Source organism: Balaenoptera borealis, assembly GCF_965194805.1.
Source record: "Balaenoptera borealis genome assembly, chromosome: 17".
NCBI lineage: Eukaryota > Metazoa > Chordata > Mammalia > Artiodactyla > Balaenopteridae > Balaenoptera > Balaenoptera borealis.
In genome coordinates, this window is record NC_138876.1 from 12,675,741 (window position 1) to 12,819,919 (window position 144,179).

At 41.7% G+C, this 144,179-nt stretch overlaps 1 long non-coding RNA gene across 1 annotated transcript; it reads left to right on the forward strand.

Annotated features, from left to right (window-relative positions):
• The first annotated feature begins 38,101 nt into the window (after positions 1 to 38,101).
• Positions 38,102 to 99,514, forward strand: LOC309614587. Its single transcript, XR_014236303.1, has 2 exons — positions 38,102 to 38,197; positions 97,563 to 99,514. It is a non-coding gene; the product is annotated as an uncharacterized lncRNA (long non-coding RNA).
• Positions 99,515 to 144,179: the final 44,665 nt, after the last annotated feature.

A 144,179-nucleotide genomic window follows, 5' to 3' on the forward strand; every position in this document is an offset into this window, starting at 1 on the left:
AGTGTGGAGTAGTGAGGGGAAAGAACCCTGCATGAAGATATAAGAGCGCTGGTTCCACCTCCTCCCTGACTGCTTTTTTGACTGCTGGATGGTATATTAGTTATCCATCATGCGTAATAGATCATTCCAAACTTAGTGGCTTAAAAACAACAAACATTTATTATCTCACCGTTTCTTTGAATCAGGAATCATGGAGTCGCTTAACTGGGTGGTCCTGGCTCAAGGCTTCTCATGAGGTTGTGGTCAAGATGACCACTGGAGGTGTGGTCATCTGAAAGCTTGACAGGGGCTGGAGGATCCACTTTCCAAAATGGTTCACTCACAGGGCTGTTGGAAATGGCCTCAGCTCCTTGCTGGCAGTTGACAAGAGACCTCAACTGTCACCACACAGACCTCTCCACAGAGGTGGTGAATTCACTAATTCACTTCCTCTTCACATATCGTGAAGACACTCAAGACTCAGGCTGCTTGAGTGTCTTCACGATATGTCAGCTGTTTTACCCCACAGTGATCTAAGAAAGGGCAGGAAAGAAGCCACAGTGTTTTTCATTACATAGTCTCAGAAGTCAGACACTTTTACTTTTGACATATTCTATTCATTAGAAGTGATTCACTAATCCAGCCTACACTCAAGAGGAGGAGAATTAGACTTCACCATTTGAAGGGAAGGATCTCACAGAATCGGTGGACGTATCCTAAAGCCACCACAATGGGTTAGGTAGACCATGTGTTGTAGCTGACACTCAAATACTCTATTTCCATTCCTCATGGGTGTTGCCAAAAGATATGGGGCTTTGAAAAGGGGGCAGTGTTGGAACCCTGGATAAATGTTCAATGTCTCCAAGCCTTGTTTCTCAACCATACAATAAATTTCATATCAAATCAACTTCCCAGGCTTTCTGGGTGGATCAGAGGTCATAGAGATAAAGCTGTTAGTCCGATGTCTGGCACAAAGTAAGTGTTCAAGCAATGGGCTCATTTGTGTTCTTTTATAAGGCAACACTCCCTCTCCGCAGTCCTCAGATATGTCTGAGTCAGGATACTGAAATCACACACACACACACACACACACACACACTCACTCACACAGATTTCTGAGTCCCTTCTGTTTCCACCGTGCCATCCTGCCAGCTTCTGCATGGCAGTCATTTTTGCTTCTGCACTGTGAAATGCAGTTACTTGTCACAAAAATGAGATTCCAGAATCACGATACGAGTTGGGAAGGGAACTTAGATGTTCTCCAATCTTGCTCACATTCTCATGCTTATATGCTGTTCTTGACTATTTCCAATAAGATAGACATGGGATTAAATCCAGACTCTTCCACTTGTTATCCTGAAAACCTTTTCTATCTTTTCTCAGGGTCATGAGCTCTCTCTCAAGTGTGTTGTGAGGTTTAAGTCAGATAATGTGTGTAACTTTCTCAATGAATGGTAGCTAGTACTCTCACCATATTTATGGCTAGCTTCAGTTCCTTTAAGGTCTAAAATATTTAAAATACCACCTGGAAAAAGTGTGTAAGTATTAGGGAGTGGGGGCAGGTGTACTAACTCTTCGTAAGAACCACAAAATGTGCTTGGGCTAGATACTGGAATACAGAGAGGTAAAGAGGACTCTATAGGAATACTGAGGCAGAGGAGGGGTGTAAAGCCCACTGTAATGTTCCATCTTTGTCTCCAGATAACGACAGACAGACCACCCTGGTGAACTGGCTGATGAATGGAAAGCCAGCTCATGTTATTCAGGTACATACTGGTAGTAAACACAGAAGACTGGCAGCCTTGACACTGATGAAATTACTGATGAAGCTGTGTTGGATGATTATAAAGTCAATCTGCTTGAAATCAAGATATCACAGTGGAACAACTTCCTTTGTCCTGTTGTGTCATTCATCACCATTGTTTGTCTTCCTTGTTGGTATTAACATCAATAATTTATCATAATGCACATTTTCCTTCCTAGCCCTCTTTCCTGTCTGACATGTAGAATCTCTTGCTATTAACTTGAGGGGCAGGTGGAAATATTAGTCCTTCTTACATCATTGTTCCTTCTGAACTAAGAGCTTTTTCAGGGGGACAGGCAAATTGGAAAAATCCATTCCACGTTGGATAAATACTGTTTCCCTCGCTCTGTACACATTTTTCCAACTGACATTTAAGGTGCTAATCTTCTGGGGTTGGTGATGTAGGGAAGCAGGCAGGTCTGTTAAATCTAAAGCAGGTAGAAGCGCCAATACTTGGGATGGCAGAAACAGCTAGTTGCCTCCCCAAATCTGTTCTCCCTTTTCTGCCTTAGTAACATAACCTCATTTTTTATGCGTTAACAGGGCACACAGCTGAAAAATTATATTTACTAGTGTGCCATGGCACTAAGTTATGGCCGATGAGAATTAGCAGGAGCGTAATGTGAAATTTGGGGGGAAGGCTGATTAAAGGAAACAGAATTAGCTGGAAGCCCCCTTGCATTCTACCCCATTACCCTTTTCCTTCTAGCCTACAGCATGGATGTGACGGCAAGCACTCCAGTAGCCATCCGGGACTGTGAGATGACATTAGGATGGAAGCTGCAGGTTACAATGGTAAACAAAGTGAAGGAATTTGGACCCCTGATGATCTTTATACCACCATAGCAAGCCCAGACTTCCTACCTTGGGAAGATATTAAATAGCTGAGTTATTTAAATCATTGGGTTTGTTTGCTTAGGTTTCCTGTTCTATGCAGCCGATTTTAATTCTAAGAGAAAAATTTGGGAGTGACTAGATGGGAGGGAGAATTGGAGATTGGGAGGGAGAGGGAAGAATCAAAGAGGACTCCCATGCTCTTGGCTTGGGTGACCGTGTGGGTGGCGATCCCATTCACTGAGAAAGGATACACAAGAGGAAATACAAGATTGTAAGAAGAGGAGTGTGCTTGGTCTTGGACATGTTAAGTCAGAAGGGGCTGTGGGACATTAAGGTATAGGGTTCTCACAGGCAGCTGGATATGGGTGTTAGGGGTTACGAAGAGATAGTAAGGAAGGAGATACAGACTTGGCCATAACTAGGATGTGTGAGATGTGTAAGGCTACTGGAGTGGATTAGATTTTTCAGGGAGACCTAGATGTGTTGAGAATTAAGAGCTTGAGCGAGCTTCCTGTGGGACAGCTGAGGGTGGGATACAGATACACAAACATGTAATTATGATTCCAGGCAGGATGTGGTACATGCACCACCGATTCATTTTATTACTCTTCCCCACAGGTAGTCATATTTTGATAAGGTGCCAAACAAACAGAAATCTTAAAGCAATTAGTTTCTGCTTCTAATGAACCAAATACTGCTGCCAAGCACAGGTTCTCATCAGCATGAGAGAACTGGTGTTGCCATAGTAAGTTGATATTATTTCAGCCACATCAAAGCCTTGTGATGTCTGAACCTATGTGTCCTAATCACAGGCAAATAAGTGATTTCCAGTAGGGTTGTACAATATTGATATAGACTAATGGATTCCCCTGAACACCTTGAAGGAATCATCAAGTAGTGGACAGAGCATGGATGTAAGACTTGGTCAAGACTGTGTGAGTGTGTTAGCTCTAACAGTTTCTACCAGACTACCTTAATGTCTCAGCTCCACTTCCTCATAGGGAGAATGCAGGAATACTTCCCACCTCATGGTACTGCTGTGAGAAATATGAGATGACATATTTAAAGCATTGGGAAAGTAGCTGGCATATAGGAGACCCAAAATTCTTCATCTCACTTGGTTAACAGGAAACTGAAGCCCTGGGAAACTGGGGATCATCTTACAGAGGCCTCCTATGTGAAGGCTCCATTCTCATGGGGTTTTCTTGACCAGAAGCAAAAGAACTTCAATGAAAAATTTTTAAAGAATGAAATGGGGAAGAGCTGGTACATTGTAAAATCACATGGGTTGCCACTTATCTATATTGCAAACAGCTGCTCCTGGAGTTGAACAGTGCACAACCTCTACAACTGTAGACTGGCCCTGTTTGGGAGACACCTCTTACAATGTCTTCTCAATAATAATGGCTGTTTTCTTTGGAAATAAGAAGAGGTATGATCACCACTGTGGTTTGTCGTTTGTTGTCCTTTGTTGAGGTCCTACTTCCCAAGGCCTCTTTGAGTCTCACTTTCCCTACTCTCTGCCACACACTTAGTGTGCTTCCCTCTCTCATTTTTGCCTTCTCTCTTTGGCACATTCTGTTCCCTTTTTATGGAATTCTCTTTCCCTGGTTTGGCTTCCTGGTGAACCTCTACTCATCTTTAAAGAACCCGCTTAAATGTTACCTCCTTTGGTTGCCTTCCCCACGAGCTCCAGGTGGTATTAAGGATTCTCACTTCGGTGCTGCCATGATAGCTTGGACTTTGTCACTGACTTTGGGATAAAGCCCAAACTCCTCAGCCTGTCCTAGGAGGCCCAATACAATGATCACCTCTTCATCTGCATTTCTAGCTACTTCCCTCCCACGATATACCCAGAGTCAATAGGTTCTATTCATGTTGATTAGGAGCTTGGGCTTTTGCCAGGAGGAGAATGCCTTACTGTGAATTGGGGCTATTCCCAGAGGGAATTTCTTCTGATCCTGCCCATGGGTATATGGTACAAACACGCTTTCTTAGTCCTGCCATATGCTCCATGCTTTAAAGCCTCTTGTCACAGGTGGCTACTTAAGTTAAAATTAATGAAAATTAAATAAAATTAAAAATTAAGTTGCTCAGTTGCACTAGCCACATTTCAAGGGCTCGGTAGTCACATGTGGCTAGTGGCTCCTATACCGTATTGGACAGCATAGATAAAGGACACTCCCTTCATAGCAGATAGTTCTTTGGGACAGTGCTGCTATAGACTTTGCAAATGTTTGGGAGAAAAAGTACCTTAGAATCTTGTTCCTCAAAATATTTTCCCAAGACTAGCAACAACTGTATTATTAATACCTGGTTGATTGTTAAAAATGCAGCATCTCAGATGTATTAAGTCGGAGCTACTGAGTCAGAATCTGCACTGTAACACGATTCCAGGTGACCTGCATGTACATGGAAGGTTGAGAATCACTGTCTTAAAGATCACCGATTGCAGTCACCTCACTTTGGATGTTCTCAAGGTTTTCAACTGCACCTTGAAGCCTGGGAAGCCTAAAAAACTGGATATCTGGGTCTCAGCCCTGGAGTTTTGATGTAATTGTTCTGGAAAGTGATCTTGGTACTGGGAGCTTTAAAAACTCCCCAGGTGACTCTAAGGTGCAGCCAGGATTGATAACCACTGCTTTAGAAACAAGGCAGGAAGTCTCAGAGAAGGAAAGTGATGGATATAGATCTCTAGTTATGGGCTCACTTATTTTCTGACTCCGAGACCCGTGCTCACTGTGCTATACTATCTAGTCTCATTCTCATCAGACGGAATTCTAGAGGAGCACTCTGGATAGATCAAGTCTTTTTGTTATTGTTGTTTTGATTTTTTTCTCTTTCTCCTTTTAAAACAATCATCCTGATATCCCCGAGTGAAGGTAACACAGACACTGCATTATAATTGCTTGTTAATATCAAACTGATGGCTGATGGATTCACCATCTGCAGAGGCTTTGCTTTTAAGGTCCAATGCCTGGCGTACAGGTCACGCAACACTCCTGATGGAGATCAATACTCTATCATGGAAGCAGCCGGCTAGCAAACACCACGGGGGCCTCACCTCCTGCCTTTAGGCACATCGGCTCTGCAAAGAACTCAGATCAGATCTGTGAGGGCTATAGGTGAGGGAGCCACTAATGAGCCCATCAGAGCCCTATACCAGCACTCCGACAGGTCCGCGTACAGGGACACAGCTGTGCAGCCATTGCCCCGCACAGTAAGAGGGCCTGCAGACCTTCCCGTCACGTCTAGTCGGCCACATCTACCACTGCGGTCGGCCTTGAACTAACCTACAAGAGGCAGCTGAGAGGCAAAAGGAAAAAAGAAAAAAAGAGGGAGAAGTCACAGACACTGCCCATTCCCTCTGCCTACTTTCCTCTCTCTCTCTCTGATTTTATCTCATTCCAGGTGAAGTAGAATGGAGGGCAGATTAGCAGAATATTGATAATGATATCAATTTAGAGAACTTTAAAAGTGCCAGAGCACTTTAGAGCATTTTAAAAGTGCCAGAGAGTCTGCTGAGTGCTTTTATTCATTTTCTCATTTAATTATCACAACAGTGCCCTAAGTTGGGGCTTGATTTTACAGATGAGAAAGTTCAGGATCAGAGAGGTTATGTGATTTGTTCAAAGTCATATCAGGAAGTGGCAGAGCTGGGATTTGAACCAAGATCTGTCACTCAGCAATGCCCATGCTCTTTAGAGCCATGCAGTTTGGTCTCCCAAAACATGTGTGTGAAGGTCCCCAGGGTTTCCATGTGGCAGAGAAAACTGCTGGGGGGCCAGCCTTGTAATGACTATGCGTATTTCACTGTAACAATTCCTATTTGATTTTTTTTAAATTGGGTATAATTTATAAACATACATTGCATCAATCTTAAGGATACCACTTGATGATTTTTTTTTATATAAATGTATACACCTGTATAACTAGAACTCAGTTCAGGGTATAGAACATTTCTATCATCCCAGAAGATTTTTCACCAACAGTAACTAACATTATAATTTCTATAAACATAGTTTGCCTGGTCTTGAGCTTCATATAAATCGAATCATACAATATGTACTCTTTGTGTCTGGTTCCTTTTGCTTGATTTATTTTTGAGAGTCACCCATGTTGCAGCATGCATCAGAAGTTTGTCCATTTTTACTGCCGTATAGCATTCTATTGTGTGGATACATCACAACTCGTTTTCCACTATTCTGTTGAGCATTTGGGTTGGTTCTGTATTAAATTGTAAATTCCCATAGAGCAGGATAGATTTTATCTGATATTATGTTCAGTTCAACCCAAACCCTTCACTACTTCACTCCATGTTGTTGCTACTGTGGTGTCTCTCACAGGGTCTAAAAAATGTCTGTTGATGGATGGACTTGCTGAGTGAGAGTCTAGAGTCTATTTTTCAATAGTTTTATTTTTAACTTTTTTTTATTGAAGTATAATTAATTTACAATGTTGTGTTAGTTTCAGGTGTACAGCTCAGTGATTCACCCCCACTTTCTGTTTTGGTAACCACAAGTTTGTTTTCTATGTCTGTGAGTCTCTTTCTGTTTTGTAAATAAGTTCATTTGCATCTTAATAACGTATCTGAAACTAAAGCTTAAGAGCTTCCTATAAGTAGTTCCTCAGAGAGATTGTCTTAGTCTGTCCGGGCTGCTATAACAGAATACCAGGGACTAAGTGGCTTATACCCAACAGAAGTTTATTCCTCACAGTTCTGGAGGCAGGGAAGTCCAAGATCATGGCGTGGGCAGATTGGGTGTCTGATGAGGACCCTCTTCCTGTTTCACGGACCGCTGTCTTCTCAGTGAGCCCTCACATGGCAAAAGGGGTAAGGGAGCTCTCTGGGGTCTCCTTTAAAGGGCACTAATCTCATCATGGGGACTCCATCCTCATAACTTAATCACATCTGAAAGGCTCCCACCTTCTAATACCATCACACTGGGGATTAGGTTTCAACATATGAATTTTGAAGGGGGCACAAGCATTCAGTCTATACTAGAGATCTTCCTATTTTCAAATTGATTCCTCCCAAGGCAAGCTAAGAGGTGGAACTAGACCACTGGCATTCAAGGCAATGATGTCTAAGGACCTTAAAGGAGTCCAGGGACAAGTTTTTCATGGAGCTTTGTGAACTAGGTTGAGCAAAAGGATTTTTTTGTTTCCTCATCTGGAAGGAGAAGATACTATAACCATCTCTGCTCCAAACCACAAATGTTTGTAGGATGGTGAATGTAAAGCAAAATTATTTGTAAATCACAGTGGACCTTTGCCAGTCATTTGTATGATAGACCCAAGTCCTCAAACCTGCCATCACAGCAGCACTTCTCAAAGCACCTTCTTTGACTTGCTCAGTCAATGTGCCTGCTGTCACATCAGCTGGGAACTGCTGCCTAGTAGATGCAGCTCTCAAAGGATCCCAACACCCACTAACCAGCAGTTAAAGAATGTGAGGCAATTGAGCTGTGTATCTTCCATTCACCTCTCTGGATGCCAACTCCACCCCCTTTCACCATGAGTTATTCCCCAGGAGACCGACCTGAGCAGAATAAATCAATAGGTTTCTGTGTCTCCAGTGTCTAGAGGCTCAGACAGGGGTGCACACTAGCAGGAGATGGGAGGGAGGTAGAAAAGTGGAGCTGGTGTGGTTAATCCTCAGGATCCAGCCCTGCAGGCTCATCTTGACCAAAGCCCTCCACTCCTGTCTCCACCTAGCCCTCTTTGACTCCAGGTTTTAGTAAATATTCTACACCTGTGCCTCTTCCGACATTAGGGAGTTGTCTATAACTAACCCTAAGGTACTGCAATATTCCTCAGGGTTTCTTGATACCCTGCTCACATCTTTGTAAGCAGTATCTTTTTAAAACTAACTTCAAGTTATTCTATTTTGAGTGTGCCCTCTGTTGTCTGCTGGGACCCTGATTGATATATCAACATGTACAAATTTACAAAGCCCTGTGCTTCCCAAACATACTTGATGATAGCTCCCCTCCCTTTATTTTTCTTTGTTTATTACATAAGAGAACCCTGTTGAATTAGCAGGGAATTCTGGGGAATACGTTCTCTTTTTTTCTACTCAGATGTTTATCTTTCAACTTTGTGCACAAGCACAGACGTTTGTGGAATGCAGAAGGGAAATTCTTGATGGAGATAGCCATGCTGGCTTGACCTATCCAGTTCAGAACTAACATTTGAACTCATCTTAAGTTCAGAACTTTCAGATAAGGGTGGTTTCAAGAGGTGGGGAAATCAAAGATAGTGTACTTTTCCCCTAGGGAAAGGAAGGAAAACATTTTTCTTACAATTTCCTGTCCTTGTATGGTTTCTTCATTCACTGTACATTGAATGTATACCAGCCTGAGTGCTGGGGTACAGAGATAAAAGTGCTCATTCATGTCTCTGAGGAATTTATTAGTTATCTTGTGAGAAAGATGCAAACAAATTACTGCAGTACAGTGAGACTGGCACTATAATGGGTGGGCATGTATGATTCTCCAGAGTCCAGAGGAAGTGGGGAGGAGGGGAATGAGTAGTATTTCTGGAGTGTCTATTGAGAAGCAAATACTGTGCTCCTTGCATTATGGATGTTCTTGTTTCATCTTCACACCCGTCCTGGAGAGACAATATAATTTCCCCCTGATTCTCAGAGAGGTACATCAGTCTTCCCTGAATCACACAGCTAGGATTAAGAACTCTTATTAAAGTTGCACTTGTCTGGTTCAAAAGCTTTGGCTCTTATGGTCCAGCCTTGCCAGAGGGTCTGGGACTAGAGCCACTCACATGGAGACTGTGTGCTGAAGGCTAAGGTGGGATTTGCCAGCTTGGGAGGGGTGACGGGCATTCCAGGCAGAGCGGGTTCCGACTGTGAGACGTCAAAGAAGCCAGGAAGTATGGAATCTTTGGAAAATGACTTTCAAGTCTTTCTCTCTGGCTGGAGACTAGAGTCCCTTGGCGAGGGATATGGGGGGAGGGGAAAGAAGTTGGAAAGAAGAGGTGAGAGGAAGGACAAACCATGTAGGTGGTGTCTGTTTGCAAAGGGCTTTGCATCTGCCATGGCATCCTTCTTGTGCTAAGAAGACTCCAGTCTTGGGACTTTGGTTTGTTTTGTGTTAGCAATTATCTTACTATACATCCCTCCTAACATTTAACAAACTGAAGGATATCATGAATGCCTGGAGGCCAATGAGGCAAGAATTCAGTGCAATAGAAGGGAAAGCACCCAGATTTGGATTCACAGGATGTGGCCTTTTTCTTGACCCACCGTTTAGACCTGGGTGAACTTTGGACTGCTCTTTAACCCCGTGGAGCTTCCGTTTCATCGTTTGCAAAGCAGAAACAAGCTTCAGTCCTACTAATAGAACCAGCGTTTCAAATTGCATCATAGAGAGGAATCTGCCTTGTAAACTATAAAGTATTGGGGCAACGATCGTTTCCCAGCTTTCGGCATAGCAGTAGCTGATGGTGTCAAAGGCAATGATTTTCTCCATGGCTGGATATCTACCAGAAGAAGAATACAAATGGCATTTGTGTTTCATTGTTTTTTTTTTTTTTTGCAACTGTCTTGTAAAAGCTTTCTTGGGCCAGTATTAGACTGCCTTGTTCATCCTTTGAAAGAAGGCCAGCCCAGGAGGCGCCTTGGTCCTTGTGTGGCTGAGTCATTTGCGATGTAAGATGTAAACTTGCATGTGCCTCACCCTGTCATGTGAGGGACGTGTGAGAACGCTCACCCTGACACCCTGGCTCATGGATCGGGAGACTGAGGCTCGGAGATGAAGTATTGCACCCGAGTTCACATGGTGAGGACGTCCCAGAGCCAGATGTCAGCCCAGGTTTGCCAGGTTCGTATGCCTATTCTTTTCACTACTTCATGTTGCCTGCAGTAAAAGCTCCTCTGAGCAAATAGGTAGGGCTGTCAGTTAAGTGCGAGCCAGGGTTGAGGCAGAAGTATGCACGAGGGTGATGCGCGCTTTGTCGGAGACTTTGCTGTGGCTTTTACCAGCCCGCCACCAGAATAAAACCCACCCAGAGCCAGTTGATATCAGCCTGGGCCATAATGAGCCAACACCTTCCAGAGTGAGAAAGCCTCTCTTGTTGGCTTCAGTTGACATCAAGAGAACAAGTCAGGAATGAGGAACCAGGAAGCCACTGGGAGAAGACTTTGCCACCTGGACCATTTCCTGCAATATTATAGTCAAATAAGACAAGCCCTGATAACGCTTACAGATTGTGTGTGTGTGTGTGTGTGTGTGTGTGTGTGTGCGCGCGTGTGTGCGTGTGTGTACAGTTTTAAAGGAAGCCTATTCAAGCACATCAGACTCAAGACTTAAGCAAAAGATGCCTTCGGTTTTGATGAGATCATCTTTGTGGACAGTGGCCACCTCTTCTGTTGGAGGCATCTGCAGGTAGCACACCTGTCCAGCAGGAATGCTCTGTCAAGATGCATTAGTGTCATCTGGGAGGATGTTGCCCATGGCTCCCTTCCCAGATTAGAAAAAGGGAAGCTGAACACCTCCAGGATATCTTGGGAATGACATTTAAAAATCCACAGCTGTCCCAGCTGAGCCTGGAGCCTGAGAGCATTTGGAGCACACATTATTTATGTCAGCAATCTCTTTCAGCGCCACATCTGGGGATAAAGAATCAAACCCCGACAAATTTAATTAAGGCTCATCACGTAGATGAAATTGAGATGCTAGACTAGGCAATTTGTAATGGTTAGAAAATGCCCTTCTAAGTCCCATCAATGCATTGGCTTCTTGGCATCTCCCAGAAAATGCTCTCACCAGATATGCCCCAGAGAGATGACACCTTTTAGAGGTTCAGGGACCATATAAAGGTTAGTGATGGATGTTTTCCTCAGGGGCGATTATGGCTCTTTAGTCTAATAGCTCCCCTATTCATACCATATTAAGGGCTTAATAAGAACTGAAAAGGTGCTGGTAGCTTTAAAAGCTGACACAGACTCAAGGGCTCTGTAGAAAACATAATATCCCTGGGAAAATAGATGGCATAAAACCATAAACAAAACACAGCTCACCAATGCATTGATAAAAGCCAAACTGGCATTACAGCCTGCTGAGAAAGAAGGCTCACTCCTGGTAGGGACACTTGTATATTTTGGGGATAGGTTGGAAACCAGGAGAGAGAGAGAATGCCTTCTTGTTGGGACTTGTGGTAGAACCTATGTAGGGCATGCCAAACCCTTCCCTCATTAACTATTTGACTCTCCCTGCAGGCTCAAACATATTACCTGGGCAGTTGCAAAATGAGAACAGTTGTGGGACAAAGAACACATTGTTAAACTGCAGAGTTGCACAGTTATTGCCTGGAGCACCAGGTTAAAGGAAACTGAACTGGAGAATTGGCTGGCTCTGTCAGTATACACAGCTCAGTCTAAGGCCCTGATCCTGAGAAACTTGCTGGGTTCCTGCCCTTTGATTCAGAGAAAGCAGCTTTCCAGCTGGGGCAGACTCCCTCCCCCACAGAAAATAAAATAAAGTCAATAGCACATAAAAATTCTTTGTACTTTTTTCCATGCCTTTCATCTGCTGAGCTCAAAGGACCATGAGGGTATTAACTCTGACTACACCCCTTAGTGGTAGGTGGAGAGTTTGCTCGTCCCTCTGTTTTCTGGGTGGGGACCTGAGATATGGAGAGGTTAAACAGTTTGACCAGGGTCACACAATTGGTCATGGGTGGAGTTGGGAAGAGAAATCAGGTTTTCTAATTCCTAGTCTAGTGCCCCCTGCAGGCTATATTGAGAGATGCAGTTGGTAAAAAAAGGCAAAACCTGGAAATAGGATCACACATTAAGATCAGGGGGGAAAAAAAAAAAAAAAAAAGAAACCATTTTTGCCAATGTCCTCATTTCCCACATGAGGAGATGAGGCTTGGGAAGTTTATGTGATGTTCCAAGGTCAAACATTTGGTTAATTACAGAGCAGAGTTTAGAAGTTGGACTCTTAACCTCCAGTCTGAGGTGGCTTCCACTTCATTGTGCTGTAGTCTCTCTGTCTAGATCATCTTTGCAAACTTTAGAGTACCTAGCAATTTAATTGGCGTTCAAGAAATGTTTGATGGTGATTTGATAGTCTCATACTAGCTATCCCCTTCTCTATGCCGTTGTATTCATTTTTTAGCATTCAGTTCAAGACCTAGCCATCCAAGAAGCTCTACCTGATCACCTGAAAACAGCTCTACCCTCTACCATTTGAATCCCACATGTGCCCTGTGCCCTGGGATCAGACTTAATTTCCTACCCTAGTTGTCCCTGTGGCTCCCCTTGATCTCCAACCTCCACAGACTATGTTCCTGCAATTCTTTGTATCTAACTCTGCCATGTGAATCATTGGTCATGATTCATGTTGCACTTGTCTCTCTTCCCCACCAGACCTTTTCTGTGCACTGAATCATACAATCTTACAGCCATTTTGAGTTGCAGATTCATACTCCTTTTTAAGAAATGAAGAAAGAGAGACGTAGAATAATTTTACTGCTGGTGAGTCACTTAGAAGCCAAGTCTTTCACACTACAATTCTGTGTTCTTTCTACCTCACTGTGCTGCCTCTTTTGAGGGCACCAACCATGTTTTTTACATCTCTCCCTCTCCATAGGGACTAGTATAATATCACTAACGACATTCTGATTGCTCTGAAAGGAAATGGATCAAAACACATCACCTGATACTACTGATAATGAACCACAATTTTTGTTACGTCTAGACCTCTTATGCCCACACACATGGGTGACTGTGTGTGTTCCATACATCTCCAAAGCTTCTCAGCTAGTCAAATATATCTTTCAATCCCTGCTTTCATGGCAAACCATGGGAAATGTGTAGGACAGTGATTATAATGGGGGACATGGGGGTGAAAGTGTCTTAGTTGGGAAGATTTTTCCAACCATTCCTTCTCCCACAAATTATAATATGGCCTCCAAAGTCTTCTTTAGTTGAGAATCACTGGGAAGAGGTGTATTAGTTCAAGTAACACTAACTGCTGTAACAAATAGGCTCCATGCACATAAAGGCTCACACTTATTAGAGGTTTATTTAGTCTTCAACATAGCAATTCTGGAAATGGGTAAACATGTTATCAGCATGGCTCTACCCCATGTCGTTACTGAGGGACATTCTTAACACTTGCTTCCACAGTCGCCATGATAATCCCCATCCCAGCCAGCCACAAGGAGAAAAGAGCTTGGAAAAGCATGTGTTGGAGATTGTTATAGGCTAGACCTGGAAGTCATGTTTCATTGGATTGAAAGTCACATGGCCACACCTTAACTGCAAGTGAGTCTGCGAAATGCAATTCAGCTGTGTGCCCAGGAACAGAGGAATAAATTTACTCTGAGCTCAGATCACTGATACCATCTTGTTATAATGCCTGTGTTATGGGCACCTTTTTAATTCACTTGTTCATTCATTTACTCATAAACTAAACAGCTATTAACTGAGAGTCAATTGTATATTTGGTATGAGAGTCACTAGACAGAGGCAAAAGCAGATACAAGACCTGCTTTTGGGGAGTTTACAGACTAATACAGAAAATAGGCATAATTCAAACCGTAATGAAATCAATGTACACGTACACTTCTAATAAGGGCTAATTTTGAAAGAAAGGCATATGGTGCTTAGGAGAGCTTATGACAGAGGCTCAGGGTTTAGCCTGTGTGGTCAGGGCTGACTTCCCGGAGACATGCTTTCTGAACTGAGAATAGGAGTTAACCAATCAGTTGAAGGGTAAAAGTCAGGAAAGTAGCTTTCATTGCCAGTCCATAAAACTGTGTGTAATATATAAGGCAACTTCTATCCTGGGTAGGTGGAGAGAGATGCTGCAAACATGTGGTTTAATTCAGTCATGCAACTAGCAAGTCTTGAATGAAACCAGTTGTGTATCTTTAGTCAGCTGGCGGCTTTGGCGGTGACCAGTGGTGAAGCCCTCCAGGTATGGACAATCGTCTTGAGTCCAGAGTGGGTGAACAATCTCCCTGACACTCTGCCTGAGCATATGCTGCCAAAGACCCCTTTGGGCTTAGTTTCTGCTCAATCTCCACGGATAACGCTTGGCTGGGGGTGGTCAGGAGTCTTGGGTGTGCTAAGAGTTAATTAAATATACATCACTGCCTGGCTTCCGGCTGTTCTGCCCCCTGAATTAATATCAAGAGTCTTTAGTTTGCTCTTCTTATGCACATAAGAAGAAAATCATTATTTCCATGATTATGGCACTTTGGTTGTGTCAATATTCACTGAACTGTACTATGCTGTGTTGTAGCATGTCAGGACCATATCCTACAATAACAGGGTCAGGAAGTCTGGCGCAATACGAGGGAAACATAAGCCTGAGAAAAAGAGAGAGAAGAACAAAGTCATTTATTTGTAAGATAATGAGCAGGTTGGACATTTTTCTCTTTGGAAGCTCCTGGTTTCCCAGGGCTAACACCCCACAGATAGCAGAGACCCAGGTACTGTTTGAAATGAGATGCCATCCCATCATGACTGTAACTTGATATATGTACTGTAAAGGTGTGTCCTGCCAAGATATTAATGAGGTATAGCACCATTTCTCTCCCTATTCCTTAAATGGAAATGTGGTGTCCAATGAGATTCCTGGGGGGTTGAAATTTAGGCTAGAGAAGCTATTTTCTGATACAAGTTCTGTGGTGGGAATGACAAAGCTTACTTAAAAAGTGTACTTGTCAGGCTACCTTTTCTACAGTCAGATTAAGTTTAAACCAGTGAAATATTAATAACTAATTTCACTCCTCTGGATCTCAATCTCTCCATCCAGGAACTAGGATGCTTGTAGGTGAGACTTTAGAAGTCTGTAGACCCAAAGCTGATGAAGAGGGACTTTCTAGCTGTTAAGTGTGGGGTAGATGTATTAGAAGGTGCTGGTCAGGCGGGCTGAAGGACAGATGTACTTTTGACTTCTGCAGCCCCAGATTTTAGCTGTCCCCCCTCCTTGGTGGGGTCACTAGGCATTTCCTTCTCAGAAGCTTCTTCCTAAATGAGAACTGAAATCAGAGTGCCCCGATCCCATTTCACTCATATGAAATTTGTTTAAACTTACTCTAAACAAAGCAATAATATCTGTGAAAAGACAGGTTTGACAGGCTAGAAATTTAGCAGGAACACATGTTTAAATGTAATTATTTGCATTGAAAGTATTCATCCGTACACTGTGGACAACTGCCTGCCATGGCCTGTGGCCACTCTTGGGGAAACACACGGTGTTAACGGCATTGGCAATAAAGTTTCTTCAACAAAGTGGAAGTGATTTCTTTTCATAGCGGTAAATATACTCCAGTGAAACGTTTGACAATGAAAGTATTTCCATGCTCTCAATTCACTTCTTTCTTCTCTCCTCCTTCCCTTTTTTATTTCCTCCCTCCCTCCCTCCATTCCCTTCCCTCTCTCCCTCCCTCCTTTCCCTTCCCTCTCTCCCTGCCTCCCTTCCCTCCCTCCCTCCCTCCCTTCCTTCCCTCCTTTCTTCCTTCCTTCCTCTCTCTCTCTCTTTTTTTTTTTTCCTGGCCTTTCTTCCTTTCTTCACTGATTTCCTAATAGCTGCCAAGGACTCTGATAGGGGCAGGAACTCCTTCCAAGTGCCAGCATACTACTGCATTTATTACAACCATAGATTTTAAGATTATTTTCCTGTCTGCATCTTGAGGGCAGGGACAGTGAGAGGCATGGTATCCTCAGCGGCTGCCGCAGTGCCTGCCATAGGGCAGGACTTCAGTAAGGCTGGGCTGCACGCGTGGACACTGTCCTGGGCATCGCGGCACCCTGGATTTAATTGGGGAAATGGACACTAAACCAGACCTGGTAAATTCCGGTATCAGGGCACGCACATGTGAGACAAATGGGACAGGGGTCAACTTTGCCTGGGTGAGGAGTGGTCAATGGTGGCTTCATGAGGGAGACTTGAGCTCTATCTTGAAGAAGGAATAGACAAAAGAGAAGGGCATTCAGGGCAGTGGAATAGCAGGGAGACCTCAACAGGAAGGATGAATTCAAGGGCTATGAAAACCTTGGTATCATAGGTGACCTTGGGGCTGAATAGAAAATAACAACAGCAGCAAATACCTTAGCTATAGCTAGCACGACTGTGTAGCAGTTACTATTCCAAACACTGTATGTATTACCTTCCTTAATTCTCTCGACCACCTTGGATCCCTGTTTTGTGAAGGAAGAATGGAGTCAACACCTGGTTGCTCAAGTACAGCATCAAAGTCCGTGACTGAAGACAGGTACCCTAGTTTCAGAGTCTATGTAAGGATGACATTATATTGGCTGAGACAGTAAAAGGCTGGAGAGGTTAAAAAGGTGGTGTGTGCTAGGAATTAAACATGGCACGGTGCAACCTCAGGTACTGGGGTAGAGGGTAGTGGTCGTAGTAGAATTTTGTCACGAGAAAGACCTCTTACGTGTGTTTGTGTAGGAAGTCACTGACCTTGCCCAATGCCCAGAACAGCTTGGCGTGGGAAAGTGGCTTTTTTGGGAGATGTGGAGGTAGGTGTCAATCAACAAACAACAGTCAAATGTACCTCCTATGTGTGTCAGGCAATGAGTTAAGGATGCAGAAAATAATTTATTGCTCTCCTGTCCTTGAGGCTGGTAGGACCTCCCCTTATAAGGGAAACAGATAAGCCAACAATGATTCCCTAACATGATATAAGTTATTGTCAATCTGTGTACAAATGGTGGGTAGGTGGGCGAGGAGAGAGCTCTCTGGGACGTGTTTGTGTGTGTGCACGTGTCTAGGTTTCTCTTACGCAAGGCTTCACAGAGGAGACACCATGGAAACCTGATCTTGAAGGATGGATGAGAATTTGATGGAGGAGGGATGGAGGATTTCCAGGCAAAGAGAACATTGTGAGAGAAAGCAGAGCTATGCAGGGGCAGAGAGTATTTGGGAACAAGAAGCTTAGCATGGCTGTGTATACAGCATGATGGCTGGTGGAGAGTAGGTGCTTCCTGTTTGTAAATGAATCAGTGAAAAGATAAATGAATGGCATCAGTGGTAGGGGAGGTAAAAGTTCGTGAAGGGTCCTAGTATGCATGTCCAGGGAGGATGGTTTTTATCTTGTGGGCAATGGGGAGCCCATTGTTCTATTTGAACAAGGATAAAATATAATCAGATTTATGGATCAGAAAACACTAGAAACATGTTCTTGCAACTGTATGGAGGGTGCATTAGAAGTGATTACTTTTGCAATGGTCCAGGCAAGAGAGGCAGTGAGGATTAAGAGTGGGGTGGGGAAGATGTGAGAGATACCTGTAGGGAAGAAGTCAAAGGAGAGGCATAAATACAGAGGATAAAGGAAATCACAAGTAGTGTTTGACCTCATTAGGCAGTGGTTTGTAAGGTATGACCCAGAGCATTTAACATTTGACCCTGTGTCTTACATACGTACCCACGGGAAGCAAAAATTTAGAACCTTTCCATGTGTCACCACTTATCTGTTAAACAGGAAACCTTAACTGTATACTGAATTTTAGAAAAGGAGCAAAGTCAGGATTTAGAAAATACCAAGAGGTCGTGTGTGTTTAAAGTTAAAATACTTAGGAAATACATTTTGGCAGAAGTAGACGGACGAAGAGTCTAGGGAAATAAAACTCTTTTTACCAGAACTTACTCAGGGCTGGAGTTTATTCATAGGAAGTGAAATTCATATGAAGAGAAACAGGGACCTCTCACTCATAGGTCTTACTCTATCCAACTTGCCTGGCTTTTGGCAGTGGGTGGGAAAGGGCTAATACTGGGGGCGGGGGTGTGTATGGGATCAGAGGTATCACCATCTATCAACCATGGTCCATTGATCTTATATTTTTACTATATCCAGGATTTCTTCTTTTCAAATTGGCAGCTACAAGCAGCAGAAGGAAACTGAAGTCTCTGTGATTTTTGCCTCACTGGTTTAAGCTTTGACTTTATTTATGCCTTTAATTTTCTATTTAGCGAATAATTGTTGCCTTACACGAAACGTCCTGGAATTGAAATTAGATTCTACCTTTGGCTGTGCATCTCTGATTCTTGACAGTGCCCATGATATCATGCTTCGAGCTGAGCCCTTTCCAGAGCAGGTCAAACTTCCAGGCATGGAGTTTTTTACATTTTCCCCCCTTTGCTGCTGCAATGCTTTTTTGGAAGAGTCTCAAATTGCTCACCGCCTCTTCCGTCATTGTTCTTTTAACACCTGGGCTAAGTCAACCGCAAGGGAGGCCATATTGCAGGGGAAATAATCTGAGCTCTGGGTTAGCAACCTTGTTCTGTCAGTTGGGAGCAAGATGATGTTGAGAAATTATTTAACCATCATGGCCCCAGTAAAATGGGACTAAAAATCAACTTCCTTGAAAGATAGTTATGATGATTCGAAACATAGAAAGGGTTTAACGTGGTGCCTAGTACATAGTGAACACTCAGTAAATGTTGGCTATTTTCAATTTTATAATTACAAGGGCTTCAGACAAGAGAGAGAGCCCTGGGGGGTAGGGGTGGGTGGGGTGGGTGTTTTCACTACAGAGGAAGAGAAATTTAACTTACGTCTCGAAGGATGAGAAGACTTGACCTGGCAGAGCTGACTCCTCGGCTGGGACTGACACCTTCAAGCCTCGTCCTGGACTGAGGGCTCAAGGCACCGTGTGCTCAGAGGCACCAGGTGTAGGTCTGTCCTCTCCTGGGAAGTGGTTTCCACTGTCACTGCTGTGATGCTTATCATGCCGGGTGCTCCGGGTGAGGCTTGGGAGGGCTAGGCTGCAGTTCTGTCCCATCTCCACCACTTCTTTCTTCTCCCAGCACATATCTTCTCCCAGTAGGTCTCCCCTATCTTCTCTCAGTGGGTTCAAACACTAAACCTTTGGACCTTAAAATATGGGTATGAGTTATTTAGTTTGTTTTTGCTATAACTTCAAGTTGCTGAATTAGAGTTGCCTAAATGATTCTCTTTCCTTGCTTCCTCTTTTTCTCCCTCCCTCACTTCCTCTTTTCCTTCTTCCGTCTCATCCTTCTTGGGATAGTGAACTTTAGAATACAATGAGCCGGGGCTTCCCTGGTGGCGTAGTGGTTGAGAATCTGCCTGCTAATGCAGGGGACACGGGTTCGAGCCCTGGTCTGGGAAGATCCCACATGCCGCGGAGCAACTGGGCCCGTGAGCCACAGCTGCTGAGCCTGCGGGTCTGGAGCCTGTGCCCCACAACGGGAGGGGCCGCGATAGTGAAAGGCCCGCGCACCGTGATGAAGAGTGGCCCCCGCTTGCCACAACTAGAGAAAGCCCTCGCACAGAAACGAAGACCCAACACAGCCAAAAATAAATAAATAAATAAAGTAGCTATTAATTTAAAAAAAGAATACAATGAGCCACACTGGCTTTGAATTCCAACTCTGTCCCTTAAGCAAGTTTAAATTCCAACTCTGCCACAGAAGCATGTGTCATGTTTTCAATCATCAGTTTCCTCCTCTGGAAAATAAGACAAATAATTATACTTACATCATAGAAATCTCAGGAAAATTAAATGCACTGATGTATGTCAGGGCATCCATCAGCATTTCTGGCCTTAAAGAAAAGCTCAGTAAATGTCTCCTTTAGTTATTACTCAAAAGGCATTTGTTTGTTGAAAAACATATGCATGTCTTTATGTGTATGTGTGTGTGTATACACACATATAAATGATATAAATATATATAAATGTAATTAGGAAGGTATAGGAGAAGAGTTGTAGGTGCTGAGACTATTGAAATCCTCAAGCAACAAGCTCTGGTGAAGAGAACCTCATGTGTTTATGAACTCTGTACCTTCCCTGTGGAATGCCATACTGATACTGCTTCTTTTAAAAATACTACTGATGGGGGCTTCCCTGGTGGCGCAGTGGTTGAGAGTCTGCCTGCCAATGCAGGGGACACGGGTTCGAGCCCTGGTCTGGGAGGATCCCACGTGCCGCGGAGCAACTGGGCCCGTGAGCCACAATTACTGAGCCTGCGCGTCTGGAGCCTGTGCTCCGCAACAAGAGAGGCCGCGATAGTGAGAGGCCCGCGCACCGCGATGAAGAGTGGCCCCCGCTCGCCGCAACTAGAGAAAGCCCTCGCGCAGAAACAAAGACCCAACACAGCCATAAATAAATAAATAAATAAATAAATAAATAAATAAATAAATAAATAAAATTAGAAAAAAATAAATACTACTGATGCTCTGTGGCCACAAGCACCCTGAAGCATTGCCTGAATCTCCCCGTCTGCTCCTCTTTCCCACCGCAGAGCTCCTCACAGCGTCTGCAACAAGAGAGCCCTAACACAGATTTCCCCAACTGCATGTACTTAGACAGAAATAAGTAGGTGTCAAATTCTACAAGGCTTTGTTCGGTCACCTCGGTTAGAAGGCCGAGATCAGAGCATTGTCTTCAAATTCTCCAGCATTCGCTAGTAGAACTCAATCAAAGCTACCCCAGCCTGCACAATGCCTATGGTGGTCCAGTCGGAAGTACAACCAGTGAAACCTTTTAGCCACATGAACGGTGAGGTCAAACCAAAATCACACTAATATGCATAAAATGGATAACTAATAAGAACCTGGTATATAAAAAAATAAATTAAATAAAATTCAAAAATTCAAAAACAAAAACAAAAAATCACCATTGGAGAATGACCCACATTTTGTATGAATTAATTTAGTAATAAGAAATAAGATACGTTCCATACATAGGAATGGCCTTGTCTGTCTTATTCACTGCTGTATCCTTTCTGGACAGCACAGCCTTTGACACTCAAGGCTGTCAATAAGTACTAGTGAATCAATGAATTAATCAATGGGTGGCTGTAGGAAAAGGAACTGACTTAACAAGATCTGCTAAACTTTATTGCATGTTTATTTGTGTGCCAGAAAGTTTAATGTACATTAATTTATTTAATCCAAACAACAAGACATTATGGTAGGCTCTATTTTTATTTCCATTTTTGAAATGAGGAAACTAAAGCTTAGAAAAGTTAAATCCCACGGCCAAGACCATACAACCAGGTCTAATGCTTTTCATGATCATAACACATGGTCTTAAATGCCTTTTTTTGGCTTTCACCAAATAGTAATAGAAAAAACATTCAACTTTGACATTTTAATTTAGCATAAAACTCATTAAATAATCCAGTGTTTCCAAAATCAGGTAGAACATGGTTTCATATTCCATAGGGCTCTACCTCAGTTTATCCATTTGTAAGGCAGAAATGATGACGCCTGCCTCTTCTCTGGGAGATTATGAGATTTAATGAGGGCAATGGTTATTAAAATGCTTTGAAGTCAGAAAGTGCTTATTAATATCAGGGCTCATGATTATGTTTCCCAATAAGATATCCTTGTCTTTAAAGCCAGTTGCCTGGGATGAGCCCCAAGGTTCCCCAGAGGGAATGGTAAAGGGAACATTCACGTTGGATGCCTAATTCAGCCCATATGGTTTTGCAGTGATTCCATAAGTGAGGAGGAGAGGAAATAATCCCATCTCTTTAACTTTCAAGTGTGGGAACATTAGCGTTTGCTCCTTAATGATCATAACATTCAGGAATGTTGGCACCTTTTCTTCCTGACTTCACGTTATGAAACCCAGGGAGTGTTGAGTAACAGGATGTACGTTCATGCCATTTTCAGTTTCTTTGGGGGTTCGTTTTGGGAAACCTTCCTTCAAGCAAGAGCTTCAGTGGTTAGACACAGAACAGCCCTTTAACCTCAGGGCTGTTGCCTCCAACGTGGTGTAAAGGTCCTGATGTGTGGAGTAAGAGTTGGATCCTGTTCCTCATCAGTTAGGAGCCATTGTTTGCAAATATGTTCCCCGATGGAAAAGGATCAGATCCCGGACGGTAGGGAATATTATGTTCATATTGCAAAATCTTGGTACGATCTGGTCTTGGGGCTGATGGGAATTTGATAAAGAATTCTTCTTGGCTGGAAGTGTCATCACTGGGCTCAGCGTATTACCATATCCCATCCTACCCCACCCCACCCCCATTCAGGCTGCAAGGCAAGATTTAGAGAAATCCCTTTGGCTCTGTTGGAGTTGCCGCAAGGATGTGAGAAGACCACAGGACTCTGGTCAGAAAACTGATTTTGCCTCCCTAATATGTTACTTCGGGCAGGTTGTTTTAATTCTGCAGCTTAAGTTTTCTCATCAGAAAGTGGGGACCATAATACTTGATTCTCTTTATCACCCAGGGTTTTGTGATTACTAAATCAATCTATCTCTACCTCTAGCTCTTACTCTATCTATTGATCTACAGTAGATAGACAGATAGATTGATAAAAATACAGGAACATATGGAAATGGGAGGCGGTCTAGCATGGTAACCATGACAGAGATTCTAATTCTGCGTGGCCCTGGGAAAGTTACTTAACTTTTGTCTCAGTTGCTTCCTCTGGAAAAGAGAGATAAAAAATGACAATACCCAAAAAATGACAATACCCACCTCAGAGTGTTATGAAAATTAAATGAGATGACTTATGTTGAAGCACTTAGCCCCAAACCTGGCACATGGCAAGCTCTTAACAAATATTAGCTATGGTCAACAGCCTCAGTGTTAAGAGGATGATTAGAAAATTATAAAAGGTTATACACATGCAGAAAATATGACTATCTTTTAAATTTGCTCTTTATCTTGGCAAAAAGCAATCCTGAGGCTTACAGATTGTCCTTCGGAAAAATGAATTATTCACCAGGTTATTGGCCTCAGCACGTTTCTTCCTCAGCAGGAACAAGAGAAGTGCAAAATCTGCTGGCTGCAGCTGTGGCCCACTTACAGGGGTGCACTTGAGGAAATTCAGCACAGTGAGAAACTGGCTGTGACTGTTTCTTGTGAGGTCAATGTCTTTTGCAGAATAGGATCAATGTTGAAAAGATGCCTGGAAAGTGAACCTCTGCAAATTGAAAGCTATCTTCTTATTAAGTTTCCATATAAATGTACAAATACCGTCATCCAGAAATTGGGACATACGATCACACTGGGAAAGTTAGCAGATATTTCCAGTCACTTCTTCAATAGAAGAGTTATAAGTATGTGCTCATAAGATGACCCATAATTGCAAAAGAGCTAGGTTTTCCTTTCAAGGTGGTATCTTGAAACCTGAGAGAGATAATTCACACTGAAAGAACAGCAGAGTCACCTGTGGATCTTTAAAAAAAAATGTAAGTGTCCAGCCTTACCCCTCATGCTTCTGATTCATAGGTCTGGGTGAAGCTCAAGATTTTTATTTTCTGGTTTGTTTTAGCTCCACGTAGAATTTTTATGTGCAACGAGTGAGAACCACTGGAAGGAAGATTGTAGCATCCTGACTAGAGCCCAATCTCTATTTTAATAATTCAACTCTTATTCCTCTGCCTTGATTTATACCCACAGTTGGTTGTTCAGATCCTGTTTTCTAGCTCTTATTTTAGGACAGACTTTTTCTTCCTGTATAAACCTATCTGAGCTAATGAGAAGGAGATGTGGTGGGCGGAAAGGAACAGGTGACAGGTACATAGAGATGGAAAACACAGAGAACCTTAGTTAGAATGCACAGAAGAGTTTAAAGACAGTGAAACAAGATTGTATTTTTGGAACAAAGAAGAGGTGAGGATTTCTGAAGACAGAGATTTTAGACAATGACTGTGTAGCCACTGAGTTATAAATGCTTGACTTTTGAAAGATCTCCTTTTACTCATTCAAGATCGGTAAAATCTAATCCACTTAAAACACATAGATGCATATACTCGAAGTAGTTTCCATAAAGAGTAGAGAAGGATCTGTATCCAGTAAATTTGACTTCCCTGGAGAACCAAGTGAGCTGCCTGTTTACAGGTGTGGTAGACAGTATCAAAGATGGCTGCCATCAGCGCTGCTCCTCACTTCAAGAGGTGGAGCCTTAAATCTAGGCTGACGTTAGTGATTGCTTAACAAATGGAATGTGGCGGAAATGATATTCTGGGACTTTCAAGCCCAGGTCAGAAAAGGCCTTAAAGCTTCTGCCTGAATCTCTTAGAACAGTCACTCCTGGGATGCCTCAGAACCCAGCTGCCGTGTTGGGAGAAACCCAAGTGACATGGAGATGACAAGTGTAAGTAAGTGCCCTGGTTGACAGTCCCAGCTGACCTCTCAGCCGACAGTCAGCGTTAACCACCAGCTAGACGAGTGAGCCATCTTGGATGCTCCTTTCTAACCTGGCCCTTGGATGACTGCAGCCACCCTAACATCCTAGCCAATACAAGGTAAACCAGAAGAGACACCCAATCAACTACCTGAAGATGAGAGATAATCAACTAAGTTTTGGGCTGTTTTGTCATATTGCAATAGATAACTTAAAAAAAAGAGAAAAAGAACATGATTGCCACTCTATATTTGCCAGTAATGGGGAGATATTAAATTGGTTGATTTTATATATTTATCTATCTGTTCATCCATGCATCCATTCATTCACCCATTCTTCTACCCACAATTCCATCCATCCAATTAACCATCTGACACTTACTGAACATCTACTGTGAAAAGAACAGTGGGAGACAAGAGTTTATTTTTTCATTCAACAAGTATTTAATTAGGATTTACTATAGGGACTTCCCTGGTGGCACAGTGGTTAAAAATCTGCCTGCCAATGCAGGGGACACAGGTTCGAGCCCTGGTCTGGGAAGATCCCACATGCCGCAGAGCAACTAAGCCCCTGCACCACAACTACTGAGCCCATGTGCTGCAACTACTGAAGCCCGTGTGCCTAGAGCCCATGCTCTGCAACAAGAGAAGCCACTGCAATGAGAAGCCCATGCACTGCAACGAAGAGTAGCCCCTGCTCGCCGCAACTAGAGAAAGCCCACTCGCACAGCAATGAAGACCCAACGCAGCCAAAAATAAAAATAAATAAATAAATAAATAAATTTATTAAAAAAAGAATTTACTATTGCTAGATATTGATCAAGGAGCTGTAGACAGATGAGAAAATGAGTTGAAATAAAAGAAATCAGAGTGATATGGTACCTGCTCATACTCCAGTGGGGGAAGATGGAAAATAAAGAGGTACCTAGATAACCACATGGTGTAATTTAGAAGAGTACTATAAAGGAAATAAAACAGCATTATAGAATAAAGATTTTCTGAGGTACGAAATTACTGTGACTGTTGTATGTGTAGATAGGATTATTAGAGAGGAGTTCCTTAAGAAAGTGGCATTTGAATAGAGACTTGAATGGCAAGGAGACAGCAGTGTGAAGAACTGGGGTGAGGGGAGAAGTTTCTCATGAGAGAAAACTGAGCAAAGCCTCTAAAAGGGGAACAAGATTGGTATGGAGGAGGGATGGCGAAAAGACCAGTGTGGTTGGAACATCTGAACAAGAGAGAGAATAGGAGAAGAGAGGATGGAGAAGTAGGAGGAAGCAGGATTATGTGGGCTATAACGGGGATTTTGAATTTAATTTAAAATATACTGGGAAGCTCTTGCAGGATTTTAAGCAGGGGAAGAGTATGATCTGAAGGTAGATGACTCTTGCTGCGGTGTAGAGAATGAACTGCAGGGGAAGTGAGGAAGCCATTAGGATGCTCTTCCAGTGGTCCAGGTGAGGACTGGCGGTAACTGAGTTAGGTTGGTAGCAGTGGGGGTGGTGAGAGAAGGTCCTATTCAGAATGTGTTTCGGAAGCAGAATCAACAGAAGTTGCTGATGGTCTGGATGTGAAGTGTTAGGAAAAGCAAAGAAGAAAGGGTAATTCCTATAACTACAGTCTTAGCAACTGAGAGAATAGTGGTATCATTAAATGAGATGGGGTAGACTGGAGAGAAATGAGAGTGTAGTGGGGGTGGGTAAGTTCTCTTTCGACCCTGGTAATTTCAAAACTCTCAGGCATGCTAAGGAAGGCACTGAATAGGCAGACGGAGACACATGCCTGAGAAAAGAGGGAGAGCTCTGAACTAGAGTAGTCAGCACCTAGATTTTACATAAAGTCATAGCTGTGTTTCCCCAGCGAGAGTGTAGAGTGAGAAGCTAGCCAGGCACTTGCTATATTTGAACGTTGTGAATGAACGGAGGACCCAGCAAAGGAGATCCAAAAGGAGTAGCCAAGTAGGTAAGAGCAAAACCAGCAGAATATGTTGGGACAGAGCCAGGTGAAGAAGATGTTTAGGAAGGGAGTTGTGTGCAATAAAGTGTCAAATGATGCTTAGAAGTTAGTCACATGAAGACAGGGAATACCCATTGGATTGGGCAAGATGGAAGATGCTGGTGAGCTTGACAAGAGTAGTTCCAGTGGGGTGGTGGAGACAAAATCCTGATCAAACAAGGTTAAAGAGAGAAGGGGAGATGAAGAATTGGAGACAGGAGAGTTTACCCTTTTAATAAGTTTGTCTAGAAAGAGAAAAAAAAATGGGGTAGTTGTTGGAGGGGGACATGGGGTTAAGCGAGGTACATATTTTGTTAAGATGGAAGAAATTATAGTATATTTATATGTTAATTGGAATAATCCACGAAGGGGGAGAAATCCTTGATATAAGAGGCAGGTGAGATCATTTCAAATGCAAAATCCTTGAATAGATAGGAGGGGATGGGGTCTACAGCATAAGTCATGAGGCTGGCTTAGATAGGAGCAGGAACGATTTACATATGTTAATAGGTAGGAAGGCAATGTACACAGGAACAGAAACAAGCAAGCTTACGTTTTGTTGATGAGAAGAATTAGTTATTCTTATCTGATCTAATCTGCAGGTACTCAAGGCTTTGTAGGGGAGTTCAAATAAGTTGCCAGGGAGATAAATGGTATGAAGGGGCTACAGATGAAATGATATGGAAATCAGAAGAAAGGGACAGATGTTGCTTCCAAGAGGGGATTAAGAAAATAGATTTTTAATTTCTCAAGTTTAAAAAATTTCACTTAGATTCGAAGGTCTTTATATTGAGCATATCTGTGGTAGTAGTTACTGATTTTTTTCCTCTGCCTTCCCCACATAGATACATACACATGTGCAAACATTACTACAGTCACACACAAATTGCCTTTCTGCTCCAAAGGTGGGCACCTGACCCTGCCTGGGCCAATTATAATACCCCATACTCTGGGCCTTTGAGATTGAACCAGGAAAGAGCATATGACCTAAGGCAGGCCAATCAGCATCTTTCACTGTGGTCATTTGAAATAGAAACGAGGCAGGGATCTGTTTCTCTCTCCTTACCCAAGAATGCAATTCTTAGTCAGCCTCTGGCTGTGCTCTCTACATCATGGAGGAAGCCCATCTTAGTGGAAGTGAATGAGGTCAGCACATTGACAGAAGCAGAAATGAGACATGAAACCAAAGTCCTGATATAATTTTGGTGCTGCCAGAAACCCATCACATGGTTGAAGCCCATCTTCTTACCTTCTATGTTTTATAGGAGCCAATGACTTCCTGTCTTTTTACTGAAACTAATTCACGTTGAGTCTCTGTTGTTTGAAACTTAAAAAAATCTCAACTAACAACTTATCCCCTAGCACATGTAGGGACAGTCACCCGTCCTGTTCCTGTGACAGTCATGACCCCTCTCTGGCTTTCTTTCCCGTGAGCCTTTACCCATTCCCAGTGTTGTTATCAACACAATGAAATGCCCTGTTCAACTTCGACTGGTTAAAGAGAGTTGGAACATGGAGAAAAGTAATTCCCGTTCCTGACCTCATATTTGGGTGTGAATTTCAACATGCCTCTTAGAGTTTAAGGACTTTTTGCTTTTACAAACTCTCCCTGGCTCTAGTACATGAGCCAGTAGCTATACGTACAGAAGAAATAAACTCTCTGGGTAGCACTTACTCCCAGTCTTCTTTCTAGGGAGGTTTCCTTTCATGAGACATACTGAGATAGGAGTCTCTGCAGAGAATGCTTTGAATCTGTGACGGTCACTGTTCTTCCTGAGGTACCTATTGGGATAACCCAATCTGACCTTCTTTTAGGCTCTCTTTTGGCTGCTCTTAGCATCTGACATTTGGGTTTGGATTAGGAAATTCTGTCTGAAAGCCACCACTCACAGGGAGGCTGTGCTTTAGAGAAAACAATGACCCCCAACATTCAACCTCGGGCAAGTGTCAGAGGGACAAGTGACAGCTCGCGTGCTTGATTCTCTCCTCATGTTCAGTCCTGGAAGGGGACCTTGGGAGCCAGCAGTGCAAACTGGTCTGGGAAAGCAGACATTCCTTAACTTGGTCTAAGTGTGTGTGGGTTTGTTTCTCTAGGACAGGGGTCGGCGTGGGTTCTACAGTCACACCCAGGGTCCTTTCAGAGGAGCTCCAAGAAACTAAGCTCCCTGTGACACAGGGAGGTACTGGACAGCTCGTCCCCTTGGTCCTGATATTAAGCTCTCATTTCTCTGTAGCCTAACATATACAAGAAAGAAGTTCCTCTTCTTCCCAATCCAATCCTTGTGGTTGGGAAAACCAGAGTAACTTTTTGATAAAACAGGAAAGTCTGTGCCCCTTTTTGAAGGGGAGTGTGGCTGGAATGTCTGAAGAGTTGCTAGCTGTTGAAGGGTCACCATAGAGCAGCCCAGACATAAGCCTCAGAATCATCTTCTAAAATCCAGTCAACGGATCCTGGTCTCCTTTCGTCTGAATCTAACCTGGTCCAATTCTGATCTCTTGCCACTGTCTGTTCTATTTTGTACATCCCTGAAAATCTGTATTTTTGTATCTTTCTTAATACGTTGGGCTGTTTTCTACCACAGTGTGCATTTGTTTTGGAAATCAGTTCCTGATTCTCCTGCTGTCCAGTCTCCCATAAACTTTATAGGGCCAACTTCTGGTCACCTTTCATTATGCTACTAATGCTTCACCTCCACCCAGAATGCCTCCTTTACTACCTCAGCCTGGGTCACATGCTCTTTCTAGGTTCCCATGTAACCTCACCCTGATTTATTATGATCATCTACTTATGGAGTTGTCTCCTGGTGTTTCAGTTTAGGCTTGATGAGGAGAAAGTGAGGGAAAATGGATTTGCTCTGGACTGTGTATGTCCCATGTGCCTGGACACAGGAAATGTTCTGATGTCAGTCATTGAGTGAATATTTTCCTGAGGACTCAGCATCGGTTTACATTCCTGTGATAGAAACAGAGATTCCCGTGTGTTCCCATTGCCAGTCGTCCTGGGATTAGGTGGCTCCTGAAGTGAGTGTTGGTCTGGACTTAGAGGAAAACATCTCCCTTTTGTGAGCCTTGGGTGCAAGTAGGGGACACAGTTTGGACAAATTTCAATGAAATGGACTTAACTAGAGAAATTCTGGGGGCAGAGCACTCCACCTCAGGTCCCATTGATAGAGGCTAAGAGTGAGACTGAGAGCCAGCCCAGACCTGGCCAGGGGGCGTCAAAGCAGGAATTGTCGGTTACCCTATTATTATAATTCCCTGCTAGTGCCCTTGAGCTTTCAGTAAAATCTAATCAACAGTTATGTTTGCTTCTCTGACCTACCGTGTGGAGTTAGACAGGAGGGCATGGTGTATGCTTGAGATGAAGCAGGTGAGGAAAGAGCAGTGGCATCCCCCAAGGCCAGGGTGGGGACAACAGCAGTGCCAGCCCTGGTAGCCTGGAACCTGTGCCTGGGGATGCAGCTGTTTCTCACAGGTCATCAGTAGCAGCCAAAAGGTAAGAGCACATAAATGAGAGCATTCTGTTCTTTCTCATATATATAGGAGGCAGCTTGGAAATTCTAGTTTCTGGCAATAAAGTTGTTAGGAGTCCATGCCACCATAATTTGAGTTATAATATTCTGACTTAAATTTATTGATTTAAACCCGTGGTTCTCAATGGGGGGTGATTTTGTCCACCAGGGGACGTTTGGCCACGACTAGACACATGTTGGGATGGGTGAGTGCTATTGGCATCTAGTGGGTAGAGACCAGAGATGCTGCTAGACGTCCTACAATGCACAGGCCAGCCCCTCGATGAAGAATGATCCAGTCCCAATGTCAGTAGTGCTGACTTAAATAGTGCCTGACTTAAGAGAAATAGAACAAAGAAAGCATTTGGGTTAAAGTCATTTTATTATTTAATTTTTACTTTTTAAAAATTGAAATATAGTTGATATAATATTATATTAGTTTCAGGTATACAACATAGTGATTCAATATTTTTATAGATTATACTCCATTTAAAGGTGTTACAAATTAATGGCTATATTTCCCTGTGCTGTACAATATATCCTTGTTGCTTATTTATTTTACACATAGTAGTTTGTGTCTCTCAATCCCCTACCCCTCTCTTGTCCCGCCCCCTTCCCCTCTCCCCACTGGGAACCACTAGTCTGTTCTCTATATCTGTGAATCTGTTTCTGTTTTGTTATATTCATTTGTTTGGCTTTTTACTTTCCACGTATAAGTGATGACATAGAGTATTTGTCTTTGTCTGACTTATTTCACTCCTGTTGATCTGTTCAGTGTTATGACTGGTTAAGGTTCCCCCCTACAGCCCCTCATCCCCTGCGGGAGAGTCCGCTTTCTCAGGGAATTCGGCTTCATGATGGCTGAGCTGAATATAGAACCTGCCAAGTGGAGATTCAACCTTGTTTACATTCTTGCTGGCAGCTCATGAAGAAGCGGCTGTGTACTCCAGCCATTATCTGAACCAAAAGTAACACAAGAAAATGATTAATTGCATCTAAAAATAGTCAGGCGCTAGCTCCGTCAGCCATGATAATCAGGCTCTGAACGGACTGTACTGAAGCGCTGGGGTGGAACCTGAGGACCAAAGTGAGGCACTAACCCGAGCCCATAGCCATCATCTGCTTTTTCTTTTCTTTTTTCTCTTTCTTCTCCTGTCTCTTCCGACCTTGCTCCTATTTTTCTCCTTCTCCTCTTTTTTCCGCCCTCCATTTCTTCCTTGTTCTGCATGATTCTTTCCCCCTCTTTCCTCCTCATCCTCCTTCTTTAAACACCCTCCACCCCCTTTCCATGGCCACTAGTGTCACCACAACCTCAGTCTACAACGGATCCATTCAATTGTTTAGAGCACAGTTTCTGACAGCAGGATCTGTGTCTGTCCACTTGTGGCACATGATACAATGTTAAGTGGTATATAGATGACTGTAAGTTGTGAAGAACCCATTATTTTAATGTTTTAATTATTTTTTTAAGAAAAAAAATTAGTACACTTAGCCCATTATTTCATGGATGTTAGTGTTTAAGATGGGACCAAAGTTAGGTATTTAAGCTAAAAAAGAGTATCTCAATTTAAAGAGAAAGTTAAACATATATATGTATAACCAAATCACTTTGCTGTATACCTGAAACTAACACAATATTGTAAATCAACTATACTTTAATTTAAAAAAAAAAAAGGAAAAAACAAGAGAAAGTTAAGTAAGTTAAGTAAATACTGCCTTATATTAGGATGAACTCTATGAAACTGTTAATTGGCCATTTTTGACTTACAAAAATGTCAATTTCATATTATTTCACCTAATAGAATAAAACCCACGTTCTTCAGTGTATAAAGTCCCTTACTGTCTGGCCCCAGTTTATCTTTCAATTTTGAGTTTCCAATTTTACCCTAGATGAGCCTTCTGCTTTAATTAGGGCAGCAAATATTTACCAAGGACCAACTGCAGACTCGGCACTGGGCTAGGTCTTAGCAGTGCAAGGATGATGTGAAATCAACAGTTCCCATCCTGAAGGAGCTTACCATCAACACGAGGAGACAGATACATGGTTTTAGGAAAAACATAAGTATTGATATGTGGGTTTCAACTGGTATTGCCCACTTAGAGATATTTGGAAAAATGTGTGGAGATTTTTGGTTGTCACAATGACTGGGGAGTATATTTAGGGAGTGGGGGTCAGACATGCTAATTTTCCTACTATGCGTGACGTAGTCCTACTGGATTGCTCAATGACGGACAAACTCATCCCAAATGTCAATAGCAACCCCACGAGAGACACTGATGGGAACTACAGGGGCCACGGAGGAACAAGGAGAAGGGGCGTCTCGCCAAATCTGGGAGTTCAGAGAAGTGTTCTCAGAGGAGGAGGAGGCATCATGCTGAGTCTGGAAGGAGGAAGATCTGGTTTGTGAATCCAAGTGGGAAAGGCCTTCTAGGCAGAAGGAAAATGCAAATTACTTCAGGAGATTTGAGTCAGCTTAGCTCCTGTTTGTTCCTCACCTGGCTTCTACTGTGTCCTGCATTTGGGCATATCCATTCTCTAGGAGATTTTATCTCCGTCTTCAGAAACTGTTCCCATTCTTCAATAAGTAGCCCCTATCCTATTTTCTTATAAAGTCCCCTTATTGATTCAGTTGAGGGCAATTTCAGAAACTGTTCCCATCCTTCAATAAGTAGCCCCTATCCTGTTTTCTTATAAAGTCCCCTTATTGATTCAATTGAGGGCAATTTCTTTCTAGGCCTTTTTGACCCCGCCAATGCTTCTTGCCTTTGCCCCTTTCTTCCCTCCCCTTCTTGGTCGTGAACTTTTTGAAAGGAAGAGATGTTTTATGCTCCTCTTTTTTTGAACTTGGCAAGCAACAATTAATAAATTATATTAAATTTGTCTTGTAATATATCGGCAAATGCATTCTGTTTCTTTTTTAAAGATAAAAACATATTTATCAAATTTGTTCCTCAGAATGGCCCAGTGAAACCGTTTTGCAGGTACTTTAATCCTATTGTGTAAGTCAATAATTCTCAACTGGGGACAATTTTGCCTCCCGGGAAACATTTGAAAATGTCTGGGGACATCTGTGATCATCATGATTGGGGAAGGGGTGCTACTGGCCTCTAGTGTGTAGAAGCCAGGAATGCTCCTAAATACGTTACAATGCACAGGACAGCTTCCCACAAAAAGACTTATTTGGTCTGAAGTATCAGTGGTGCTGAGGTTGAGGAACTCTGGTATTGATTAAGAAATGCGACTAACTTCCTGAAGGCTGTGCAGCAGATTGGTGACAGATCTACCAGACTTTAGGACATCAGTACCGTGAAGGAGTGGAAGACGAATAAACGAGGAGCCCACCGACCAAGCTCACAGTTTGACCGACTTACTAGAAGGTCCTGACTCACATCTCATAGTCCTGCTTTGTCTTCCATTGCCTCCTTCTTGCCTCAGTTGAATCTCTAGTTGCCATGCTGTTTTTTGTTTTTTTTTAAATTTTTTTAACATCTTTATTGGTGTATAATTGCTTTACAATCGTGTGTTAGTTTCTGCTGTATAACAAAGTGAATCAGCTATACATATACATATATCCCCATATCTCCTCCCTCTTGTGTCTCCCTCCCACCCTCCCTATCCCACCCCTCTAGGTGGACACAAAGCCCCGAGCTGATCTCCCTGTGCTATGCGGCTGCTTCCCACTAGCGATCTATTTTACATTTGGTAGTGTATATATGTCCATGCCACTCTCTCACTTCGTCCCAGCTTACCCTTCCCCCTCCCCGTGTCCTCAAGTCCATTCTCTACATCTGTGTCTTTATTCCTGTCCTGCCCCTAGGTTCATCAGAACCTTTATATATATATATATATATATACAATGGAATAGTACTCAGCCATAAAAAGAAATGAAATTGAGTTATTTGTAGTGAGGTGGATGGACCTAGAGTCTGTCATACAGAGTGAAGTCAGAAAGACAAAAACAAATACCGTATGCTAACACATATATATGCTGTTTTTATTTTGTCTGTGACATTGGGCATATTCTTTAACCTTTGAACCCTCAGAATCTTTATTCATAAACCTAATAAAATCTCCATCATGGAATCGGTAAGAGAGTAAATGTGATAGTGTACATGGAAGTGTGCAAGTGATATTTATTATGTACCTACTGTGTGCTGGGTACAATTCTAAGCACTTTGTAGGTATTAAGTCATTTACTCCTCCCAATAACCCTGTGGAGTAGGAACTATTATTAGTTCCATTTTATAGATAAGGTAACTGAGACTCAGGGAGGGTAAGTAACTTATTGTAGCATCACAGCGCATCCAGTGGTGTAGCTGGGATTAGAACCCCGGATCCACGTGCTGAGTCACTATATACACCACACACTTCATATTTGTGTCCGGGCACCATATTCTTCTGCCTCTTCCCACTGGCCACTTCTGCCCTCTGCTATTAAACGCTTGCATGCTGCTATGCGGGGGAGGGTGCCTGGCTCACAGCCCACATTTCTGTTCTGCCCACCTTAAGCCTGAAGTGGGTCTCCAATTGCCAGGTTATATCTACTTGTTCCCTACATCAGTAAGACCCAAGCTGTAACCAGTTCTAACAACCTAAAAGGTCATCAAGGAAAAGTCACCGGCTCAGATCCACTCAGCTAGCCACAGCGGGTTTCAGAGTATATTAAGCTTCTAGCTAGGACTATCATAACACAGTTCCACAAACTGGGTGGCTTACAACAACAGAAATTTTGTCTCACAGTTCTGGAGGCTAGACGTCTAAAATCAAGGCAAGATCAGGGCCACGCTCCCACTGAAACCTGTACGGGAATCTGTCCTCAACTCTTCCTGGCTTCCGGTGACTGCCAGCTTTGGCACCCCTTGGCTGGCAGCTGTATCACTCCAGCTCTGCCTCTGTCATCACATGGCATTCTGTGTGTGTGTGTGTGTGTGTGGGCTTGCCTCTTTTTGTAAGGACACCATTCACACTGGATTAGGGCCCAGCCTATTCTGGTATGGCCTCACCTCATCTTGACAAATTACATTTGCAATGACCCTATTTCCAAGTAAGGTCACCTTCTGAGATATTAGGGCTTAAGACTTCAACATATCCTTTGCTCTCAGTGGGGGACACAATTCAAACCCATAACATAGGACAAACTTCTTTCTGTCTCTGTCATCCCAGAGGATGGGCTCTGCTCATGACTTGGCCACCTCTGAGCTTCCCTCTGCCTTCCTCAGTCTCTCTGAGGCAGGTAGTATGTTTGTAGCTTCTTAATCTTCAAGGAAATGAGGCATCGCGTGTCCTTGTCAGAATCCCTGCCATTTCGTATGTTAGTTGATCCAAATAAATGAGCTCTTGAAGAAGTACCATCTGGCCCTGCTGAGTCACTTTCTCAAGTGGCCCCCGTCACTGCCTCCCATCAGGGGCATCCGTCTCTATTGATGCCATGGTTACCAGAGCTCGTGGGTAGAGCCCAGCCTGTTGCCCACTCAGATCCAGTTCTGTGCATCGTAGGCTTGAGAGGTACCCCCAGGAGGTTATGATCCAGCCTTCCTCAAATAAAACGTTGTTGCTCAGTGTCTCTAAAAGTGATGTTACAAAGATCAGTCGTCACTCTTCCTTTCCCTTGTCTTCTTTTATAAAAATGTGGGTTTAGTAGTAAAAAAAGAGTTTATTACAATAACTTCCATGGAAATTAAAACAGAAAAGTGTTCACCACAGGTCTACCAGAGAAGAACTGTTAGAAACTTCATTTCCCAATTTTAGTTAAAGGCATGCATATTTTTATATTCACTACAACATATATAAAATGTTCTGTTCCATTTTTTCTACTTTAACATTTATTTTTAAAAGGAAAATTTTACATTGCAACATGCTCATTCTAATGACTGCAAGATCTATCCATTGGGTTAGTTTACCCAATGGATAGATCATTGAATTTAATTAATCAAAACATTTTATCAGGCATATAAAGTTTGGGTTTTTTTTTTAAATAGCAAACTGTAAATATGCTGCAATGAATTTCCTTGTACAGGGTTTTTTTTTTTTTTCCTTTTTTTTATTTGAATCTGTGCCTTGGTGCAAGCTGCCAGGGGAATTCCTTGGTCAAAGGCATGACTATATTGATTCAATTTATTTTACTGATTTGATCTCTAAAATTATTTTTTCAATGTATTTGTGTTCCTTTTCCCCTGTAATCCTACAAGCACTGGGCTTTATAATTTTAAATTTTCTTCTAAAATTATTTTAGGGGGTTAAAATTGATACCTTAATATAGTCTTAATTTGCATACCTTTGGTTAGCAGTGAGAACAAACACCTTTAAAATGCATCTTACTGTCTCTTACTCCTGATGCATGTAAGAGACATTGGTTGATGCTTCCGTCCAGGTGACGTCTAGCGATGAATCCTTTCTAGCGGTCCACACCTGCACCGAAGAGAACAAGCATCATCTCCTCCTCCTCCTCCTCCTCCTCTTTCTGCCCTTCTAGCAAGCTGTTTGGGACCTCAAGTAGCTGTGAGGCAGTGGAGTTATCTATGTACTTTAGCTCTGCTCCTTCTCTTAACCCAGACTTTCATGGCCCAAAGGGACAGGAAAAGTGCAATGCTTATCATCTAGCATATGCTACCTTTGGGAGCGGTGAGGTATTCACTCAAGTTCCTTCTGCTGCACTGACTATAGGATGCTGTTAGAAAAGCAGAGAGGAGTTGGGGTGATTTGAATCGGGAAACTGACACCATAGTAGTAAGTGTCCCCAAGTCACAAACCAAAATACACTAGCATTGAAAAGCAAACCTGTGGTCTCAGTTAACTGTATTCTAAATACAAACCTATAGTAAAGTTTTGCTGGGAAGGAGAACAGGGACAGAGAAGAGAAGGAAGACGTGAAGGAAGAATGAAGGCATACATCGGACTCTTGGATATACAAGGGTCAGCAGACATTTCTGCAAAGGGCCGGATTGTAAATATTTTAGGCTTTTGGCCACACGGTCTGTCACAGCTACTCAGCTCTGCCATTGTAGCAACAAAGCTGCCGCAGACAATTCTTAAAAGAGGGTGTGGCTCATTCTAACCTTATTTATGGACACCGAGATTTGTATGTCATCTGATTTTCTTGTGTGGCAATATATCATTTTTCATTTGATTTTTTGACTTTCACCATATGCAAATGTAAAAACTACTCTTGGCTCACACATCATACAAACACAGGCAGTGGGTTCAACTGGGTCCATGGGGTGGAGAGGCTGATCTCTGGGCTGTAGTATCAGAGAAGAGAGCATGGTGTTGTGAAGTGGTTTTCAATCTTCTTTTAGCAGGAGACCTATTTACAAATCCTGCATATATAGTAAGTGAAAGCATCCCTGCTCCGGTAAAGGAAAGGAGAGGCTGGAGGCTGCTTCTCCTTCCTCTTTCTCTGCTTCCTCCCACGCCTAAGGCAACCTCTGGATCACCTATGGTTACAGAAATCAGGCTGATTTAGAAATCCTGAGACCAGATTTTAGTCATTCTTCTTCTACTCTGAGCACCGTGCAAGTGATCAATCCACTTAGTGGATGGAGGACTGGTTTCTGAGCTCACTGGTTTCAGCTTCCTTTTTCTTAAAAATCAAGTCAGAGTTGAAGAGGGAACAATGGAAGGATCTCTGAGGTCTCTTCCAGCTTCAGCTGATTCTGGGTTGTCTACTCTCCAATACTGTAAAGGTCCTCATTGAATTTGATGAATATAGATCATGGACTTAGCTTCACTCAATTAATTGTTTGTTTGTTTTTTTTCTCAAACTCTTGCTCCTAGGTTGATTAGACAGAATTGGAAATCATACAGGAAGAAACAGTGGGTGTGGTAATGAGGATGTATTGATAGTGGATTATCTAAACTTTTTTTCCTGTTCCACTAATTGAAAAACATGGAGTGTTCTTCAACGGGAAGACCAGTCCTTTGAAATTTGGAACAATGCATTTTCTTCATTGCCAAAAAGACCCTGAGCACAGTAGGTATTTTAAAAACTGTTCCTGATGCTGATGTTAGTAATGATGGCGACCCTTCTGACTACTTGCTGGTTCTGCTACAACCACACTAGCTTACTTTCTTTTTCTCAAATACACCAAGCTCACTTCTGCCTCAGGGCCTTTGCTTTTCCTCTGTCTGGAAAAGCAGAGTCCTATGTCTTTACGCCGGCGACTGTCTTCATCTAGGTCTCAGTTTTCACAGCAGCTCCTCGGAAAGGTCTTCCCTAGACATCCTGCATAAACAGGATTACCTCCTTTCCCTTTCACTGTCCTGTGTGGGAGCCGGCATTCAATGAACCTAACCTCTGGTTGACACACCCATGCTGTAGTCCCATCTCACGCTGAGCTAGGGTTGGTCTGTGTGACTGATTGCATGTGTCAAAATTGATGGTATAGCACTTCTAGGGTTAGGTTATAAAAGACCATGGCTTCCATCTTGGGTATGTGCTATCTCTTTGGGATCATTTGCTCTGGGGAAAGCCAGCTGTCACGTTTTGAGGACATTAATGCATCCTATGGAGTGGTCTATGTGGAGAGGAACTGAAGATTCTGGCAGCAGCCAGTGAGGAAGTGAGACCTCCCACCAACCACGTGCGTGAGCTTAGAACAGGACCCTCCCCGAGCTGAGTGTTCCGATGAGGCTGTAGCCCCAGCTGACTGATTGACTGCAATTTCGTGAGAGAGTCTGTGAGCCAGAACCATTTAACTAAGCTGTTCCCAGATTCTTGACCTGCAGAAACTATGAGCTAACATTTGTTGTCTTAAGCTAAGTTTGGGGGTAATTTGTTACACAACAATAGATAACTAACATATTGTGATTTACTTTCTTTGTAATGCTTTTCATTATCTGATACTGCCTGATTGACTGAGTGGAGGAGATGGAATTATAAACAAGTAATTTATAACGTGCTTTAAGTTCGATGAGAGACTTATGTTTGAGGTAAGTGTAGGCCAGTAGTTCTCCAGGTGTGATCCCTGGCCCAGCAGCAGCAGTATCACTGGGAATGTAATAGAATGAAAATTCTTGGGTCCCACATAAGACCTACTAAACAAGTAACTCTGGGCATGGGGACCAGAAAATTGCATTTTTACAAGTCTTCCAGGTTATTCTGAAACACACTAACATTTGAGAGTTACCGGGGTAGCATTATGGGAGCATGAAGGAGGGCAGCTATGCTGGCCTCAGACCCAGGATAAAAAGCAAGGACACCAGGAAGACATCCTGGAGGAGGAGGCACTTTAAACAGTATGTAAAGATGATTTAAGCCCTCAAGATATGTGCAACAGCAATAGCAATCAAATCATAAAAGAGCAGAGGATTTCTTTTTTGAAAATTTTATAAAAGTGACTCTATTCCTCGGTACACTGGGAAGTGTTCGTAGCAGAGTTGACAACTGTGCAGGAGTTTTCCAAGAGAAGGAAGCGCAAAGAGAATCCCAGGCAGAGGGACCTATGTGAGAGAAGGCCCGGAGCTAAGGGGCCTGCTGTGATTACATCAAAGGGTCATTAGCTGCAGGTCATGGCAAGTGATGAAGCTGAACATGTAGGTTGGAAACAAATTGCTCCAAACTAGGCAAAGGATCCGGGGTGTGGACAAAGCGAGATGAACATAGAATTGCCTGAATTTACAGCCAGATGGTGGGATGGCGTGCATCTCTGAAGAGGCAGGGACGCCCCTGTACCAGGTGGCTGTCAAGGCGAAAGGAGGGAAAGGTGGCTGTTCTCTTCCCCTTCAGTGACCACACTGCCTCAGGCACTGGCTGCCTTGTCTGGGGAGGTGACAGCCCCCACCCCCCGCCACCAGTCCTCCAGGCAGCAGCGGCTGGCAGGTTTGATGGCAAAGGGTGAGTTGTTATTGGGACCAAGCAATACAGAGACACTCCTTTCACTGCGCCCAGGAGGTAAATCTTGTTTCTCCACCAAGACTGCCTTTGCCCTTCTGTCTCTCCCAGGTACTCCTTCCCCAAAAGGAAACCCTACCTGCCTCTGCCTCCTAGCCTTTAACCAGCTTAGGAGCAAGTGCTTTCCCATGTAGCTTGCCTTTTAGGGGCAGAGGGGCAGAACGGACTGCTCACAGCATGACTTATACGGCATGTCCTTCTGTGAAGTCGCAGGGACCATGCTGTGCCCAGAACAAAGAGGTGTGAATATTCAACCACTGCTTTGCAGCCTGGGATGGCGTAAAGCTGGTTTGTTCCAGAGGGATTTGTTCTTCACACGCAGGCCCACGTGATTGTGTTCCTAGGGAGGTCCCTTGACCCCTCGTGGTCACTATTCATTTCTGTAGACACTCTGTGTTCCAGGAGCTAAGCCGCACACTTCCTCTAAACACTAACTGAAAGGATAACAGACCAAGTGACAATCAATGAATGGATGAATGAATGAATGTTATGATAAGAAGAATGTGGACTTCAGATACATAGTTTACATCATAATCTTAAGGGAAATTCAACATAAAAATGACTCACCTGAACACATGCACATTTCAGAATATTGTACCATTGTGAGATGCAGCTGCTGTTGATGAAGAAGAGTATTATTTCCAGATCCTTCCTCATCACTGCCTGGCGAGGGAAGCCAGAGACACTGTGTAGTTCTAATGTCCACGTAGCAACTGTGCAAGAGGTAAATCCAGCCAGCCAGCCACCTGTCCGCCCATCCATCCATCTATCCATCCATCCAACAAATATTAATGTCCACCCTTTCAACAAAAATTACGTGTTTTAAGAATTCAGCTTTCTGAGACAAATAAGACAAAACTCCTCCGCCCCCAAAAGCTCTGAGTCTCAAAGGGACAGGCATCTGTGAGCTACCCATAACAAAGCATGATAAATGCTTTGCTTGAGGGATGAGCAAAATGCTGAGAGAGCACAGAGCAAGGGAACAGTGCAGTAAAGCAATGTGATTCTCAGGAGAAGAAAACCTGCATTCACAGGTGTAGATGCATGCCACTTTCTGGTGCTTCTTCAGACCTGAGCAGTCTGTGGCTTACTTTCATAGGAAGACAATAGTCTTCCTTATCCCACTTGCTTTGTCTTGTCTCTGCAAAGCCCAACAGCCTATGTGAAACAGCCTGAAGGTTGCATTCTTTACCAAAAAAAAAAAAAAAAAAAAGAATAGGCAGCCAGCAAACAAGAAATCTGTGCCTCAGACAGGTCGTCTCTGGGCAAGTCACGTAATAAATGTGTTCCAGGGGTGCACCCGGACGGACCTGGACATTTACAATAAAATGTAAGAGGTGTGGGGATCCTTCTTTGCTGGTGTGCCGACTCATGGTATGAATTCAGAGGACAAGAAAGGCTGACTCTCTGATTCCACTATCAACACTATGCCTTTTCCTAACATTTTGATATAGTCTCATATCTCATATCGGCATGTAAGCTGCTAGCATTCCTTTCTACCTCACTGTGGCTGAGAGGACTGGTCAGAGGTGAGTCTGGAAAGAAAAAGGTATTTTTATTCCACTCAGTTAACATTTATGGAGAGCCCTCTACGTGATGAAGCTTTGGAGATGTCAAGATGAGGAAAATACTCAATGTGTGTTCTCAGGAATTCTTGGTCTGGTGGGGAAATGGCAGTAAACAGTCACACTGCAGGATGAAAAAGGGCAAGCTAGAGGCGACACAGCATCATTTCATCCACGGTGGGGCTGGCCTACTGAAGAGTGGAGCGACCCAGATGCCTGCAGGTGTTGGCATCTCTCTAGAATTTTGCTGAGGTTGAGCCTAAACTGGGAGCCCGAGCTAATTGCAGTATTTTGTATGATCCTGGTATTTTTCTAGAGGAGTGATTTCAGGACTTTTTCATGTTTTATTCAAAGAAGTGCATCTCTCAAGAATAATCCTGAAAATGACATCATGATGGATAGAAACAACTGAAGATTAGTTTGTTGGAAGTTTCGACTAATGAGGTTAAGATTCAGCAGATGTCAGACATCAACATAGAAGAATTTCAAAAGAAATATCTGAGAATCAGTTTTACTAATTTAAAAAGCCTTTTCTCTCCAGTGGAATTTAAAATGACCAGGAGCAAACCGAGAGAGAGAATTACACTAGGGCGATTTTGGAGAGCTGTTGAAAGGCTGTGAGTCCCTCTCTAAGGAGGGGGTTATGGGTGTCTACCCCTCATTTCAAGCTAAGTGAGAGGGGGCTTCTGTGAGCCCATGCAGAAAGCTTGATGTGTGTCTCTAGGAGTTGTGGATGAGTTGTGAGTTGATGACTGACTCCCTCTAGAGAACTCCAGCATGAAAGTGGAGTGACTTCACCTTCCCGTACACAGCTGATGTGTCAGGGGCAAAAGATGCATGAGTGTCCTCTGGATCAGATGTGGGCACAGGGGAGAAAGAGCTGGTCTCAAGCTCTTTTGCCACCTACCCATGGGACAACCTGGTTGTGTGTGTGTGTGTGTGTGTGTGTGTGTGCGTGCATGCGTGGAGTAGGAACAGGTATAGAATTCTATCCATGGGCTTGGAGGAATCTGTGTCCCGTGTAACTGAGATGGCAGTAGACAGGCTCAGTTACGGCATTAGGTGCATTTTGGAGATGACCTTCTGAAAAGTATAGAGTTCGCAGGGTTTGTCTTTTGGACCCAAAGGGAACAAAGCTATTTTGCAACAGTACCAGCTAAGTAAGGACTTTCTTACCCCCCTCACCTCTCTTTCCTCTTCCACCTCCATCTGAAAGGGAAGGAGGATCAAAAATAACAAGTAGCCAGTAGAGAAGGTGACCAATGAGAGAGTGAGAAGTGAGCCTTTCTGGGACAGGTTACCTGTGGACCACAGACTCTAGATATTGGGGTGAACCGGGTGGAAGGGGAGTCTTATCCTTGAATAGAAGCAGGGCTTTTGATTAATGTATTTGACTGGATATTTTAATTTCTGAATGGAGATTATACATTTGAGACTTATGATAATGATCGGACCACGGGATGACCTGAAATTTCACCCAGTGGCTGAGGAAGGCTTATTATCCCCACTGAGTAGGTTTAAGAGAGCAGTCGGGGACAAAAGCAAGAAAACTAATTTTATGACTAAACCCTATGTGTTCTGCGTGTTAAGTGTTCTCATTACACATGTGTCCTCATCCATTAAAAGAGGACCCATAAGAGAGGAAGTAAAGTTGCCCTGGGAACACCCACCAGAACGCCCATGTGCAGTGAGCAGTGGGTGGGAATCCATCTGGGCTAAATTAGCTGCTGTGTGGGTTTGGGCATCGGAGCAGGAAGTGATTTGAGAGCAGCCTCATGAGACAGCTGTCTGGAGGAGGAACTCTTTAGGTTCCCAGTTTCTCTCGACTCCATTAAAAGCCAGAGCAGGTCTTTCTTGCCTGAAGGGATTTCTCTGACAAGAGGAGATTCATAATTCATACCACCAGCTCTCATCAGGCCTGTCACGCATGGTGTTGGACACAAATTCCCTGTCTCTTTTGGAGTCTTTGTGGCACAATGTACAGAAACAGGGGGTGCTATCCCTACGGCAGCAGTTCTCAAATTTTAGGGTTCATCAAAATCATCTGGGGATCTTGTTACAGAGTCCATCTGGGGAAATCTGATGGTCCCCCAAGATCAAATTCTGTTTTAGAAAGCCTTGGGGGAGGCCTTGGAATCTGTATTCCTAACAAAGCCCAGGGTTTTCTGAATCAGGTGTCCTGGTGATCATACTTTGAAGAGCACTGTTCTGGAGTTTAGATTCTGAAATAATGACATTGGCCACATCCCACCAGACCTGGCAGAACTTCTGTGTACATAAGGCATTTGTATCGTTTACTCTGCTACTTGTCTTGTTGATCACTGCCTCCCTTAATCCTCATAATACTTTGTGAGATGGGTCTTAACATTCTTCCCATTGTGCAGAGGAGGAAAATGACGCACCATAAGGTTAAGAACTTCTTAAGTCTTTTTCAAAAGGCTTCTTTTGAGTCCTACTCCCTGGTGTCTCAGAGGATGGAGTGGCCCTGAAAGTCATTCCAGGAACAGAAGTGGGGCTGGGGACAAGCTTCATTCAAGGCCGTGCACACTCCACAGTCAGGAAGTTAACTCCCCCAAGGAAAGTAAAAAGTGGCTCCATCCAGCAGAAAGCTTAGTATCACATCTCAGCACATCTGGAATTGGATGAAAAGTGGGGATTATGGCAATGATTTGTAGGCTCCGCAAATATTGAAATGCCTTCTCAAGGGAGAGGAAATCAGGTTCAATAATAGTGTGCATTATTATTATTATAGCTAACTTTTATATAGAGCAGTGGTCTGCAAAGTTTTCTTAAAGGGCCGGATCATAAATATTTTAGGTTTTGTGGACTATATGGTCTCTGTTCCAGCCACTCACCGCTGCCATCATAATGTGAAAACAGCCATAGTTAATACATAAAGAAATGGATGCGGCTGTGTTCCAATAAAACTTTATTTATAAAAGCAGTTTGCCATAGTTTACTGTCCATGTTTCAGAGCATTACAGTTTACAGCACACTTTCCAATCTCTTACTCAGTTGGATCTAGAGGAATACGATTCCTAGGGAAGTATTCAATAAATGACTCACTTGAGGTCACCAGCAACCTGACGACACACTTGCAAATCATGCCCAAATGTGATGCTTCCAGGGCTAGTCCTCCTTCAACTGCAGTCCCAGCTACCACCAGAGACAGGGTATTGCAAAGAATTTGAAAATGGTTTCCTGCATATGGTAGCCATCATGACAGATACCAGATGGCTTTACCATACAGAATCTTTAATAATTCGGAAAGCCTAATTTTCCTTCTTTGCTAGAAATTTAGAATTTACTATAGTAAACAGTTATACTACTGTGAGTACTTTTAAGGCAGGGCCTGGAATCATATTTTCTCACGTGTGTGTCTTCAGAACCTGAAACAGAGATCTCAAACTGGAAATCCTACAGGGCCCAGCTAGTTCACACTAATGGATGACATAATGGAATGGTAGGGATGGGGCAAACTTGGGATCACATGGCCCATTTCCAAGAGGCAGCAGCTACCCAAGTCGATGCAAACGCTGACCTGCAGAAATGCTGGCCCAGTGCTGCCGAATACTGATTTTTCCAAGAGATGCTAGAAATCTAGATTTGAATGTACAATATTCTGATTTAAATATTGGCAATTTGCTTCTGATTGTAACAAAAGGACAGTGCAGATTAACTAAGCAGGACACCCAGACAAAGGCTGAGGGTCATATTCTACTTGGAAATTACCAGTTTCTGACCTCTGATCTTATACATAGTAGGTTCTCCACAAAGGATGACCAGATGAATTGCATTTCCATTTTATATGTGGCCGTATGGAGTTCAGTGATTGTCTATAATGTGGTTCAATGCTCCTGCTGTTAAGCAAAATCTAGCTCCTAGAAGCTCCAGCAATCTCTCCTCCTCACCTCTCTCTTTCATTAGAAAGCTACTGACAAATGTTTTCTCAATCAATTACTGTAATCAGTCAGCTGCAACGTTTACAGGTCAGGAGAACACATCAACAACTGTCAGGAGGCCAGACAATCATGATTCCCATTTGTCAAATGTGTCATCTCTCCCTATTACTATGCAGCTCCATCCACAAGTGCAGAACCTCACAAACACATGGCTGCCACAAGGCCCAGGAAGGGAACAGCCCCGAGAAACGACGCCATGATGGACACGGACCCAGCGGAAAATCCCATGGTTTCTCAGCCACTTAAAACAATGCCCCGTAATGGAATAATTAAACAGGCACTGGGACATCAGAGGAGCAACTGAGCTGTCTTGGACACAAAAGAATAATATCCAGTATAGGAGGCATTTATCTCTCACGACCCTCCTAAATTCACTGCTCTCTAAATACCTGCCAGGCTCTTGTGAGCTGATTCCCTCCGTTTCATGGACCACCGACAGTAAAGGAGGGAACAGGAGAACGGAGGTCTGCTTTTTATCTATTTCAGCCCGTATTCCTCATTGAGTGACAGAATTTCCAGGGAAACCATATGGTGATTATTAAACATTTATATAATGCCATCTGTATACTCAGGGCCTTATGAATCATAAATGCGACAAGAGCCCTTCTCAGCAAGCTGAGGATTTCTGTAAAAAAATAAACAGAGAAAATAGAAGGGAGGCAAGTGTGCCAATTGTGTAAAAGCAAGAAGTGACTCGGACTCCTGAGAAAATCTGAAAACACCAGCAGCGGATCGGCTTGGGGATTAGCGGGGCCAGGGAAGCTGTGCTGGGAAACTGCTAGTGACAATAACAGTAACAATAATAGCAACTTTTAGTTTTTGAGCACGTATTATGGGATGGATAAAAAGTTAAGTGCTTTATAGCCACAGTTTTACTTAATGCTGACTACCACCATAAAAAGTTGGGATTACCACTTTATTTTACAGCATTTTGAACATCTCTGAGCTCAGAAAGGTTATATGACTTTCCCAACCCCAAGACCTGGTAAGTGGTAGAGAAGGAATTTGAGTCCAGGTCTGTGGGATCTTAGTTTCCAGTGAGTCTTGAGGGTCCTGAAGACTCAGCATACTTCTTAATTCCCTTTACCACTTGCTGGCTTGGATGCTGTATGAATGAAATGGATATAAGGAAAGACTCTTGCTTTGATGTCCTCTCCTCCCTGAAGCTTGTAATATTCATTTTTTTCCCTTTAATGTTAGGTTACTGTCTAGCAGAATTTCTAGCATGAAAATGTTGGTAATAATAATAATTATAAAAATAATAGTGGCAACTACTTTTTACTGAGTACTTACTTTGTGCCTGGAATTGTGGTGAGTACTTTGCATATGTTACCTTGTCTAATCTTCCTGATAGTACTGTGTAGTAGGGATAATTATCTCCAAATTATACCTGGGAAAATTGGGAGCCAGTGAGAATAAATAACTTGTGAAAGGGTTTGAATTTAGTTTGCTGCATTCTAAACATTGGGCTGTAATTGGCAGTGAAAGAAGGGGATTTAGGAGTCAAATAGGCCAATGCCTTCAACATAAAGATCCCAGAGAGGGCAAGGAATTAGCGCAAGGTCACAGGGCAGGAAGAGGTAGAGGTCAAACTAACTATGAGTCAACTGATTCCTCTCCAAGTGCTTTTTATCACTATCGTGCATCATTTTTCTTACCTGCTTCTGTTCTTTTATTTTTTGAGAACGCTAAGCAAAGCCCAAAAGCAATTGTGTCATTTGTACATGTAAACAAAAAGCACAAGGAACCCAGAGTAATACTTATGTCAAGACTTTGGAAACCACCTGATTAAAAATAGTTGATCTAGACATTAAAAAAACCACACCAGGTTACCTCTACAGCTGAGCTGATGCAGGCTGTTCTGACAGTGGTCACTGAGATGGGAAAATGAATGATTGGACAGAAGGGAACAATAACTATTGATTAAGTGGTAGCAGATAGACACAGACCTAGGTCTGGTTCACTCAGTGCATTTTTGCAAGGAAGAAAGCCATCAGTCCTAGAGATTTCTCCACCCAATATGAGGATCTCTAATTTATTACATACATACATTAGGCTGGATTTTTAGAGGAATATGATTTTTTATTTATAGGGGAATTTAAATACGGCATTTTTCAAAGTGTAAACTTCAGATCTAGTCTATCAGCTAGAGTCATAAATCATGGCTGTTTCATTTCCAAATCATTAGGGAGACTGAAAGCTTAAAGTATTTAATTTATCCAAACCACATGGGGTAGTTTATCATTGTGTATGATGTACCTTTTTTTTTTATTTCGATGCTGACTAGTAAAATTTTGAACAAATCATGCTGAGTTTTGGGGGTGTATGAAGGCAGTGCAAATCTTCTCAATCTCTAAGGAGTAGGTAACATGGGAATCCCGATGAAATATTTGCAGAAATGGAAGTTTATATAATACTATGATATCTCCCTGATGTGACAGGGTAGCTCATATTAGAACCCGTTCTTCATGGAATAAGTTGAATGTTTTTGTCAGAGGGTAAAATGTAGTGGTTTGATTGAAATGGATGACATGATTGAATAAGATGGATGCAAAATGGGCTAGTCCCTTTTTGGTCAGAAAAGACATATTTTTTTCCCTCACTTACAAGCCTTTCCCTGTAAATAAAGTGAATCCTACAGCACCTGCCTTGAAAATTATCTTGCATTAACAAGAAAGTGTCTTGGATTCCTTGATGAGTAAGTCTTTTTTAATATGACTCAGAATCTCACCCAGCCTCAAGTCCAAGACTGGAGTAGTTGGGTTACTTATCTCTCTTTAAGCTTAGGGGATAGGTATTTATTAGGATAACAAAGATTTAATATGTTAACAACACCCAAATCTGGGATTTAAGCCCAGATCTGTTTTGGCTCCAAAGCCCCCAAGGTGAAGCAATCCCAGTGGCACTCAGTACTTTACCTTTTAAAGGACAACAGACAGCTCTAGGCGGGAGTAAGCTGATGTGAATGTAATTTTCTCCTTAGCTTAAAATGGGTTAGTTTGTCTCCTGAGTGTGACTCTGTATTTACCCATTGTTTTTACTTTTGCATTGCAGCCTTCATTTGTATCTGCACTCCCATATTCATGGCAGCATTATTCATAATAACTGAGATGTGAAAACAAACCAAGTGTCCATGACAGATGGGTAGATAAAATGTAATATATATTACGTACAATGGAATATTATTCAGCTTTAAAGTCGAAGGAAATCCCGCCATTTGCGACAACATGGATGAAATGGGAGGACATTATGCTCAGTGAAATCAGTCAGTCACAGAAGGACAAATACCTCCTGATTCCACTTATATGAGATTACGTGTAGTAGTCAAACTCATAGAAGCCGAGAATACAGTGGTGGTTGCCAGGGGCTGGGGGACCATGGAGATGGAAAGTTGTTATTCAATGAGTATAAAGCATAAGTTGGGCTTCCCTGGTGGCGCAGTGGTTGAGAATCTACCTGCCAATGCAGGGCACACGGGTTCGAGCCCTGGTCTGGGAAGATCCCACATGCCGCGGAGCAACTGGGCCCGTGAGCCACAATTACTGAGCCTGCGCGTCTGGAGCCTGTGCTCCGCAACAAGAGAGGCTGCGATAGTGAGAGGCCCCGCGCACCGCGATGAAGAGTGGCCCCCACTTGCCACAACTAGAGAAAGCCCTCGCACAGAAACGAAGACCCAACACAGCCATAAATAAAATAAATAAATCTAAAAAAATTTAAAAAAAATAATAATTAAAAAAAAAAAGCGTAAGTTATGCTGATGAACAAGATCTAGAACTCTGCTGTACAACGCCGTGCCTGTGGTTAACATACGGTATTGCGTGCTTTAAAATCTGTTGAGAGTAGATCTCATACTTGTTACCACGAAACAAGAACAACAACCATAACAAGGGGACATAAAGAAACTGGGAGGTGTTGGATATGCCTGTGACCTTGACTGTGGTGATGGTATGAGTGTTTGCATATGTCCAGACTCATCACATTGTATACAATCATTATGTGCAGTTTTTATTATGTGAAGAATTATGTGAAGAATCAATTATTCTTCAACAAAGCTGTTTAAAAGAGAAGCAATTCTAGAATTCCTGCAATAAACTTAGTGTTGTGTTAGGTGATGGACATTCCATCCTAGACTTGCATGTGTTAAAATCCAAATTTGGTGTGGACAGTACCTAAAGTTACTCCCCGGGCTCATCCTGTAACTCGAGGCAACTCTAAAGCCTTTACATGCAAACATCTTCTATCTATCTTCATCACTTTTGAAATTGAGGAAGTCAGGAGACAGATCTCAGCCTCAATTTCCTCATCTGCAGAATGGAGATAATAATAACTCCTTTCTAATTTGGGAAGATTAGAGGAGATAGGGTAATGCAAAATACAAGGAATAACATTAGTACTAATTACTGGGCTTAAAGTTAACAGCTAACTTTGAATACTTAGCGTGATCTAAACAATCCACGTTTTTCATTTCACATAATCTTCACTACAACCTAAAGCTAGAGGTAATAATATTATTCTCATTTTCTAGATGAATAAACTGAGGCTTAAGAGAGATTAAGAACTTGCCCAGGGCTTCCCCTGGTGGTGCAGTGGTTGAGAGTCTGCCTGCCAATGCAGGGGACACGGGTTCGAGCCCTGGTCTGGGAGGATCCCACATGCCGCGGAGCAACTAGGCCCGTGAGCCACAACTACTGAGCCTGCGCGTCTGGAGCCTGTGCTCCGCAACAAGAGAGGCCGAGACAGTGAGAGGCCCGCGCACTGCGATGAAGAGTGGCCCCCGCTTGCCGCAACTAGAGAAAGCCCTCGCACAGAAACGAAGACCCAACACAGCCATAAATAAATTAAAATAAATAAATTTAAAGAGTAGTCAAAATGTCTAAAAAAAAAAAAAGAACTTGCCCAAGATCATGATCTATTAGACACCAACATCGCATAATTCTCATAATTCTCCATGACTTGGTAGTACAGCCTGAGAGAGTCTTGAAGAGTAGAAGGCTGCAATCTTTGCACCCAGCTTTGAAACAGGTTGGGGGATGCCCTTGTGTCTGTGGGATATTTTAAATTTGGCTGCATGTTCCCATGCCTCAGAGCTGACACACCTGACTGAAAGTGCTTCAATGGACCACACATGGCAGCCAACTCTTTTCCATCTCAGCAAGGGAAGGGGAACACTCATATTTAATTAGGCATCTTCCATATTCAAGGCTGTGCTAAAAACTATGTATTTTATCTCATTTTGCCCTTATAATAATGCTACGTGGTAGGTGCTTATATCCCTATTTATAGGTATGAAAATGGAATGCAGAGAGATTATTAATCTATACTATGCTACTATGGTTTGATTTATAAAGATTCAAAAAAACACATTTCCGTGGCTTCCCTGGTGGCGCAGTGGTTGAGAGTCTGCCTGCCAATGCAGGGGACACGGGTTCGAGCCCTGGTCTGGGAAGATCCCACATGCCGCGGAGCAACTGGGCCCGTGAGCCACAACTACTGAGCCTGTGCGTCTGGAGCCTCTGCTCCGCAACAAGAGAGGCCGCAATAGTGAGAGGCCCGCGCACCGCGATGAAGAGTGGACCCCACTCGCCGCAACTGGAGAAAGCCCTCACACAGAAACGAAGACCCAACACAGCCAAAAATAAAAATAATAAATAAATAATAAATAAAAAATTAAAAAAAAAAATTTCACCTTTAAAAAAAAACCAAACACATTTCCATGCTCATTTAATAAAAGAGGGAATTATGAATATAAACATAAAAAGTCATAATCCTGGAAAATATGAGTAGGGGAAAAGATGAAAACCAGAGAGTAATTTAGGATTGATGTAGATATCATTGGTTCCTATATTGTTATTTAAATTGAGTTCCAGACAAACCTGTGAGCTTCCTAGTGGCCAGGGCAAAATGGAAAACATAATTTTGTTACATGATTTGCCTTGTCCTACACGGGGGTATATTTCAGTACCTGGGTGTGGCAAAGCTTTTGCTGGAAGATAAGATGCTTGTTTGCACAGAATCACAGAGTTAGGAAGAAGAGGGAATGCTGGCGTTGGAACCCATGTCTGCCTATTTCCCAACCCTACCCCACTGCTCTACAAAAAGCTGTCTCCTACTATGTCTTGCTTGGGAAAAGGGTATATTTGCTCTGGTTTCTGTCAATACAGCTTTGTCTTCAGCACTCACCTTGCTCCAGTATAATTAAAGTGCTTTGTCATTGGCAGGAAGGAAAGATGTTAAATTTTAATTCCTTGTGTGGCATAAATAATGTGGGCAGGTGTACTCCCCCCTTTAGTTAACACAGGCATGTGGAAGGATAGGGCTGAAGGACAGAGAAGGGGAAAAGGAAGAGGTGGCACCTAATGGCAGGTACCTTTATAAAGGAAATGGGCAGATGTGTAGGGATGTCAAGGGCAGTGAAAGGGGAATGTGCATTATGGAGAAAAAGGGAAGGAAAGAAAGAAATGTAAATGAATGGCGGCATCTGCAGTAGCCCTGCTCTTAGGAGAGAGAAAGATTACAAGCAGGGAGACCTCTAGATGTAGATTCCAAATGGGGATAGCTGTCCCCTCTGGGGATGGGGGAGGGGCTCAGCACTCTGCCCTATTGTTCTCCATTAGCTTGAGAGCATGGTCACCACTTTTTCTCCAACACATCCTTCCCACTTCCCCAGCAGAGAATTCTGGCTGTCTTACTACCACTTGATGGCTCAGGACAGAATGAACTATAGAGCTGGACACATCTGATTTGATTCGAGTCTCAACTTTATTATTCTAGCCTTGTGCAAGTCCCCAAATCACTCCCCCTCTTGGATCTCCCTTTCCTCTCTTGTGGTGTGGATATAACCATCCTTGGCTTCCAAGAAAGGTCAATCAATTTATGTAAATGGAAGGCTTTGGGAAGCTGCACGTTGCAATGCCAGAGTAGTATAAAGAATTCATGATTGAGCTTTCTCCAGGATTTCTGCTTTCCATGAGAACTCTGCAGAGCAGAATTAAGCCTTGTGACATTCATGCAAGGAGTAAGCAAAAAATAAAAGAAAAAAAGAGAGGCAAGTATTAATTTGAATGAGAGAGCCAGTCAGTAAATATGGAGTTGGTGAGCACAGCAGACTGATCTCTTCTCTCCGGGAGCTTGCATTCAAGTGAGCTGAGCTCCATGTCAGGTGTCTTACAGACTTCATTCTTACATCCCAGTAAATTACCTACTATGAGGTAGGTATTGGGATTCCCATTGTACAGATTAGAAAATGTGGTTTAGAGAGTTGACATGACTTTCTGAAGTGAGTAAATGACAGAGTCAGGTCCAACCCCAGTCCATGCTATATTGTTCATGATCTTTCAGTCCAGGAAGTTATTCAGAGATGCAACAAAGCGCTAGCCACTAGGCTTCCTTAAATAGGGCTTGAGCTCTGGCGGGGGTTAATGTCTGAGTATACAATGACATAATAATGAGAAAAGACACTGACCAAGATAAGATTTGAAAAGTCTCCTGTCAGAGTGTCCACCGCTGTTCTAGGAGGACTAGAGAAGAGTATGCAAGACCTAGAATATGAAGCTGACAGGACTGCCTGCCGGGGATGGGGCCACTGCTGGCACTCAGAGTGGCAGGCAGAGGGAGGGAAACTGAGAATAACACTGAATTTTCTATCGGGATTCCTCATGTTTCAAAGTAACTTTTCACATATTATCCCATTCAGACCTGCCCCTTCCTCCACACACCCCTCCACTGCCCTACTTCAACCCTCATTATCAATCCCTGGGGTTCCATTCAGAGCTCAGCTTCCTACCTCCTTCTCTGGGGGTGAGAGGGAGTGATCCTTGGAAAGGCAGATCTGACCATGTTGCTCTCTGACTAAATTCCTTTGATGACACCCCATTACTGTCAGGAGAACAAGAGTCTAAATTCTTTTCATGCCATCTGAGGGCTCGCCTTACTCTTTCTGCCTCAGTTCCTGCACTGTCTCATCACCTACTCAGCGTTGTTTCTACTCTGCTGAGCTCCTCACGTTTCCTTGACGTTCTTTTTTTGAGAAAGAAAAACTGATACTTATTGAGCCTTTTTATGTGCCCGGCTCTGTCCATGCATTTTCTCAATACTCCAGTGGAAGCACGGAGTCCTAACCACTGGACCGCCAGGGAATTCCCACCCTCTTCATTTCAATGTAGTCTACAGGGCTCAGGTAGGTTAAGCAACTTGCTACAGGTCATACAGCTGGTAAATAGCAAAGGCAAGTGTCAGAACCAGTTCTGTCTAACTTCATAACCAGCACTCCCTCCTCTACACCTTCACTTTTAGTTATGTCAATTCTATTGAGACATATTCATTTCCTTGACATTCCAAGCACTCCTGCTCTTCTGGGCTTTTGCCATTTCCTTTGCCTCCATCCATTCTCCACTTCTTTTCTCAATTAAATTCTATTTTCCTTTCAAGCAGTGGTCCCATCATCAGCTGTCAGGATTCTTCCCGTCAGAATCAGTCACTATCCCCTCTGTGTTGCCACTACACTTTGTTGACAGTACTTGCATTTTAACTTGTAGCATGGGCTGTTGGTTTATAGCAACTGAACATGGAAGCATGTGTCTGTCTAGCTCATTAGAACCTCTGAGGTCAGGGCCTTGGTCTTTATCACCTTTATGTCTCTAGCACTTGGCACATTGCCTGGGACATGGCAGAGATATGACACTGTGGAAGTAAATGGGGGTTCACTCTATCAGTAGAAAATAGAAACCACTTTAGTTATTTCAACAGGCAGAACTTAACAGAGTAAACTGGTGAAGTGTGAGTGAAGTGTGAGAGCACTGCAAAGGCAAAAAGAAAAAAAATAAGAGTGAAATAATCACAGGAAGCAGTTATTAATCCTAAGTGTGAAGGAACAAAAAGGAGGTTGGGGGTCATCAGATTTAAGAAGTTTGGAAGAGGGAGGTGAAGAGAAAGTGCTGCCCGGCTGGCACTGGTAGGGACATGATGAGGCCTTAGAAAAATAATGCCTTACTGGTGGAGTCGCTTTGAGAATTATATGGGAAAATTAATGTAGGAAGGTTTAGCACTGTGCCTGGCACATGCTAAGTCCTTCATAAAAGTAAACTCTTATTGCCCAAGGTTATGGAGGTGCTACTGTGTGTGACACAGAGGGTTTTTGGGGCAGGCAGGATCTTGTTGATTCTCGTGGTTCCGCCATCTTGCCTGCAGGGTTGGGCTGACATGAAGATAATAGATAATTTGCGTAAATAACCCAGAATAATAATGGTCCTGTAATAAATGGAAACTCCATTCTTTCAGTGGCTCAGCAATCCCCACTGCCCCCTCCCAAAAAAACAAAACAAAACACTGGAATCATCTTTGACTTCTCTTTCTTTCATACCTCACAGATACCAACCATCAGCAAATCCGTTTGGCTCTGCCTTCAGAATATGTCCACGATTGGCCCACTTGTCACCACCTCTGCCATTGTTTCTCTAATCTCACCCGGGTTACTGCAGTTGCCTTCTCCCTGGTCCCCTGCCTTCACTGTTGCGGCCTAGTCTCCACCCAGCAGCCAGAGTCAGTTTGGAGAATGCCAGAAAGATCAAGTCACTCCCCTGTGTCCTCCCTTGGCTTTGCAATTCGCTCCAAATAGAAGCTGAAGTTCTTATGGGGGCTTATAAGGGCCTCTGCGAGCTGCAAACCACAGCCAACCCCAGCTCCACCTGATACCATACATAGCCCTTACTTACTGCCTTTCTTTTTGTTCATCAGACATCTTAGAACACCTCAGAGATTTTGCGTTTGCTGTCTCCTCCGCCTGCAAGGTTCACTCCTCTGAGATTTGCTAAATTAATTCCTCATGTTGCTTGAGCCTCTGCTCAGGGACTGCCTTGTTGATGAGGCCTTCCTGACCGCCCCATTAAAGACTGTGTGTTCCTCCACCACTGCCACCGTCACTGTGCTGAGCCCTGTGCCTCCCATCCCTTCTTTGCTCTAATTTGCACTGACCATGACCTCACCCATTGAATATATGAATAATGACTTGGTGACAGATACAATTTATTGTCCCAAAGTCCTGGGATTGAATCCTGCATTATTGCTTTACTAGCTGTAAGGCGAGCTGTGAACATTGTGTTTAACCGTTCCTTGGCAGAGAAATATGGACAAGAATACACACTTATAATGTTTTGCCTACCTTTATTTGGCTGGTTGCTTTGTGAGAAGTAAATGAAACACTGTTTCCAAATAGTTTAAACAGGTTGCCTGGCATACACCAGGAATCAATTAATGTTAACTGTCCTCCATTTGATTCAATGAATTCCATTCTATTTGGTTTGACAAGCATTAATTGAGTTCTATTTTTAAGTTAAAAAATAAATTTAGAGGTTCCCTTTTAAAAACCTTACAAAATCATGAATACAAAGTGTGAAAATGAATATTTTACTTAGAATAAAAAAGAAATCACAACAAATCACACAATAAATCTGACATAATTACTGTTAGAGAAGTCTATAAGAAATAATATTTTAAATAATTTTTAAACACAACTTTATACTTTTTCGGGCTGTCTACCTTTTGATCCCCCCTCCTGATGACAATGATTTCTCAATACCATTTTCCTTAGAGGGCATTGGAAGCTAACTGAGTCTTTCCTCTAGCAGGGCTGACTGGAATTTGTTGTTTATTTTTGATAGTTGAGATGCATAAGACATTTGACCTCACTCACAGGGAGACATACTATTTGTAGTACTGCGGGAGATTTGTGCCCTAAAACATTGAAATTGCTGATATGTTTTATTTTATGTGATTTTAATCAGAGAAGAAAAACATGCAAGATGCAGTTATAACTGTATCTGCTGTGAAATCTGTATACCCTATCACAAGAGTTAGTCTACTTTGACTGGGCATCTTGATGGTTCTCCACGACCACCTTGTCTTTCATGGTTGAACTACTCCCAATTTACCAAATAAAGGCTTGTCTCTCATGGCCCAGGATTGTACTATAAAGGATTGTCCTCAGGTGTGGAAACCTCAGAGGAACTATTTGAAATATTGTTTTTTGAAAAAGTTTCATACAATCAAGATGCCATGATTTGCTCTCTCTCTACTCCCATCCATAACAAAGAGATGTCTTTTCAATAAAACTTGATTTTTTAGTTTAAAAATGCTTATAAAATGTATAATATGTCAGCTCTATTGCTCACTTATATTAGTAGTATTAACAATTCTTATATAGAAGAGTGAAGGAATACTCATTCATCTCAAATCCGTGTAGACAACTGTCTGAAGTTTTTAGAACCAAGGTTATCAAACTTTAGCAGGTACCAGATTCACCCAGAAGGCTTGTTATAACAGCGATTGCTACACCTTATCCCCAGAGTTTCTGATTCAGTAGGTCTGGTGTGGGGACCTACTGTACTCTGTGTTTCCAACAGCTCCCCAGGGGAGGCTGGTGCTGTTGGTCTGAGGACTGCACTCTGGGAACCACTGATCAAGAAGAAGTAAAGGAACCACTGAAAGAGAGACGTAAAAGGCTTCTTGAAGTCAAACCCGTGTTAGGAAGTTCATACATGATTACTTATATGCTTTATTCACAAATGTGTCTCTTCAGCCCTTACTCAGAGCTCTGTCTGAGTAAAAGAGTCCTGTGTTTAGACAATTATTTTATTACCAATTTTCCTAGCTTCTACATTATCAGAATACATGAATAACGGGAGGCACTGGCATTTAGTGGAGAAGCACATTTGTGAAAACACCAGAGGAAAAGGGGCTGCCTGAGAGTGAGGGGGAAAAGTGAGAAACAAGGTGAAGTAGACTTATGAAGTTAAAATATTCAAGTGCCTGCTCTGGTTTAATAAAGGGACAATTAATCATGAATACTTTATTAGCTCTCGAATTTTGATGTCCAGAATAAAAGCCTCTGGCCACATGTGGGTATTGAGCATCTGAGATGTGACTGGTCTGAATGGAGTTGTGCTGTGTATGTAAAATGTATGCGGGACTTTGAAGACTATGAAAAAATGTAAAACGTGCCATTCGTGATTTTTAAATGCTGAACACATGTTGAAAAGATAACATTTAGGATATATTAAGATCTATTATTAAAATTAACTATAATCTGTTTCCTTTGACTTTTTTTAATATTAATTTTTTATTTATTTTCCACTTTTTCCCTTGACTTTTCTTTTTTTTTTTTTTATAAAGTTTTTTTTTTAATTAATTAATTAATTTATTTACTGGCTGTGTTGGGTCTTCGTTTCTGTGCAAGGGCTTTCTCTAGTTGCGGCAAGCAGGGGCCACTCTTCATCGCGGTGCGCGGGCCTCTCACTATCGCGGCCTCTCTTGTTGCGGAGCACAGGCTCCAGACGCGCAGGCTCAGTAGTTGTGGCTCACGGGCCTAGCTGCTCCGTGGCATGTGGGATCTTCCCAGGCCAGGGCTCGAACCCATGTCCCCTGCATTAGCAGACAGATTCTCAACCACTGCGCCACCAGGGAAGCCCTCCCTTGACTTTTCTTAAACATGGCTTCTGGAAAATTTTAAATCACCTAAGTGGCTCACATTCGATTTCTATAGAAAAGCACTACTTTGGAAGGCATCAGTATATTACAGCATTTGCTGTATACTGGTACTGTCCTCAGTAATAACAGCAGGATGGGAGGCTGGTGGGTCAAGACCGTTGAATTCCTTGAGAGCAGAATGACTTATTTGCTGGGTCTGCCCCAGGGCCAGAGCCTTTCAGTGCGTGGTCCATGAGAAGTATTTATTTTATATTTCTTGAAAGAATGAATACATAAGTGAATGGATGAAAGAGTAAAAATGTTTGAAGTATTCTGCTTAAGAAAGTTGGAGAGTGGTTTCAGAAATATTTCCAGCAAAAGTGGGTAGGATTTTAGAATTCTTAGTCTTGTTACAGTAAGCTTCGGTTTTCTGAAAAATGCATGAAGGAGAGGTGCCTCATTCTCTAACAATTCAGGATGGATGATCTGCTACAGTCTTTAGATTTAAAATGCCTCTTTCCCTCCAAACAACACATAAATATTTAAATAACAGTTGTACTGTAACTTAGTAGCTCGTGAATCATTTATTGAATGTACTTGGATTTGACATACTTATCATACTTGAATTAAGAAGTGGTAAGATACGAAGTGAAAAGTCCTGGGCTTAAAACTCAGAAGGTTTGAGTTAGAGCCTCTCAAATCTCCCATTTATTAGTCACGGATGCCCCAAAGTCACGCAAGTCTTACCTTATACAAATGGTATCTTAGGTGCATTGTTCCCTAAAGCACATGCCATGGTTTTAGGTGTGCAGGATTTTTTTGCTCAGTGCGTGCAAACACAAAATGGTCTTGTGTCCAGGTGCAAACTGAAAACATGAATGCAAGGTGGGAAGAGGGAGGAGAAGCTGTCCTTTGTTCTGTTGCTGTGAAGTTTCTTGCTGCTTCAGCCTGTATTAGTTATTCAGTGCTGTTTCTGGGTGAGACCCTCCTTCTTACATGACAGTTAAGATTGGAGAACAACCAGAAAAATGTATGTAAAATAGTTTCGCTTACAACTAAATCTGTAAACAAGAATGAAATATGGAGAAAGTCAACACACTTCTTTCATTATACTTCAACAGTGAAAAATATTTTGAATACAGTATATTAAAAAGATATAGTGTCCATTGCTGCTTTGTTCAATATGGTAGCCACTAACCATATGTGGCCATTTAAATTCAAATTAGATGCAGCAACATGGATGGACCTAGAGATTATCACACTAAGTGAAGTTAAGTCGGGCAGAGAAAGACAAATATCATATGATATCACTGATATGTGGAATCTTAAAACAATGATACAAATGAACTTATTTACAAAACAGAAATAGAAAACAAACTTATGGTTCCCATAGGGGAACAAGGAGGGAGGGATAAATTGGGAATTTGGGATTAACAGATACATACTATTATCTATAAAATAAATAAACAACAATGACCTACTGTATAGCACAGGGAACTATATTCCATATCATGTAATAACATAATGGAAAAGAATCTGAAAAATAATACATATTTTTTTTTATATATATATCTATCTATCACTGAATTACTTTGTTGTACACCAGCAATATTTTAAATCAACTATACTTCTGTTAAAAAGAAACTTAAAAGGGGGCTTCCTTGGTGGCGCAGTGGTTGAGAATCTGCCTGCTAATGCAGGGGACATGGGTTCGAGCCCTGGTCTGGGAAGATCCCACATGCCGCGGAGCAGCTAGGCCCGTGAGCCACAACTACTGAGCCTGTGCGTCTGGAGCCTGTGCTCCGCAACAAGAGAGGCCGCGACAGTGAGAGGCCCGCGCACCGCGATGAAGAGTGGCCCCTGCTTGCCGCAACTAGGGAAAGCCCTTGCACAGAAACGAAGACCCAACACAGCCAAAAAAAAAAAGAAAAAAAAAAAAGATTACTATAAAAAAAAAAGAAACTTAAAATATCAACTCAAGTTGGAATTCGTTAAAATGAAATAAAATAAAAATTCAGCTTTTTAATCATATGAACCATGTGGCAAACGCTCAATGACTGCATGTGGCTAATGGCTACTATATTACACGATGTGTGGAGTGTTTATTTCCAGCATCAAAGAAAGTTCCACTGGACGGTGCTGCTTTAGGGTAAGTGATTCTTTTAACTTATCTAAGCTCTGCTTCCTTATCCGAGAAAAGGGAGGAATAATAATTCAGCCTTTCGTTACATCACAAGAGTCCTGTTAGTCAAATGTCCATAAAAGTCCTATATGAATGCTACACAAAGGTGAATTATGATCATTATTGTAATCAGTGTAATCAGCGGAGGAAGGTCGGAGTGAGAATTGCTGGTAGGCAGCTGGCTGGATGGCCACTATGTACAGAGCATAGGTCTTTCCTTGGTGCACCGGCTATATTTTGGCTGACTGTATATACATGACTGGACTGGACATCTCTTTTGTATCATCTTACCTCCTCTTGGTCTACATTTCCTACTCTACACATTGCTGCAGTAACCAGCTACCATTGAGGCCAAACTTAACAGGATCTGGCCTCAGCTGCACCCTATAGCTCTTACTTTCTGCCCTGGAGTGTCTATGACATGGCCAAGGTGAGGTTCCTGAAGGCACCTGCTCAGATATTCTGGAGCATATGCATCCCTGAGAGCATGAGAGAGTTGGCACCTCCTGGGATAAGCCTTGGCCTGTGGGGGATGGGAGCAGGTGTGTAAACATTCCCCCATCTATCCCTCAGGTAGCTGTTACGCGCACACCGCACAAGGCTTCCCTGGAGGGAGGAAGCAGGACTGAGCTGCAGATGCCCACAGTGTTGACCAGCTCAACCATGCACCCTGGATAGGCTTTTCTTCATTCCCTGTTTCCCTCTTCACAATCCTTCTTCTGTTCCTCGGCACCACTTCTCCAACATAAACTCCCTGAAAGCCCTTGTCTAGGCTCTACTTTTCTTGTGGGGTTGAGAGGGGGGACCTAGGTTAGGATAAGGTTTTGAGGTGATATACTGTTTTTCATCAAATTTTCTCAAGGTCATTTGAGTTTCAGAATTTGAAGGAGTTGCTTTAGTACTGCCTATGGCCTTGAAACCAAGGACAAAATTAGTCATGTCAGTTAGCCTGCCCCTTTTTACTACCTCTGCAAAGAGAAAGGAGGTTGTAGTGATAGGAAAACGCAGGGGTATTCAATAGTCTCTATGACAACCTAAATCCCCTACTGTCACATTAAAGTCCGCAAGTTTTCATTGACGTGATTAAGATGTGCCCAGTACTGTGCCTGGCAAAAAGATTTAATAGGAATAGAAGATTTGTTTCTCACCCTCTGGGAGCTTATAAGCAGTATTAGTTCTTGACCTTTGATGTTTGTTAGATTGTTCTTTACCTCAAACCACATTTTATCTCATATTGCTTCTTATTTTGTAAATACTTATTTAGAAAGTAGACTGTAAACTTAGTAAAGGTAAGAACTATACCCTTTCACTCAATATTTTGCCCCAGGATGGGGTCTGGCGCATAGAAGGTGCTCAGTAAATATTTTTAGAATTAATGAGTGACTAATAATAGTATTTATTGAGTTTTTACTTTGTGCTAGGCCAGGGGGTGACAAACTACAGTCAGTGAGCCAAATCCGCTGAGGGACCCATTTTTAATAAATCAAATTGTATTGGAACACAGCTATGCTCACCCATTTCCATCTTTTAAGTGGCTGCTTTCAAGCTACAGGGGTAGAGTTGACAGTTACAGCAGAGACCACACGGCCCACATGGCCAGACATATTTACTATCTGGCCCTTTATCGAAAATTTTGCCAATTTCTGCGTTGGGTCATAGGGTCTTAAGAAGCTAAATTTTCTGTGTGTGCCACGACATGGAAAATGTTGGGAAGGTCTGCATTAAGCCTCCACCGAATGGAAGACATTGTTCTAGAATACTACATACGAAGGTGCAGAAAGAACAGTCTTTATACATAATTTTAGCTATGGAGGAGAGAGAGCGAGGAGCCTTTTCAGCAAGCCCCAAACAGGGACATAGACAAGCCTTCTACTCCTCTTGGGGCAGTGTCTTCCTGGCCTTAGCAGTGGGTAGGAGAAATCATTCTTTGTTTCCCCCACAAATCCCCTTCTCAAAACATCTGAGTTCTAATTAAATAAAATAATCATAGTTACCAATTTATTGAAAGAGAGTAAACTCCATGTGTCTATTTTGCATTGTATCTGTACTGAATCCCCAGATTGTGCACAATAAATGTCTATGGAATTAATGGAATTCTCACCATATTATAGATGAGGACTATTTCAGTCAGGAGAAATAGTCTTGTTTATTGAATATACAAAAGCCATGGTCACTGTCACACAGCTAGCATGTAGTGGAGGTGGATTCAAACTCAGGAACACCTGACTCAATATTTGGATTCTCTGCCCTATAACCTGTCATTAGGTAATGGGCTCTTGGACCAGCTCCTTCACCATTCTAGGGCTTTCTTTGCTCATCCAGAAAATGGGTGGAGAGTTGAGAACTAACTGAATGATTGCTAAACTTACTTCTTAATTTTGGAATGTACTGAAGCAATAGGCTATTGTCTGCAGCCGTGAACTGAAAGACTAGGTTGGTTTAATTGAGGTGGGAAAACCATTTTTAAAAGTAGGGAAAAAGTGAAGGAATTGCACAGTGGCCAAGCAATGTAAACAAATAAGTTCTGTTTTATGGAGCTTCAGGTCCCCCTGCCACAGCTAGGTCAAAAATCACTTGAGTAAGACTCAAAGGTCAAGTTAACCAGAAAATAAAATATCAAATGGACCAAGTGGAAGAGACAAAGCCCCCTTTGCTTTCGAACTAATACCCTCTATTCGGAGCTGGAAACGGCTTATCTCAATTGCTTCATCCCACAACAGCACTTTGCATGGGTTCTCTTTGGTGTTTCCAGTGCAGTAAATCTTATCTTTCTTTAACCCATGCTGCGTTTTTTAAAATTATATTATTTTGTCTTTTAATTCTAAGAATCCTTTTCTTCCTCTGTTCATTTTGAAGTTCAAAGGCAAGCTCTTTAAAATCTTCGACAGTCAGGTCACATTATCTGCGACCTACCATCTCATCAGTTTTATTGTCAACGCATCAGTGTGGCTTCAGATCACATGGTTTATTTTTACTTTTATGTCTTGATTTGCCTTGGGCCACACGAGTCATTCAGAAAAAGGTGGCCCAGGGACATGCAGGCCATTCTCTTCCCTTAATTCCCATAATTAATTGCCTTTTAATCAGTGGCAATGACTCTGGCAAATGAGCCTGCCAAATATTTGCTACTCCCCTTATGAATCGTTCTGCTTCGGCCAGTGAACCCACACACTTAGTTGCAGATGTAGTGTGATGAGCTGGCTTGGGAACAGCAAGCCAGATCCTGATCTTGCTGGGCTGTAGAGGGTTGTTCTGAATTATGAGGGCTTTTCTGATATACCAGAGTTCTTGTGCTCAAAAATTGTGAATGTATTTCAACAAACATTTTTTGAACAGTCATTAATGCATTTGTCTTCAACTAACATTTACTGCGTTTTCTATTTGAAGTGCTAGGGCAGGAGGATAAGGCAGACAGATTAAGCTTCTGCCTTATGGGCATTTTAGTACACATAGAAAATATACAAGAAACAAGTACTATGTACATGAATAAACACGTAAGTAAATCGTGATAAGTGAAATATGAAGGAAGTAAAACAGGATGATGAAATTGAGCTGGGATGTGATGTTAAAGGTAGAAGGTCAAGTGAGGCATTGATGAAGTGATGACATTTGAGTACAGATTTGAGTGATAAGAAAGAGCCAGGTGTGTGAGAAACTGGTCGGGGGTAACTTGGGGGTGTCCGGGCAGATAGCATGGTGGGTATATAAATTCTGAGGTGGGAAGGAACCTGGTGGGTTTGGGAAGCACAACAGAGTCCGGTGTGGTTGGAGTTGGGTGAACATGGAGAGTAGTAGTTTAAGATGAAGTAGGAGAGGTGGGCAGGGGAAGATAATCCCTTGTGTAGCATAGGCTCCAATTCTGTGTTGGAAACCAGGCTGGGTGCTAGATGCTGGGGCTATAAAGGCCAAAAACACATTTGTGGACCAGATCACTTGCCCTGAGGGTCTCCCATCATTGCTAGGAGACTCCCAGATCCGAGACTCCTGTCATTGATGCTCCAGGACTTGTCCAGTCACACCCCCCATCCTCTTCTCCTTAGCACCACCATAGACCAGTGCTCCCAGCTAGTTCTTTATCAATGGACATGACTCTAGGCTTCCCAAATCTGATCTATCCCCACCTCTCCTGTGCTTTTAAACCCCTGCGCTTCCCTGGAATTCACAGTGAAGAATGAACAAATCCTCTAATGTCCCAAACTTCCTCTCTGAAAGGTCCCATCACCTTCTGGATCTACATAAAGACTTTCTGTCCCGCAATGAAGCAGCTTCCCCACAAGCCTCCCATTGGTGGACGTTTTATCTTGCACACCCCAGATACCTCAGGGTCTGAGGGTGAAGGAGTTATCTCCCTTTGCCCGTGGTGTCTTTTTCCTACTTCAAAAATTCCAGCTGCTTTGAAGCACATCATTAGACTTTTTTACCCACAATTACTTGGCACAGAGGAAGTATTTCCAAAGTGTTGGCTTTAATTATATATTGTATCATTTTTTTTTGTTTTTTTAAGCAGTGGGGGAAAGATGTAGTTAAGGGCATAGACCTTGGAATCAAATTGCCTGGGTTGGATCCAGGCTCTGTAATTTACTAGTTGTGAGATTAGAACAAGTTAACTAATGGCTCTGGGACTCAGTTTCCTCATCTTTAAAATGGGGATAGGGTAGATGTGAGAATTAAATGAGGTAATATATGAAGTACTTTGAATGGCGGTTGGCATATTATGGGTGCCATATAAATTTGTTATTATTTTGTTATTAATTGAGTGATGGCTTGGGCATCTGGGTTGCTTCTTTTCTTCATGTCTGCCTTATGTCATTCTTGGCAGATTCAGCATCCATGAAGGTGGGCCCTCTATGCATGACTCTGACCTTTCAACCTTTGGCTTCCTCAGCTCTAACCATTTCTTCCTCCATCGCATCTCAGCCACCTACACATGGCCACACCCTAGACTTTGTCATCTTCAGTGGTTGCCTCCTCTCCAAAATCATGATTTCACACATCGCACTTGTATACCGTTATCTCCTCTCCTACTAGCTTATTCACTCCAGCATTTGCCCGCCAGAGACTGACATCATTGATCTTAAACCCATTCACCCTTCTGCAGCTTTGTCACTATCTCTTTCTCCCCCTCTCATCTTCACTTCTCTCATCATCTGGCTTATATTTTATGGTCCATCATTAAAATTACTCCCTTGCAAAACTCCCTGTCTTCCTTTCCTTGCTCTCCTTTGGCCAATCCTGCCTAGAAAAACCCCTGGATAAGCCCAACAAGTCACTTTGTCTGAGCTTGCTCCTGAGAAGTTGAAAAAAATCACAATATTGCTTAGAAGACTCACTTCAAACACGTGACCACGAAGTTCAGATGTGTACAGAGAATACCTATCAGAATCCGACATTCCTCTATTGAATTCACTTGATCTTTCTCTGAGATGACTGTTGTACATCTTCTCTCCCCTAACTGGCACCCCTCCCTACTAGCCGATGTTTTAGTTTCATACTTTATTAAAAAGTTAGACAAAAACAGACATTCCCTCCAATATTCCCTCTGATTACCTCCATTGATTCCACGACCCTGCCTTCATTTGTACCTTCCCTCCTATAACAACTGAAGATCGGTCTCTACTCTCCTCCAAAACAAACCATTCCTCTTAGTCTTTGGTTTCACCCCTCTAACATTTTCAAATACCTCATTCTTCTAATTATCTCCACTGTCAATCTCTCCTCTGTGGGATCAATTTCCTTGGCACACAAACATCTTTTTATATCGTTTATCTTACAAGAAGCGTAAAAACCTTGACCTGAGCCCAGGTCATCTTACCAGATAGCTTCTCTTGGCTCCTCTGGATCCATTCTTGACCTTTCTCCACACTGCACCCTGACTCAATGGGTTCCTTGTGTTTGGGCTTCTAGTTGGATTTAGCGACCAGGAAGCCTCTGCAGGATATTGGAGAAAGACAGGAGAGTAGGGTCAGAGTACTTACTACCCTAGAAACTGCCTTTTAAGTAGAAAGCTACTGTGCCATCCCTTGAAGTTACCATGCCCTGTATATATCTTCATAGGCAGCGCCTTTATAAATAACCTCTCCCAGGATTAACCTAATTTGACTGTGCCATCTATTTTCTGTTGGAACCCTGCCTGATAAGATCATCCTTTAGCTACAGCACCATTTCTCTGATGTAACAGTATTCTGGGTTTTCTCATATTTTCTAGATGTACCTTCTCAGTACCCTTGCTGGATACTCCTCTTCCTGAAATCTAACAGACCTCTATATGTTGAAATACCCCAGGACTTTATCCTCACTCCTCTTTTCTTTCCTCCATCCCTTTTCCCTCATGACCTTATCTAGTTCATGGCTCCAGATACCATCTATATGTATTAATTATTTTTAAATTTACATCTTCAACTACAACTCACATTCTAAGTTACATACATTTATGTAACTACAGAATGGATACCTTCACTGGGAAGTCCAATGGGCAGCTCACACTTCACCTGGGCAAAATGGTACCAGTGATCTCATTCGCTTCAGTCTCCCCAACAAATCTGCCTCTCCATAGCCTTCCCCATCTAGGGTAAGACTACTACAATCCACCCAGCTTCCCAGGCCAGCAGTCATCCTGAATTTCTCTCATTTCTTATATCCCACATTCAGTCCATCAATAAGTCCGATCTCCAACATATCCTAACTGCAACTGCTTTTCACCATCTTCACTGCAATACCTGGAGTCCAAGATGCCATCTCCTTTCTTCCAGGCTCCTGAAACAGCTTCATACCTGGGATTCCTGAACTACTTTGTATCAGTCCAGTCTTTACCTTGCAGCTAGAAAAATCTTCCTAAAGCATAAGCCACACCCATGCTTTAGAGCTGTCTCACTGCTCTCAGGATAAAATCCAGACTTATTATCATAGTCTGCACAGCCTTGCTTGACATAGACCCTGCCTGCTTACATGGCCTCACTCTCTCTTCTATCCCCACTCATTCACCAGGTTTCAGATACACTATCCCTTTGTCTATCCCTTGAACACTTCCAACTCATTCCCATCCCTGGGCCTTTGCTCCTGATGTTGTCTTCTAGAGATGGCTCTTACGATCTTCGTCTGGTTTGCTTCTTCCCTGAACTAAAGCAGCGTTCCCTTCCCAGTTACTCTTGTCACATCACCCTATTTTATCCTCTTCATAGCATGCCTCAGTGCCAAAAAGTATCTAATTTATTTGTGTATTTGTTTATTTGTTTATGATCCATCTCTTTCCACAGCTGAGAAGATAGTCACTACACAATTACCCCAGCTTTGAAAACTGTACCTGGCCCATGACATTTGCTCAATAAATATTGATAGAATAAACGGATGAATGTAATAACTCAAAGAATATAGAATTAAAAATAGTGGTAAATGTTATGAATGAAAGCAACAGGTGTCATAAAAGCAGTAACTGAAGAAACCTCCTTAGGACTGAGTGGCTAACAAATGACTTTCTGAGGAAATGACATAGAAGCTGAGACCTGAAATGTGTGTCAGGTGAAGTGTGGGCAAAGAACTGGCCAAGCAGAGGAAAGAGCATGTGTGGGTGACAGAGGCCATGAAGAACTTGGTGCTTTAGAGAAATGAAAGGTCAGTATGCCTTGAGAGGAGAGAGGGGCCATGAGATGATTTTGAAGGTGTAAAGTAGAGGCCATTTTATGCTGGGGCGTTATAGAAATGTGGCTAAGTGCTGTGAAATACAGGCATGAACAGAAGGGGAAATGTCCAGGGAAGGGCAGCTGCTGAGGTTGGAGGAGTGAAATTCAAGGAAGACCTCTCAGAACCCGTGATATAGAGGCTGAGACATAAAGAATGTGTAGGAGTTCATCTGAAGGATGGGAATGGAGAAACAAGGGGAGCATATCACGGAGGCATATGCAAGGGCAAACAGGCATGAAAGGAGAAGCATCTTCAGGGAACCACAGGTATGTGTCCAGAAAGGCATGTCTAAGAGGAAAGTTCTTGTGACTGTCTTTCTCTACCTTTATATCTCTAACTCACAGCCTATAGGTAATAAATATTTGTTGAACAACTGAATGAAAGAAGGGGAATGTAGGAGATGAAGAGAATTAGTATGAGTATCTGGGTCATGAGTATCCTTGTGTACTTGTTAAGGATATAGAATTTTATCCAATAAGAAACAAGAAGTAATGAGAACTTTTAGGAGATAATTGACATGATGAGATTGAAAATCAGTAGATCTAATATTTTCTCACAATTTTAAAGAGGAGCTCATTTACTGATTGACTAAGGAGAAATTTAGCACTAATCTACTTGATTCACACACTCACAATTGGCTGAAAATAATGTTACCATGAATCTTGGGCCTTGTGATAATTTTCCAGAAGATATTGGGTTCTATATTCTAGGATTTGGACTTGGAGTTCAATTTCAAGCAAAGTTTCCCTTTGGGAAAACTGGGAATTAAAAATGGTCACTTTTAGAGAGTGGTAGTGTATATATGGACATATATACACTACCAAATGTAAAATAGATAGCTAGTGGGAAGCAGTCGCATAGCACAGGGAGATCAGCTCGGTGCTTTGTGACCAGCTAGAAGGCTGGGATAGGGAGGGTGGGAGGGAGGCAGATGCAAGAGGGAAGAGATATGGGGATATATGTATATGTATAACTGATTCACTTTGTTATAAAGCAGAAACTAACACACCAATTATAAAGCAATTGTACTCCAATAAAAATGTTAAAAAAAAATTACCCCATTCAGTGCTTCTTTTCAGGATGCAATTTTTTGTCATTAAAATCCTGAACAGAGACATGCCTCTGCAAAAAAAAAAAAAAGGTCACTTTTAAATAGAACATTGTTTCCTAACATGAATTCTTTTGGTCCCTAAGTGTTTGTCACTGCAATAAGAAGGGTTTTGAGCTATTCTAAATATTTCAAAAGCCCAACACACTTACCAATGATTAGGCTGTACATACTAATTAAATTTCAAGGTTCTTCAGTATTTGCTGACATTATACCAGTTCACTATGGTGACACTGATGAGCAGGACTGGCTGTTTCATGTGGTGGTAACCTCTTTGCTGAGCGGTGTCCCTGTGGTAGGACCCACATCTCCCCAATCATCTTTGGAGGACCTGAGATCAATTTGCATGAAATACTGGCCACCAGTAATTTCTGGGAAAGAACTCATCCGAAGGAAAGTTTTAGTTAAGGAGGTCAAGTTCAGGCCGATGCAATGGAGGGGTTTTGAAGGGAAGGCAGGATTCAGAACACAGAACTATCTGGGTAGTTTTACAACTTAGTGATTAAGAGACAAAGCTCTGAGATGATAGCTATTTGGACTTGAACCCTCGCTTGCCAATTCCTTTTGGGCGACTTTGAGCATTTGAGCAATTCTTTAGAGCCTCAGTTTCCTCATCTGTAAGACTGAAATGACCATGAGAACTACATAAGTTTGTCCTAGGGAGGAGACTATACATGAAAACTATTGCTCTAAGTTCTCCATAAAGAAAAAAAAAAAGCGTGGGCTATAGCCCATCTTGCCCTTCCCAGCTCCTTTCAGAACTTCAACCCTTGTCCATGCCCACAGGCTGGTCATCACCACATCACCACACTTAGTTGCAATATGACTACACAGGTGTCCCACCCACTCAACCTCTGTGCAATGCAGCGTAGATCCTGGGTGTAACACGGATTGCTAAAGGCAGTGTGTGGTAGGCAGAATTCTAAGATGACCCCCATTACCCCTTGCCCTTTGCTAATCCTTTCCTATTGAGTGTGAGCTGAACTTGTGAAAATGATGATATATAGCAAAATGAATTCAGCAGTTATAATCAGGATCCTTATCTTTTGAATTAATCAAAAGGGAGATCATTCAGGTGGGTCTGACTTATTACAAGAGCCCTTTAAATCTGGGTCTAGAGGTTAGGGACAAAGTCAGATTCAAAGCATGAGAATTATTTAACATAATGGAGGCTTTGTTGTTGTCTTTTAAGATGGATGGTACACGTAGCAAGGGATGTGACTGTCTTCTAGCTGCCGAAAGTGGTCCTCACATGACAGCCAGCTAAGAAATGGGAACCTCAGTCCGATAGCAGCAAGGGACTGAACTCTGCCGAAACCTAAATGAGCTTGGAAGAGAACCCCAGCTCCAGATGAGATGAGCATGAGCTTGGCTGCACCATGATCTTGCCTTTGTGAGACCCTAAACACAGAACCCAGCTAGGCCATACACAGACTTCTGACCCACATAAACTGTGAGCTAACGGAGTTGTCCTAAACTGCTAAATTTGTGTTCATTTGTCATGCAGCAATAGGAAACTAATACACAGTATTCTTCTAACTAGAGTTTCAGAGTAATTAGAAATATAATATAATCTCACTGGGGGCTTTTTGGTACCTGGCAGGACTCCACTGTGGACTGGCCAAATACTATAGACCCCAATGTATGGGAGTCTCCCAGAAAAAGGGGGGTTCATGAAAAGTTGTATTCACTGACTATCCCCAATCTGATAAATCCTGGTAACATTTGTTAACTATGCAATCATTACACATATCAAACATGTATTAATCATGCAGCGGACAGATACCACCCTCACTTTGGGTAATGGGGGAGAGTTTTGTAAAGTGACTCAATGCAAAGGTTTGGAGAAATAGACATGAAAGAGTGTAGTATCCCAAGGGTTAGCAATAGCAGTGAGCTGTCAGTATCCCCAGGTCTGGAGAGCAATTCCCTGCACCCAGAGAGAGGATCTGAATGGAGAAGGCTGCTTCAGTAGAGAAATGGAGCCAACAGAGCAGAGAGCAGTGGGCACGGGTGCGCTAGAGGCTGGGACTCAGCAGCCTGAGCTCCCTTCCTGAGCTCCCTTCCTCTGTCCACTGACCTCTGGCATCTCACAACCAGAGGTCAGAAGGTGACGAGCTTGCATCCACATTGGCCAGGTTAGCAGGATGGAAAAGTGTACAGAATGAATCTAAAGGGGCAGACAGAGAGTATCTGATGGATGAATTAAGCTCTCATTTCTATACAAGATGCATGCCTCAGAAAGCTAGTTTTTGCCAAGTCTCCCACTTGGTCTCCCATGACTTCTGCAGGCAGTACTCGATCCAGGACACCGTCTTTTGTCAGCCTGTGACACAGAGAACTGAACATGTCGGACTGAGAATGTCCCAATGTCCTTTTCCCTTGGAGGATATTCCTGGAAGACTTTGGCAGGCCCTGTTTATCATGTTCCTGACAGTTGAAATTGTAGTTAATTTTTCTTTTCAGAGAGTTCTGGATAGTTTATATATATTTTTTTTCCTTCCCACTCTTCTTGTCATTGTCTCCAGGTCTCCATAAGAGAAATTCTTGGAAATTCAAGATTATGAGAGTTGGGGAGGTGTTGAAGACAAGTTGGTGGAACATAATATGAGAATTTAAAGTCTCATTCTCATGTTCAAATTAAATATTAAATATGAGAATTAAAATTGTCACTAACTCTTTTGCTAGGTCCATAAACAAGTGAATTAAGCTCTATTCAGAATTAACACTCAAACCCCCTTTAAGTATGTTCAACTTTGTTTTCTGTACCTGTAGATTGAGTTAACCCCACCTTAGCAATTGAATATTATATTTTCATTCATTCAATAACTATATTTTAAATACCTATTTTTTGCCTGTTCTCTGTTACACTGGAGTGGTGGTGGGTAATGGTGTATCACGAAAGTGGAGAAACAGGGTCTCTGTCCTCAGACAGTTTACTAAAATCCTGGCATCTCCTAGGTTCTGGATTACTAATTTTCCTGACAATGCACAGCTAATTCTGGGACTTCTCTCCTGAAATATATTAACAGGAATGATAATAAGAGTTAGTATTTAGTGAGCATTTTCTCTATGCCAGAAACTCTATTAAGCACCCTATATTTCATTTTCTTTTTAAAATTCAAATAATGCATATAGATAGTTTAAACATTCATATAACACTATAGGCTTATAAAACTCAGGGGCCACTATTTTTAAAATCACCTGGCCAGGTCTTCTATTTATCTCCTTATTTCCTGAAAACAAGTTTATATTATCATTTCTTAATTTTTCAATTTTAGATTATATATCTTTGGCCTCCAATTTGGAAGGTAAGGAATTAGGTCTCTTAAATGCCACAGCACTAAACCCCTCTCCTGGTTCTGCTATACCAAAATCCAGTGTTTAAATTTGTATATATGATATATTCTTCATGGGTGAGCCACAGTGTGCTACTATGACATTTTCTCTCTTTTCTCTTTTTTTTTTCATTTTGGTGTGTGTTACTGGAGATAAAAATTGCCCTACATTTTCATTTGTTCCATGTAACCGTCACAAATTCATCCACAAACTCCCTTCCAGGTGGCAAAACTCTGCATATTATTGTCAAATGCATTAAGTAATACGTCAGTTAAAATTTTTTTCCCTTGGAGACGTCCTCCTGGAGCCTTCTTTCTCCTGATTCAATCTCATCGTGTTGCTTTCCACGCTGGCTACATCAGTGACCTTGGAGCTTGTCTTTAACATCATCTTGGAATTATCTTCCTTTCCCCCCCCTAGGTTGTTTTTCCTGTTTCCTCGATCTTTTTCCCTGGCTGACTTTCTCACTTTGATGGAGTATGGCTTCCAACAGCTTTCTGAGTAAGGTTGTCTGGTAGGCAATATTTTGGGACCTTGAATGTCTAAAAATATCTTTATCTCCTTAAACACTTGACTGATAGTTTAGAGGGTTTGGGGATCCTAGGTTGGAAATCACATTTGCTCTGGTGTTTGAAGATATTATTCCATTGCCTTGCAGTCTTGAATGTTGTTGTTAAACCCAATGTCATTCTAATTCCTCATCCCTTTTGGGTGATTTTTTATTCTTTTATTGCTGCTAACTGGACTTTTCTGTGCTAATATTCTTAGAAGAATGATCTCACTCACTCCTCACACCAGCTATAAGAGACAGGTACTGTTATTGCCACCTTCTTAAAGGTGAAGAAATGAGACACAGAGACGTTAGGCTAATATCATCCATCAAGTAGGTGAGACGACTGATATTTAAACCTGGACCAGTTCTGACTTCATCACCTGTACTCTTCATTATGATGTCCTAAGACCGCATGAAATTCAGGTTTAACACCATGCTTTGTCTAAGGCCATTTCAGTTCAGTTTGGACCCTCCCCTGGGTCCAAATCGACTGCTGGGGCAGATCGTATGCCCAATCAATGCCTGGCTCACCTCATGCCTCCTCCTCACCACTCTGTTGTCTCAGTATTCACTGGGGCCCACTGTGTGGTGACCACGATGTCCCTGGAAACGGACTCCGTTCAGAATCTGTGTTTTCCACCTTTTAACAACCTCTCTTTTCAGACATCTGATATTTGAAAATGCAGGAGTCATGCTTACAGTATTTTCCTTGAGCTATATTTGTGTTTCATATTTCTGCCACATTCTATAAGGGGACCGTATTTATGTTTCAGTGATTTGTTATCTTTTCCTTAGCTACAGATCATACTTTTTCTTAATTTGACACACATTCAAACAACCTGATATGAATTTTTTAAAATGTCCCTTCATTTTACTCATGGGTCTCTATCTCACATTTATATCTTGAGTTAGGAAGGATCATATTTAAGTACATATGGAAGGAAAGAGTGTCACTGTCAGGAAGTTTAAAAAGCTGGGGACCTGAAGGTAGTGGGTTCTCATTTCAATCCAGGATCTACCAGCTACTTGCTGTTGACCTTGGGTAATTCATCCAACCTCTCTGAGTCGTAGCTTCTTCATCTCAACAGTGGGTTAATTAGCCCTATCCTCCCTGCTGTTATGAGATGTCTCAGGGACAAATGAAAAAAAATATATGGGAAAATATCCTGAAATTCTACAGTCGTCTTTGTCACACTGTCATACATGTACAAGCATTAAAATTTTGATCAAATCCACTTTATCACTACACTATTTAGTATTTAGTAAATATCTTTGAATTCAGCTTACTTTTTCTCTTAACTTACATACATTTATTTATAAAGGGAAATTAGTGGAAAGGAAATAAAGAGAGAGAGAAATGTAGGATGGATCATGGCCCAGAGAGAAAGAGTTGCTCAATGTATGTTCTAGAGAAGAACAGTCAGGAGTGAATCTCTGACTTAGGGACCAATTTTCCACTGTATTGGATCAAAAGGTGGGATGAGTAAGGACGAGGAAGACCTGAGGCAGTGGGTTGACCCACTGAAGGAAGAGAAATCTAACCTGAAAGGGGAGATTGACGAAGGGAGGGACAGTGGCTGAGAGGTGTGGGGTGTCTGCGGCTTATGGTTGAGTGGTAAGATGAGGCAGTGTTGGTAGGAAGAGGCCTTGACTGAGGAAGAAGAGTTAGGGGTTTAAAGAAAAGTTTGGTTAAAGGAGGTCATATAAAGGTCAAGGTTGAGGGACTGGGGGAACCTGAGGAGACCTAACGCTGGTTTGGTAATGAGGGGGTGTTGAGAGTTAAGGGAAGGGGTGCTGATGAGGGGTGGTGAGGGATGTTGAATAGGACTTGAGAGATCGAAGTTGCCACGGTGATGCTGCAGCAGGATAAGCCAGGGTACCTGTTTGGAAGTGGGCAGGTTATTGAGGAGAGGTGGTAACGGAATATGTGTCCTCATTATTTCAAGTTTCATAGGTTTTCTTCCTGGGACTGGACTCTAAGAGCAGGGGTGGCCGTGAATAAGTGCTAAAAACACGCAATGTATCATACATGTCCTACGTTAAATTGTTTTGTATATTCGATACCACCATAGGTATATGTACCATACTTGGGAAATACCTCTTTAAACATTCCCCAAATATATGGAATCATTTATAATTAGCTCTTCAAACACACTTTGAATTTGCCATTCTCCTTCATTCTTCCCTGGTAGATATATCCTGGTATCTAGCAACTCAAAATGATCCCATGGGCACAGTTGGCTAAGTATTGATATGGTGGCTCAGGGGGCGGGTAGAGGATTGGCCTTGGTAAAGTTACAAATTTGTTGAAGTTCAAACTCAGAATACCTTTTAACATCTGGTAATCGGAAATCCTCCCCCCTTTTGATTTTCATTTGGGCCTTTCTCAAAAAAAATGAAAAGTTCTTGTTCTCACAACTTTGGCTTAGATAGGAGAAGGTTTGAAATAAATGCAGTGGAAACAGTTACATCATAAACTATTTCAAGACCTGTCCTAAAATGGGAAATCTGGGAGATAGCTCGGTGCTCCATCTTGTTGGATTCCTACACTGGAAAGCTGAGGACAAAAGAGGATTAAGTGTCCTAAGCATTATCTTGGGATTTGGGTTTCATGCCTGGGAGGCCCACGTCCACAGTTCTGCCTAAGCACAGGAAGATAGCCCCAGCTCTAAGCCTGACCTATACACCTCTGGCTAGAGCAGGGTCACATAACAGGACATTGGTCATGGATGATTTTGAGCTGTTGTATCAACAGGGGGAAACAATGAGAACATGGTTTAACAAGGGAGAAAAAAAAACACTCCTGCAACTCTCCCTATTCTCCCCTTTTTTCCTTCCCTTCCTTTCCTTCTCCCAAGGCTAAGATTTAAATTTAAATTTGGGCTCCTTTGCAGAATCCTGTAAAAGTCTGCTTATTTAATATAAAACTAACCACTGTGCTTTTGCATATCCATGATCAGTGCTTGGGTTGAGACGGTAAGGTTTTGAGGCTGGAGGGGAGGTCAAAAGTCATCAAATTCAGTCCCCTCGCTTTGAAATGAGAAACTTACAGGCCAGAGGGGTGCAATAACGCGCCCAAGGTCACCCAAATGGTTTGCAGCAGCGTCAAGCCTGGGTTGCGGTTCCTTCCCTCCATCTGTTGTAAATCCTCTTGGACAGGCTTTGTGGCAAACTACCAGGGAAGCTTATTGGAAAGCAGTTAAGAACGTTAGACCGTCTGCAGATGTGATTTTAAAGGTTATTTATTTGTTTTACTGCAGATCATGACTTCCCCTCCATCCGTCTTCTTGTTCCAGGGCCAGATTCTGCCCTTTGATGTTCTTTGTGGCATTCTCGTTGCCTTTGGCCTGAATCAGAAGTAGGGCTTGACCCAAAGCTACTGGTGCCTTTATTTGCCCTCAGAGGACTTCCCCTCCCCCCAGGAGGCTCTGAAAAATCAGCTTCTTAGAATTACTTTCTACACAAGATGTGTTTTGCTGTGTTTGTGTCATAGAATCTTTGAGCTGGAGGAGACCTCTAAGGTCATTAATCCAACCCCCAACCCAGTTCAGGCGCGGCTTCCAAAAATTTCCTGGCATATGGTCACACAGTCTTATGACTGGGAGGTACACTGGGGACCAAAGAATATCTTGGTTTCTCTTTGTAGGTAAAGAAGCTAATTTTCAGAGAGGTGAAGTGATTCATCCCCATGCAGGCAGAGGAGCTAAAATTGTAATTCTGGCTTCTGACCCTGAGTCTGTAGCTCTGTCTATTGTGTCATGCTCCCCTTGATTAAATGCTTCTAATAATTGTTCAGTGAGTCATCTATGTATTAATTTGTTAATCATCATTAACGTACTAAGCCCTTATCTTGCCCAGTACTAATAGTTATAGGCAGATTGACAGTGCAGCAAGAAGAAAAACCCATACATTGACGTCTTTATTCCCTAAGACAGTCATTCTTTTGGAGGTTGTATTAGTTTTCTTATGCTGCTATAACAAATTATCACATACTTGGCGTTAGACAACACAAATTTATTATCTACAGTTCTGGAGATCAGAAGCCTGAAATGAGTCTCACTGGGTTAAAATCAAGGTGTTGGCAGAATTGTGTGCCTTCTGGAGGCTGTAGGGGAGAACCTGTTTCCTTGCATTTTCTAGCTTCTAGAAACTGCCTCCACTCATTGGCTCTTGGCACGATCCCTCTCTCCATCTTCAAAGTGCATCACTCCAATTCTGACTCTTTCTCTTTTGCCTCCCTCTTTCCTTTATAAGGCTCTTGTGATTACACTCAGCCCACCTGGATAATTCAGGCTAACCTCCCCAGCTCAAGATCCGTAATTTAATCACATCTGCAAACTCCCTTTGGCCATGTAAGGTAACACAATCATAGGTTTGTAGGATTAGGATACAGCCATATGTGGAGGACTATTATTCTGCCTACCACAAGTCACACACAAAGCAGTCCAGAGATGTCACCAACAGATATGAGAAAGGGAAGTCTTTGCGGAGAACTGATCCTTGAGCCAAGTTGTGAGGGATGTGAGAAGTTCACCTGCCAGGACAGGTGACATCGAGTGTGACAAGTAGAAAGAATAGTGTGTTTAAAACTGCCCAGATATGACAGCGAGCACATGGCACTTCCAGGGACTGCCTGGTCGCTCAGTTCTCCCTATGAAGATCTCAACAACGTGCACAATAAGCCAATTAGGATTAGAGATGCAGTGTGAGAACCCAACTAACTCAAGGTAGTATTGTAAAAGGTGCATATTTTCATAAAGGTTGAAAGAGGAGGGATATAATGAGAGAAGAAGGTATGCATTGTAAGTCTGTTGTTGAGGGACTTGGATAGTCAGAAAGGGTCAGGTGGTGGGGACTGACCAAGTAGATTGACTAGAGAGAGAGAGAGAGAGAGAGAGAAAGGAGAAGCCTAAAGGATAAGAAATAGCTATTTTAAGAAAAGGGAGCATCTACAGCAAATACAATCTTTTTTGGGTTTCAACTATGTGATTTCACAAATGATACATGCTCATTGTTGCCAACCAAACCCTAGAAACTGCTTGGTTTTGATACATCCAACAATGATTCTCAAACTTCATCATTATTTGAAAAATAATTATTTGAAAAATCACTTATTTGAAAAATCCCTTTGTGTGGTCTTCAGCTATACCTAATCATTATGACTTTTTCTCAGTTCACAGCAAAGAAAATAAACAAATTGAAAAGAATTTTTTTCAATTTAAAAGTTTTCTCTCATAATTCTTTTTAGCTTCCTTCGACTTTCCTGCTAGCAAGTACATCCCCAAATGAATGGATGGTAATAAATGGAAAAATGCAGATTTAGTGCTAGGTTTTGGGATGTGAAGAACCACAATATGTACAAAAGAGTCCTATTTCTGATTTGCTGTGAATAGATGTGCCCATAATTCTTTGGGCCCCACAAAGGACATCACGATTCCCACGTGTTCTGTTATCACAATTTGGATGACTACTATATTTTTATCAGCAAGTAGTTATTGGTACTAATTATGTTCCAGGTTGTCATAAAATCAAGGGATTTGAGAACATAGAAAATACTCTGAAAATACAGTTTTAGATCTGGGACCTAGAGACAAATTAGATAAGGTTAATTTTTTCAGCATCCTCCAATTTACTATGAAGTGATTTACTTTAACCTTTATCTCCTTTAATTCTCTACCCCAATTGTGTACAAAAAGAACCAAGAAGAATGCATAGCACATGGTAGTAGTTCAGTCAATGATTATGGAATAAAGAATGAAGAAAATGAAGGGAAGAGCTTGCAGTAAGTTGTGTAGAATCACAGAGCTACTACTGACAGAGCTGAACTTGAAGTATGTCTAACTAATTCCAAAGTCTTTGCAGTTTGCACCCCAAAAAGCTGCTGATGCCTGGAGAAAAATAATGGCTAATATTTACTAAATGTTTAGTGTGTGTCAGATACTGTTCTAAATTCTTCACATACATTAAATTATTTCTTCCCACTGGAAAAAAACAAAAACCTTTGTGGTAGATACTATTAACAGTATCCCCATTTTCCAGATCAAGTTATGGAGACTTTGAGAGTTATGGAATTTTTCCAAGATTATAAACTTTGTAAATTATTGAGAGGAATTTGGACACAGGCAGACTTACTCCAGAGCCGCCCCTGTTATTCAGAGTGAACCTGGCTTATAAAACAAGGACTACAGAAGTTTTAAGAGTGAGGACACAGCCAGCTTGATGAGTGGAGAATGGTGATCGTAGACAATCTGAGTTGGAAAGTATTTTAGTGGTCACATCCCACCCAAACCTGCTTATCTGGTAGTTTAAAACCATGTTCAGTGGAGCCCTAAAGATCTCCTAATGGCACCTCAGGCCTCCTGTAGAGTCTAAGGGTACATCAGTTATGTTCTTGCCCATCCTGGTTTTCCTTTTGTCTGCTATACATTTTATGCTTTTCTATATGGTTTAATTTGAATAATGGTTCTCTAGCTTTAAAAGCTTGAAAGTCTCTCTCCTATTTATAACATCTGGGTGTGGTCATCCAGCCATCCTTCAATACTTCCACTGGTGCGGAATTTATTACTTAGTAAGGTTGCTTATTCCAATTTCTGATATATTGGAAAGCTCTTTGCTTTATAAGCCAAATTTTATCTCCATATAAGACCCATATTTCCAAAGCAAATAGCATTCATTTGATGGCCTAAAGTGTGGTCTATCTTGATGAATTTTCCATGCTGTTGTATTCTGCTGTTGTTGAGTGGAACGTTCTATAAATGTCAATTGGGTAAAGCTGGCTGATAGCATTGTACAGCTCTTCTGTATCTTTATTGATTTCTTGAACACTTGTCCTAGCAATTAATGACACAGAGGTGTTGAAGACTCCAACTTTAATTGTGGATTTGTCTATTTTTCCTTTCAGTTCTATCAGTTTGTTTTTTTTGTTTTTTATTTATTTATGGCTGTGTTGGGTCTTCGTTTCTGTGCGAGGGCTTTCTCTAGTTGCGGCAAGTGGGGGCCACTCTTCAATGTGGTGAGCGGGCCTCTCACTATCGTGGCCTCTTTTGTTGAGGAGCACGGGCTCCAGACGCTCAGGCTCAGTAATTGTGGCTCACGGGCCTAGTTGCTCCGCGGCATGTGGGATCTTCCCGGACCAGGGCTCGAACCCGTGTCCCCTGCATTGGCAGGCGGATTCTTAACCACTGCGCCACCAGGGAAGCCCCTCTATCAGTTTTTATTTCACTTATTTGGAAGGTCTATTATCAGGTGCATAAACATTTAGGCTTTTTTTGTCGTCTTGGAGAATTGATCACTTTGTCATCATGTAACGCCTTTTTTTTCAACCCCTGGTGATATTCCTTATTCTGATCTATGATATTAATATAGATACTCCAATTTTTTAAAATTAGTGTTTGCATCTTATACATATTTTTTCATCCTTCCACTTTAAACCGTTCTGTTTTTCTATCTAAAATGTAGAAAATATACATTGGGTCTTGCTTTTCTTTATCCAGTTTGATAATCTGTCTTTTAATTTGTGTGTTTAGATCGTTTATAGTTACTCTAATTATGTGATATGGTACGATTAATGTTCACCATCTTGTTGGCTGTTTTCTACTTGCTCATCTGTCTTTTTTACCCCCTATTTTCTACTTTCTTTTAAATTGAGAATTTTTAAATGATCCTATTTTTGCCTCCACTATTGCTTTATTATTGCTATTTCTTTTAAAAAATACTTTTCGTGGTTACACTAGAGTTTGTAACATACATATTTAGCTAATCAGCATCTACGTTCAAATTATATGACGCCACTTCAAGTATAGTGTAAGGACCTTAAACACACTATGCTCTTCGTTCCTCCCGCCCATCCTTTGTGCTGCTGTTGTCAGGTATTTTACTTTTACACATTCTACATATACACAGTGTATCGCTATTTGTTACATACTTTAAAATTATCTTTTTGAACACTTAAAAATAAGAAAAAATGAGTTTTATATTTACCTTTATTTATTCCAATCCCAATCCTTTTCCCTTCTTTATGCAGACCGCAATTTCTGTCTGATGTACTCCTTCTGCCTAGAGAATTAATTTCCTTCAACATTTCTTATACTTCAAACCTGCCAGCAATGAATACTTTCAGTTCTTATTCGACTGAAAAGGTCTTTATTACACCTTAATTTTTAAAAATATTTTCACTGGGGATACAATTTTGGTGGACACTTTTTTTCTTTCAGCATTTAAAGATATTACTCCATTATCTTCTGACTTGCATAGCTCCTGACAAAGTGTCTTTGCTCTTATTTATATGTTTCCCACCCCTCTGGCTGCCTCCAAGATTTTCTCTGTCTTTGGTCTTCACAGTTTGAATATCGTATGTACAGATGTGTGTGTGTGCATGTGTGTGTGTGTTTTGTATTTATCCTGCTTCATATTCTCTGAGCTTCCTGGATCTGTAGTTTTGTATCTTTCACTAATTTTGGAAAATTCTCATGCAGTGTCTCTTCAAATATTCCTTCTGCTCTAGTCTCTCTCTTTTGCATCTAGAATCTAATGACATATATGTCGGGCTCTTAATATTGTGCTACAGCTCTTGGACAACCTACTTCTTTTCTCTTTGTGTTTCATATTGTGTGATTTCTCTTTATCTACCTTCAAGTTCTCTAATTCTTCAGCTGCATCAAGTTTACTGATGAGGTCATCAAAGGTATCCTTCGTCTCCATTGTAGTGTTTTCTAATTGATTCTTTCTTAAAGTTTCCATCCCCCTGCTGAAATGATCCATCTGATCATGCATCTTATGTATCTTCTCCACTAGACTCTTTAACATCTTAATCAATCGTTTTAAAACCCCCTGACTGACATTTTCAACATTAGTTTTATTTCTGAGTCTGGCTCCATTGATTGTTTTGATTTTTGACAGAATGTTGTTTTATCTTGTTTCTTTGTATGCTTCATGACATTTTATATGACAGTAGAGGCAGGTATATAATCTTTACCCCTGGAAATGGGTATGCCTTTTCTTTTGCCAGGGCTTTCAGGGAGAAGGAGTGTTGTTTTGAGTCAATAAGGTCAGGAATTGAGCTGTAAAATGTACTTACAGTTGCTATCCTCACCCTTCCTGCATCACAGGCTCAAGTTCTAGTGTCACCTTGTGTCTAGGGTGGAGGCTGGTTTGCAAGATGGTTTCCTTCAAGGTCTGCTCCACTTTCAGCTTCAAGTCTTCTCTTTTCTCTGGTTCCTTGAGGTGTTCTCTTCCTGTTCTCTTTTCCTCTCTTAGCAGTTAATGGCTGCTGGTTGGTGTGAAGGCAGAGGGTGTTCCCTGTTGTTCTGATTGAGACTCGGGTAGGTACTGTGTCCTTGACTCTTGGAACACAAGACTTTTCCATGATCTTACCCTTCCTTAAGCTGTAAGGAACCTCTTGGTTTGGGTCCAGGATATATTCCTGCCCTTCATCCAGGGATAGAGGGTCTTTTTTGTTTCCTTTCCCAGCTGCAGTGAGTCTTCACCACTGTCCAAAGCCAATACTCTTTACTGCTCTTTCCTGCAAGCTTAATGTTTTTATTCTGTAAGGTAGGGTAGACGGATCTAGGAAGGGCTCATGCCTTTCCCACGGTGGCTGCTGGCTGATTCTCGGAGGCCTGTGCCATGAGGAAGACTTTCTTGGGATTCTCACCCTGCCTCCAGTCACTCCTGTGAGCACCTGACGAGGTCTGTTGAGGACATCCAGTTAGTGGGTGGGAATTACCATGGTGCCAGGGGTTCTGTAATCTCATGCTAGCCCGCACTTGGCCTCTAGCAGTTTGTTAAAGTTTTAGCTGAATTCTTATTAACAGCTGTTATGGCTCCTGGTAGCATCTGTCCTCAGTAAGCAACTGTTCATGTCCTGGCTTTTCTGGAAGGCATCTTCCTTTCTTTTGATTTGGAGTTAGTCGGTTGTCCTGTGACCTCAGTACTCTGGTTCAAAAGACATTGTGAATTTGCAAATCTTTCAGCATTGTGTTTGTAGTACTTGTGGCAATGCCACTCTTTCCCACTTTCTACATCCTAAGTAGATGCCAAAAGTCTTTCACACCATTCTTCTGGAGGAAGTCACAGACACAAATGAGAGTTTTACTTTGGGCTTTCTCTCTGTCATTCATGGAGTTGAATTCAATAAGCACTTTTGGGCATCTGGAACTCCCAAATCTTACCTTCAAATAGTTCATAGTCTACTAGGAGTGATAAATGCAACAACAGATAATTTTTGAATAGCACATAGGTGCTAAGGTAAGGGTAATCTATGCTAGCAAATAAGGGGGGGGTGGTAAATGAGGCACAACCCAGGTAAGAGACAAAGGAGTTTTCCTAGGGGAGATGACACCTACATTAGTTCTTAAAATAAAAACATTTTCCCAGTGTAGAAAGCTGGGTAAGGCCTTCTATGCAGAAGGAGCAGAATGGTCTGAATTATAGAATTAGCATAATTTGTGCCTGAAAAAGATGAAATGAAATATTTCTGAGCCCTATTTATAGAAATTTTGATATAGTTACTCCAGGGCAAGGCTCAGGAATCTGCACAAAAAATCCAGAGGACTCTGATCTATCAGCCCAGTTTGGGAAGCCCTGCTTGCTTTTCAGGCTTCATTTGCCCTCCTTGGTTATCATATTCAGCCTCTTAGTTTCTGCTCTTCACCTGAGAGTACGATGGTTGAAGGCTACATTCCAGGGGATGAGCATGGAGAATACTGGAGAATACAGAACACTGTCTTTTCAGTTGGGTTTAAATCCCAGCTGTGGCACTAGGTCACACTTGGCTGATTTTAGTTTTCCTCATTTTTAAATGGGAAGAATACTATTATCTATGATTACTATTTTACTACTAAATCAAGACTACCATTGAAAAGACTTTTGTAATGGTCCTGGCATAAGACAATAAGGGTCTGAGAAGAAGAAAGAAAAGATGGCTCTAAGAGACATTAGGATGGCAGAATTGAAAGGTTATACTTTAGTCACTTACTCTTATTGAAAGCTAACTGTGGCAAGTACCAGGTTGGCCAAAAAGTTCATTCGGTTTTTTTGTTAGCACCTTACAGAAAAACCTGAATGAACTTTTTGGCCAATCCAATACTATGAGAAGCATTTGCCTTACATTATCTCATCTGATCTCTGCACTGACTTTGAAATGGGTACAGTGCCATTTTACAAATGAAGAAACTGTAATTCAGAAAGTGTAAGTGACTTGCCTAATGTGACATAACTGGGAGAATGGAGTTTTCATTTAGTAAGATGAGAAAGACCCTAGAAGGAGCAGGTTTGGGGGTGAAGATCAGCAGCTCCATTTTGTATGTGGTAACTCTGAGCTACCTGTTAAACGTCAAGTGGCGATGTTCAAGAAGACACATATTTATGACTGTGGAGTTCGAAGGAGAGGTCTGAACTAGAAATACAAATTTGGAAGTCATTAGCGTGTAGGTCAACCCAATGGGAAAGAATGACCTCCAACCTCGTGGTGAGTACAGATGAGAAAGAGAAGGGGTACAAGGTCTGAGCTCTGGATCCGGTGTTAAGAGATCAGGAAGATTAGGAGAAATTGGCAAAGAAGATTGAAAAGAAGTGGCACATGAGGAAGAAAGAAAACCAGGAGAGGGTGGCATCTTGGAAGACAAGTAAGAAAGAGTATATACTTGGTAAGTATTTGTCAAGTGAATGAATGCTGTGTTTAGACAGAATTCAAATCCAGACCTTTTTGACCCAAGAGCTTATACATTCTTATCCAATAGCAGTATATATTCAATATAACGTGGTCAGCAAATTTTTAAAGGGCCAGATAGTAAATATTTTAGACTTTGTGGGCCAACAGGCAACATCAAGGCCTAAAATGTAAAATCATAGCTCAAGGGCCATAAAACAAAACAAAACAAAACAAAACAAAAACAGGCTGATGGCCCATGGCCTCAGTTTGCCAACCTCCGCATGCACCGTATTATCCCCTTTAATTCTGGGACTACTTATTACCAAGATGATAATACTCAGGCATCATCCTCTTAATCAGCAATCTCAGTATCATATAAAACTCTACAGAAACCCAAACAGACTTTCTTCAGCAGTACCAAAGTTTAACTTTTTTTCTCTATATAAAGGTGGCCTGTAACTAATCCAGCAATATTGTTTCTCCCAAGACACTATTTCTTGTTCCATTTTGCTTAGCTATATAGCTGGTAAAGAAATGGAGCACAGAAGCAAGCACAGAATTTGCATGAGCGTATTTGTCATAGACCGTAGCCTCTAAAGTGGGTTTCTGGCCTGAGAGCATAATAGGAAAACGGGTACTTCCGTCTCCTCTTGTTTGCTCTCTGAATGTCAAAGGAGACTCTGCTGAGAACTCAATGAGGCACAGATATTTTCCCTGGGGTCACACCAAGGGTGTCATTATGATTCATTACTCCAGCATATGAACTCTGCCCACAGAAGCACTGTTTTTAGGAAGATAAAGTTCAAACTTGGTAACATTGCTTTCTATTTTTGCTAACTTTCTTTCTCTCCCAAATCAATCCTAATGACCTAAAATCATTACTGCGTTTACTCTCCTCTTCTGCAGTGCCTTCTATCTACGCTCTCAATAACCCCCTAAATCCTAGAACCATGGAATCCATTCGTGCATAGATGGCGCTTCCTAGATCCCCAGGCTATTTGTGTTTCCTCAAAAATGTTTTCCTCCTCAATGCTACTCTCGCCTAAACAGTTGTACGAGGACCCATCAACTCATTGGGAAAAAGCAGCAACATACACTCCTAATTCACCTCTCAGGGCATGTGTATTTGCAGATATTTACAATCAGTCATGAAGTGATTGCTATGAGAAATTCTCCCAGAGGTCAACCCACCTTCTTGGAATTAATCTTATTTAAAAAACCAGTTTAATTATCATAACCAACCACCTTTGCTAACCGGCCTCTGAATACAGAGGGTGGTCAAGGGTGCTAACCTCCTGGGCACAGGTGACAGGCCAGGCCTTGTCCGCTCATTTCTTGGGTCTTTCTGCAGCTATATTGTATCTATTCTTGCCTTGGAATTGGGAATGAGATCGTCTTTCTCCCTTCCCTCTCCTCTTGTTGCCTGGCCGATGGGGCAGGCCTGGGAATGATGAAGGCTGCACAAAACTTCTTCAGTCACTACTTTCTTTAAGAAAACCCATTTTTTTTCTTTCTTCTTGGTTCCTTAAGGTTTCTTTTGCTCAGATTCCTCATGACCAATTCATCTGAGATTTGTTATTTGTCCTGAAACCTTTGTGACTTAAGGAAAATGCTTTGTAAACTATGAGATCTGTAAATTTGTAACTTTTCTTCCTCAGGACCCAGAACTGTGCTTGGAACAAAGTAAATAATCAGAGAATGTATCTTAAGTTACCCTAAGGAGGTGGCTTATTAATATCCTCTCCTTGGTAGATTTGAAACAAACCAGAAAGAGGTGGGAAAGCCAGTTTAAAGCCCTGAATAATCGATTGTAAACTCCCTGTAGGCAGGGGATGAATGTTTTCTGACCCAGTAAATGGTGTCTGCAGAGCATGGCTTGCTGCGTTGGCTGTGGGAGTGAAACAGAAAGAGACATCTCGAGAAATACAGTGGAGAAAGCAATGTCAAGCAGGGAGCTGGCCTCAGTGCCCAAGATCATAGAAGGATCAAACTGAACTCCAGATCGTTGGTCTAAAGACTGGCAATCAAACTGATAGCCAAAAGACACAGGTTCTAGGTCTTCCTTCCTCTCTTCTGTGATGCTGCTGGGCCAGCCACTTATATCTCTTGACCTCAGCTTCCCCATCTTCAAAACAGATATAAAAGTCCTCTGCACAGAGTTATTGCAAGAATTATTATTACTATTGTTATTTTGCCTAATAACAACTCTCTTTAGTGCACAACTCAAGGACTGACAAATATGGAAACTTCTTGCCAAAAGGCAAACTGAGAGGTAAGCTAAATTTGCTGGGAGAGGAGAAAGGCCATTCTTAGAACTCTGAATCCACAGTGTGTGCAAGGCTTGTCCCCGTGGGACCTGAGGGCTGGTAACATGTACAAAAGAGCATTGTCTTCTCCGAATCTGCTTGTAATCTTGCATAGGCTCGTGTGTCACTTTAAAGGGTTAACAGGAAATGAGATATCATCTTGTCAGCCTTCCTGATCTCTTCCAGCTGGAAGTCATCCTGCTCAGCTCTGAGCACCCACAGCGCCCCATCTGTCCTTTTCCTGTAGCACCTTTCCCTGCAAAGCCTGGATATTAGTGCACGCAGCTTATGTCCTCCCTAGAAGGTACGCCACATGGAGGCAGGAGCTGTGGCTTGGTTACGGATGATCAATTCTGCAGAGTCCTGCCAACATGTCTCATAATAATAGAAATTCAGTAACTGCTTGTTGAGTAGATGGGCGGATGGATGGACTAACGGAGGGACAGATGGACCGTCAGTCTTATTCAGTTCTGAATCCTGGCCCTCACACACAGCTTTGGCATGTGATGGACAATAAACACACACCTACTCATGCAACGGACAGAAAGATGCCCAGTCAGTCTTGTTCTCACTGGTTCTCTAGGGCCTAGCACAGGGCCTGGCACTTCGCAGACACTTAAGAAGTAGCTCTGACTGGCTTACTCATTGTGTTTCTGAACTGCAAGAAACCAACTATCATAGAAAGAGAAGTTCGCAAGGTGGTTTCTTTTAATGCATTCTCCAAAAGAGAATAACACTAGGGTTAGTATACATCACATACTTATTCCTGAACCTTCTATCGACACTCTCTATGTATGCATTCTCCTCCAAAAGAGAATAACACTAGGGTTAATATACATCACATACTTATTCCTGAACCTTCTATCGACACTCTCTATGTATGCATTCTCCTCCAAAAGAGAATAACACTAGGGTTAGTATACATCACACACTTTTTCCTGAACCTCCAGTCTGTGGCCTAGAGCAGGGGTTGGCAAACGACAGCCCATAGGCCAAATCCGGTCCACTGCCACCTGCTTTTGTAAATAAAGTTTTATTGGAACATGCTCATGCGTATTCGTTCACATATTGTCTACACAATGAGAGTTGCAATGGAGACCATCTGACTTGCAAAGCAGAAAATGTTTATTCTCTTGCACTTTATAGAAAAAGTCTGCCAACCCCTATTATAGAAAACTGGTTATCATAACCCAGAGAGTTATACTCTTCATGAGCTGCTGCTGGCCCACGAACTAATAGTAAATGGCTGGTATTCTTGAGTCTTTACTATGAGAGGAAAGGCCCTAATGTGTTGCCTTCTTGGGAGCAGTGCCAAGTGACTTGCCTAATGGGACATAACTGGGAGAATTTTGTATATGGTAACTCTGAGCTACCTGTTAAACGTCAAGCGGCGATGTCATTAGGCAAGGCACATTTTAAGTTTTCACGTGCCTCTCCCCTTTTTCTTCCACGGGCATTCTCAGTTCTCCCTCACAGTCAGGTGTTCATCTCTGTAAAACCATCATGTCCTTCCTATGCAGGTTTTCCAAAAAAAAAAAAAAAAAAGGAACTTTAGTCCAAACCAAATATAATTTTCAGAGAATCCAGAGAAAGGTCATATGAGGTTGTGAAATGTGACTTGGCATAAAGCTGGCCTCTTAAGAAATGGAGAGAAAGAAGACATGTTCCCTTGTCTTAAGGAGCTCAGTCTCCAGGGGGACCAGGCATGATAACCCATAACTACAGTCATGGCCAGATTGACAGTGCAGCTCCCAGAGGTTAGGATTCAGGATCCCTCACACCCATGGACCCTTTCCACATCCCTATTAATAGGTTCACATGATCCGTATGTACTTACAAAATTTGCAATAGGAAGATATTTTAACCCGAATAAGTTGTGTCCAATTTTGTAATTCTGTTCTTTTCCTTAAAAAGAAGCCCCTAAAATTGCTTAAAGCTTCATGTCCCACATCACCTGGATCTTACCCTGATTCTTTTACAACGTGACATTGCTCTAATGTGGGTTTACCCAAAGTACAGGGCAAGGAACCCCTACAGGTAACTGGAGGAATTAGAGAAAGGTGACATTTGACCTAATGGTGAGCAAGATTTCTCTAGGCAAATAGTGACACCGATGGAGGAAAGGGGTGGGGTGAGGAAGGAGTTTTGCTCCAGGCTTGAGGAACAGCATTCGGGGGTGGGAGTGCTTGCCATGTGTTTTGGGACATAGCATAGAAAAAGAATAAGTGCTTTAAGACAAGATCGATGGAAAAGTAAGTTTTTACATTTTTTTTTTTTTTAACAGAAAATGAAGATGGGGAAGCAGTAGTGGCTAGATCAGGGGTTTGGATTTTGCCTTTTTGGTGATGAGGAGCTACTGACGAATACTGGCTGGGGGGATGGTGTGATTATATCCTATCCTTAGAAAGATCCCTTGAGTAATCTTGGGAAATTCCTGGTGACCTTCTCAACAGAAGATACACTGAGATGAGGAGAAATGTTTAGAGGAAAGACGTACTGCTGCTTTCATGACTGCGGGGATCGGGGCCGGGGGGTGGGGCATGAAAGAGCCAGGGCAGCTGGACTCCTGGATTTTCTCAAAGTTTTCAGCTGCCTGGGCACAAGGGGAGAAAGAAGAGACTGATGCCTATTCCCTTCCATTTCTTTCCTCCAACCTTGCCATTGGCAGTTCTTTCCAGGAAAGCCTTCCAACGCTACACTTTTCCTCATACCATTGAATCCATCTCTCTCACAACTGCCTTGCAGTTTAGCCACAAGCCACAAAGAATAAACAGTATCTCCACCATCGGGCCCCGCTGCAGCTAGGAGTGTAAATGGGTCCTGCAGAAATGAAAAGTTATGAAGCACTAAGTCAGTAACAACAATGCAGATAAAATGTGTACTCAAAAAAACCTCAAGGAAAAAAAGGGATTTTAAGTTATGTTTTTAAGATTAGAGAAGTCTGAGACGTGATTCTTCCATTAACAGGAGTCCTTGTTTCCAATTTTGTCCCCTCAAAGCCATCAGGAAATGGCAATTTGTCCTAGTCCCTCTCCCCACTTCATCCACATCTCCACGGAGTGGTCTCACATCTCTGCCCTCACTACCCCAGCTTCATACTCCTGCCACAAGGATCAGCTTACATTTCATCTCATCCCCCAGGTCCCTGTCACCTCTCCGACCCGGCCAATTCTCCTTTAAGAATACATTTCATCCTGTTCTTTACCTGGCTCAGGTGTGGCTCTTCCAGGGAATCTTGGACTCTGGTATCCCTCCTCTGTGTTCCCATCACACGCCCGCATAGTTCCCTTTGCATTTATCACTGCCACCTCTAGTGTCCACGTAGGGCTGGCCTTCCTCCAGGGCATTCACGTGGGCCATTCCCACTGCCTAGAACACCTGCCCTCCTGGCTTCTCTTCAGTGGTCACTCTTACCTGTTAAGCCTCATTTGCAATATCCTGACCTCAGAAATGGGCTTCTTGAACCTCCAGCCTATACTGTCACCCCAACCTATGTCCCTACTCTATGTCTTCATAGTCCTTTTCCAAGAGACTTAGCCCAATGCCATTTAGGTTACTTACAGTGTGAGTATTAATGTCTTCCTACCCATTGGACTAACAGCTTGATAAGAGCAAGAAAGACATCTGTCCTATTGATCAAGTTATCCATCAAACATGATCACACTAGGAAATCAGCATCTGGTCAATGAATAGAGTTGCCTTCACCCTTTAACTTACAATACAGTAAGTCCCCTACATACGAACCTTTAAGTTGCAAACTTTCAAAGATGTGCATGTGTGTGTCATCAACGTCAGGCGTGAGTGACATTGCAGCTTGCCCTCCGTCTCCCATTGCTGACAATCCTTCAGCTCTACCATCTCCCACCTCCTCACCCCCCTCCAGTCAGTAACTCTTCTTGCCTGTTCACTCAATGTCAGCCCCTATATGCCAGCAGTTGTACTGTTCTACTGTACTTTTCAAGGTACTGTACTGTAAGATTAAAAATGTTTATTTTTTGCATGTGTTTGTTTTTTATGTATTATTTGTGTAAAAGTATTATAAACCTATTACAGTACAGTACTGCAATATATAGCCAATTGTGTTACTTGGGTACCTAGGCTACCTTTGTTGGACTTACGAACAAATTGGACTTGCAAACAAATTGAACTTACAAACGTGCTCTCAGAACGGAACTTGTTCGTATGTAGGGGACTTACTGTAATCAAGTTGGGGATGGATAAGTTTTCTAAGACAGAAACCAACTTCCCCACCAGTTACTGGCACAGATGACAGCTGTATTAGGCTTTCCTCTTAGAACAGGACTGTGTCCTATTCAAGACAAATGAGCAACACCAAAGAGGAGGGAGCTTATCCAGGTGAAAGTTAAAGTACTGGTTTGTTTAATCAAGAAAAAGTCATTTGTCCCCACTTCTCTCCCAAACAAGAGAAGAGAACCCAGGATATTTATTGCCAACCAACTTACATGCCTAATCACAGCCCTGGAAGCACGCCATTCCCTAATAGACAAAATTAGGTTAAAAGACTGGGGTTGGTCACATGGTTTCAGAAAATGGCCCTATATTTAGGAGTTTTGTTCCAAATATAATCAGATTCCAAAGGCCTGTGAGGGTTTATTTATTTATGAAAATGAGGACCCTGCGCCTTCTGAAGTCAGCGCGTTAGCAGCCCCCGTGCACTGGAGCGGCGTTTCTCTGAAAAAATAACAAGGCTGCTTTGACCCAGGAAAGTCACAGCCTGAGAGGCTTATTTTTGAAGCAGCATTTATTTTCTGCTGGTTTAAAACATGCTCCCCTTCGGAATACCCTTCTGAGTGCCCCAGAAATGCGGATCCGCTGACTGTAACGTCAGCGCTCCCGTGCCCCCGATGGGGATCTCATTCCCCACAGTAGGCGGGCATCCAACCACCCCTTCTCATCCCCCAGCTTGCTCTCTTCTGAAATATGAACATTTTTCCTGAGAAGAGAGCAATGGAATAGACAAAGAACACACTCTCGAGTAGATGCGGAGGAGGGAAGAAACCTAGCAAAGATTAAATTTAAAAAAAAAAAAAAGGATTTTTTTTTTTTTTTTTTCTGCCAGCCCCCCACTCCAAAACCCTTCCTGCCCAAGTTCATGTTTGCTGAGGTCTCTTTTAGTCAGCCCTACTTCCTGGGCTGCTTTCAGTAATGGAGAGAGGGGAGCTTAACAAATGTTTCCGTGTTTGCTTTTGAAGCAAAGACAGGTAAGAAGGGACCCATTCACAAGAGCACTGGTGAGCCAAAATAGCAGGTGGCCGCTGGGTGGAAAGAAATGAAACCCTAGAACATTTCAGTCCTCAGGACCCTGTTATCTGCCCTTCTCATCAGAACGTGACTCCTGATTCATTTTGAGGAAAGTTCCAAAACCCCAGGCTATTTGCATCCTTCCCTTTTCTCACAGAGCTCTCTCAAGTGTGTCTGGTCATATGGCTTCTGATTTATACTGACTCCTAGTTCCTCTTTCTCAGGTGGAGACCTTTCTGACCTCTTGTAAAAATTTCTACTTCTGAGGAGTGGCTGGAGTTAACCTGTTTGTCCTGTGCTGAGCCTCTTACATGTGTTAGCCCCGGGGTGGAGACGGGGGCCATTCAGAGAGAAAGGCATGTCCTTCCTTTCATCCTAACTCCATGTGTATATCTATCATCAAAACCCGACAGGGCAAGTCAGAAGATGTGGGTCCACGGTTGGTGCAACTTGGGCATGGTACCTTACCTCTCTGGGACTCAGCTTTCCTATATGTAAAATGGGATAACCATCTCTCACTTGATATATTATAGGGCTGATGTGGGGATCCAATGAAATGATGGGAGTGGAGGCATTTTGTAAACTCTACATCTCTGTAATGCAAGCTACTAGGATTAAGTGAGTAGTTTAAGATTAAGATTAAGTAAGGCTCCCGTTTTGACCCTTGCTGTACATTGGAATTATGTCAAATGCCATGAAAAAAATGCTGATGTCCTGGCATCATTTCCACATACTGGCATAGGGACTGTCAAGGGCCATTTTTTTCAAACCTCCTTTTTTAAATGTGCAGTTTGGGAACTGCTAGTAAATAAAAAAGCTGTGGATGTTGAGAGAAGGGAGAACGTGTGGGTCGGGATGTGCAGAAAGGAAAAGCCTTGAAGGAAAACATAGGAATTTGAGTGGCTGAAGGGATCTTTTCCAAGGGGGAATGGTGACGGGGCGGGGGGAGGGGGGCGGTGTGGAGTGAAGAAAAGTGAGAGGAGGGAGCTGGTACGTCAATTAATCATGCGGTAGTGCCCTGCAGGGACTCAGGAAGGCAAGGCCTCCTCCGGGAAGCTCTGTGTCTCTCATTGGTGACTTCACAATACCCTGTACTTCTCTATGTCACTGCGCTGCTACATTGTATTATAACTGTCTGGGCCTGTGTGTGTTTCCTCCGGTGGACCATGCATTCTCTAAGGACACAGATGGTTCCAATCGTCTCTGAATCCTCGGCACTGAGCAAGGTGACTGTCACAGACGAAGAGCTTAATACATGATGGTTGACGAAACGACAGGAATTGGGCACCTGCTAAGGAAGTATTTTAGGTTTGACTCTGCCACTATTTAATGGGATGCCTAAGACCAGCTATTTTGCCTCTTTGGGTTTCAAGGTCCTCCTGTTGTGCGGTTCTAAGGCTCTAGGAATGTCAAGTATTTGAGTAGCACTGGGTCTAGAAAGAGGTTGACATTCAGTGAAGTATCAGGTTCAAATAATTAAAAGACTTTAATTCTGGTCAGTGCTTCTCAAACTTTAATGTGTATGCTAAGTTACCTGGGGATTTTGTTAAAATGCAGGCACTAATTCAGTAGCTATGGGGCAGGGGGTGCTGAGATGCTGCATTTTTAACGAGCTCCCAGGTGATGTCAGCGAGGTCAGCCGGTGAACCACACTGGAATCACACATACTCCCAGGCGAGGTGGAGGCTGCTGGACCATGAACTGCACTTGGAGTAGCAGGTCATTAGGCTACGTCTGTGTGATTCCAAAATGACCTTCTGAAAAATGTTCACCCCATAGTCTGAAATAATGGATTAAAAACAATTGTTTTTTGGCTAGAAAAATAGGATTTAGGACCACCAGACCTGGTCTCTAATCCTGTCTCTATCACTTCCTAACCATGTGATTTTAAGCACGTTACCTCAAAACTCTTCATCTCAGCGTTCCAAGTTATAAAATGAAGTAATAAAATCTATCTCAAGAAGGAAGACTCAGAGGATGTGAGAATTCAATACGATGATGTGATGATGCGTGTACTGCAATTAGTACGCAGCCAGTGCTTAACACATGCTAATTCTCTTCTTACTGACTCAGCAACACTGCAAGTAAAGAAGTTTCAGGAATTATAGGTTTTCCCCTTCACAGAGATAAGTTAAGCTTTGTAGGAAAAGATGCTACAAAGTGAAAGTGAAAGATTTCTTTCACTTCCTTTCTTTACGGGGCATGAAACCCCCAGCTGTGTCTTAGTACAGAATCATTGGGAAGAAAAGAGTAAAAGTGAAAAGCTCTCAGAGAGCGCTGACTCACACTCCTTAGGGAAAAGCAGCCAACCTGTGAGGCTTTGTAGGGAAGATGCTAAGGCCAGTTTGGGGGAAACATGAAGTGAAAAAGACAAGAGAAAGACACAGGAACTTCCCCTACTATTTACCACTTTACAAGACAAGCCTTCTCCCTTCAACTCTCTGCTTTCAATACTGAACCCTGAGTCCTGCTGGGTTTTAGATCTTTAGATCTTTAGACACATTTTATTTATATAATTAGGATGAAGGGATCAGGACAACTTCATATTTTGGCCTCCTGGAAGGTCAGATGTGAACACAAACATTCCTATCTGGATCAATCTGTACCATGGTCCCATGTAGTAACCGCCATAATCATTCCTCAGGCTCGTAAATATCAAACTTCAAAGGTAACCCCTGGGGTGATTTTTAGTGACTTCCCATCGGGTGTGGGTGTAATCGGCACTGTCAGTTTTCCACTGTCCTCTTTGTACTGTCTTCTGGTTTGCAGGTATCTGCTGGGCACAAGCTGACCCTCGATTATTCACGTGGCGGCTCTGGGGGCCTGAGCAGCAACATCCCGCTCCGCTGTGTTCATGCTCCGTATTTAGCTCTCTCCTATGCTACACTTGCTATTCTCAGCCAGGAGTTAGGAGAACAATCTGATTAGGGATATAATCCTGTGACCATCTGCTTGATTTATCACTCCCAGAAGGAATCTGCATTTTAAAAGAAGCGCTTCTTAAAGTAAATGAGTCTCCCATTCTGTGGGTTACAGTGACTGCTCATGGCACAAATTTGGGGAATGGAAAAGCGTACAAATGCACAAGCTTAAGTTTTGCATTCTGAATATCTATATTAGGCCTTGAGCATCTCTAGTTTAGAAAGGTTTCCACGTGATTCTGATGCCCAGTCAGAGCTACGAACTCCTGTCTGTTGGTGAATTATTATGGAATACTGGAAGGTTTTCCTCTGCCTATTCTTGACTTAAACATCCATTCAGTTATACATTTCTGTGTAATAAAACCCCAAGGCCTAATGAATGAAACAAAAATGATTAAATATTTCTCATGATTCTGAGATTGCCTGGGCTCAGCTGCGCGGCTCTTCTGCTCCGCATAGCATTAGCTGGGTCGCTCGTTTGGCTGCATTCCGCTGAGGTCTGAGGCTGGCTGGGTGATCTGAAAAGTCTTCTCTCATGTCTGCAGGGCCTGTTCTCTTTCATGCAGCCTCTCCATGTGAATAGTTTGAGTTTTCGCAAAGCATGGTGGTCTCAGGATAATGAAATTTCTTACAGTGTTGCTAGCTTCAAGAGTGAAAGCAGAAGCTGCCAGGCTTCTTACAGGCAAGGCTTAAGAACTGGTACATCTACGATATGCCTCCCCAGGCTTAAGGGGATGTGACATAGATAGTACATTTTGATGGACAGAATGACAAGTGCATATAGGGAGGGAAGGAACAGGTAGTGTCATCTTTGGAGACTGCTTACCATGACATCTTCCTACCAATTTGCTAAAGAACAGGAATCTGAAACATAGCACCTACTTCTGAAGACTGTCAATCCTTACACTAAACAAAACAGCACAAAATGTGCATTTGGACCAGATGAGCATCTGAGACCGTAAATGGCTGTCTTAAAGGGATTAGAGAACTAATGGGATTCCTCCCTCTGTTATATTCCTGGAAAAGAGGCTAATTGACCAACTCTAATTACAGTAAGTCCCCTGCATACGAACGAGTTCTGTTCCAAGAGCATGTTTGTAAGTCCAACAAAGTTAGCCTAGGTACCCAACTAACACAATCGGCTATATAGCACTGTACTGTAATAGGCTTATAATACTTTTCACACAAATAATACATAAAAAACAAATACACGCAAAAAATAAAGAAAACATTTTTAATCTTACAGTAGAGTACGTGGAAAAGTACAGTAATACAGTACAACAGTTGGCATACAGGGGCTGGCATTGAGTGAACAGGCAAGAAGAGTTACTGACTGAGGGAGGGAGAGGAGGTGGGAGATGGTAGAGCTGAAGGATCATCAGCGATAGGAGACGGAGGGAAAGCTGCAATGTCACTCACGCCTGATGTTGATGGCACAGGTTCTGGTTCCTTGCTGGGTTCAATTCTATCTACCCTCTTGAAAAACGATCCAGTGACGTCCAGGTAGTAGCTCTGTTTTTCTTGTCATAGATGACATGTTGCACTGGCTTGCATGCTGAACGGCTGCTGCAACTTTTGTATACCGTTCTACGTTTGCGTCCTGTGCCTCAAAAACTAACAGTGCCTCCTCAAATACAGAAAATCCCCTTGCCATTTCCTGCATCGTGAATCTCTTCGGTTCTTCAGTTACTTCTTCTTCCTCTTGTCTTCATCCTTTCTTGGCTCTTGGCGCTTCTTAGCAGTACCAGCTACATCACTGCTGCTTTTAGGCTTGCTTACAGTACTGTACAGTAAAGGACAACCACTTGTAGAGGATGCGCACACGGGACAATGTATGCCAGACACGTGAACTAACTTACGTGATTGGACACGCGAACGCACATTTGCATCTTTGAAAGTTCGCAACTTGAAAGTTCGTATGTAGGGGACTTACCAGAGAGGAAACTCAGGCTAACACTCCACATTCGCTTTGCACTCTCCTAAAGCCCAAGGGAGCTTTGTGGGAGGATGGCACAATCAAATGGAAAGAACATGGGTTTGAGCCTAGCAGAAAGGGTTTAGGCTCCCAGATCTGCCGGGTGAGACTTTTGGTGGGTTAATTTCCTGAGCCTCAGATTTGTCTTCAGAACGGTGCATACGGTACCTTCTCTTAGGCTTTTTGTGAAAACTCAAGGTGATGATATATACAGGTGCCAACTGAACTGTTTAACAAGTGTTGTATCTCTTGTACTAAGCAACATTTCTCATTCTTAAGAGACCTAACATTGTGGAGGTATTTATAGTCACAGGGAAAAGAAAACATTTACGGGAGAAGGAAGGAGAGAGAGCAAGCAGCTAAATGGATATTTAATGAGCAAGAGCTTATAATTTAAAATGTAGAGGTTCACTTGCTGGGTGAGTCACCAGAAAGATTTTCTCTGATATTGATAAGCATTGTGTGTACTTTCATTTCATTTTCCAGAACAGTGATTCAGTCTCCCTTGGAACAGTCATATCTGCTGGGAAGTTTAAGGAGGGAACCTTGTGAAAGCATCAGTGCTCTAAGCCAGGTGGGCTGTGGAGGTAGAATCTGAAGAAACCAGAGGAGAGAAGAAAGGAAGAATGGATTACAAAAGATGGGCAAGATGCCTGGAATTTCATACCTACGTCATCTGTTTTGTAGTAAAGGGGAAATTCCAGGATGCATCGCTACCCCAGGTACTCCAGTGCATCCTTTACCTATTGGAACAAGGACCGCATTGTTTCCCAAAACACCCCTTGATCCAGCTTAGGACACCCGTTTTCCATGCTTCTGTCTAGAATGATGTAATGATACTCTGCTTTCAAACCCATAGCCCGGTAGTTAATGGGAAAGAAGAATACCAATGATGTGGTCTCTAAGGGGCCGTAAATAGAAATCAGGAGGGCTTTTTCCATTTTCAAGATTTTATTCTTGGGATTAAGAGAAAACTTACGGGGCAGGAAGGAAGAGAGCTAAAATGAGGTAATGTGTACTGACTGTGCAGTGGCTGCTATGCTGGCCATTCGATCATGTTTCTCTCCTTGTATATTTTTACAACAACATTGCAATAGCAGCACTATTAGTCCTAGTTTATGGCTGAGTAAATTAAGGCTAAGAGTGGGTAAGTCCAGTAAAGATGAATTCAGAGTCCAAAGTGTTCAATCAGAGCCTTGTTATGTAAGAGTAAGATGAAAAATCAAGGAAGAAGATGTGTCATGAATCTTTTTGCCTCAAACAGAAAGACATCCTAGAAATATCACTAGATAAAGCTGCCTGTTTCAGAATGTGACAGAAAATTTTGACAAAAAATTTTAGAAAGATATGGATAATCTGAATGATTCAAATAGTTTGATTTAATATATGCAAGGAGCCTACAAATAGATAATACTAACCATTCTGTTCATCCAGTATCAGTTGTAAAAACCCAGTACATATTTTGTCACAATAAAAAAAAAATACTACTTTAAAATTTTCCCAAAATAGACATTTTTGAAGTTGCAATGTTCTGACCATAATTCAGTAAATCTGAGAATCAAGGACCAAAAGTTCATATGCCCAACAAATAGAAAACCAAAGCAAATATATACTTTTTAAAAGTTTAACCACTGGAAAAGTATAGAATACTGTTCAACATAAATCAAGGAGCAAAGAAGTAAAAATAGAAATTAAATCTTATCTAGGAATCCATGAAAAGATGACTACTTGTTATCAAACCCATTGAATATAAACATATAATTAGAGGGAAATGTATAGCCTAACATGTTTTAATTATTTCATTGAGAATAAATGAATAATTCCAATTAAGAGTCCAGAAAAAGACAGGTAAATCATGAGGGAATACATGGGAATTGACAAATGCAAAAGGAAAAATTCACGATATAGAAAACAATACAGTAGAAAAGACAAAGAGGAGCAAAACCTAGTTCTTTGAAAAGACCAATGAACGAGATTGAGATTAATCGTGGTGAGCTGCTGAATGGAAAAAGGACATTCACTGCCCTTGCTCCAGGGCACAGAGTGGAAAAGTGGAAAATCTATAATTAAAACCCAGCCTGTCGGGCTTCCCTGGCGGCGCAGTGGTTAAGAATCTGCCTGCCAATGCAGGGGACACGGGTTCGATCCCTGGTCCAGGAATATCCCACATGCCGTGGAGCAACTAAGCCTGTGCACCACAACTACTGAGCCTGTGCTCTAGAGCCCGTGAGCTACAACTACTGAGCCCACATGCCACAACTACTGAAGCCCGTGCACCTAGAGCCTGTGCTCCGCAACAAGAGAAGATACCACAATGAGAAGCCCGTGCACTGCAATGAAGAGTAGACCCTGCTCGCCACAACTAGAGAAAGCCTGCACACAGCAACGAAGACCCAACGCAGCCAAAAAAAAAAATTAAAAAAAAAAACAAACAAAAACCCTGCCTGTCTGCATCCAGAGCCCTGTCTAACATATCATCCACTATGAAAAGGATCAAGAAAATAGGACATTAATAAACTGACTTGAAGATGGTAAATAAAGGTTTTTCAACATTTCCAAGATGCATGGGCTGTAAGAAGTTCAGATAGCCTACATCCTTATTCCTTTCCCTTCATGGTCACAGAGCAAGTCATGCTTGGTTAACATCAAGCTATGGCTGGTGCCCAATGACTTTCCCATTTTCAGAACACTTCTGCAATTCTTCCGTCAATGTTGAATATATGAGATCCAGGGAAAGGTGAGGAAACTGACACTAAGAGAACTAAAATGGCCAGGCCAAGAGGAGAAGTCAGAATTGGACCTCAGGGGCTTTTCTGATCTTGGTTCATGTATCAGTCACACTTTTATATAGGTTATATAGGAGTAGATTTTATGATCCCCATTTTGCCAGTGACAATACTAGGGCACAGAGAGGTCCAACAACCTGCCCAAGGCCACACAGCCAGTAAGGAGCAGGATCTGACTCCAGGCTGCCTGACCCTGGAGCCCATGCTTGCAAGCACTTCACTGAACCACTTCCTAATCCCTGCTGAATGACTTCGGCTGTCTTGGTGTATTCCCCTCCACCTCATTGACTCCTGTGATGGTCCTTCACATTTCCTGGCTGGCCTAGAACCTGTGATAGGGTGTTATAAACCGATTAGGCCAGGAGGGGTGCAGCCGTGTGAAAAGAAAACACACAGCTGCACTGTTCTTTCCTTCAGCTGATCTTTCTCCTGTTACATAAATGGAATGTTATACAAATGTTTCCGCCATGAGTTTCCTTTCAAAGGATGAATAAAAGAATGAGGCGTTTTGTTTTCCTTTGTTCCCTGGTAGCACCTATGTTAAGAATTTGTGCTTAAAACATGACTCACTGATTCTTGGAGCAAAGCACAAGGAAGTGAACAGATCTAATACTTCTGTGAGATGTAGGCTTGAGCTTGTGTGGGAAAGAATCAACTGGAACCGCTTAGGCAAAGTTTCATTCAAAAACAACAATTCTCCCATCCCAACATGACTGTCGTGTTCAAGTAGCCCTATTTGCTTTCTTGTATCATGGTCAAATATTTCAGGCAAGTGATGTCTAGTTCCTTTGCATGTGGGTGTGTGCTGAATTGTTCGAGTTTATAATTATTAACTGAATCATTGCTTTGTTGTTCGATAGGCAGTTTGGATTTGGGAATAGTTATTTACAGAACAAAAGTGGGAGGGACATGGTTTAAATACAGTGCAGGGTAAAGAAGCTTGAAAGTACCGAATTTCTGTGGACTTAAGTACAATAAGCTTTCAACTCAGCCCGATGCATTTTAATTCCCTGAGCCTGTGTATGTTGTGGGCAGCACATCTCCTGCTGGAGGAGTGAGGTCTGAATCTTAGCACACAGAAAGACATTCTCAGAATCTGCTTTCTAGAAAGTGACAGACATGGGCAACCTCCACTTCCCTAACCCCTCCAGCCCCGGTAATTTGATTGCCTGGAATGTTCTCATTACAATTCCTTGGCTCCAGGGAGCTGTGTGAATGTCGGTGAGTCAGCTTGCTGGCTACTGAGGATCCAAAGCAGGCTGCCTGGGTGCCCAGGATGTTTTCTTTGGAAGAAACCCTCTTCCTTGAATTTCTTTTCTTCGCAGGAGACAATGAGGAGGGGGAAGTCACTTTGGGTGTGACTGTTGATCTCTCTTCTTTCCTATTCATTGCTCAGTACCTTCAAAAACATAAGTCCTGGGGCAAAGAGGAATTTGGAGGATCAACTAGAAGAACACTCCAGAGACCATCTTTTCTGGTGGTTGACAAAATTTCTCCCAATAGCCTCTGCTTGTCTATCCATCAGATCCCAAAGTGTGTTAGAGAACGTGTAATGTTTCCTCCCGAAAACTGTGGCATAGACAGAAAATCAGGGCTGTCACCAAGTTTTCCCTCATTATCAAAATGATATCACTCCTGGATAACTTAGCACCCCTCCCTCTGATCCAGGCTCGAAAGTACCATCACCTGTATTACCACGACTGCTGGTACTGCTACAACCACCATTATTGAACCCTGACTCGCACCCCCTGCATCACTGCCATACCTCCACCATCACTGCCACTATCCCCACCATCAGCACCACCACCACCAGTAACTCATCCACCCAAAACTACATCTTAGCTGCTCCACGTTCACCACTACCGCTAATAATGGCACCATCATCACTACCTTCATTTAATTCAGCAGTTTTCAATTGAGCAGTTATTGAAATAGTTATTAACTGAGTACAGCCTGGCACTCTACTAGGCCCTAGAGATATCAAGAATACTATACCATGATTTCTGCCCTGGAGGACAATAGTCTATTAGAGGAACTTAGAAAATTATATAAATGGCAATTATGCAAGATATAAGGAAATGCATGCTGTAGGAGAGATATAAATAAGATGCTGGGTTTACTTAAGGAGTAGGGTAGAGAGTACAGTAATTCAGGAGGATCAGCTTAAATGTCACTTTTTCTGGGGAGCTGGAAGCTGGGAATGATTTTAACTCCAAGTAACATAATAGCCAAACTAGAATAATTAAGACATAATTATTGCACGTGGCAAGATGTCTAGTGCTGGCTCAGTGGCTCAAGAATATCAGGGCTCTAGGCCACCACTGATGTAATTCCCCTTCCTTTTCATTCATGGCTGCAAAATGGTGGTCTCCTGTGGCCAACTGAAGTCAAAGTCAGCAAATGAAGGGAGGCAGAGCGGAGGGAGACCTCCCCTCTTAAGCTTATCTACTTTGACAAGGTAGAGAAAACATGTCCCATAAGACTCGCAAAGGCCCTTCAACGAGTCTTTGGTTAGAATTGAGCCATTTGGCTACCCCCTGCTGCACGGGAGGCCTGGGCTGATGACCTAGCATTTGCAGCCCGTCTAGTTAAGGCAAAAAGGAAAAGGAAGAAATGGACTGAAATCGTTGGTTGTTACGAAGTCAAATGACATGCTGCAAAAGAGAAACCTACAGTTCTGCCCAAGGAAGCCTTCTGTGATCCTCTAGAAGGTTCTGGTGTTCTTCTTACAACACCCTGCACCATTGGTTGACAATTTCTTTGATAAATCACACCCAAATAATGACAAAAATTATAATAAAAATTTGCTTAAATATTTGATTAACTTCTGTCTACCCATTAGATTTTAAGATCTAGGAGAATGGGGTCAAAGTCTGTATTGTTCATCATGGTATCTTCAGCATCTAGCACAGGGCTTGACATGTAGGAGACAATCAACACTATTAAAAGAATACATATAAGAATGAATGAATAAACACAGTCCTTGAGATCTGTTGAGATTGATGAAGAGGACTTCAACAATGGTAAATATTGACATGTATGTGTATGTATGTATACATGTATGGGGCATATATATATATATATGTATATATATGAATGTATGTGTATTAGATTCTGGTATTTTATTTCTACAATGGTACTCAAAGCATGCTTAGAGTTTTTCGTTTTGTACTCAGGCTTTATGCTAAAAATTACTTTGTGCTTTCTGTGTTTTATTTCTATAGTGTTTCACTTCACATGATAGGGAGTGAAAAAGCAAAAGCAGTTCAAGGTTAATTTTCTGAATAAGGGTTTGAAAAATGGCAAAGAATTACACAATCTTATTTATAAGCAAGCACTTCTACTTTGAATGACCTTCCTCTTCTTCCTCCTCCTTCTTTTTCTTCTTTGGGTTGGTTATTGCTAATGGTAAGGGAAATAGATAATGTAGCCTTGGGCCTCTTTCAAATATGACAAAATTATTCTCGATTTTAATGTGTAAACCTCCATAATCAATTGCAAATTATAAGCAGCAGGCAGAGTTTGGTTAAAGAGAAAAGCTTAGAATAACAGATAAAAATCTACACTTGCTTTTTTAGGAGCATCTGAGAAGGAGAAATCATCTTTATTATAAAAATCAATCATAATGTTTATCATGAAGAATAAGCAATAATGATTCTCTTCTACGTTTTGTGAAACAGGCTGTTCGATATGGGGTCATTTGAAGGCTTCTCTGTTCAGGGCATGATTGTGCACACTCATTCCTGGACTTCTAACATGATAACACCGTTTCCTCCTATTACCATTATCCCAAGAATATTCTATTGCCCACGCCTTGCCAGCTCTACACATTCATTTATCACAAGATACATAAAGGCATCACATGCTTGAAATACTCCTTAAGCCTGTCTTGTACCACTTAGTATCAATGAAAACTTCTTGTCCATAAACTTTTAAAATTCTGATTGAGGAGAGAGGAGGAATTTTGTCATGGGATTTCCTTCGGGAACTTGGCCTTACTTTGGCCATACAGCTATGTTCAAATTACCTCCAAAACTTAGTAGCTTACAAAGTAGCCATTTTATGATATCTATTTTGTGCAGCTGGAATTGAGGAGAGCTTGTCTGCTCACGACTGCTCCAAGCAGCACTGACTGAGACTGAGGTCACTCAGTGTGGATGGGTCTGGTGTCTTGGAAGGATGGCTGAAACAGCTGGAGGCTGGCTGGGCATTATTTCTATTTGCATCTACTGCACAAGGCTGGCTTGGGCTTCCTGACAGCACGGCAGCTGGGATTTGAGAGAGAGTGTTCTAAGAAAAAGCATCCTCACAGCATACATTCTAAGAAGCCCAGACAAGCTGCAAGGCTCCTTATCATCCTGCCTTGGAAATCCCAGAAATGTCTTTCCCAGAAATGTACTTCTGCTGTACTCTATTGGTCAATCAAGTCATCAAGGCCAGCCCATGTTCAAGACAGACTTCCCCTCTTAATGGGAGAAGTAGCAAAGGATTTGTAGCTATCATTAATCTATCATAGAAGGAATATCAAGAGCAAAGTCAGGACATGAGGGAAAAAAGGGAGCATTTTTTTTTTTCAGAGAATTGAATCATATAGTTTGGATAGATTATAAAGTACCTGGGAGTTAAATCTGGGAAGGTAAAATGGAAGGCCTAGAAGGGCAAGGCTGAGAACTTTGTACTTAACAGACTGGGTGATGGGGAGCTGATGAAATGATGTGAGAAAAGGAGTGTCCAGGTCAGAAAAAAATGTGGGTATTGGTGAGGGGAAGAGCTGAGTGGGGCAATGAGGAACGGAGCGGAGGTGGGAGCCACTGGGATTAACTCACCCCAGGGGAGGCAACTGGAGAAGTCTTGGGGGACATGTAGCCCAGGTCTGAACCAAGTGTTACTGGAATATGTGGGAAGGAGAGGGTCCAGGACTCCCAGCTGACGGCCTCAGCTGAGCTCAGTCATTACCCAGGAGCAACCTGTTCATCACGTGGATGAACTGTCTTGAAAGTGGATCCTCCAGCCCTGGCTGAGCCACCCCAGCGGATGCCACATGGAGCAGAGGCAAGTTGTCCTCACTAAGCCTTGCCCAAGTTGGAGATTCATGAGTAAAATAAATAGTTGTTGTTGTTTTGAGTCACCAATTTTGAGGTGGTTGTTATGCGGCGGTAGGCAATTGGAATAAACCCTATTGCAATGATACATCTATGTCACAGCCTCCAATAGAACTTTTTTAGTAATAACATTGATGTCTTGACTTTCAGATGCAGCTTTGAAATTTTTGTTTTGATCAGTCAGTTGTTTCTAAACTCAAGATGGAAACTCAGCCTGTACATGTACCACAGACTATCAGAATAGTGGTTGAAGGCACAGTTGTGAACAATCTTTGAAAAAACAGAGTAGTGTCGGGGTCCTGGGATAACGGCAATTCTCTTTTCATAGGAGGAGCCTTCACAGAAGAAACAAAAGAACTTTAACAAATACCCAACTGGTGAAAATGGCCATAAAACCTTGAAAGCATTTTCAAATTCATCACTCGTTTATCTGTCTGTCTGCCCTATCTATCCATCCATCCACCCACCCATCCATCCTTTTATTACTAGCTCCTCTCTTAACAGAAAACCTAGGAATAAATAAGCCTGACCAGTGAGAGTTTCATGGGATATGGGAAGAAGGAGAAAGTTCTCTTATTTGTAGAGTTCTGAAACTTAGTGAATGATGGATTTACTTTGGATAATATTGATAAGAAAGTTCAAAAGCTTTTGTCAAATGCATAGGCAGACCTAGAAAAAGTGTTGGGACCAACCAAGACAATAATGTCAAATGTGCCAGAAAATTAAAAAAAAAAAAAAAAAAAAAGGACAATTAGGTCTTGGAAGGGTGGTATAGGCTAATAGACCACCAATAATCCATCCAATAATCATTTATTAAGTGCTACTAAGTACCAGCAGCATATTATGGATAGACTGAGGGTTCAATAGTGAATAAGAGACACTAATACACTGCCTTAATGGAGCTGATACTCAAGGGGGAAAACAGATAACATATACATAAATTGACAAAAATTAATAAGATCATTTAGAGTGTTGAGAGTTCTTCAGATAATAAAACAGGGTGATTGATAAAACAGGACTGAGCAGGCAATATTGGGGAAGATCCCTCTGAGGAAAATACATTGGAGCTGAGATCCAAATTACAAGTATAAACAAGGAAGGTAAAGAACTGGTAGATGAGCATACCAGGCGGCAGCCCCAGCACATGCAAAGGCCCTGGGCAAATACCTTTCATAGGCTAGTGCTCACAAGGAGCTTCAGGTGATGGGAGGGTTGTGCAAATTCATTTAAAGGGACAGTGGCAGAGGAAGCCAGTTCAACTGGTCATTTATTTGTCTGTCCATCCATCATCAAGTTGGTTACCCCCCACATACCAGGAGCTGTGAGAGGCATGGGGGCTGCAGAGATGAAAATATTAACAGTTTCTGTCAAGGGCATCATCACCGATTCCCACAATCACTCTCTGAGATGAACTGGCACATGACTGAACACTCGCTTTATTGATAGGGAAACTGAAACACAAGAGTTTAATGACTTAACCTGACATCACCCAAGGGGTTAGTGGCAGGGCTTAAGCATTTTATCTTCCTTCCTTAATCAGGGAAAGCATGATGCATGACTTTTTTTTTTTTTCTCAAACACTCTTCCTCAGTGGGGTAACAATTAGTGTTTATCTATTGCTAATGCTTGTCATTTTAGGTTTCTTTAATTAGAGTAGTTTAAATTAGTGTTGCTTTAATCTTAACTATCTCCTGAGACACTCTAGAGGACGAATAGCAAATGAAATAATGCATATGAAAGCACTCTGTAACCTATAAGCCATGATACAGATGTGAGTTATATATAGTTTTTTATTTGCGCATATGGCTTCATGCACTAGCACTGCTTCCTCCTCAGGGATCTCTTCAGGGAAATTCAGAGTAAAATAGACTTCTGGATATGCATCCTTTAAAGACATTTTATATTTTCTTTAAAAAGGAGACTGTGGGTTCTGAAATTGACCCACAGTAGCTGCTTAATAAATATTTGTTGAATGAATAGGTGTGATGGAATATGCAAGAGACATGGACACCATGTGGTGGGTTTCATTCAGTGTGGCCACTTACTGTGGAAGAGGGGCTGATTTGGGAGCACACTGTCATGCTAAGGAAACCCTCTGGTTACTTTACACTTTTGTAGAGAGAGTCCTATTAGCCACCTTAGGAATGGGAAGCATATGTCTCATGGAAGGAAGATAATTCTTTTAAAAGAAGGAAATTACACACTGCTTTCAAAGTATTATTCATCGTTGTATTTATTTTTTTAACAGTTGGGTTTAAAACTGTTGGGTTGACATAATATGATGTGTACTTTTGTTCCTCCAGCTGAGCAGGTGATCTTTTACATTGAAATTCACGACCTCCTGCCTTAACCTAGAAACTACTCCGTGGTTGATGGTTTAGGCTTTGGAGACAGGCTGACTCTGAGTTCAAATCCAGGCTCTGTCTCTTAGAACTGTGTGACCTTGGGCTAGTTTCATAAATGCTCTTTGCCTAAATTTCTTTTTTTTTTTTTTTTTAATGGGGATAATAAGTAGTAGCTACCTCACAGGATCGATGGAAAGATTAAATTAATTAATACATGTAAAGTAGTTAGAACAACACTAAATAAATGCTCAAGAAATGTTAACTGTATGTGTTTACTTGCTCGAGTCTACTGTTGGATTACAAAAGCTGAAGAAGAAAGGCTCCATCCTAACTCATTTGTGGATCCCTCAGTGCTAGGACTAGTATGGACCCAGTCAGGTGCTTGCGTGGGCACAATATTTGGTGGGAAGAGGGTGGGCAATATAAATTACCAAGGTAAATACTATTTTAATGCATGACTTTAAAAAATCAAAATCAGTGCAGACAGTCCACAGTGAACATAATATCAACGTTTAAAATAAAGACAGGATCAGTAAACTGAAGTTATTTAAAAATTATTTAAGACCATTACTTGGCCAAGGGAAATTGTCAGACATAGGAATTCTCCCAGCTGAAAATGAGATAAGCAAGGAATTGATTCTGAAATGTTATTGATGAGTTTGCTTCCAATAAAACCAGGAAGGTAAAATTATAATAAATTCAGTTTGGGGTATAAATAAAACATTTAAACTTAAAATAATGTGAGTTTTAACAATTCTGTGTTTTGATTTTTCAGCCATTCTAGTGTTCTGGAAAAAATCAGCAATTAAAAACTTATGCTAAAATTCCTTTGGCCTCAAGCTCCAACACAGCTTGGTCTGGCTTTGATCTTCCTAGCGCCTGGCTCAGGTTCTAGTACGTAAAAGGGATTCAGTTCATGTTTGTGGAAGGAATTGGGAGCACTACCAGGGCAAGGCAACAGTGCATCTGTCTTTCGAACCTCTTCTTTTCAGTGCCTAATACAGTGACTGGTACCCAGAGGGGCTTAAAAAATGTTAGTTGAATGTTAAATAAAAATAATTGGATTTAAGATTCACAGACATAGAAAACAAACTTATGGTTACCAAAGGGGGGAGCCAGAAGGGAAGGGATAAATTAGGAGTTAGGAATTAACATACACACACTACCATATATAAAATAAACAACAAGGACCTACTATATAGTGCAGGGAACTATAGTCAAAAGCTTGTAATAACCTATCATGGAAAAGAATCTGAAAAAGAATATCTATATATCTTTATGTATATATGAATCACTTTTCTGTACACTTGAAACTAACACAACATTGTAAATCAACTATACTTAAATTTTAAAAACTTTTAAAATAAATTAAAAAATTGGAAACAAATATCCACATAGGAATCAAAAAAAAATGGATTTACCCCAGGTTGATTCAAAACTCAATTCATATTATGTTATTGGATTCAGGATACTGCAATGTTCAAAATGGATTTCGGAAGTCTGATCTATGAAGTCCTGTCCTGTGATGCCCTTACCTTGGTGTGGGCCGTGATGAGCCCTCCCCTCCACTGGAGATACCACTAAGGGCACCCTGCAGTCCCAAAGAGACCAATGAGAAGAGTTTGCTAGCAAGTAATTGTACCACTTAAATCTCTGTCTACTGCTTGCAGATCTGCTAGATTAATGGCTTTCAAATACTTCTGACCACTATCTTTATTAGCTATATTTTGTATGTCATGATCCAGCATATGCATATACATGTTAATATACATGATTAAAACAAGTGTCATTACATCGCTGAATTATGTAAGATGCATTCTTTGTTTAAATTTGATTCTATATCATTAAAAATGGATTTGGGATGATCTCAAAGTGGTTTCATGAACTACTGAAGGCCAAGACTCATAGTCTGAAAAAAACTTTAGACTCTAAAGTTTTGGGGGAGGTAGGAATTACCTGTCTCTGCCAATGCACCTCTATGGCCCCCAGTGCAGGGAAGGTGTCTAATAAGCCATACTGGCTGCAGGCTTTGATGCTAGTGTGTATGCTTTGGAAGTAGATAATCAGGTTTGAGACCCAGCTTTGTCACTAACAAACTATATGACCATGAGACTCATTCTCTTCATCTGTAATAAGAATGATGACAACAACAGTAATAATAGCCAGCATTTGTTGAAGGCTCACAACGTATCAGGCTGCGTATAATGGGGTAATGATCGGAGCTTGACACAGGTGTTGTAGGGACCAAACGGGGTCGAAGTATAGAGTACTCGCCACATACAAGGAACTTAGCTATTGCTGGGCCCTTTTTCTCCTTCGTGGATCCTCTGAGCCAGGACTCCCTACACGGAGTTAGAGGTGTGCTGCTAGCTCCTTTGGGTGTTTGGCACTTAGGGCTGGGATGAGTCCAGGGCTTTGAAGAGCACTGTGAGAATGCACTGTCAGCCACCTTCTCAGAGATCCATCTTCAGGCTTCCTCCTGGCCCATTTGCAACCCTTTGGTCTGCTTCGTGGCAGTTATGTCCAGCTGGCCCTTGTCCACCTTCCAGCCTTTCTGGGAAGGACAGTGGCAGTGTTGTTGAGGTCTGAGGCCCACAGGAGACGCAGCTCATGTCCTCAGGCTACCTGTGGCATTTTGCTCCCAGGACATTTTGATGTTCTCCTCATCAGTCTCACCGACACATAAGACCAGAGAGAAGAGAGGGCTGGGCAAAGTGCCACTACAAATACAAACCACTGGGGATGGATGAATTGTGTGAATCGGTCTGCTCTGATCAACTTTTCTGTAAAGAAAGATGCATTTATGCTTGCTTGAAATGAGGTTCTCAAATTTCCCAGCTGTACTGGTCAACCTCATTGATATGGACTCAAGAGTGCTTCAGTTTTAGCATCTGAGAAGTCATATCTTGCTTAGGAAAGAACTTAACAGCAAGATCAATTCTAATAGTAATACTTTCTAGATGTGTCTATTACCCTATTGTTACATATAATAACTCCCATTTATTGAAAATATACCATATTCCATTTGCTTGATATAGGCTACTTCAAATCTTCATAAGAACACCTTGAACAGTGAATTATCATGCCCACTGTGCAAATTAAAAACTTGATATTGAGGAGTTAAGTAATTTCCTTCCAGTCATCCAGCTTATACGGGTGGCATTTGAATCGGAGCCTAAGCCTGTCTGATTCTGAAGCCAGGTTCCTGGGCTCCCACATCACCTTGCTCACAAGCTGTGTCCTCATGAATGATCATAGTTCCCATTACATTTATTGAATGTTTACTATGGGCCTGGTTCTTTTGTAATTACTTCACATGTTTTGCCAGTTACCCTTAATCCTCACAATAACTCTGTGAAAAAGGCATCTTATTATCCCACTTTCCAGATGAGGACTCTGAAGAATAGCTACACTTAGTAAGATCATGTGCTGCTGTAAGTGGTGGATCTGGGATTTGAATCCAGGCTGTCTTCACTCTTCACCACTAACCTATGCTGCTTCATATTTATTTCTTTTGGATCTCACACGATGTATGAAAGAGAGCGAACATCAGCACTTTGCAAGTAAGGGCACTAAGGGAGTTTATCTGCCCATTAATATTGTGGAGCTGTTAAGTGGAAGGGGGATTCGATCTTGGGTCTTCTGGCTGCTGGTTCAGTGCTCGCTCCACTAGGTCAGGATACTGCTATCCATGTCATTGAGGCAAGCAAGTGCTCCTTACCTACCCTGTGCTTTACACCTGGGTATGCTGCAAAGGTGTACGGTAGTATCTGTGAGCTTCAGGACTTGAGTAGGCCATGGAGCTTGGGCTCAGATGGAAGATTCCTTTCCTGCTGGTGCACTTTTCTAGTTCCTGTCATCTGACTGTCATAGCCTGGCCCCAGCGAATCCCTTGCCCTTCCTCCTGCCTACTTGCTGCCATCATTTTTCCTCAGGGGCTTCCTGCTTTCAGGGTGTCTCTCCAGTGTGGCAATGACCTGATTCTGACTTTTCTGGCTCATTGGAGATCTTATCTGTAATTCTTGCTGGTCATAGTCTAATAGGATAAACCTTGAAGAAACCTTAACCAGCACTTTTCAAAATTCCCACCTTCTACATTATACACATAAAAGCACAAAGTGCACGAGTGAATGTTTGGCTACATCCTCTCCCGTGAAGTTCTCTAATCTGCTTATGAACAATTTTGGTTCCCAAACAGCATTGCCCTTGGCAGCAGGTAGGATTTTATCTAATTCTTATGGCTCTTCCAAAAAGAATAGCATAAGGCTAGACTCATGATAAGCGGGAACAGAGACAAAAAGAGAGGTCAGAGGTGGACACTCTGTATTACAGGTCCCGCATGATTTAGGCATTTTTATATATACCATCTCATTTAATTCTGACATCTCCTTGAAATAGACACAATTAAAATTATCCCCATGTTTAGAAAGGAGAAAACTAAAAGTTCAGAGGGAGAAACGAATGTAGCCCAAAGTGCTTTCATCATGAAATCACTGTTTCTAGGAGTTTAACATGCATGTATGTATGTGTGTGTACATACCTGGGTGTGTGTCACACAAATACTTTTTTCTTAAGTTTTTACTGGTATAATGTTTTTTGACCTCATGAGTCTGCATAAAGCTTAGACAGTGACTTTTTGTAATTATATTGTACATACTTGTTCACAGAATGAACATATTTCCCACATCGACAACAGTCCAATTTCAGATAATTTTATTCTTTTCAAATACGTATACCTGAATGTGATAAATTTGTATTGACTAAGACATTAATTTAAGGAAATTCATAAATTAATAGAATCCCCTATTGAACCATTTATCTTAGTATTGGCCTCGGAAGACAAGGTCCACATATTGAGACACACATATATGAATATATTAAATGCTATGAGTCTATCACATGTTTACGTGTGACTAATCAATATTTGCCAAATCTGTCTGTTTCAATGCCATCAAATGACATTAACTGTGCACATGAGTCATTGAGAAGTGACAAGATATGAAATATGATTTATGTTTCCAAAGTAAGTAGAGGGTTGCTTAAATAACCTCTTTTAGCTTAGTATATGGTTCATTCACCACTTCTTCCTCCAACTTGTTCGTAATACAAAAGAGAAAACCTAATGTGTAAAAGCTTGGCCCCATGCATACTTTCTCTTTCCCACATTCTGTGTTCCATGTCGATCCTGCCCATGCTATCCAGGACCTCCCTCTATGAATATTTCCCCAATTTGGCCTCAGATAACCTCATTGCTGACTCAGATTTCTAGATACATACATTATATATTGAAAATGAGCTTCTTGTTCCATGGTCTCTACGCCTTATATTAAAATGAGTATGTAAATAATAGCTGTTTAGAATAAAAATAGCCTAAATTAAAAATTGAATTCTCATTGATTTTCTACTTCTAATCATCTAAATTGAAAGAGACATCCAATGTACTCTTCAGAATCTTGTGAAAATTCTATCTAAGAAAGCAAATACTTACTGAGCATCTAGTATGTGACAGGCACTATATTCTAAGCAGTGCAGTTAACATTTATGTACTGAAGCAACAAAGGTTACCCGCCTTCTGTATGCAGTGTATCATATTAGATGCTGTGGGATATTAGAAAAGTGTAGGAAAAATATTCCTTAATTTCAAGGAAAGTTTCAGTTAGTTACCCAGGATAGACAAGATTTGATATAGACTAAGAAGTTATCATGATCATCACCAATTATAATTGGTCCTGGAAAGTTCTGTGATAAGGGAACCTTAAACTGGCTTTGATAGGCAGAAGGCTGGAGAGGAGGCACAGAGGTAAGATGAATGCTGCCGGTGTGAAAGAGAATGGCCAGCTGAAACCCAAGGCCACTGGGAAGTGTTGAGAGATGGGTTATATAGATTTTGTGACACTGAGATCTTCTTAGAGCAGGATGGTGAAGTGGATATAGTTCAGGCTATAGAGACACACCAGTTTAAATCCTGGCTCTACTACTCAATACCTAATAACTGAGCATCAGGAAACTCTTTAACCTCTTTAAGCCTCAAATGTCTATCTGCAAAATGGAGATAATAATATTATCTACACCACGGCATTACTGTAAAGATGAAATGAGACAATCGGTTACAAATTGATATGCCAGTTTGGCTGTTTACAATTGTTAGATTATTTTGGTAAACAATGGTTTACGACAATTAAAGGTAGAGGGGCGTTGTTAATCTACTCTTCAAGAATCTTATTTCTGTAAAGAATATTTTGACCAAAGCTAGTTTCAGGCTAAATTCTGTCACTTGTATAAATATTTATTATATTATCAAATAGGTCCCAAACAGCCATACATTCTGGTCCTGGATAGGTCCCTTCAAATATGAATGAACTACATCATGGTGTATTTTCCTAATGTCTGTTTCCCCGAATAGAATGTCAATTCCATGGAGGCAGTTTTTGTGTATATTATTTATTACTGTATCCCCAATACCCAGAGGAATGCAAGGCACATAGTAGTGTTCACTAAATATTAGGTAAAGTCAATGAATAAATTAGTGAATAAATGAATTTATCACCCTCAAGGTACAGAATAAAGGTGACATAATACATGTATATGCATGTATATACTGATATGTATATAAAAGTAAACTGCAGATAAGATAGCATGTAAAGCACCTGGAATATTTGTGTACTTTTCTTCGTCCTTCTAACACAAATTCATTGTGCATGTCATTCTCCTCTACAACTTCTAGTACAAAGCTTGAACAAATTGGATGCCAGTTATATTAAATTAGATTAAATAGACATTCTTATGCATTTGTTTCCCTCATCCATAAATTGGAGACAATAATTCTCATTCTATTTACTTTCTTGGGCTGTTGTGACATTTGAAACAATGACTGTGACAAAAATGTTTGAAGTGCTATAACATAAGCCTATATTTGCAAAGGGAGAGCCATGAAATGTCTACATCAAAATCCTCTGGACTGTTTTGGAAACGTTGAGTCATGGGACCCATCTCAAGATTTGCTAGTTCATAGCCTGGCAAATATACGGACATTTGCATTTTAATGAAATCTCCAGGTGATTATTTTTCACTGTTTTATTTTTTTAAGACTTTATTTTTATGTTCATTTTTTTCATCCCTACTCATTTCAAAAGCACACTTAAATTTTAAACATTGCACTAACAGACAAGAAAAGAGGTGGTAGTGACGACAGCAATGATGATGATGGCAAGTTGAATGACAATGAGTAGACCAAGAGTCCTACGGGAGAAAGAAAGGACACTGACTTTTCGCTCATTATTGTAGGTCTGGCACCTAGGGTAGTGACTGTCCCACAGTCAGTGCTCAGTAAATGGCTGTTGAATGAATAATGTTGATGGTTGTGATGCTGTCTTTCAAACTCTCTCTGTGACACCCAACACAGAGAAGGTGGCACTTGCTCCTTGAGACAAAAGATGCAGGTCAAGCATGAGAATTTCTGTCTGTGTCTTTCCAAAAGGAAGACACAGACACTTGCACTTTCTTCCCCTCCCATTTAAACAATGTCTACAAGGTGGGAGAAGGTATATAAACATATAGATTGTGTTTGCACACCCAGCTCTCAGTTGATAATGGTCACCTTTCCTGCCTTATGAAAACTGCCATAATCTCTCTTGTCAAAGTTCTCTTTGTCCCCTTTCCCTGAGCTGAGGAGGGTGCCCAGGTGCCTCGCCCTATATTGTTGACCTTTGGCTATCTCCTTCCAGTCTTTTCCCACAGCAGTTCAGAAGGGACAATGAGGAGTTCCTTGAAAATCTGTGCATAAAGCTAACTGCTTGAAGAGGTAGCTGATTGAAGGTAGGCTTTATTTATTTCATTACCCCATAAAAGAATCAAGTGATTCAAGAAACTGTTGTGGTTTACAAAAAGGAAAAGAAAAGAAAGGAAAGAGGTATGAATGTGTTGATTATTACAAAGACATTTCAGCCTCCCTTTCAACACACACACACACGCACACAGACACACACACGTTGCTGTCTGTCAACTCCCAGTGTATAGCAGCTGGAGGGGTCCTTGGGCTTGGCTTTAGGTAAAATTTCTAACTCATCCCTCAAATGAGAGGTCTGTGAAGCCACCTGCTCTCTTGTGTTAAGTCTTCCCCAGCAGACAGCACTGGACCAGAGGGCAGAGAGGTGATTGGGAACAAAAGGGATAAATTCTGGGCCCTGGAGGTGGAATGGACTTCTTGATTGCTATTACCACCTGTCAAACCCACTGTTTTCCTGTTAGTTCAGATCATCAGGGCTTCCCATGTCTCTTATCTAAACAAACTTGGAAGATAACATGTTTCAAATGGGAGGAGAAAGTGTACAGAACATCCCCAAATTGATTGTGGGTCTATAACTGGTTTGTGTGTCTATAACTTGCCAAGCACTCCTATCATGAGCTGTTAGCAGGGCCCTGGCCTTGTACTTCACAGAGTTGGGTAAGCCTGGCTCAATTCTCAATCTCATGGTCCACGGAAGTCTAATGTCCTTCCTTGATTTTTTACTAATTCCCAGGGGCTTACCCTCTCATGGTCACCCTCCACCTGAAACTTCTTTCTGTTTTGCCCTAAGTCAAAGCGGTTATAGGAATTACCCTTATCCGTTTCTATAAAAAATACACTCACACTAAGAATATATAAATTTAGAACTCGCTCCTGAAGATTTGGAAATTGCAGGGAAGTTCACATCACTAAACTTGCTGTCTTCTGCTATTCACTGGCCTCCTCTTTTCTTCCCCATCCAATCTTTGCTGCTTCTTCCTTCCAAGATTGGGCCTGTTGGCACCAAATCTTCTTCTATAATGTGAAGAAGGAAGTTAGCTATCCACAGCTCCTGCCACCATGCAATCGTATGGATGTCCAGAGCAGAAACACACTAATGTGAGTTCTCCATCCATCTGCTTGGAAGGCTGCCTTGGTTATCAACAATAGCATTATTTTCTTTGTTATGATTTATTTGTTTGCTTCCTACCCCTTGTGACAATGCTGAAAGTGAGATGAAAAGACTGAATCAAAGGGGTGGAGTTATTTGTCCTAATGCATGCTACTGATAAATAACAGAACTAAGATTTGAATTCAACTTTTTTTGATTCTGAAGCCTATGTTGTTTCTATCTGCCAAATCACATCCAAGGCACAAGGAGGAGCCAGGGAGATGATGAGGAAAGATTTACTAGAGGTAAAAATTATGCTTCCCATTCTTGGCAGGACCTAACACCACTGACTAATAGACAAAGCAGTGCAAGATGATCTTTATAAAGAGGAGACATATATCTAAGATAGCTCTGTCTCTCTACCTTTCTGTTTTAGTCTCGTACTGCTGCTATAGCAAGTTACCACCAATTTAGTGGCTTAACATAATAAAAATTTATTGTCTTAAAGTTCTGGGGGGTCAGACTTCCAAAATGGGTTTCACTGGGCTGAAATCAAGGTGTCAGCAAAATTGCATTTCTTCTGGAGGCTCTACAGCAGCATCTGCTTCCTTGTTCTTTTCAGCCTTTAGTGGCTGCCTGCATTCCTCGGCTCCAGGAATCTTCTGTCTTCAAAGCTAGCAATCGTATAGCTCCAACCACTGATCCTGTTGCCACATCTCCTCTGACTCCAACCCTCCTGTCTCCTTCTTATAAGTGTATCTATTGTGATTACAGTGGGCACATCTGGTTAACCCAGGACAATCTCCTCATCTCAAAATCCTTAACTTAATCAAGTCTGTGAAGTCTTTTACCATGTAAGGTGACATACTCCTACAGACCAGTGCTACAAAGGAAGTAAATGGTGATGTCTCGGGAGGGGGCCAAAGTTAGAGTGAGTGGTTAGGGAAAGTTTCTTGGAATTTCTACTAAGAAGAAGCCTAAAGGATGACAGAGTTCTAGAGGAAGGGTTTTCTGGGGATTATACGAGTGTATTAAAGGCATTTTGGGGGTGACAAAAACTCCCCTGTAGGAGGCAGGTCCACACAAATCAACAGGGCTATTCTCTGGTGCCACATGACTCTCTGAGTTATGCTTCCCTCACAGAGGCACTGAGGAGCAAAATGATGACTACATACTGTTACTGTCTAGCCTCCTAGCCTCTCATAAGTCCAGCAGATGAGGTACAACTTTAGGTTATTAGCAAGGGTATTCGTTTTCTATTGCTGTGTAACAAATTACCACAAACACAGCAGCTTAAAACAACATCAACTTATTCTGCACAGTTCTGTAGGTTAAGAGTTCAGGCAGAGCTCATCTGGGTTCTCTGCTCAGTATATCACAAGGATGAAATCAAGGTAGCAGCTGAGGCTGTAATCTCCTCTAGAGCAAGGGGTCCCATTCAAGCTCACATGGTTATTGGCAGAATTCGGCTGGTGTCAGACCAAGGCCCCCATTATGTTGCTGGGTGTGGTCCAGAGACCATTCCCGGTTCCTAGAGACCACTTCAGTTCCTTGTCATGTGGCTCCTTCCACAGGCCCTCTCACACTTTATCTCTGACTTCAGGAAGGACCTGGTCCCTTTAAGGGCTCACCTGACTAGGTCAGGCCCACCTGAGTAACCTTCCTTTTGGTTAACTCAAAGTCCACTGATTAGTTACCTAATCACAAGAGTGGTACCCCATCCTATACAAGGTTCTGGCTGCACTTAAGAGGAGGAGATTATAAAGGGCCCATACATGATGGGGCAGGAATCTTGGAGGAATCTTAGAATCTTGCCTCCTACAACCAGTGAGTATTCAGGCTGACCTGAAAGACTAGCCTCATGTGTATCTGGATGGTGAGATCAGGTTTTGCTGTATCAGTTTTCCTCAAGGTGAAGCCCTTTATGGTACAGACTGCCTGCTAGTGTTAGTTACACTAGGCATATATGCTCATAAAGACTAACACTAAGTGTTTCCCGTACGCTAGAAATCATCTTAAGAGCCCTAAATATATATACTAACTCATATAATCTTTACAACAACCCTATTAAAGTATTGAACATAGCTCTATTTTACAGACAAGAAAACTGAGAAAGTCATCTGAGGAAAGATAAGTAATTTACCCAAGTTCACATAATTAGTAAGTAGCAGCAGTAGGTTAACCCTGCAGCATATCGTTGTGGGATATTAGATCTCAGAAATCCTGCACAATCTCAGATTTTACTAAAACCCACCAAAGCGGCATTTCTAATAACTCCTTGGCACTAGTAACTAGTTATAGATGCTTTCAGTGATGAAAGCTCAAACAAGATGAAGTTTGAATAGCAAAATTACTCTTTCTGTATATGGAGAAAAGTTAATTTCCTTGCATTTTCTTGAATAAATCATTATATTATGTTTTTATATAACAACTCTCAGCCTCTTGAGTGTTTCTCAAATACTTCAGCAACTTTGCCACTAAAAGCAAATGAAGTTTTTAAGAACTCTCCTTTACTCAAAAATATTAGATGAGAGAGCAAAAAACAAACAAAAAATAATATAAAAGCATTTATATGGGTCTCCAAAAATAAACTCTTTTTAGGCAGAATGGATGTACTTTTACTAATATTACAATCATTCCACCAAACAGCAGGATTAAAAGGTTTTTCTACTGAGTTGAGTTCCAAGCTCTTAAAGACACATATTTCTGTTAAGATGCTTCTCAAACTTCAGAAAGGGGTCATGTAATGATTTATCTTTAGACAAGAGACAGAAGGAAATGATGTTCTTTCAAATTTTGGTTTAGTATCTGTTTATCTAACCACTAAATTGTGGGGTTTTTTTCTCACTGGAAAGAGAAAAGAGGCAGTGTGGTTTATGGAATTAGTCCCTCTAAGTAGATAATTTTATTTAAATGAAGAGAGCCATGACTCACTTATTAATTATACATTCATGGCCAGAATCTACTTTCTCCTCTCTTTGACTTGGAATTTGCCAGTCTTCTGACCTTTTACTAGTCTACCATGGCACGATGGTTTACCACATGCCTTTCATATTGTGCTACCAAATTTTGATCTGTACGTTAAATTTCTTTTAGTTTGTCGTAAAGATATCTTCTGCAACAGTGATGTCCTTCAGGAGAAAGTTGAGGTTACGTGGTGTGAAGCTTTGCACAACAGTAAGAGGTAAGATGAATGGCATCAGATAAAGCCAGCTCCCAAAGGAAAAGTGCATTTTTATTAGAACATACCAGAAATTTCACTGGCAAGTTTATAACATGCATGGTCAGGTCTACACAAACCTGTTTTTCTGAAGGATGACCAACTATCCATAAGGCAATAACTGTTAATGCTTTTTATGGACATTGCGAGACCCATATTACATGGGTTATTGTGCTATAATTATTGATAGCTTATTTAGTGTTATTTTGTATCCTGTATTATTATGATTTCCCTCAATAAAATCTTTTCTAATTTTTAAGTAGTAACTACTCATCCTAAGTTTCTGAAACTTGCTTAAAACAAAAAGCAAAAAACTTGTACTCACGTTCTAAGTCCTTCAAGCATGATGCCAATATTTTACTATTCTTCCTTGGACCATTGTTTGTCTATCTGTAAAAGAAAAGAATTGAGTTAGATTGTAGAGTCCATCTACAGAGCCTTTTGGAAATTGAGGGAGTACATTGTGAGTGGGGCCCCAAGTTTCCTACCTTCATTTTAATCAGAGGAGTCTGGCCTTATCTTTTTTATATTGCTGGCTTTTAGACTCGTTTACAATGTTTTCATTTGCAAGTAACAGAAAATTCCACTCACACTGGCTTCAGTATAAAAGATAATCTCTTTATCTACATAACTAAGAAGTCCATGGTCAGTTGGCTTCAGGTACAGCTTGATCAAGCAGGTTAACTGTATTTACCTTAGAGGTTCATTTCTTTGTGTTTCTCAGAGATCTGCCTCCTGTGCCAGCTTTGGCCTCAGGCTAGAATTGCTAATGGCAGAAGCTGGGTTAGGGTCAATCCCATACAATATACATGGAGTAAGGGTGTTTTCTCCAAGAAAATTAAGGTGTATTTTATCAGGAAGGAGGCAAAGTAGGAATAACAGATGCCTACCTCAGGGTCCCTTTAAGATAGTCTGAAAAAGGGTTTCCATTGTTAAAAAACAAGTTTGAAATCTCTACAGAAGACCATTCCTAAGACCTCTCCAGATCTGCTTTTCTCTGATTCTACTTTTCTCTCATGTAACACAGTGTCAAACTTCCCAGAATATTCTAGATCCACAGCTGATCTCATTAAAGCTCAGAATGGGTTAATAGCTTAAGGCAGAAAGTGTTGAGTATTAGTAATAATGTCTCATATGTTCTCACAAAAGTCCTGGTAGCACATCCTACAATTTGCGTTAACCCAGAGGCCAATGTGTAATTATTTAAATGAGAATTTTCTTCTTAAAAGAGGAATGATTCCCTGAGGGTTGATACTCATAGCCGATTGCCATTTGGTGAGTGGAGTCGGTTATTGCCTTAAGTCAAAATTTAGTACAGGTATCACTGAAGGAAAAGCAAATCTTCTACTTATTATGAAAGGACCTGGAAGGCCGGAGCATTCTGTCCACCCAAGCCTGGTTCCTGAAATAATCTCTCTCCTTGCCTGCTGGGGGATTAGCCAATGCCATCCTTATCACCATGACATCAAGTGGGGTTTAAGAGCTAATTCTACACTTGGGAGCTTGAAGACCCAGCTCCAGGGGCAAGTGCTGTGAAATCAAACATCTGAACCACACAGAAGGCAATCAATACGTATACACCAGGTATATGTGCTCTGTGTAAGGTTATAGTGAAGAGAGCCAGGTCAGGGAGTCCAGTGAGCTACCTTTAAGAAATACTGCAAATTCACTGTCTTCTTTCAAGACCCTAGGCCTCTCATTATGGTGTTACCTTTGTCTGTAAGCCTTCCTCTCCTTCGTTCATCCCCCAGGCCCCGCTCAGAAGTCATCCTCTCTCAATAGGCCATCAATGGAGATGACGGTTTCTTTCTAAAGATTCCTAGAGTAACTCCTAATGCAGCACTTACTGCTAATGGCTCCTTTGGTCTTCTGCTTCCCTCATTGGGGTAAAATTACAACCTTCAGTTTTCTCATCCAGAAAATGGGAGGATAGTAATCCTTCATCAGGGTGACTGTAAGGATAAATGAGCAAAAGCTTTAGAAGTGCTTCACCGGTGTCTGATTTCAGTAAATACTCCACATATTCAGGTTGTAAATATAAACCCGATAAGGTTAAAATGAAGATAAAGCGTTTGTGACACGACCAAGAGTGAAGTGTTGACTCAGCTTTTGAAGCTAGGTAGCTGTTACTGGAGAAACAGATCTCTTAGTAGTTCAATAAACCATCAGTTTAGCCGTGTCACTCATCAGTAACCACCTGGGATTAACACTGTCTTGCAGACAGATTCCAGCCTTCCCCAGGCCTGCTCCACGTCTATTGAGGATCTGCCTTGCTCATGGGTAATATTTTCTGTGAAATATGGCATTCTACAAAGAGGGAAAAACACCGTTTCTTCTTTGAGCATGTTGAAGCAGGGTTTGGAGGGCCATCGCCCATGGATAGGCTGTAGAGGATCCCTGTGATGGTGGCAACCATTGGCTGTAACGGCCACTGTCTCGAGATTTCTGATTATAGGGCCCTGGATGACATGGTTTTTCTTTCTTCTTCAAAAATGCTTTTTATTTATCTATACTGCTTAGATGAGTTGCTTCATCCTAGTTCCTCAAGTTTCCTACCTGTATAGGTGGGGATATAAATTCTAGGCTCTATTTTATTTCCCCATCAAGAGATGATAACACATGAGACAATAATAGAAGATTTGTGTTATCAAATCCTTGGAAGCACCACTGAAAATCAATCTAAGATTTTACTCTAGGATATGAATGATTCAGATGCCTAAAGCAGTACATATATTCCAGACACATAAATATATCTGCGCTTTTCTCCAGAAAATACCAAATTCTTGTAGGAACCCCAATGAATCATTTCAACCATTTTGGGGGGGTCTTGGGACCACACTCTGACACAGTCAAAAATGAACACTAAGAAAAAAAATTCTGTTTCTTTCCTTTTTCCCTTTTTTTACAACCAAGAGGGAAGCTGGTGACTGAAAGGAAATTTACGTAAAACTTTGAACGCTGCTTCTGACGTTCAGCTGCGCTGGATTCCCTCCAACTATACAACTTTCAACAGTATCTGTTCCCTAATGATGCAAGTTCCCACCTGTCGACTGGGCAGACTTAACTTTTACCTGTTTCAACACCTTTGCTTCTCTAATCATGGTACCAAAGTAGAAACAAAAGCTAATGACTGTGCTTGTTTCTTGGCAATGTAACGGATGGGATTTAAAGTTAATGTACTCTTTCTTTTCCTGCCTGGTGCAGGAAGCCAGAATACTAAGCTTACAATGCTTTGCTCCTTGGGAGTGAGCCCCATTTGGGCTCTGCTTAAACAAGGAAGAAAGGGTTAGAACAGGGAAGTACAGAGGTCAGAGTTTAAATTATTGCCCTGTGTGTTCTGGCTGTTATGACTACACATGGCTGTGTCTCCCTTTTCTCATCTGTAGGGAGGGGATAGTAACACAGACCTCCCAGGGCCGTCTGTGAGATTCAAATAAGATCATTATTTAAAAGTCTTCTTTGTACATTAGGCACTCAATAATCATTAGCTTGTTTGCTTCCTCATTCCAAGTTTATCCTGTTGATAGAAGGGGGTATGATCAGCCACAGTTAAGTGAATAGGAGCCTGCGTAATATAATTTCACAAGTACAGAGCCAACCCTGGGAAAAATTGGTGAGCCACTGACATATGTCTTCAGGTTGGCCACTCCTATTCCTGTACCCTTTGCTTCCTTGTTCAGGTCTGTTCTTCTTCTTACCTAGGGCACCTAGATTCCTCACGTGTCTTTCTCCTTCCTTTTATCAATCCTTATCTCTAGAATATATCCAATAAATTCATTCCAAATGTAGGTGCAAAGTACTGGTAAAGCTCAATATATATTTGGGGATGGAGATTTACTCCCCAAACTAATGAACCACTTACTGAGGGATATTGGGCAACGGCCAGGTCAATGGTTGATTTCCACATCTGGGTTTCTTACTTATTTCCAAATATGCACAGAGCTCCTCCTCAGTGCCAGGTTGTGGAGGTTTGGAATACATGGCTGGGTGAGACATGACCATTGCTGTCAAGGGCCTCCCAGTTTTGTGGGGCACAGCCATGTAATTATAAATAATAATAATAACAACAACAACTATAATAGCAAACATTCATAGAACACTTCCCGTATGCCGGGTGCTGTTCTGTTTTATATATATTAATTCATTTACTCTTGCAACAATCCTATTTGTTGGTAACTATTATCAGCTGCAGTTTCAAGTAAGCAAGCTGAGGCTCACAGGGGTTAAATACCCTACCCAAGTCACAGAGCCAGTCAGTGTGGTCTAGCCCTGGAGCTTCTGTTGTTGACCACTTACTGCCTCCTCATACACAGGACAGTGCGATGCCTACTTCCAGGATTCTGCTGTGAGAAGTAATCAGTGATGCAGACAAAGACTAAGAAGAGTCTATTTGAGAAAGCAAAGGGAACAGAAAAAATTATAAACGTCCATCGGTAGTAGAATGCTTAAGTTAATCATAGTATACCTAGATGATGAAATCCCTGAAACCGTTAAAAAGATAAGAATACAATTCTAAACCTCAAGAGAAAAAAGGAAGGTACAAACCAGGTTAGACCATTATTCTAAATCTGTAAAAAGTATGCTCGTGTATACATAAATATTTCTCTGTGTCAGATAGTGGATAAGGCACTTAGGAGCAGCACAAAATACAACAGAGTCCTAGAGGGGCTGTTGTTTAGGAAGAGCTTTCAGTTTAGGAAATGACATTTCAAGAATGGATTTTCAGGCAACATTAGAGGCCATGAATGGGGCAGCTGTGCCCAAGGGATCCGGCCTCTGCTGGGACACTGGGAAGGGGTCCGGGAACCAGTCACAGAGAACAACAGCCTTGCCTCTTTGCCTCTAGAACTTCACCTCCCAAGGACAGACTGATTTGCTCTGTTCACTTTTGCCTCTTGAAGAGGGAATGATGGAGAGTCAAAGCACATCTGTTTCTCTCCAAACCCCCAGAGGCCTCCCAGCGAGTCCATCTCTGACTCCTACTCCCACGTTCCCATCCCGGAGGCCCGGTGCCTTCCAATCCTTTCCCAGTGTCCCCTGCAATGTATCATTTTAATCCAGGAGCTCCTCTGGTCTCTGGAATGGTTAGGGAGTTGAAGCTCAAACCCTGGTTTCTGACTCCACACTTTCTTTAGCTGGGCTTCTCTCCAGAGCTGCAGCTGGGTGTTTGGCCCTCAAATGAATGGCTCCTGTTCTCCAAGATACCATGAAACTAGCCCTTCCCAAAGAGTGAAGAAGAATCATCACTTCTGTTGACTGCGTGTGACAGGCATGGTCCCTGCATTATCTCCTCTCCTTATAACAATTATATGATGTAGAATTTATGATCCTTATTTTAAAGGAGGAGAAAGCCTAGCTCTGAGCAGGTGATGGAGGGTCTGCTGAGGTCTTATGGATGGTTATGACTGCGGTGCCTAAAACAGCTCTTGGCACACAGACTCCACTTGCAGTTGTAATTTTTGGCACTCACAGGTAGTAAGTGGCAGGTTCAAGACCATAATCCCTGTCAGTATGATCCTGAAGCCTTTTCTCTTTCTGCCATGCCAAGCCTGGGCTCTCTCACCTGCCATGCCAAGCCTGGGCTCTCTCACCTGCCACAGTGTTCTTTCCATGGATATTCTTCCGTCCTGGCTGCTATTACTTTTGGGGCAGCGATAAGTGCATTTACCCTGACCATCCCTCTAACTATCAGTACTTCATGATGGCTTCTATATCAACGGGGGAGGGAGCGTGCCCAGGTGGAGTGCGGGAGCTCTCTGGATGTTTGCAGGAATACTGTTTCATGGGGTGGACCTGGAGAGTAATCTTTCCTTCCTTTTCTCTGCCCCTTAGAAGCCTATCGAACAACCCCAGGCCTTTGCTTTCTCCTTTTTATCTCTCTCTGGAACACAGTTGGGACTTGTGCAACTGCAGGGTTCTTTTCTGTGGGAACAATAATCTCATTTCAATCATTCCCAATCAGTTCAGATTGGGAATGATTCACCCAAAAGTATTCCATAGTTTGGGTGGTAGGAGTGGGGAGGGGGAAGGAATTTACCCCACCCCACCTCCTAAAAAAGAACGGCATGTGATGTACTCAGAGGAGTTGAATCTTTTTCTTTTTCTTTTCTTTTCTTTTTTTTTTTTTAAGTCTTCCTCCTCCTTGTGAGGAAGGTCTCTAAAATCATGGAGAGAATGTGGCAGGTAATAGATACTGCTTTAGATTCTTTCTGGGTATGGTATTAGCAGCACGTGTTAGATGGAGTAGACGTTTGGAAATCTGCTGTCAGGACAGGAGATTCTGAGACAGGAGTCAGGTCACCTCTCTGGGTCCCTGTAAGGGGCAAGTTGGATTAGATGTCGACGGTATCCTGTAGGCTCCTTCATTCACTGAGCACCTATTAGGGTTAAAGAAACAAGTGCTGAGGGTCCATCAAGATCCTTCTTGTTTCTTGCCTGAGTTCAGAGCCATTTGAGAGGAGGACACGGAAGTTATTAGGCAGAGGGAGATCAGCACGTCACTGCAATTGTAGATAAACACTACTGAGGGTGTAAAGCTAAAGGGAGTAGCAGTGATGGCTTTCCCGACACCCAGCCTCAGAATAAAATGAATCTATTCATCCATCCTCATGCACTCTGGACCATCACAGGGTCCTGTACTCCTGAGTGTGTTGAGGGGAATCCTTCTACAGCCAAACTTGCAGCACAGAGGACCAGTGCAGACTATGCTCTCTGCTGTCAGATACACCCCCAGAGAACGGAAGCAGGAGAGGAATTTTGCCAACAAGTTCAGCTCCTTCTCCCAAAAGGCCCAGCAGCTAAATTACTCCCCCTTCCAATGGGGGGTAAGAGAGAGATTGGAAAGAGGCCTTAGGGTTTAGAGTACATTCCTCCCCATGGAAACCAGAAAAGGTAGGAATAATTGTGTGGTTGAGCCAGTAGACACTCTCCACACATCTGTCATCGCCTACATTTCCCAGCCTCCCTTGCTGTTAGATTGGGGCCATGCAACTTTGGCCAATGGACTTAAGTGGAAGTTATGTGTGTTACTTGTGAGTTGAATCAGTTAAAGTCTTCCTCTGTCCCTCTCATTCTCTGCCTTGGCGACCCTAGAGGCTGTATGTTCTAGATGGCATGCCTGGACCACCAGGGAATTCTCCTTAAGGTGTAGGTTTAATTCTAGATGGTTCAAAGGAGAGGAAAGAGTTCAAAATTGATAAGTAAGTCAGATTTGCCTTAGATGATTCTTAAATTTTATTTGACAGCCATTTCCTCACTTCCCCATTCTGGAAGGAAGGAAGGAGGAAAGGAAGGAAGGAAAGAGTCATCAAATGCATCGTTAAAAACCTAATTGTCACTACAACCTTATGAGTTGAATTATGTCCCTTCAATTTTCAGAAAACTGAGGCTCAGAGAGGGTGACAATTATAATTAATCTTTTTTTCAGTGTTTCATATGTCACAGGTGCTTTTCTAAGTGCCTAATAGGAATTTGCCTATTTAATTTTCACAACAACGCCATGAGGAAGGCCACAGAGTCCTCAATTCATGGAGGGGGAAACAGAAACACCAGGAGGTGGAATAACTTACCCACGCTCACGTAACTTGTGTCAGAGCCAGGGGTCACCCAGGTACCCTTGCTCCAGAGTCCGTGCCCTTAATCATTAGGCTGTTTTGCCCCTGAAAAAGCCAGATGATCTGTGCAGGTCGATTTGTTCCAAGTTTCAAAGTGAGTTAGTAGTTATAGTAGTCTTGTTTCTTTACTACAGACTACATAATTAATTCTAGCTGTTTTAAGAAGAAAAGGATCCATTAAACAATGTAGATAGCTCCCACAATGGATGAAGAGGCTAAAGTAACAGACTCTAGGCTGAAGTTCCAGGAAAGAGTCCCCGAGTCATACCATGGAACTAACCCACCCGGAGAGAGGCCGTTCCCGTCATGATCAGGGCACCGTGAACCAGGAGCTGCCAGCCCAACTGAGGAATCCAGAACCAGCCTCCATCCGCATCAGTCTGGGCCAGAAGAATGGATTCCCTATGTCCTGCCTCCTTCTCCGTGAATCGATCTCATTGCCCCCAAAATGTCCTCCAGGGCCCCTCTGATTAACAGAGGCTGTGCTGCATGTCGGTCCTGCAACAGCCAGGAATATGAATTCTGTGCCGGAAAGGAGAGCCTCACATGGTAGACAGCTTCCAAAATGTGGAGAGGGTGTTCCCATGGGCTACCAAGTCACCAACTCACATTCTGCAGTAAGCATTACCCCCGGCCCCCAAACCCCATCCAACTCTCATATTCTGTTGTACCATAAAAGCCAACTCTCTTTTCCCGGAGTACTTTTACATTCTACATTCATCTCCAATCCTCCCTTTCTACGACAATTCACACTCCCGAGGAAACCCCATCCACGCCCCCTCACAATCCCTTCACAATCCACGACAAACCCCTATCCATCTTCCCTAAACCACTTTACACTCCAGAGTTAATCCCAAGACAGAATCACTCTCCACAGGAACACCAGTCTTCTGGTCCAGCAACCCCATTCATGAGAAACCCCAATCCTCCTTCCCTGATGATCACTTCACCCTCCAGAGTGCTCCCTGATCATCTCCCCTTCAACCACTTCACAGCCATGGTAATTCCCATCTCCCTCCCTATCCCCAATTCCCATCCCACACCAAACCCAGTCAGTCCTCTCTCACAGGACCACTTCACAGCCCCATAAACAGCAATCCACAACCCTCCGTCTCTACAAACACTTCACGTTCTGCCGTGAACCCTCAGCCTTCCCTCCCACAAGCCTTTCACACTCACAGTGAACGGCACTCCCGTCAGTCCTGCTATCCCCTCATACTCCATGGGAAATTCTTTTCCTTGAATCCCACCATCTCTGAAACCACCACAGTTAACTCCAATCTTCCCACCTCCATGGCCACTTCACAGCTCACTCCCAGCCTCTGTCCTGTTTTCTGCCCCAGTGCCCTTCGTACTACAGGGTAAGGCTCAGTCCCCTCCCTTTCACTCATTCCCCGCTCCATATCCAGCCCCAAACCTCCCCCTTTCAACCACCTCACACTCTACCGTGAGCCCCTTTCCCCTCGATCTCCATCAGTTCTCCAAAGGACATTAGTGGGAATTGGAATACTATTCATCAAATTAAGTCTATAATCCTGAGGGCCTATTCTAAGCATTTAGAGTGAAAGCAGTGTCACATCTTCTGCTTTGCCATACTGTTTATATATTGGTAGCAATGTAAGCACTTCAAAGATAATGCCCAAATACTGGTCTCTAGTTATAACAAATTTAGTTTGTAAACATGGCAATGTTCCATGCTATATTCAAATAAGAAAATGATAAATCCAGAACTGGCAACTTTACCCTGATCATAACTCCTCCAATGTCATGTGTGCTTGTGATCAATTGGAGAAAGAGGACATAGGCAAATGAAAGTAGGGTTTGGGGGAGTATATTGAGATTATGAATGAAATTTATTTAGGTTCTATATAGTGCTGTAGCACTGCTCATGTAATACAATATATATGTTATTGAAAAAATCCAGAAGGCTCCTTCTGTCTTCCTCAATTTTTAATCCTTTTCCTCATCGAGTACCTTCGGTATGCCAGGTATGTTATCTGGTGTGCATTATCTTCCTGAATCTTTCCAGCAAACCTGTCAGGTAGGTCCCATTAGAGGCTTAGAAAGGTTAAGGGAGAAATACGACCCAAGTCCTAGAGAGACTAAGTGGTGGTTTTAATGTTTTTGTCCCAAACACATGCCCTTTTAATTCCACCTGATTTTGACGTGTTCATTTGCAGGTAGACAAAGGAGATGAAGGGAAGCTGCCTGTCACTCTCTCTAGCCGTGGGTGGAATGAACCTGACTTCCTGGGTCTGGGTATTTTCCTATCTATGAAGCCAATGACTTTGCTTGTCTTATTCACCTCTGTAGGCCCAGGACCTAGCCTAGAAGGAACTCAATAAATGTTTTGGGGTAGATAATCATCTCTCTTTGGCTTTGGAATGAACTCCATTGCCTTACATACACACCTTCTTCTCAACCTGCATTCTCTTTCAGTTTAGTTATGTGGTCAAGTCTGGTAAATAGCTGGGAGAGGTGGAGCGGTGCCTCTAGACGAAGTACCACGAGAGCTGTGTAAGTATCTTCAAAACTCTGAAGTGCTATTAAAAATGTAAGGCATGGTGTCATTTCTTTTATTTATTTATTTTATTTATTTATTTTTTAATATTTGTTTTTATTTCCATTACTCTGGGAAGTGGATCAGAAAAGAGCTTGCTGTGATTTATGTACAGGAGTGTTCTTCCTATGTTTTCCTCTAAGAGTTTTATAGTGTCCAGTCTTATATTTAGGTCTCTAATCCATTTTGAGTTTATTTTTGTGTATGGTGTTAGGGAGTGTTCTAATTTCATTCTTTTACATGTAGCTGTCCAGTTTTCCCAGCACCACTTATTGAAGAGACTGTCTTTTCTCCTTTGTATATCCTTGCCTCCTTTGTCATAGATTAGTTGACCATAGGTGTGTGGGTTTATCTCTGGGCTTTCTATCCTGTTCCATTGATCTATATTTCTGTTTTGGGGTCAGTACCATATTGTCTTGATTACTGTAGCTTTGTAGTAGTCTGAAGTCAGGGAGTCTGATTCCTCCAGCTTCATTTTTTTCCCTCAAGACTGCTTTGGCTATTCGGGGTCTTTTGTGTCTCCATACAAATTTTAAGATTTTTTGTTCTAGTTCTATAAAAAATGCCATTGGGACAGTTACAGAAAGATAGAGAAGATGAAAAGGCAGAGGGCTATGTACCAGATGAAGGAACAAGAAAAAACCCCAGAAAAACAACTAAATGAAGTGGAGATAGGCAACCTTCCAGAAAAAGAATTCAGAATAATGATAGTGAACATGATCCAGGACCTCGGAATAAGAATGTACGCAAAGATTGAGAAGATGCAAGAAATGATTAACAAAGACCTAGAAGAATTAAAGAACAAACAAACTGAGATGAACAATACAATAACTGAAATGAAAACTACACTAGAAGGAATCAATAGCAGAATAACTGAGGCAGAAGAACGGATAAGTGACCTGGAAGACAGAATGGTGGAATTCACTGCTGCAGAACAGACAAAAGAAAAAAGAATGAAAAGAAATGAAGACAGCCTAAGAGACCTCTGGGACAACATTAAACGCAACAACATTCACATTATAGGGGTCCCAGAAGGAGAAGAGAGAGAGAAAGGACCAGAGAAAATATTTGAAGAGATTATAGTCGAAAACTTCCCTAACATGGGAAAGGAAATAGCCACCCAAGTCCAGGAAGCGCAGAGAGTCCCATACAGAATAAACCCAAGGAGAAACACGCCGAGACACATAGTAATCAAAGTGGCAAAAATTAAAGACAAAAATTATTGAAAGCAGCAAGGGAAAAACGACAAATAACATACAAGGGATCCCCCATAAGGTTAACAGCTGATTTCTCAGCAGAAACTCTGCAAGCCAGAAGGGAGTGGCATGATATACTTAAAGTGATGAAAGGGAAGAACCTACAACCAAGATTACTCTACCCGGCAAGGATCTCATTTAGATTTGATGGAGAAATCAAAAGCTTTACAGACAAGCAAAAGCGAAGAGAATTCAGCACCACCAAACCAGCTCTACAACAAATGCTAAAGGAACTTCTCTAAGTGGGAAACACAAGAGAAGAAAAGGACCTACAAAAACAAACCCAAAACAATTAAGAAAATGGTCATACGAACATACATATCGATAATTACCTTAAACGTGAATGGATTAAATGCCCCAACCAAAAGACATAGACTGGCTGAATGGATACAAAAACAAGACCCATCTATATGCTGTCTACAAGAGACCCACTTTAGACCTAGGGACACATACAGACTGAAAGTGAGGGGATGGAAAAAGATATTCCATGCAAATGGAAATCAAAAGAAAGCTGGAGTAGCTATACTCATATCAGATAAAATAGACTTTAAAATAAAGAATGTTACAAGAGACAAGGAAGGACACTACATAATGATCCAGGGATCAATCCAAGAAGAAGATATAACAATTATAAATATATATGCACCCAACATAGGAGCACCTCAATACATAAGGCAACTGCTAACAGCTATAAAAGAGGAAATTGACAGTAACACAATAATAGTGGGGGACTTTAACACCTCACTTACACCAAAGGACAGATCATCCAAAATGAAAATAAATAAGGAAACAGAAGCTTTAAATGACACAATAGACCAGATAGATTTAATTCATATATATAGGACATTCCATCCAAAAACAGCAGATTACACATTCTTCTCAAGTGCGCACGGAACATTCTCCAGGATAGATCACATCTTGGGTCACAAATCAAGCCTCAGTAAATTTAAGAAAATTGAAATCATATCAAGCATCTTTTCTGACCACAATGCTATGAGATTAGAAATGAATTACAGGGAAAAAAACGTAAAAAAGACAAACACATGGAGGCTAAACAATACGTTACTAAATAACCAAGAGATCACTGAAGAAATCAAAGAGGAAATCAAAAAATACCTAGAGACAAATGACAATGAAAACACGACGACCCAAAACCTATGGGATGCAGCAAAAGCGGTTCTAAGAGGGAAGTTTATAGCTATACAAGCCTACCTAAAGAAACAAGAAAAATCTCAAGTAAACAATCTAACCTTACACCTAAAGGAACTAGAGAAAGAAGAACAAACAAAACCCAAAGTTAGCAGAAGGAAAGAAATCATCAAGATCAGAGCAGAAATAAATGAAACAGAAACAAAGAAAACAATAGCAAAGATCAATAAAACTAAAAGTTGGTTCTTTGAGCAGATAAACAAAATTGATAAGCCATTAGCCAGATTCATCAAGAAAAAGAGGGAGAGGACTCCAATCAATAAAATTAGAAATGAAAAAGGAGAAGTTACAACAGACACCGCAGAAATACAAAGCATCCTAAGAGACTACTACAAGCAACTTTATGCCAATAAAATGGACAACCTGGAAGAAATCGACAAATTCTTAGAAAGGTATAACCTTCTAAGGCTGAATCAGGAAGAAACAGAAAATATGAAGACACCAATCACAAGTAATGAAATTGAAACTGTGATTAAAAATCTTCCAACAAACAAAAGTCCAGGACCAGATGGCTTCACAGGTGAATTCTATCAAACATTTAGAGAAGAGCTAACACCCATCCTTCTCAAACTCTTCCAAAAAATTGCAGAGGAAGGAACACTCCCAAACTCATTCTATGAGGCCACCATCACCCTGATACCAAAACCAGACAAAGATACTGCAAAAAAAGAAAATTACAGACCAATATCACTGATGAATATAGATGCAAAAATCCTCAACAAAATACTAGCAAACAGAATCCAACAATACATTAAAAGGATCATACACCACGATCAAGTGGGATTTATCCCAGGGATCCAAGAATTCTTATATATACGCAAATCAATCAATGTGATACACCATATTAACAAATTGAAGAATAAAAACCATATGATCATCTCAGTAGATGCAGAAAAAGCTTTTGACAAAATTCAACACCCATTTCTGATAAAAACTCTCCAAAAAGTGGGCATAGAGGGAACCTACCTCAACATAATAAAGGCCATATATGACAAACCCACAGCAAACATCATTCTCAATGGTGAAAAACTGAAAGCATTTCCTCTAAGATCAGGAATGAGACAAGGATGTCCACTCTCACCACTACTATTCAACATAGTTCTGGAAGTCCTAGCCACGGCAATCAGAGAAGAAAAAGAAATAAAAGGAATACAAATTGGAAAAGAAGAAGTAAAACTGTCACTGTTTGCGGATGACATGATACTATACACAGAGAATCCTAAAACTGCCACCAGAAAACTGCTAGAGCTAATTAATGAATATGGTAACGTTGCAGGATACAAAATTAATGCACAGAAATCTCTTGCATTCCTATACACTAATGATGAAAAATCTGAAAGAGAAATTATGGAAACACTCCCATTTACCATTGCAACAAAAAGAATAAAATACCTAGGAATAAACCTACCTAGGGAGACAAAAGACCTGTATGCAGAACACTATAAGACACTGATGAAAGAAATTAAAAATGATACCAACAGATGGAGAGATATACCATGTTCTTGGATTGGAAGAATCAACATTGTGAAAATGAGTACACTACCCAAAGCAATCTACAGATTCAATGCAATCCCTATCAAATTACCAATGGCATTTTTTACGGAGCTAGAACAAATCATCTTAAAATTTGTATGGAGACACAAAAGACCCCGAATAGCCAAAGCAGTCTTGAGGCAAAAAAATGGAGCTGGAGGAATGAGACTCCCTGACTTCAGACTATACTACAAAGCTACAGTAATCAAGACAATATGGTACTGGCACAAAAACAGAAACATAGATCAATGGAACAAGATAGAAAGCCCAGAGATTAACCCACGCACCTATGGTCAACTAATCTATGACAAAGGAGGCAAAGATATACAATGGAGAAAAGACAGTCTCTTCAATAAGTGGTGCTGGGAAAACTGGACAGCTACATGTAAAAGAATGAAATTAGAACACTCCCTAACACCATACACAAAAATAAACTCAAAATGGATTAGAGACCTAAATATAAGACTGGACACTATAAAACTCTTAGAGGAAAACATAGGAAGAACACTCTTTGACATAAATCACAGCAAGATCTTTTTTGATCCACCTCCTAGAGTAATGGAAATAAAAACAAAAATAAACAAATGGGACCTAATGAAACTTCAAAGCTTTTGCACAGCAAAGGAAACCATAAACAAGACGAAAAGACAACCCTCAGAATGGGAGAAAATATTTGCAAATGAATCAACGGACAAAGGATTAATCTCCAAAATATATAAACAGCTCATTCAGCTCAATATCAAAGAAACAAACACCCCAATCCAAAAATGGGCAGAAGACCTAAATAGACATTTCTCCAAAGAAGACATACAGACGGCCACGAAGCACATGAAAAGATGCTCAACATCACTAATTATTAGAGAAATGCAAATCAAAACTACAATGAGGTATCGCCTCACTCCTGTTAGAATGGGCATCATCAGAAAATCTACAAACAACAAATGCTGGAGAGGGTGTGGAGAAAAGGGAAACCTCTTGCACTGTTGGTGGGAATGTAAATTGATACAGCCACTATGGAGAACAATATGGAGGTTCCTTAAAAAACTAAAAATAGAATTACCATATGACCCAGCAATCCCACTACTGGGCATATACCCAGAGAAAACCGTAATTCAAAAAGACACATGCACCCGAATGTTCATTGCAGCACTATTTACAATAGCCAGGTCATGGAAGCAACCTAAATGCCCATCAACAGACGAATGGATAAAGAAGTTGTGGTACATATATACAATGGAATATTACTCAGCCATAAAAAGGAACAAAATTGAGTCATTTGTTGAGACGTGGATGGATCTAGAGACTGTCATACAGAGCAAAGTAAGTCAGAAAGAGAAAAACAAATATCGTATATTAATGCATGTATGTGGAACCTAGAAAAATGGTACAGATGAGCCAGTTTGCAGGGCAGAAGTTGAGACACAGATGTAGAGAATGGACATATGGACACCAAGGGGGGAAAACTGTGGTGAGGTGGGGATGGTGGTGTGCTGAATTGGGCGATTGGGATTGACATGTATACACTGATGTGTATAAAATTGATGCCTAATAAGAACCTGCAGTATAAAAAAACAACCAAACAACTAATACTAAACTTTCATTGGGTTATTTGTATGGAAATATGTTAATATAAAGGTTTCAGACATTACATGAAATTTCTAAAAATCTTATATTTGTATTTGTATGGAAATATGTATGGAAATATGTTAATATAAATGTTTCAGACATTACATGAAATTTCTAAAAATCTTATATGTTCTGGTATAATGTTATAAGTAATAATCCTAGTTATTACTTTAAAATGTATATCTCAGAAATAACTAATTTTCTTGTCAACTGCGATATTATGAACTCTCATCAAATCTTTAACCGTGGTCATTTTTAAGTCTTTTGTCATTTACAGACAGTTCTGGGTGTACTCTGATGATTTTGCAAATATGTTCCTATAAAAGGGTTTCATCTTCAAGAAATTCATGGAAAAGACTCTGACAAGTACAGGTTTCTGGTAACTGACTGTACTGCTGAACTGAATGAATAAGCATTTTCAGAACTCTAATGAAAAACTGATGAACTCATAAAAGTGCTAACAAAAGATCAAGATGAAAAAAAAAATTAATTACATGGGACTGAGTGAACTGATGAGGATGAGTATAATTTTTGTGACTTTCTGTCTGAATTAAAAAAAAAAAAAATCCCACAAGGACTCAGAGGCAAAGAATATACAAATCAATTTTCACTGCAAAGTAAAGGAGCTGTTACAGTGGAGGATTACTGGACTGAATGTCAATATTATGACATAGTATGAGTGTGTTTCATGTTTGGTAATTGCAGTCATTGTTGCTTTTGTTGTGGTCATCCACGTACAATGCTTGGTGTCAGTCTATTTATCTCTTGTAAAAATAAAATACAGTGTGTGTGTGTGAAAAAAAAAAACAACAATAATAGCAAAAAAAAAAATGCCATTGGTAATTTGATAGGAATTTCACTGAATTTGTAAATTGCTTTGGGTAGTATAGTCATTTTCACAATATTGATTCTTCCAGTCTTAGAACATGGTATATCTCTCCATCTGTTTGTATCGTCTTTAATTTCTTTCATCAGTGTCTTACAGTTTTCTACATACAGGTCTTTTGTCTCCCTAGGTAGGTTTATTCCTAGGTATTTTATTCTTTTAGTTGCAATGGTAAATGGGAGTCTTTCCTTAATTTCTCTTTCAGATTTTTCATCATTAGCGTATAGGGATGCAAGAGATTTCTGTGCATTAATTTTGTATCCTGCAACTTTACCAAACTCATTGATTAGCTCTAGTAGTTTTCTGGTGGCATCTTTAGTATTCTCTATGTATAGTATCATGTCATCTGCAAACAGTGACAGTTTTACTCCTTCTTTTCCAATTTGTATACCTTTATTTCTTTTTCTTCTCTGATTGCCGTGGCTAGGACTTCCAAAATTATGTTGAATAATAGTGGTGAGAGTGGACATCCTTGTCTTGTTCTTGATCTTAGAGGAAATGCTTTCAGTATTTCACCATTGAGAATGATGTTTGCTGTGGGTTTGTCGTATATGGCCTTCATTATGTTGAGGTAGGTTCCCTCTGTGCCCACTTTCTGGAGAGTTCTTATCATAAATGGGTGTTGAATTTTGTCAAAAGCTTTTTCTGCATCTATTGAGATGATCATATGGTTTTTATCCTTCATTTTGTTAATATGGTGTATCACATTGATTGATTTGCATATATTGAAGAATCCTTGGATCCCTGGGATAAATCCCACTTGATCATGGTGTATGATCCTTTTAATGTATTGTTGGATTCTGTTTGCTAGTATTTTGTTGAGGATTTCTGCATCTATATTCATCAGTGATATTGGTCCGTAATTTTCTTTTTTTGTAGTATCTTTGTCTGATTTTGGTATCAGGGTGATGGTGGCCCCATAGAATAAGTTTGGGAGTGTTCCTTCCTCTGTAATTTTCTGGAAGAGTTTGAGAAGGATGGGTGTTAGCTCTTCTCTAAATGTTTGATAGAATTCACCTGTGAAGCCATCTGGTCCTGGACTTTTTTTTGCTGGAAGATTTTTAATCACAGTTTCAATTTCATTACTTGTGATTGGTCTGTTCATATTTTCTATTTCTTCCTGGTTCAGTCTTGGAAGGTTATACCTTTCTAACAATTTGTCCATTTCTTCCAGGTTGTCCATTTTATTGGCATAGAGTCGTTTGTAGTAGTCTCTTAGGATGCTTTGTATTTCTGCAGTGTCTGTTGTAACTTCTCCTTTTTCATTTCTAATTTTATTGATTTGAGTCCTTTCCCTCTTTTTCTTGATGAGTCTGGCTAATGGTTTATCAATTTTGTTTATCTGCTCAAAGAACCAGCTTTTAGTTTTATTGATCTTTGCTATTGTTTTCTTTGTTTCTATTTCATTTATTTCTGTTCTGATCTTTATGATTTCTTTCCTTCTACTAACTTTGGGTTTTGTTTGTTCTTCTTTCTCTAGTTCCTTTAGGTGTAAGGTTAGATTGTTTATTTGAGATGTTTGTTGTTTCTTGAGGTAGGATTGTATTGCTATAAACTTCCCTCTTAGAACTGCTTTTGCTGCATCCCATAGGTTTTGGATCATCGTGTTTTCATTGTCATTTGTCTCTAGGTATTTTTTGATTTCCTCTTTGATTTCTTCAGTGATCTCTTGGTTATTTAGTAATGTACTGTTTAGCCTCCATGTGTTTGTGTTTTTTACGTTTTTTTTCCCTGTAATTGATTTCTAATCTCATAGTATTGTGGCAGAAAAGACACTTGATATAATTTCAATTTTCTTAAATTTACTGAGGCTTGGTTTGTGACCCAAGATGTAATCTATCCTGGAGAATGTTCTGTGTGCACTTGAGAAAAAAGTGTAATCTGCTGTTTTTGGAAGGAATGTCCTATAAAATATCAATTATATCTATCTGGTCTATTGTTTCATTTAAAGTTTGTGTTTCTGTATTAATTTTCTGTCTGGATAATCTGTCCATTGGTGTAAGGGAGGTGTTAAAGTCCCCCACTACTATTGTGTTACTGTCAATTTCCTCTTTTATAGCTGTTAGCATTTGCCTTATGTATTGAGGTGCTCCTATGTTGGGTTCATATATATTTATAATTGTTATATCTTCTTCTTGGATTGATCCCTTGATCATTATGTAGTGTCCTTCCTTGTCTCTTGTAACATTCTTTTTTTTTTTGGCTGTGTTGGGTCTTCGTTTCTGTGTGAGGGCTTTCTCTAGTTGCGGCAAGCGGGGGCCACTCTTCATCGTGGTGTGCGGGCCTCTCACTATCGCGGTCTCTCTTGTTGTGGAGCACAGGCTCCAGACGCGCAGGCTCAGTAGTTGTGGCTCACCGGCCCAGTTGGTCCGCGGCATGTGGGATCTTCCCAGGCCAGGGCTTGAACCCGTGTCCCCTGCATTGGCAGGCAGATTCTCAACCACTGCACCACCAGGGAAGCCCTCTTGTAACGTTCTTTATTTTGAAGTCTTTTTTATCTGATATGAGTATTGCTACTCCAGCTTTCTTTTGATTTCCATTTGAATGGAATATCTTTTTCCATCCCCTCACTTTCAGTCTGTATGTGTCCTTAGGTCTGAAGTGGGTCTCTTGTAGACAGCATATAGATGGGTCTTGTTTTTGTATCCATTCAGCGAGCCTGTGTCTTTTAGTTGGAGCATTTAATCCATTTACATTTAAGGTAATTATCGATATGTACGTTCCTATGACCATTTTCTTAATTGTTTGGGGTTTGTTTTTGTAGGTCCTTTTCTTCTCTTGTGTTTCCCACTTAGAGAAGTTCCTTTAGCATTTGTTGTACAGCTGGTTTGGTGGTGCTGAATTCTCTTAGCTTTTGCTTGTATGTAAAGCTTTTGATTTCTCCATCGAATCTGAATGAGATCCTTGCTGGGTAGAGTCATCTTGGTTGTATAGGTTCTTCCCTTTCATCACTTTAAATATGTCATGCTACTCCTTTCTGGCTTGTAGAGTTTCTGCTCAGAAATCAGCTCTTAACCTTATGGGAGTTCCTTTGTATGTTGTCATTTTTCCCTTGTTGCTTTCAATAATTTTTCTTTGTCTCTAATTTTTGCCAATTTGATTACTATGTGTCTCGGCGTGTTTCTCCTTGGGTTTATCCTGTATGGGACTCTCTGCGCTTCCTGGACTTGGGTGGCTATTTCCTTTCCCATGTTAGGGAAGTTTTCGACTATAATCTCTTCAAATATTTTCTCGGGTCCTTTCTCTGTCTCTTCTCCTTCTGGGACCCTTATAATGCGAATGTTGTTGCGTTTAATGTCATCCCAGAGGTCTCTTAGGCTGTCTTCATTTCTTTTCATTCTTTTTTCTTTATTCTGTTCTGCAGCAGTGAATTCCACCATTCTATCTTCCAGGTCACTTATCCGTTCTTCTGCCTCAGTTATTCTGCTATTGATTCCTTCTAGTGTAGTTTTCATTTCAGTTATTGTATTGTTCATCTCAGTTTGTTTGTTCTTTAATTCTTCTAGGTCTTTGTTAAACATTTCTTGCATCTTCTCGATCTTTGCCTCCTTTCTTTTTCCGAGGTCCTGGATCATGTTCACTATCATTATTCTGAATTCTTTTTCTGGAAGGTTGCCTATCTCCACTTCATTTAGTTGTTTCTCTGGGGTTTTATCTTGTTCCTTCATCTGGTACATAGACCTCTGCCTTTTCATCTTGTCTATCTTTCTGTGAATGTGGTTTTTGTTCCACAGGCTGCAGGACTGTAGTTCTTCTTGCTTCTGCTGTCTTCCCTCTGGTGGATGAGGCTATCTAAGAGGCTTTTGCAAGTTTCCTGATGGGAGGGACTGGTCGGTAAAACCGAATTTTACTAACCCTTGAAGAACTCCCATAAGCAGTTAGAATAAAGTAATGCAGAAATTCAAGTCTATGGGATTGAAAGTCATTTACACATAAGAATCAAAGAGTCAACTTGGATTTCTCAACAAATGCATGATTCTCATCAAGACACACACCAAGGGACCAGCAAAGGTACACTGAGTGGGAAAGAAGTAGTTCTTTCTACTGAGTAGTTCTCAATATTTAAAAAAGTCTAAAAGATAGTCCACATTAATTGTGTTATTAATACTTTATAAACTGATTAAAGTAGTAAATAAACTGTGCTTCAAGCTGGAATTACTGTCTGATCCCTGTTGATTAGTAATTTTGATTAGTAATTTGTGTATCTTCAATCAGTATAAAAATGGGAAATGAATTAAGTACTCATTGAAAACTACCATCATTTATTTTTGGATGAAATCCTTTTAAAATATCAGATCTGTGAGGCAAAAGCAAGAGATATTTCTTGTAGTAAGCCAGCTTGTAGGTACCAGCCCTCTAGTCCAACTCCAGGTTTTACAAGTGACCCTAAAGCAGTGAGTGACTTCTCCAAAGCTCAGCGTTGGGCAAATCCAGTTCCCTCTGAGCCTGTACACTGGGCGAGGACAGGCACACTCTCTCCTTTGCTGTTCTATTTCCCTAGTGCCTGTGTATTGAATAGCAGTGAATTAACATCTTCTGATTTAGTCTGTGGTCCCAGAGAGTATTTTTTTCAACCTAGCATTTGCTGATACTTCTATTTTCTTCTTTTCTTTTCTTTCCCTGCAGTTTAACTAACACTGAATACTGTGTTAGAATTAGTCATTTGCTGACTGTGGCAGCCGGCAGCCTCATAATCAGAGCCTTGTCACAGAGCATGGCTGCCACAGTGACTGGAATAAATGGAATAAATGTTCCCCATCCTGGAACACCAAAGAACTTCCTCAAGCTTACAAATGTGAACTTGGAGGAAGCTTTTAAGTCCAGCAAAGGCTTTACAGTTAGTGAGCCTGGCTGGGAGCTGGGTAGATACGGTTTGATGGGTTGCATGGTGTGAATATTGGAGCAGCACAGAGGCAACTCCCCGTGGGAGTGGAAGAGAGCACTGGGAAAGGAGAGGAGTGAAGGAGCATGATGGTGATATTCCAAAGGATGATTGGAAGGGAAGGGAGATGTCTGGCAGTGATGAGTCCCAGGTGTTTGTTTGTACTTTATTGGAAAGCCATGTAAATATATAGAAACTTCCTGGCAAAATACCTTGACTTGTAGCAACCTCATCTGCCATATTTGGGTGATAATCTAGAAGTGGGGTTTGCCCAAACCCTATTCATCTCAACCCTGGAAGCAGTGGTCCCCCTGGCTGAAAGAAAGTTCATGTTTGTGAATGGAAGCAAGAAAGCTTTGGATGTGGCATTCAACTGGACACCACAGAGAGAAGAGGACCTTGCATAAGCTGCCTCACAACTCCTTATGCAGAAGGCTCATTTCTAGCCTCAGGCTTCATTTCTAGCCAAGTCATTTTCATTAGGAAATCCACCAAGAGCTCCAGAAGCATCGTAATTAAGACCAAGTCCGCAAGCAGTGATCCAGGGTAGCCTGTGTGCCCACCATTGTGTCAGATGTTCTCCTGCTAATTCATAAAGACCTTCACTCATTCAATAAATACCACACCTGTAGATCCTTGCAGATATGACAGTGAGCAGAGCCTCAGATCCTGTCCTCAAGGGGCTCTAAGTCTGGAGGAGAGACATAGACATATAAACAGAATATTACATTACTGTGTGTGACAACTCAGCCCTTGAGCTCATCACCCAGCCTCAGTGGATAAAGAGGGGCAACTTCCAGAGGAGGTGACAATCTTGAACTTGGTTGTAGAGATGTTAAATTTTGCCCTGGCTAAGGAGCAAGAAGGCAGGAGAAAGAAAGACATGTGAGCAACTGTACCTAGATGAGAAACCACCTGCTATGTGGTAGGGTTTGTTTGGTGCTGCTGGCAGGGAGAGAAGAAGAAAGGGGTCAGGCATTTAAGCTTCTTATGCCAGGTTGAGGAGTTCTTCATAGAACCACGTAGTGTGTGAAAGAGCCAGAGAGCAGAGGAATAAACAGGGCATGATGTTAGGAAGATACTTGCTTTACAGTGCACCAAGGCTCTGAGAGAAATGAAAATGTAATGGAGATTATGGCATGACTTGTCATGTTACCTGAAAACTGGGTTCACCTCTTGATGGGTGTTGAGCCAAAAGATACAACGAAGCCAAAGAGAAGGAAGGATTTATCATTACTTGCAGCAAGTAAGGAGAACACTGGGGATCTTTCCCAAAGGAGCATCTTCCCAAACAGCAAAACTGGGGACGTCTTAAGCTATAGGTACATGCATATTCGTGAAGGGGTTTGGGTGGTAGGTAGAGTCTAAGCTTTAGTTGATCAAAGTCATGAGGGTCAAAAAGGGTCACCGTCATCATCCCTTAGATTCCAGTTGGTCAGGTGGTTGAGCAACTGAGAGGGATTTAAATTCTGCAAAACACCTCAAGACAGTGTTTTAGGATAGTCTTTACCATTGAAATAGAACTGGGAGTATTTACAACTGATTTGTTATCTTTGCTACTGTTACTTCTCTTGTCTGATAAGTTTGTCCTTTTGTTCTCTTAAGATCATTATTACTGAGACCTGTTCAAGGGCAAGCATTGTGGCCAGGCTTAGATCACAAAATGGCTTAGACCAAAAATGGCTTCTATTATGTCAAGAAAGCCAGGCCCAGTTCTCTTTCTCCGGGGACCACCCCCCCCCAACCCTAACTGCTTACATTCAGGGTGTTTTCATGTGAGGAAAAAGTGAGGTAAGCATTTAAGAACATTTGGGCAAAAAGGAGTAAATTCAGTGCTCTAGGTTGGGGCAATAGCATGATACAAATAATAAGAGCTCCAGTTATTGAAATGCTACTCAATGCAAAAATTATCCATTTAATTCTCACAGCAACTGAGAAAGGTTGATATTATTGTACCCATTTTACAGATGAAGACATGGTGGTTTACAGAAGTCAGTGACTTGCTCAAGGTTACAAAGTAAGGTAAGAAGTGAGACGTTATATCTAGAGTTACCTGGATCCAATACTTGTGTTTTTGATGACTCTGATGCATGTCACAGGGACATGAGTGAGCATGACAGGTGTGGGACATGAGTTAGAAACTGCTCTGCCTGGAAGAGCTGGCCTTGCTGGAGCACACAGAAGATGCAAGCATGGGTGAGTTGGTTGTGCATTTTCCGTGTCAGGTTCAGGAATTTAGCAAGATTCTGTTAGAAAATTAAGAGCTGTTCAGGCCTGCGGCAGGGCAGTGTGGAATGGTTAGAGTACAAGTTCTGGAGATAGACTAGACAGGTTCAAGTCTCAGCTTTAAAACTTGCCAGATACGTGATGCTGAAAATGGGTAAAGTTATAGAGGAGAAAGGTTGAAGCAATACTGACAGAACACAGCTCACATCATGTTTACCTGCCCTGGTTCCTCGGAAGGAAGAGTTAGGGACCAATTAACTTCAGAGAACTAGTGTCAGGAAATGTGCTCTAACAGGTACAAAACTTGCCTTTAGACAAACAGAGGGAACAGAGAACAAAGTACTCTGATAAACTGGCTGATAAGCCCTCTGCTAGGATGAGAGGAAGAGAACAAGGGAAAACATCACCACCACCTTGATCTTGTAGCCAGTAGCAAAAACGCCTTGAAAAACAAACTTGTTGGTTGTCTCAATTTGTAGTCATTTTTCACGGAGTACCACCCAGATCTTTTTCATCAAAATTTGGATTCTGAAGCTATACAACAGCTGCTGAGGGGCTGAGATTGCACTGGCCCTAGAATGAAAAGACTGGAATTTGCAACACAGCTTCTACTACCAGCTGGTGATGGTGTTTCTCAGGGTACTTTACGCCTCTGAAGGTAAGGTTTCTTCGCTAAACTGGGGCAACAACCTCCAACTTATCACTCGTGAGAAAGTTACATTAGAGGATGGGAAGGCACTCTGAAGCTTGTAGCGGGATACAGAGAATGGTAACTATCATTATTATGATAACAACCTCAGCATAAGCACCAACATTCTTGCATCTGTTGGGTTCTTTTTGTGCGTCTAGTCATGATCTACACACAGGAAACAGAAATAAATAATTGATGTAACTGTGAGCTCTTTTACTCAAGCATAGAGTGGGAGAAAGCAGATTTCTTGGGGTCTAAAGCAGTCATTCTCAAAGTGTGGTGCAAAACTAGC